This window comes from Coregonus clupeaformis, chromosome 12 (assembly GCF_020615455.1).
Source record: "Coregonus clupeaformis isolate EN_2021a chromosome 12, ASM2061545v1, whole genome shotgun sequence".
Classification (NCBI taxonomy): Eukaryota; Metazoa; Chordata; class Actinopteri; order Salmoniformes; family Salmonidae; genus Coregonus; species Coregonus clupeaformis.
This window is the reverse complement of record NC_059203.1, coordinates 42622621-42732307: the sequence shown is the minus strand read 5'-3', so window position 1 is coordinate 42732307 and position 109687 is coordinate 42622621. Positions and strand designations below refer to the sequence as shown.

The 109687-nt window shown below is 44.3% G+C and overlaps 2 protein-coding genes and 1 long non-coding RNA gene across 7 annotated transcripts; 1 reads left to right on the top strand and 2 right to left on the bottom strand.

Moving 5' to 3' along the window:
* Nucleotides 1–5633: 5633 nt before the first annotated feature.
* On the bottom strand, nt 5634–21060 carry LOC121578669. Its single transcript, XR_006002806.1, has 4 exons — nt 20978–21060; nt 9527–9645; nt 7991–8098; nt 5634–5726 (listed from the first exon to the last, which is right to left on the bottom strand). It is a non-coding gene; the product is annotated as an uncharacterized LOC121578669 (long non-coding RNA).
* Nucleotides 21061–26945: 5885 nt separating this feature from the next.
* On the bottom strand, nt 26946–39440 carry LOC121578668 (ubiquitin carboxyl-terminal hydrolase CYLD). Of its 5 annotated transcripts, none has more exons than XM_041893043.2 (14): nt 39213–39439; nt 34116–34614; nt 33512–33644; nt 32602–32852; nt 32311–32479; nt 31938–32070; nt 31635–31742; nt 31251–31330; nt 31062–31128; nt 30702–30834; nt 30032–30140; nt 29728–29846; nt 28449–28653; nt 26946–27759 (listed from the first exon to the last, which is right to left on the bottom strand). In XM_041893043.2, the coding sequence occupies exons 2-14, from the start codon at nt 34545–34547 to the stop codon at nt 27563–27565; spliced, it is 2136 nt and encodes a 711-aa protein (XP_041748977.1). In that variant the 5' UTR covers nt 34548–34614; nt 39213–39439; the 3' UTR covers nt 26946–27562. The 5 variants fall into 5 exon arrangements, with proteins under 5 accessions (XP_041748977.1, XP_041748979.1, XP_041748980.1 ...); XM_041893045.2 differs by having other exon boundaries at nt 33512–33641; XM_041893046.2 differs by having other exon boundaries at nt 26946–27750; nt 39213–39437.
* Nucleotides 39441–63452: 24012 nt separating this feature from the next.
* LOC121578245 (protein snail homolog Sna) lies at nt 63453–66819 on the top strand. Its single transcript, XM_041892459.2, has 3 exons — nt 63453–63749; nt 64316–64828; nt 65410–66819. Exons 1-3 carry the CDS (start codon nt 63674–63676, stop codon nt 65595–65597), a joined length of 777 nt encoding a protein of 258 aa, XP_041748393.1. The 5' UTR covers nt 63453–63673; the 3' UTR covers nt 65598–66819.
* Nucleotides 66820–109687: the final 42868 nt, after the last annotated feature.

Here is a 109687-nt window from a genome sequence, read left to right as displayed (position 1 = left end):
CAACAGCATAGTGCCCACAAAGCTCATCACTAAGCTAAGGACCCTGGGACTAAACACCTCCCTCTGCAACTGGATCCTGGACTTCCTGAACGGCCGCCCCCAGGTGGTAACGTTAGGCAACAACACATCTGCCACGCTGATCCTCAACACGGGGGCCCCTCAGGGGTGTGTGCTTAGTCCCCTCCTGTACTCCCTGTTCACCCACGACTGCGTGGCCAGGCACGACTCCAACACCATCATTAAGTTTGCTGACAACACAACAGAGGTAGGCCTGATCACCGACAACAATGAGACAGCCTATAGGGAGGAGGTCAGAGACCTGGCAGTGTGGTGCCAGGACAACAACCTCTCCCTCAACGTGAGCAAGACAAAGGAACTGATCGTGGACTACAGGAAAAGGAGGGCCGAATACACCCCCTATCACATCGACGGGCCTGTAGTGGAGCAGGTTGAGAGTTTCAAGTTCCTTGGTGTCCACATCACCAAGAAACTATCATGGTCCAAACACACCAAGACAGTTGTGAAAAGGGCACGACAACACCTTTTCCCCCTCAGAAGAATGAAAAGATTTGGCATGGGTCCCCAGATCCTCAAAAAGTTATACAGCTGCACCATTGAGAGCATCCTGACCGGTTACATCACCGCCTCGTATGGCAACTACTCTGCATCCGACCCTAAGGTGCTACAGAGGGTAGTGCGTACAGCCCAGTACATCACTGGGGCCAAGCTTCCTGCCATCCAGGACCTATATACTAGGCAGTGTCAGAGGAAGGCCCAAAAAATGGTCAAAGACTCCAGTCACCCAAGTCATAGGCTGTTCTCTCTGCTACCACACGGCAAGCAGTACCTGAGCGCCAAGTCTAGGTCCAAAAGACTCCTTAACAGCTTCTACCCCCAAGCCATAAGACTGCTGAACAATTAATCAAATGGCCACTCGGACTATTTGCATTGATACCCCCCTTTGTTTTTACACTGCTGCTACTTGCTGTTTATTATCTATGAATAGTCACTTTACTCCTACCTACATGTACAAATTACCTCGACTAACCTGTACCCCCACACATTGACTCGGTACCGGTACCCCCTGTATATAGCCTCGTTATTGTTATTTTATTGTGTTACTTTGTATTACATTTTTTACTTTCGTTTATTTAGTAAATATTTTCTTAACTCTATTTCTTGAACTGCATTGTTGGTTAAGGGCTCGTTAGTAAGCATTTCACTGTAAGGTCTACACCTGTTTTATTCGGCGCATGTGACAAATACAATTTGATTTGATTTGATTTGGACAGAAAAATAGACCAATTCACACACCTATCAATACAATGCATTGTGATCCCTACTGCCTCTGATCTGGTGGACTCACTAAACACAAATACTGCTTTTGATTAGATTATAAGTTTAATAGTCATATGTACAGGGTTGCAGATGTAATTGCAGGGTAGGCTACAGTGAACATCTTAAGTTCGAGCTCCAACAATGCAGGACAAAGTGAAATTAAAAACTATAAAAACTATAAATAAATATCAATAAAATATGTAAATGATGTCTGAGTATTTGAGTGCGCCCCTGTCTGTCTGTAAATAAAAAAAGAGGACGAACATCTTGCTGTCTGGTTTGCTTAATATAAGGAATTTGATGTATAGCATTTACTTTTTACAATTGAGTACTTTTTCCACCACTGTACTTAAGTACATTTAAAACCAGATACTTTTATACTTTTACTTAAGTAGTATTTTACTGGGTGACTTTTACTTTTACTTGAGTCATTTTCTATTAAGGTATCTTTACTTTTACTCAAGTATGACAATTGAGTACTTTTACACCACTGCTTCAATCACTGAACACAACCAGCGCTTATTAGAGACAAGCTTATTTGAGCCTTAATGCACACAGCTTTTTCTCAATAAAAATTTGAAAAGACTACCACACTGTTTGTGACCAGTATAAACATTAAAATAACAAATCCATCGCAGATCAGACTTGCAAAGAATAGGCTGTCAATCATATACCCCCAATTTCGCGCTTCAGCACCATGGAGAGCAGTACCGGTTGGCGATGTTATGTTTTCTTTTTTTGTGCTGCCATGGATAGCAACACTGACAGAATAAAAAAATATATTTTGCATGAACATGACTGTGGGAATATCAGAGCTGTGTTCATGGTAACCTTGTAAACAATTCATTTAGACCCCGCATTTATTTGAAACAGGCGTTTATTTGCCTGAATATGTGCCGTTGCCTGGCTATTAAAAGGGACAGGTGGCTATTTACATTTACATTTTAGTCATTTAGCAGACGCTCTTAATTGAAGTTTTATGGTAGGTAAATTCATTACTTATGTAAAATAGCTGTAACATATTTTTCTTTAGGAGTGCCAATTTGAGATGCAGGAGCAACTATGTGGAGCCCATAGGAGATGGGATAGTGATTTGATTAATCATTTGACGCTGTTCCATGATGAGCTTCTGGCCCATAGAGATATATAGAGGACTCATCTTTGTATCTGTGCCATTATAGCGTCTGTGACAGCATGGGCAGCGCCATTGAGGCTATCTCTATTTTAAAGTAGTCAATTTTCTTCTTCGCGATTAGCTGATACCTCCTGATGACCCGGTGGGACATGAATCCAATCATCAGGAGGGATCAGCCAATGAAGTTGGAAGTCCCACCCAGTCAACTATATTAAAATGGTGGAAGCACTCAAATAGCCTTTTAGCCACTAGAGGCCTCTATCATTCTCTATGTAATGGCCCCAGTGGAAATACTGCAGTCCACCACTGAGAAAATGTCCATAGGATATAACTGTAATGACTGCATGCACTAAACTGGAGCATGCAGTTACCAGGAGCAATCAAATAGAATTAAACTGGTAGGTCTGCTGGAGAACTGTAGTGCATCTAAAACACATGTCCAAAGTGCACCACTGAGTTAGTATGTCAATAATATAAGCCAATTTTTTTGGATTGAACATTTCATAGTGTGTTGATATACTGCACTCTATTGTCCATCAGGAATATTGAAGTAGGCCCCTTGCTTGCATCCCATTTAGTCCTCTTCCAGGGCTCATAGTTTTGGCTTGCAAAGTTGAGGATGTCTTGTAAGATAAGGCTGAATGAATGTGGGATATTGGAATGTATTACTGTATTTGCACTATGGTCAAGGTAATACTGCACTGGAGCACGTTGTGAAAAGAGGCATTTTAGTGGTGCATGTACATATAATGTGGATCATACACACTTTTGTGGAGACAGGTCGTCAGCGGATCATTCATACTTGGGGGAAACATAGGTGTTTCTGCTATATTTCCCCTCAGTTCTCAGAGTGACCAGTAGAGCATTCTGCTCTGTGTGTGGATAATTTTACCCTCTCAGTTCAGTGTGGCTAAATGTCATTAGGATTATCAAGGTTGATAATAATAATAATAACAACAATTATAATTAGGTGGATGCTTATATTGGTTGATGGAGGAACATGAGGTACCAGCAACTCCTCCTCTCAATAGAGAGCACATTATTTTGTTCAAATCTTCTAATTTTTTAGAAAGTATGTTCAGACATGCTTTACCAGGGTGAAAATTAAAACGCTGAATGGCTTACTCTCATGTTTTTATTCATTCAGTTTCAGTAGTATGGAATTATTTAAAAAGCAACACACACACAAACATCAAGATCAAGACACACAAACGTTAAGATCAACATTGGAAGTTACCTGTCCAAAGGTCATTGTACATTTGAAAGAACAATCACTTCCAAACATAACTACTTTTTTCACTGTGTGAGAAGTTGAATCCTCTTGATATACATTTTCTCCACAAGAGTGCACCTCAACTTCCCTGGCCTCATCAGAAGTAATGCCCATGCCAGAATTCAGGCATAACCAGTGCTTGACTTGGCCAGGAGCTCACTCACTTGAGCTGAGTACAGGCACTTCACATCTTCTACTGCTTGAGCTCCTGTTCCTCTTATAGAATATTAGCTTAAAAGTGTTGTGGAGCTCCTGCACCTGAATATGTATACCTGTATAAACAGTACCAGCACCCAAAATGAGTACCGGAACCTATTTCAGTCCAAGTCAAGCACTGGGCATAACCAGTAAGCAGCTTTATTAATCAACAGCCACCCCTCTACCTGCCTCTAGGCAAACCCAATATTTTTGAATTCATCAAGTGTTGAATAGGATACTTGGTTTTCAATTGACCTGAGAAGGAAATCTGGCTACTTTAAATAATTAACTGTATTAGAGTAAAACTTTTATATGACATAAAAAGGAAAAAGGAACATGATGTGAAATGCTGTCACATTGACATAAAACTATGGTAAAAATTAGAAAATGGACTGTTAGTTGTTTTCACTTATTACCAAAATTCAATTTAGTCATTGAGTCAGCTCTTATGTCAATCTTCAGCCATTCAGGGCTCTATTCAATCTGTATAGTTGAAGCATTACAGCCAGTGCGGTAGAAATGTAAAGGTAATTTCCGATTGAGCTGACGGGAACATTGCCTTTAAATTTCAATCAGACCGTAAAGCTGAATTTAAACTATATGGATTTGAATAGAGCCCTTAATCTCCCAAACATGTTCTCTGTATTGGGGTCTCCAACCTTTTCTAGCATGAGAGCTACTTTTAAATTATGAAACATGCCGCGAGCTACTCATACATTTTCCCCTAGTTTTCAAATAGGCACTGTTTGTATTTCCCGAATTCTGTTTAGTAAAAAAAAAAAATCACTCTCAAAATTACAATTATTAATAGATAAACAATTCAATTGGATGTTCTGAGCACATGTCGATGTCTAACTCACACCAGAATAAAAAATGTTAGGGCAAAAAAATATATAACACATTTAGATTTGAGTGTAATACCCCTTTAATAGGGCATTTTGTGAGAGAGGAATGTGTTAGTCTGGCAATGTTTTTGCAGCTGCATATATCATGACAGAGTTTGCAAAACAAAAGCCCACCCGATTGATAGAAATAATCAGTGGTGGAAAAAGTACTCAATTGTCATACTTGAGCAAAAGTACAGATACCTTAATAGAAAATGACTCAAGTAAAAGCCACACAGTAAAATTATATTTGAGTAAAAGTATCTGGTTTTAAATGTACTTAACTTTTACTCAAGTATGACAATTGAGTACGTTTTCCACTACTGTAATAAAAAGTAAACACATGCACTGTTGGAGCTCGGAACTTACCTATTTAACTGTACACCGCAACGACACCTGCGACCCTGTGCATGTGACTATATAAAAATATAATCTTATCTCAAATGCTATACATCAAATTCCTTATATTAAGCAAACCAGACGGCACAATTTCCTTTTTTATGGACAGACAGGAGCACACTCCAACACCAGGACATAATTTACAAACACAGTATTTGTGTTTAATAAGTCCACCAGATCATAGGCAGTAGGGATGGCAACGCATCTGTAACGTATATGCAGGGAGTCAGGAAGCAGGTGCAGAAGGTGAGTTTAATAAGAAACATGAAGATAACCAAACCAGGAGTAGCGTACTGAATGTAAACAAAACCAATACTGCCTGAAGACTGAGGCTACTGAGGGCTAAATAAATGGGAGGTAATCAAGGTAATGATGAAGTCCAGGTGTGCATAACGATGGGGAGCAGGTGTGCGTTATGATGGTTGCCAGGTGTGCGTAATGTGGGTTGCCAGGACCGGTGGTTAGTAGACAGGCGACGTCGAGCGCTGGAGAGAGGGAACTGGAGAAGGCGTGACAGTGTTATATTGATAGGTGCGTGAATTGGACCATAATTCTGTCCTGCCTGAGCATTCGAAATGTAACAAATACTTTTTGGTGTCAGGGAAAATGTATGGGAGTAAAGAGTACAAGTACTTTACATCACTGCAAATAATCATGATATACTGTAATTCTGCCAGGTAAGCCTACTTTGCAGTTAACATTTAATTGAGAAGGTTTTGGGGAAAGTCTTTCTGTCTACCCAGAAGACAGTTATCATTGGCTGCAGTCCAAAAACGTTATTTTTACTCCCTCAGCCCTCGCTCTAGCCACTTTCCCTTGGGGGAATCCCAAGGATGCAGTTTGATTGCCATCTTAAGTGGAGGTCCAATTCACTAACGTTACCCCCTCGACCCTCGATTTAGCTTGAGGGAGCGATTGAAGAACTATGATCACTTGTGGGGTTGATATGACCCACAATTCAATGCAAACTGTAGTCACGGTAGCCGCAAAGTGTCGAATTGAATCAACAAGGCTGCATTTTTGGCATGTCAGACAAAATTATGAAGCTAGCTTGTAAACAAATATATATACACTACCGGTCAAAAGTTTTAAGGTTTTTTCTTTATTTTAGAATAATAGTGAAGACATCAAAACTATGAAATAACACATATGGAATCATGTAGTAAACAAAAAAGTGTTAAACAAATCAAAATATATTTTATATTTGAGATTCTTCAAATAGCCACCCTTTGCCTTGATGACAGCTTTGCACACTCTTGGCATTCTCTAAAACAGCTTCATGAGGTAGTCACCTGGAATGCATTTCAATTAACAGGTGTGCCTTCTTAAAAGTTAATTTGTGGAATTTCTTTCCTCCTTAATGCGTTTGAGCCAATCAGTTGTGTTGTGACAAGGTAGGGGGGGTATACAGAAGATATCCCTATTTGGTAAAAGACCAAGTCCATATTATGGCAAGAACAGCTCAAATAAGCAAAGAGAAATGACAGTCCATCATTACTTTAAGACATGAAGGTCAGTCAATCCGGGAAATGTCAAGAACTTCGGAAGTTTCTTCAAGTGCAGTCGCAAAAACCAAGCGCTATGATGAAACTGGCTCTCATGAGGACCGCGACAGGAATGGAAGACCCAGAGTTACCTCTGCTGCAGAGGATAAGTTCATTAGAGTTACCAGCCTCAGAAATTGCAGCCCAAATAAATGCTTCACAGAGTTCAAGTAACAGACACATCTCAACATCAATTGTTCAGAGGGGACTGTGTGAATCAGGCCTTCATGGTCGAATTGCTGCAAAGAAACCATTACTAAAGGACACTGATAATAAGAAGAGACCTGCTTGGGCCAAGAAACATGAGCAATGGACATTAGACCGGTGGAAATTTGTCCTTTGGTCTGGAGTCCAAATTGGAGATTTTTGGCTGTGTCTTTGTGAGACGCGGTGTGGGTGAACGGATGATCTCCGCATGTGTAGTTCCCACCGTAAAGCATGGAGGAGGAGGTGTTATGGTGTGGGGGTGCTTTGCTTGTGACACTGTCTGTGATTTATTTAGAATTCAAGGCACACTTAACCAGCATGGCTACCACAGCATTCTGCAGCGATACGCCATCCCATCTGGTTTGGGCTTAGTGGGACTATAATTTGTTTTTCAACAGGACAATGACCCACCACACCTCCAGGCTGTGTAAGGGCAATTTGACCAAGAAGTAGAGTGATGGAGTGCTGCATCAGATGACCTGGCCTCCACAATCCCCCGACCTCAACCCAATTGAGATGGTTTGGGATGAGTCGGACCGCAGAGTGAAGGAAAAGCAGCCAACAAGTGCTCAGCATATGTGGGAACTCCTTCAAGACTGTTGGAAAAGCATTCCAGGTGAAGCTGGTTGAGAGAATGCCAAGTGTGTGCAAAGCTGTCATTAAGGCAAAGGGTGGCTATTTGAAGATTCTCAAATATAAAATATACTTTGATTTGTTTAACACTTTTTTGGTTACTACATGATTCCATATGTGTTATTTCATAGTTTTGATGTCTTCACTATTATTCTACAATGTAAAAAATAGTAAAAATAAAGAAAAACCCTTGAATGAGTAGGTGTGTTCATACTTTTGACTGGTAGTGTATGTTTTTCACTAACTGTCCCTGGGACTTAGTCAAAATATAAAACCCTGTTGTTTAACAATTCTGCTAAGACCTTCAAAAGGTTGGTGCTTGCTCATCAGCTCAGTGTCCCACATAATGTAAACAGGTTAAGGGTTTAGATGACCTTACCCTCAACTTGTTAAACAAAAACAACCGTCAATCATTACTCATTGTCCGTATCTACAGGGGGAAATGGTAGCTCATCCAGAGTTCGCAGCTCATTAGTTTCACCATCCTCTGTGGGAGCAGAAAACATTATAGCTGCTGAAATCTTATCAGCCAGAGCAGCACAGATCGCCTTACAGCATGTTAATAACATTTCACATGGAAGAGAGAGAGAGAGAACAGATGTTATAACAGTTTCACACCAACCTTAATAAGAATGAGATTGGGGCAAGGTTAGCCCAAGCTACGATCTAGTGGCTCTCCTCACATTTTAGGGGCATAAAAGCCTCGCCTTTCCAAATCATAATTATAACTATTGATAAATTATCCATCCCAAATTTAGAATGACAGATGCTTCACATTGGTTCTATCACTTTAATTTAACCTCTACGGGATCGGTGTCCCGTATACGGGACGGTTGAGCTAACGTGCGCTAATGTGATTAGCATGACTTTTGTAAATAACAGCAAACTTTCCAGGACATAGACATGTCTTATATGGGCAGAAAGCTTAAATTCTTGTTAATCTAACTGCACTGTCCAATTTACAGTAGCTATTACAGTGAAGAAATACCATGTTATTGTTTGAGGAGAGTGCACAACAACAAAAAACGTATCACAGCAACTGGTTTGATACATTCACCCCTGAAGGTAAATAATGTACTTACATTCAGTAATCTTGCTCTGATTAGTCATTCTGAGGGTCCCAGAGATAAAATGTAGCATAGTTTGTTTGATAAAATCCATTTTTATATTCAAATGTAGGAACTGGGTTCTACAGTTTGAACCCTTGCTGTCTCTGGCTCCACACCCACCCCGCCCGGCCATCTAGATGTGTGAAAGTTTGTGTATAAGCTAATGATCTATCATGTATGACATTCCTGGGAGTGTGTAAACTTACATTTTGTATTACCATATCATTTTTGTATGTTCTCTACTTGAAAATGTGTCAATTGACCAATTAAGCACATTTGGGCAGACTTGATACAAAATAGTCCAGTATTGCAATGCTTCACTGGATCAATCTGAAACTTTGCACACACACTGCTGCCATCTAGTTGCCAAAATCTAAATTCCGCACGTTAGCTCAACCGTCCCGTATATGGGACACCGATCCCGTAGAGGTTAAGAGGTTAAGACCCTCAACTTAGCACACACCGATACTGCAGAATGTACATTTACATTGTCATACAGTATATTCATCTCATCATTTCTAGCATACACTTTTCTCATCACTTGTGGTAATGACAGATTGGTATGTCAATGCATTCTTAGTCTAAATTACTATACATTTTGCAGTGTGCAGACCTCCACAATCAACCTGATACCCCAAATAAACAATTTTGGATAAGCCTAAATCAATTACGGGCACGGTTGACCACCCCCCTCTGTCCCGGCACATCCATCTGGCATTTGTTCATGTTCTTCTTCAGATAGTGTTTCAGTTCGTCCTTTCAATGGCACATGTTCAAAGTGGATGGCCCTTGATAATGTCTCTCACCTGAGCCGCTACTGTCCTTTCCAGTCCATTATGTCTTTGTCCATTTTCCTACCAGTGCACCAGCAACTTTGGGCAGGATCTCTCTCCATGCTCACTCCACGTGGACTCATGTCACACTCCTGAGAGAAAAAGTATGAGAGAAAAGGCAGTTGATAACTTCGACTGGATGCTGTGTACAGGTTGCTGGCTCGGACTCATGTTTCAGGTGTTGAAGGACCATAGTGAACGCCATTACTTCAGCCAGTTAGAGGGTTTGAGGTCCACACTGTTCCTTGGTCAAATTGTCCCTTCCATGCATCTAGATACCATCTGTGGTCACTTCGCCATAACCTCGAGAGAGGACAGATCAGAGCAACAGTATAGTTTAGGGCATTTATGATTCAGGAAATCCAGACAAATGATTTACTCTATAACAAATTATTACTGCTACCTGATTCAGGAAATCCAGATTCCTAAAACAAATGTGAAGCTATTTTTATTTTTCCAAATTGGCTTATAGTCCCCTATCATCTTGGTGATCTCACTGCAGAGGACAGGGAGTTGGAGGGCTAATCCTTAGGGAGAAATCCTGACCATCCAGCAGACCCAATCTGGTGAGATCTGTTATTGAAGCAAAACAAAAACAAACAACACAACTACACAATACTAATTCATATAAAACTAGAGGTGGGGAAAGTTCAATCCATTTGTAATAAATGTCAACCATTACCAACATATATTTTTTCACCAAAGGGCATCTTTTTTCCTTTTAGAGGCAGGAACGAAAAATACAGTGAGGGAAAAAAGTATTTGATCCCCTGCTGATATTGTACGTTTGCCCACTGACAAAGAAATGATCAGTCTATAATTTTAATGGTAGGTTTATTTGAACAGTGAGTGACTGTCACGATCGTCTTCTTGTGAGATATTGGACCAAGGCGCAGCGTGTGCAAAATACATCTCTTTATTTTGGACGAGGGAAAAAACACGAAACCGAACACTATCCAGAACTAACAAAACAACAAACGACCGTGAAGCTACATAACGTAAGTGCACAGACAAGCAACAAACGTTCAACATAGACAATTACCCACAAACACATGATGCCCATGGCTGCCTTAAATATGGCTCCCAATTAGAGACAATAACCCACAGCTGTCTCCAATTGAGAACCAATCTAGGCAGCCATCAACATACAAACACCTAGACAAGACATTACCCCATAAACCTACAAACCCCTAGACAAACCAAAACACATACTACACCATGTCACACCCTGACCTAACTAAAATATTAGTGAAAACAAAGATAACTAAGGCCAGAGTGTGACATAACCCTCCTTAAGGTGCGAACTCCGGGCGCACCTGCATAAAGTCTAGGGGAGGGTCTGGGTGGGCGTCTGTCCACGGTGGCGGCTCTGGCACTGGTCGTGGTCCCCACCCCACCATAGTCACTACCCGCTTTCGTAGCCTCCTCCAAATGACCACCCTCCAACTTAACCCCACTGGATTAAGGGGCAGCACCGGACTAAGAGGCAGCACCGGACTAAGGGGCAGCACCGGACTAAGGGGCAGCACCAGGATAAGGGGCAGCACCAGGATAAGGAGCAGCACCAGGATATGGGGCAGCACCAGGATAAGGGGCAGCACCGGGCTAAGGGGCAGCACCGGACTAAGGGGCAGCACCGGACTGAATGGCGGATCCTGGCTGGCTGGCTGGCTCTGGCGGATCCTGGCTGGCTGGCGGATCCTGGCTGGACGGCTCTGGCGGATCCCGGCTGGACGGCTCTGGCGGATCCTGGCTGGACGGCTCTTGGCTGGCTGACGGATCTGGCTGCTCATGGCTGGCTGACGGATCTGGCTGCTCATGGCTGGCTGACGGATCTGGCTGCTCATGGCTGGCGGAAGGCTCTGGCTGATCCTGTCTGGCGGAAGGCTCTGGCTGATCCTGTCTGGCGGAAGGCTCTGGCTGATCCTGTCTGGCGGAAGGCTCTAGCGGCTCCTGTCTGGCGGACGGCTCTGAAGGCTCATGGCAGACGGGCGGCTTAGCAGGCTCAGTACAGACGGGCAGTTCATGCAGCGCTTGGCAGACGGACAGTTCAGACGGCGTTGGGCAGACGGGCAGTCCAGGCGCCGTTAGGCAGACGGCAGACTCTGGCCGGCCGAGACGCACATAAGGCCTAGTGCGTGGTGCCGGAACTGGAGGTACCGGGCTGAGGACACGCATCTCAGGTCTAGTGCGGGGAGAAGGAACAGGGCATGCTGGACCCTGGGGACTCACCTCACGCCTAGTGCGGAGAGCAGGAACAGGCCGGGCGGGGCTGGCGACGCGCACCGTATCCCTGGTGCGAGTGGCCGGAACAGGCCGGGCCGGGCTGGCGAAGCGCACCGTATCCCTGGTGCGTGGAGTAGGAACAGGCCGGGCTGGGCTGGCGGAGCGCACCGTATCCCTGGTGCGTGGAGTAGGAACAGGCCGGGCTGGGCTGGCGAAGCGCACCGTATCCCTGGTGCGTGGAGTAGGAACAGGCCGGGCTGAGCTGGCGACGCGCACCGCATACTTGGTGCGTATGGCAGGAACAGGCCGAACCGGGCTGGCGACGCGCACCTTACACTTAGTGCGAGGGACCGGAACAGGCCGTACCGCACGGGAACACACACTACTGGCTGCACCTCGGGACTAGGAACGGGCCGGACCGAACTGGTTACACACCCCAGTACCTCACGCCGTGCCTCAACACCTTCCTTCCCTGCTTTACCCAGTAGCCCCCTTGACCTGGTAGCCCACTGAATCCGTCCCTTCTCTGCCTCCGTCAGCCCCCTTAACCTGGCAGCCCTCTGACTCTGCCTTGTGGCAGCCTCCTGCTGCTCCGTCGCCCAAGCCATGTGCCCCCCCAAAAAATTTCTTGGGGTTGCCTCTCGTCCTTCCGACGTTGGCTCTGCCGACGCCGTTGCTCCTCTCTCCGTCGCCTCTCCTCTGTTTTGCTCCATGGACGGCGATCCATGCCGTCCAGGATTTCTTCCCACGTCCAGGACCCTTTACCGTCCAACAGTTCCTCCCATGTCCAGACCCTTTGCTCCTGGACGCGCTGCTTGGTCCTTTTTTGGTGGGTAATTCTGTCACGATCGTCTTCTTGTGAGATATTGGACCAAGGCGCAGCGTGTGCAAAATACATCTCTTTATTTTGGACGAGGGAAAAAACACGAAACCGAACACTATCCAGAACTAACAAAACAACACACGACCGTGAAGCTACATAACGTAAGTGCACAGACAAGCAACAAACGTTCAACATAGAAAATTACCCACAAACACATGATGCCCATGGCTGCCTTAAATATGGCTCCCAATTAGAGACAATAACCCACAGCTGTCTCCAATTGAGAACCAATCTAGGCAGCCATCAACATACAAACACCTAGACAAGACATTACCCCATAAACCTACAAACCCCTAGACAAACCAAAACACATACTACACCATGTCACACCCTGACCTAACTAAAATATTAGTGAAAACAAAGATAACTAAGGCCAGAGTGTGACAGTGACAGAACAACAACAAAGAAATCCAGAAAAACGCATGTCAAAAATGCTATAAATTGATTTGCATTTTAATTAGGGAAATAAGTATTTGACCCCCTCTCAATCAGAAAGATTTCTGGCTCCCAGGTGTCTTTTATAAAGGTAACGAGCTGAGATTAGGAGCACACTCTTAAACTCAGCTTGTTACCTGTATAAAAGACAACTGTCCACAGAAGCAATCAATCAATCAGATTCCACACTCTCCACCATGGCCAAGACCAAAGAGCTCTCCAAGGATGTCAGGGACAAGATTGTAGACCTACACAAGGCTGGAATGGGCTACAAGACCATCGCCAAGCAGCTTGGTGAGAAGGTGACAACAGTTGGTGTGATTATTTGCAAATGGAAGAAACACAAAAGAACTGTCAATCTCCCTCGGCCTGGGGCTCCATGCAAGATCTCACCTCGTGGAGTTGCAATGATCATGAGAACGGTGAGGAATCAGCCCAGAACTACACGGGAGGATCTTGTCAATGATTTCAAGGCAGCTGGGACCATAGTCACCAAGAAAACAATTGGTAACACACTACGCCGTGAAGGACTGAAATCCTGCAGCGCCCGCAAGGTCCCCCTGCTCAAGAAAGCACATATACAGGGCCGTCTGAAGTTTGCCAATGAACATCTGAATGATTCAGAGGAGAACTGGGTGAAAGTGTTGTGGTCAGATGAGACAAAAATCGAGCTCTTTGGCATCAACTCAACTCGCCGTGTTTGGAGGAGGAGGAATGCTGCCTATGACCCCAAGAACACCATACCCACCATTAAACATGGAGGTGGAAACATTATTCTTTGGGGTGTTTTTCTGCTAAGGGGACAAGACAACTTCCCCACATCATAGGGACGATGGACGGGGCCATGTACCGTCAAATCTTGGGTGAGAACCTTCTTCCCTCAGCGAGGGCATTGAAAATGGGTCGTGGATGGGTATTCCAGCATGACAATGACCCAAAACACATGGCCAAGGCAACAAAGGAGTGGCTCAAGAAGAAGCACATTAAGGTCCTGGAGTGGCCTAGCCAGTCTCCAGACCTTAATCCCATAGAAAATCTGTGGAGGGAGCTGAAGGTTCGAGTTGCCAAACGTCAGCCTCGAAACCTTAATGACTTGGAGAAGATCTACAAAGAGGAGTGGAACAAAATCCCTCCTGAGATGTGTGCAAACCTGGTGGCCAACTACAAGAAACATCTGACCTCTGTGATTGCCAACAAGGGTTTTGCCACCAAGTACTAAGTCATGTTTTGCAGAGGGGTCAAATACTTATTTCCCTCATTAAAATGCAAATCAATTTATAACATTTTTTACATGCGTTTTTCTGGATTTTTTTGTTGGTATTACGTCTCTCACTGTTCAAATAAACCTACCATTAAAAGTATAGACTGATCATGTCTTTGTCAGTGGGCAAACGTACAAAATCATCAGGGGATCAAATACTTTTTTCCCTCACTCTACCATCAATTTGCATATTTAAGAAAAATAAAACCAATTTGCATATTTACCAAAGGGCCCCAGGGGACCGGTAATTCCCCCGTTGGACACATTATTTTCATCGTGAAAAAAAACAACAACACTGCCTGTTAAATCAAAAATAAACAAATTAGAATAACAAATCTAATTATCTCTTGATAACTCAATAAGGAAATAATTGTATCCCATAAGGTAATGGTAAAATAGACTAGAGACAGCCCTCTCTCTGTCCTTCTCGTGGTCCGAATCACACATAGGACTATTGATAAATTATAAACTTCTTCCTAATTATTTAGTGTTTACATAGCCCATAAAATAAACATGTCTCCTGTCTTTCTAGTGAGGGTGATCAGGCCTCACCAGGAAGTCAGAACAGCGGTCAGAGGTCAGTCAGCCCTATTAAGTGAGTGTTTGTTTTCCTGTACCTCAGACATTACTTAAAGATATTTCAAACATTTCAAACATTTTGTGCATCAGGTTTACATTGGGGTTTTCAGTAAATTTTTTCTAATCAAGAGAATGTACATGTGTGCAACCAACACTTTGACAATAGAAACTTCAGAAAATGTCATTTGTGTACAGCATCCTTTCTAACCTGTGAAAAACCCACTAAAACCAAAAAATAAAAAGACCCCACACTTCTAAATCAAACAGAGTATTAACCACTAACAAATATTAATTAACAGGTGGGTTGTGTGTGGGTGCTGGCGTGTGTGTGGCAAAAATCGTAGGGTAAACATGCAGGCCTTGCTTAATTTGGGAGCTCCCTTAACAGTTGGATCCGGGTACTTTTAACTGCTCTGCCTCAGGAAGCCTTTCAAAGGGAGAGATACAGAATCATTGATAAACATGTAAAAAAAAAACTGGGTAGCAGACTTTCCATCAGTCCTGGAAGAAAGAAAATAAACATAATCGAGTTTACTGCATCTTGAGCAGGGAGTCTTAATAAACCCATGCGTATACAGAATTATACTTCAGACACACTTATACTTCAGAAACATCAGATGAAACGGTGTCCCTTAAAACTTAATTAGTGTCACACCCTGGCTCTGGGACTCATTATGTTGAGCCAGGGTGTGTTCATTCTATGTTTTCTGTTTCTATGTTGGGTGTTCTAGGTTTGTTTATTTCTAGGTTTGACTGAGTGACTCCCAATCAGAGGCAACGAGTGTCAGCTGTGTGCTGGTTGTCTCTGATTGGGAGCCATATTTAACTGTCTGTGTTTCACTTTGTGTTTGTGGGTTTTTGTTCCGTGTTCGGTCATTGTCACTGAGGACTTCACGAGTCGTTTATTGTTTTGTTATTTCGTGTGTATGCTTTAATTAAATAAAGCAAGTATGTTCGCAACTAACGCTGCGCTTTGGTCCACTCCTTCATACGACGTTCGTGACAGAAAAACCCACCGTAAAAGGACCAAGCAGCGTGTCCAGGAGCAGGCAGACTGGACATGGGAGGAAGCGCCAGGAAAGGAGATGGAGAGGCTGGCGATGGCCCAGGTGGGCAAATCGTGGTCCTGGGAAGACATGCTCGGGGCAAGGGACCTTGGGGTAGGATTAAGGCCCTGGCGAGAGAGGAGCAGCGGCGTCAGCAGTGCCATCGTCGGAAGGACGAGAGGCACCCCCCAATAATTTTTTAGGGGGGCACACGGCATGGGCGACTGGGCAGCAGGAGGCTGCCACAGGGCGAAATGGGAGACGAGGAGAGAAGGCCACCGGGTTACGGGAGCCATTGGCGAGAGGAGGGAAGGAAGTTGTAGAGGCACGGCGAGAGGTACTGAGGTGTATTGCCAGTCCGGTCCGGCCCGTTCCTGATCCCCGTTTAAGGCCAGTGGTGTGTGTTCCCAGTACGGTTCGGCCTGTTCCTGCTCCACGCACCAAGCCTACGGTGTGCGTCGCCAGCCCAGCCCGGCCTGTTCCTGCTCCACGCACCAAGCCTACGGTGTGCGTCACCAGCCCAGCCCGGCCTGTCCCTGCTCCACGCACCAAGCCTACGGTGTGCGTCGACAGCCCAGCCCGGCCTGTTCCTGCTCCACGCACCAAGCCTACGGTGTGCGTCACCAGCCCAGCCCGGCCTGTCCCTGCTCCACGCACCAAGCCTACGGTGTGCGTCGCCAGCCCGGCCTGTCCCTGCTCCACGCACCAAGCCTACGGGGTGCGTCGCCAGCCCTGTCCGGCCTGTCCCTGCTCCACACACCAAGCCTACGGTGTGCGTCGCCAGCCCGACCCGGCCTGTTCCTGCCACACGCACCAAGCCTACGGTGTGCGTCGCCAGTCCAGCCCGGCCTGTCCCTGCGCCACGCACCAAGCCTACGATGTGCGTCGCCAGCCCAGCCCGGCCTGTCCCTGCTCCACGCACCAAGCCTACGGTGTGCGTCGACAGCCCAGCCCGGCCTGTCCCTGCTCCACGCACCAAACCTACGGTGTGCGTCGCCAGCCCTGCCCGGCCTGTTCCTGCTCCACGCACCAAGCCTACGGTGTGCGTCGCCAGCCCTGCCCGGCCTGTTCCTGCGCCACGCACCAAGCCTACGATGTGCGTCGCCAGCCCTGTCCGGCCTGTCCCTGCTCCACGCACCAAGCCTACGGTGTGCGTCGTCAGCCCAGCCCGGCCTGTCCCTGCTCCACGCACCAAGCCTACGGGGTGCGTCGCCAGCCCGGCCCGGCCTGTCCCTGCTCCACGCACCAAGTCTACGGTGCGCGTCGCCAGCCCGGTCCGGCCTGTTCCTGCCACTCGCACCAAGCCAGGGGTGCGAGTCGTCAGCCTGGTCCAGCCCGTTCCTGCCACTCGCACCAAGCCAGGGGTGCGAGTCGTCAGTCCGGTGAGGCCCGTTCCTGCTACTCGCACCAAGCCAGGGGTGCGAGTCGTCAGCCTGGTCCAGCCCGTTCCTGCCACTCGCACCAAGCCAGGGGTGCGAGTCGTCAGTCCGGTGAGGCCCGTTCCTGCCACCCGCACCAAGCCTACGGTGTGCGTCGACAGCCCAGCCCGGCCTGTCCCTGCTCCACGCACCAAGCCTACGGTGTGCGTCGACAGCCCAGCCCGGCCTGTCCCTGCTCCACGCACTAAACCTACGGTGCGCGTCGCCAGCCCGGTCCGGCCTGTTCCTGCCACCCGCACCAAGTCTACGGTGCGCGTCGCCAGCCCGACCCGGCCTGTTCCTGCCACCCGCACCAAGTCTACGGTGCGCGTCGCCAGCCCGACCCGGCCTGTTCCGGCCACTCGCACCAAGTCTACGGTGCGCGTCGCCAGCCCGGCCCGGCCCGTTCCTGCCACTCGCACCAAGCCAGGGGTGCGAGTCGTCAGTCCGGCACAACCCGTGCCTGGGTCATAGGTACCAATTCAGGTACCGCTCAACTGCTCCACTAAGGAGCTGAAGCCTACCGCTCCTGCTACGTCCAGTCCAGCTCCAGCCAGCGGGGCCAGACCGGACCAGGGGCGCTATGGGGGGTTTGTTGGAGGGTGGTGGGCAAGCCCGGAGCCGGAGCCGCCGCCGAGGAGGAATGCCCACCCCGCCCCCCCCCTGTTTTGCTCGTATTTAGGCGCGGTCGCAGTCCGCGCCTTTTAGGGGGTACTGTCACACCCTGGCTCTGGGACTCATTATGTTGAGCCAGGGTGTGTTCATTCTATGTTTTCTGTTTCTATGTTGGGTGTTCTAGGTTGTTTATTTCTAGGTTTGACTGAGTGACTCCCAATCAGAGGCAACGAGTGTCAGCTGTGTGCTGGTTGTCTCTGATTGGGAGCCATATTTAACTGTCTGTGTTTCACTTTGTGTTTGTGGGTTTTTGTTCCGTGTTCGGTCATTGTCACTGAGGACTTCACGAGTCGTTTATTGTTTTGTTATTTCGTGTGTATGCTTTAATTAAATAAAGCAAGTATGTTCGCAACTAACGCTGCGCTTTGGTCCACTCCTTCATACGACGTTCGTGACAATTAGGCACCTTCTAAAGTAAAAAATCCCAGAGCCTCTCTTAAATCCCTGGTGCTACCCAAACTATAGATTTGAGAAATAAATTGTTAAAAAACAAAACAAATTTCCCACTGTCTCTCTTACAAGCTTGTTTGAGTTCAGAGTGTACTGGCGGCTATCTATTGTTCCACAGGAAGCTTATCTCTTAACCCAAACACCAGATGGCTTAATGACGAGAGCAGTGGGCCAGACTTTGAAGAGTGAGTGGCCTCTTAAGTCACAATGCTCAATCCCTCTTTCTTACTTCTTCAAATTACTAAGATATTGCATTATTGGATTGCTATCTGAAAGCCAATTACCATTCACTTTGTTACTTTCACTAGTCTCCATATGTTTCCCTCAACTTGGACTTCTTTCCATATAGGAAGAACTCAATCACTACTACTTAAACACATTGATCACTCTCAAACAACATTCTGCTTTTCCCCCTATTTCAAGATTTAAAACAAAACAAACAATAGAACTTTCTCCATATTGGAAGGCATTGTTTTCATTTTAGTATACCTTCAAAAAGTTACTCTATATTTGTATTACCAATCTCTGTTTGATATTCACTTTCTGCTTCAATATTTATTAAATGTCTATTATTTTAAGATTCCGATGTAATGCTTTGGAGGGATCAATATCTATTAACTGGGTTGCACTGTCTATCAGTCCCCAGTAGATGGCATGCTCTGTCCATAATAAATCTCTACCTAGCACGTTAAATGGTTGAGGAGGTGAATACAGAAAATCATTGGGTTCTATTTAACAAGGTATGGACTTATTTCAAAATGTATTACCAAGGTGGAGGAAATCTCATAAGTGTTTATAGTTTTTATTGATTAGGGGTAAGTCAAATCCTGTACAATGCTTTAACCTTATTTTTCTCAAATGAGCCATAAAGGGACCACTCTGAACATATCTCAGAATGTTGTATATTATTATTATTATTATTATTATTATTATTATTATTATTATTTTACTCCATTGTTACTTTATCATCACTAGTAACCCAGTATACTGTTCTTCACCAATTCCTCCTTTAGACCAGTGTTCTATTCATACAGGGGTTTAGATATTTACACTAGTTGTTCTATTTAACAGCATATTCGGGAATAATACTCTCTTCTTTCATATCTCCATACAGAATCTCTATATAAAGTTATACATCTTTAGTTATTCATGTCCACATCGCAACGACCACAGCGCAGCAGCCGGAGAGGTACACATATCATGTTCTCAAGGAAATCTCAGTGTCCAGCGTCATCAATGCACTTCATTGTTCAGCCCTTACCCATCTCAGCTGTTACCCTCTCAAACTTTTCAATGGCTTCTCCTGTCAGTGCTCACTACCTGTAGATCGATGGGCGGTGGTGGACAGAACCCCTAGATAACGTTATAGATCTAGAAACTCAGCTCACAGAACTGGCTGGGGTATCCATTCTTTTACGCACTCAGTAGTCCTCTTTTACACCTGAGCTAGTCCCCTGACAGCTCACATTCACTCAGTAATTTATAGCTAAATGTCTCAATCAATCTTATTATCCAATCTTAATAGTAATAATTTCCATCCATTTATTACCAAATTTCAATCAGCCAAATTTAAATCTTAATAGTAATAATTTCAATCAGTCTTATTATCCAATCAGCTTAATATCCAAATGTCAATCAATCAGCTCTTGTTATCCAAATTTCAATCAGCTTAATATGTCATATCTCACAATCACACAACTTTCACATCCACATAGTACTATTCCCAACACACTCGGTAATCTCCCTCATTACCCCATGTGCATCGTCAACGATTCTCTTGTTGTTACTTGCTATGCACCATATGGATCTTCATTTACATTTTTAAAAACATTTTAGTCATTTAGCAGATGCTCTTATCCAGAGCGACTTACAGTTAGTGAGTGCATACATCTTTCATACTTGCCCCCCGTGGGAATCGAACCCACAACCCTGCCGTTGCAAGCGCCATGCTCTACCAACTGAGCTACAGGAGGCCCACAGGGGCCTATACATATAAATAACACCCCGTATTCAAAAATACCTTGTGTTATTTTGTAGTGGCTGCAGACCACATACATGTATCTTATAAATGCCTACAGACAGCTGTCAGCGGGGCATGGTACCGTTACTTCCCCTCGCTCTAGTCTTCTCTCTAAGACTAGCTAGCCTTCTTCCACGTCATATGTATCGTCTACGGTTCGTCTATAGTCTCTACAGTCGCCATAGTCTCTACAGTATCTATACTCTCTATAGTATATATCATCTCACGTATCTATAGTATCTCAGTGTCTATAGTCTCAGTAGTTTATATAATCATAAATGCTATGGTCTCTATAGACTCCATAGTCTTGCCGCTTCCCATACATATAGAATAGCACCTCGTGCTATTACTTAAGGCTTGTGGTACCTCTTCTACATATTTATGTTTAGTTTTATTGGTTTTATAATATTTATTTATTTATATTGACTTACTGAAATCAGTTGCCGTCCCTCAATTGTTCGCGGATGATGTGTCTCCTCCTGGGCAGCTCACAGTAAGGGTCTGGTCTGGGCAGGTCCTCGCCCTCTTTTGGTCAGACGGGAATTTCCCTCACGCTTCATAAAATGCGCCACTGGTTTTCCTTGCAGACCCCCACTGGAAAGCTCCGCAGGCAGAACCAATAATCACATTTGTGACGCCAAATGTTGTGGAAATTATTTTACACAGGGACACTCGAAGTCAATCTTAAATTAATCATAGTTTATTTGTCAGCACGCTGGAGAGGTTCCAACCAACCCAATGCATCATAGTACACATGTCTGTCAGAAGCTCTGCTGGGGCATACCCAGCAGTTTTCTTATATACGGCTATACACAGACAAGTTATATTTGCATGATTTAGCATAATTAATTCATCATTACCGTTTTGTTCTATTCATGTGACCGACCAATACTGGTTCATAACATGAGACAGACCAATACCTCACGAGGGTTCTTCTCTCTAAGCTGAGACCTTGAAACTGAGATATCTTTCGTTCTCAAAACAAGGTCTGGGTGTCCTGCCAAATTGCAGATACTGATAAGTGAGGATTCGTCCGATCAGTCACTTGCATGAACACAGAAATTGGTTTATAGAACAGCACACGAATAGAACATAGAAATATATAGAATAGAAAAGCACCAACATTAAAATGTCCATCACACCTCCCCTAATTGGAGTAAACTAATGGACAACAACACTTAGGCTTCTACTTCCAGCTTATACATACTATATAATTTTTACGGACACAATATATTTTGCAATAGTTCTCTTTTGTTTGTTTTTAGTCCCATCCTTCAGTGCCACTCAACCCCTCCCATCGATCTCTGAACACCATCCAGTTTTGATTTCTATTTGCCATATATTTTTCAACTGTGCTGTGATGTTTCACAAAAGTTCTGAACCTTTCTATTCTCATAGATTCTCCATATTGAATATTATTATATTATTGATCGATTGACCATTACTTTTTAAATTACCCAGCAGTGCTATTTGCAGAGTTAGCTCCAGGTAAATGTTGCAATTATTCAGCCATTCCTGAACCTGTGACCATAAACAAAACAAATTATCTAATGATTCTTTCTCGTCGCAGCAAACTCTGCAAAGCTGGGATGGTTGTACCCCCATATATATAACATTCTATTGGTTGTATGAATTTTGTATAATAATTTGAATTGAAAAACTCAAAGTTTTGAATCCAGCGTTGTTTTGTGTATCAGTTCATAAACCATGTGCCATGGAATCGGTACATCGAAAACCTCTTCCCAACTATTTTGCAATCTATATGGCACAGCTGTCTATTTTTTGGTCCTTAAATGAAAATGGAATCGTTTTTTATTTATCACAATTGCCTTTAGCCAATTTTGGTCTTTAATGCAGGGCCAACAGACAAGTTCCTAACTTTCTCCCCCTTCCACTTGCCACTTCCATTTTTGCGGTAATGCTGCAATTAGTTGGTTGTAATTTTGAGTACAGCAGACATTTCCATATATTTTTGTTAGCTGCATATGTGGCATAACTCCACCAGTCCTATTTATGATTTAATTTACAAAGATGATACCTTTAAAAAAATAAAATCTCCCCAATTTTTTTATTTTTTTTTATCAATTAGTATATTTTAGTTTAACCATAATATTTGTTGTAATATTTGTTCTGTCGTTTCTGGTGGATTAAACTGAAATTGCAACCAACTTTCTATGGCTTTTTGTTTTTAAATAGCAATATTTTGGAGATTATTTCATTTTCAAATAACCGAAAGTGAGAGGTTGTAATCTGAATAAAGGGAAAAATGCCATTCTTTAACATGGGGTAAGACATTCTTACTAATCTGCTAGAGAACCAGTTCGGATTTAAGTATAACTTTTGTATAACTGAAGCCTTTAGTGAGAGGTCTAATGCTTTAATATTTAATAATTTCATATTCATTATATAAATAGGCCAGTTTAATTTGATCTGGCTTGCCATTCCAAATAAAATAGAATATTTTTTGCTCATATAATTTAAAAAACAAGTCGCTAGGTGTAGGCTAGGCCATAAGCAAATCGGTCAACTGTGATATGACTAAAGAGTTAATCAGGGTGATTTTTCCACAAATAGACAGGTATTTTCCTTTCCACGGTAGCAAGATCTTATCTATTTTTGCCAACTTTCTATTAAAATGTATTGTAGTGAGGTCATTTATTTATTTTGGGATATGAATACAGAGTATGTCCACTTCACCGTCAGACCATTTTATTGAGAAACTACACGGTAATATAAAGGTTATATTTTTTAGTGAGCCAATACATAATATAGTACACTTATCATAATTTGGTTATAGTCCAGAGAGGTTAGGAAAAGTATCTAGATCATCTATGAGGCTGTGGAGGGATCCAAATTGTGGATTAAAAGAAAACATGAATCATCAGTGTACAATAACACCTTTGTTTTTAAGCCCTGGATTTCTAGGCCCTTGATATTATTGTTGGATCTGATTCTAATAGCTAACATTTCGATGGCCATAATAAATAGATATGCCGATAGCGGACAACCTTGTTTCACTCCTCTTGACAGTTTAATACTTTCTGAGAAGTAGCCATTATTTACTATTTTACACGTAGGGTAACTATACATAACTTTAACCCATTGTATAAGAGATTCTCCAAAATTGTAATATTCCAGGCATTTATATATAAATTCCAGTCGTACTTTATTAAAAGCCTTTTCAAATTCAGCTATGAAAACCAGGCCTGGTTTCCCAGATTGTTCATACAGTGGGGAGAACAAGTATTTGATACACTGCCGATTTTGCAGGTTTTCCTACTTACAAAGCATGTAGAGGTCTGTAATTTTTATCATAGGTACACTTCAACTGTGAGAGACGGAATCTAAAACAAAAATCTAGAAAATCACATTTTGAAAATCACACATGATTTTTAAGTAATTAATTTGCATTTTATTGCATGACATAAGTATTTGATCACCTACCAACCAGTAAGAATTCCGGCTCTCACAGACCTGTTAGTTTTTCTTTAAGAAGCCCTCCTGTTCTCCACTCATTACCTGTATTAACTGCACCTGTTTGAACTCGTTACCTGTATAAAAGACACCTGTCCACACACTCAATCAAACAGACTCCAACCTCTCCACAATGGCCAAGACCAGAGAGCTGTGTAAGGACATCAGGGATAACATTGTAGACCTGCACAAGGCTGGGATGGTCTACAGGACAATAGGCAAGCAGCTTGGTGAGAAGGCAACAACTGTTGGCGCAATTATTAGAAAATGGAAGAAGTTCAAGATGACGGTCAATCACCCTCGGTCTGGGGCTCCATGCAAGATCTCACCTCGTGGGGCATCAATGATCATGAGGAAGGTGAGGGATCAGCCCAGAACTACACGGAAGGACCTGGTCAATGACCTGAAGAGAGCTGGGACCACAGTCTCAAAGAAAACCATTAGTAACACACTACGCCGTCATGGATTAAAATCCTGCAGCGCATGCAAGGTCCCCCTGCTCAAGCCAGCGTGTGTCCAGGCCCGTCTGAAGTTTGCCAATGACCATCTGGATGATCCAGAGGAGGAATGGGAGAAGGTCTGATGAGACAAAAATATAGCTTTTTGGACTAAACTCCACTCGCCGTGTTTGGAGGAAGAAGAAGGATGAGTACAACCCCAAGAACACCATCCCAACCGTGAAGCATGGAGGTGGAAACATTCTTTGGGGATGCTTTTCTGCAAAGGGGACAGGACGACTGCACCGTATTGAGGGGAGGATGGATGGGGCCATGTATCGCGAGATCTTGGCCAACAACCTCCTTCCCTCAGTGAGAGCATTGAAGATGGGTCGTGGCTGGGTCTTCCAGCATGACAACGACCCGAAACACACAGCCAGGGCAACTAAGGAGTGGCTCCGTAAGAAGCATCTCAAGGTCCTGGAGTGGCCTAGCCAGTCTCCAGACCTGAACCCAATAGAAAATCTTTGGAGGGAGCTGAAAGTCCGTATTGCCCAGCGACAGCCCCAAAACCTGAAGGATCTGGAGAAGGTCTGTATGGAGGAGTGGGCCAAAATCCCTGCTGCAGTGTGTGCAAACCTGGTCAAGACCTACAGGAAACGTATGATCTCTGTAATTGCAAACAAAGGTTTCTGTACCAAATATTAAGTTGTGCTTTTCTGATGTATCAAATACTTATGTCATGCAATAAAATGCAAATGTATTGCTTAAAAATCATACAATGTGATTTTCTGGATTTTTGTTTTAGATTCCGTCTCTCACAGTTGAAGTGTACCTATGATAAAAATTACAGACCTCTACATGCTTTGTAAGTAGGAAAACCTGCAAAATCGGCAGTGTATCAAATACTTGTTCTCCCCACTGTAGTGTTCTATTGTTTCCAGTACCTGTCTGATTAGGATGAATAATATCCGACAATACCTTTTTAATTCTATATGCTATACACTTTTCTATAATTTTTGCATCACAACACTGAAGTGTAAGGGGCCTCCAATTTTTTTAATGGACTGGATTTTTATATTTACCACTTGGGTCCTGTTTCCGTAATAATGAAATCAGACCTTCTTGTTGAGTATCTACCATTTTTATAGGAGTGGTTAAAACATGCTAATAAAGGTCCTCTGAGTACACCAAAAAAGGTTTGGTAAACCTAAACTGGTATGCCATCCAGGCCCTGGAGTTTTCCCAGACTTAAAGGCTTTAATTGCATCAAGAAGTTCCTCCTCTGTAATTTCTCCTTCACGTGAGTCTTTCTGTACAGCTGTTAATTTTACATTATTAATAGGAAAAAAATCCTTACAATTATCTTCGGTTAGTGGAGATGGAGAAGACTGAAACGAAAACATATGCTTGAAGTACTTTGCTTCCTCTTTCAAAATATCGTTTGGTGAATCATGGGTGACTCCGTCATCTGTAACAAGTTTCAGTAAATTCTTTTTGGTAGCATTTCTATCTTGAAGATTAAAAATGTAACAATTAAAAATAAAACAAAATCGTTGTCCATGAAAGGAAGTTTGGCTAGCGAGCAAGCATTTTAGCCAGGTAGCCTAAGACAACAAAAACCAAAAGCATGTGCTGTATGACAGAGTCATAGACTGTTCCGGCAACATGAAAGAGAGGAGGATGGCATTGGCGTTTCTCTGCAATTAGGGTGTCAACATGTTTTTTCTACTTACGCGCACACACAAACACAAACACACAGAAATCAGTACCATGGACAACCACATGATATGTAGCTTACATTGATTGGACTAAATCGTTTTTGGAATCTTTGTCTCTGTATTAGACTAAGAATAGGTGATTTGATGATGTTGAAATGTTGAAGTTGAAATGGTTCTGGAATAGTGGAGCCAGCTCCTGTTTTCTTTTCGATTTGCAGTAACTCTCCGGTGTTCTAAATCAATAGTTGTTTAGTAGTCCGAAAATGTTGGAAACATTAACTTGATTGACCATGCTGTAGGTAACTGTTTGTTACATGCAAAATGCTTTGTGGACTCCATAAAATAGATGTTGCTCTCCGGTTTTGTGATGAAACAAAGGTGTGGTTGAATTTATTCTGCCACTATGTCTTCTTATTGTCTCGGCCTTAGGCCTATATATCACGGTGTCGAGGCATATGATCTAACAGGTTATAGAGCAAACAACGCAATTATCACAACACATGCTGTAATATTGCTTTTTTTCCTGGCTTGACTTCCCCAGTGATTTTACCCACACACGCCTACTACTCATAGGTGGGCTGCGAGCTCGCGATCGACCTGTTGGAGACCCCTACAGCATGCATCTCTCCATCTCCTTTCCATACCCGAAACACATTTATCATCAGTTATTTAAGAACTGGGGTGTATACCTGTGCATAATTCAATCTGAACTGAAGCAAAATTGGGAAGAAATCAGAAAACACAGAATTAATTATCCCATTAAAAAATGTAATAGTTTAAATGCACATTCGGATCATTTTGAGCAGACTGTTACAACAATTTTAACTAGGCATGGATAACTCACCCTTGTCATTTCAACATGTTCAGTCAATAGAACATAAAAAGGTACCATAGTATATCATTCATTCTTTAATTCCTTCAATATAAAAAAGCAGAAAAACACTGACATTCAATAGAATTCCACAAGAAGTCATAATCATCAATCCACTTCAATTCCATAAATCTAGAGTATATGATACTGTACGTTTACATACAAATGTGCAACAATAAAACATTGCCAAAAGACAAGCAGTGAGTGGAAAATGGTTGGTGTAGGCATTGAGGGAAAAAATACATATAGTTCAATTGCCCTTCCTAACCACAACCTCATCAATCAATCTTTATTGAAACAAAGGTCAAGTAGGTCTACATTGGCAAAGGAAAACATTTGAGAAGAACTTGTCATCATAAAAGCATACCATTCAAGTTTAGGTTCTTCAGCTAATCATCAGTTTTATTTCTGTGAAAATGAATTGACGCCATGGCGACGCTGAAACCAAGGTTATTGTAGCATTGTTGTGAGAACGCTGTGTTCTCCCCAGTACACTTCAGCCTTGTGCTGTCTTTATCTGTAGAGTGCCATGGAGGCACTCTGATATAAACACATGTAGGAGTCACTCAGCAGCCTGCGGACAAGCTCTCCAGCCTGGGAGGGGTCAGCCCGTGCTAGCTCCTCCTCTGACTGAGACAGGAAGTCACCCACCTCTGGACAAGCTCTGATCTCTGGAATGTTGTAGCCACTCTGGTCATCACCTGAGGGGACTGAAGATTAGAGATCTGACAAGTGAAAGACTGATAAGACTAGACATTTACGTCAGGTTGCAGTGTTCTCTACATCAGGTTCAAAGACAAAGTAAGTAATTGGGTATCTAGTGAACAAGAAATACAAATAAATAACTTTACAAGGCAAGGAACAGTCTGCAATTCAACGGAAATTATTATTTGTTCAGCACCTCAGAACAAATGGATTAAGCAGTCTGTTCTTCCTTTTAGAATAATGTTTTACCAACGCGACATCCAATCAATAGGTTTTGAAATATACAGTGCTTCACAGACTTTTGATGGCAACTGACAGGATTCTTCAAAAAATATACACTACATGGCCAAAAGTATATGGACACCCATTAAAATGAGTGGATTCGACTATTTCAGCAACACCTGTGTGTATAAAATCGAGCACAGCCATGCAATCTCCATAGATAAATATTTTCAGTAGAATGGCCCGTACTGAAGAGCTCAGGGACTTTCAACGTGGCACCGTCATAGGATGCCACCTTTCCAACAAGTTACTAGTGGAAAGCCTTCTCAGAAGAGTGGAGGCTGTTATAGCAGCAAAGGGGGGGACCAACTCCATATTAATGCCAATGATTTTGGAATGAGATGTTCGACGAGCAGGTGTCCACATACTTTTGGTAATGTATTGTAATTTTGTTCTTTGAGGTTAATCTCACCACATCTGTCTGCCATGCTGTCGAAGAAGAGCCATGAGCGAGGGCCAGGGCCATACTTCACAAAGGACACATAGTGGCTAGTGTGGATGCAGAGCACAGCGAACAACTGCATTTTGTGCCTGGGTACAGGGGCATCTGCCGCCACCTCCGCTGGCACTGCCAGGGCTCTAGGGCAGTGGCCGTGCCGAGAGGGATGAGTGTGCACCTGTCACAAAGGGAGAAGTGGAGATAGAGAGGGAAGGGAGGATGGGAAAGAGGGAAAGTAGATAGGGAGATTCAGTTAGATAAAGGAGACGAAATCAATAGACTTGCAGGTAGAAAAGCTGTAGCTCAAAGAGTCATGCTGCTTAACTGTATAGAGTTGGGTCTGAAATGATTGACACCCTTGATAAAGATGAGCAAAAATGACTGTTTAAAATAAATAATTCAAATACTGAGCTATATTGTATGCTAAAGAAAATTGGCACACACTAGTTGAATCAAAGTTGTTTCCATGTCATTTAAATGAAATTACATTGAACCAACGTGGACTAGACATTGAATTGACGTCTGTGCCCAGTGGGCCAGGACCAGTGGAAGCCAAATAGCCCCATAACAACAAATATCCACCACCGTATTTTACAGTAGGTATGGGGTTATTTTCTGCTTATGCATTCTCATTTCAATGCGAAACCCACCACTGGCGTGCCTGGCCAAAGAGCTCTATTTTCATGTAATCTGACCAAAGCACCGGTTCCAATCCAAGTGCCAATGCGGTTTAGGAAACTCCTGGCATTTCATTTGTTGGATGACATGAAAATTGAGCTCTTTGGCCACGCACACCAGTGGTGGGTTCGGCATTGAAATGAGAATGCATGAGCAGAAAAGAACTGCATACCTACTGTAAAATATGGTGGTGGATCGTTGATGTTATGGGGCTATTTTGCTTCCACTGGTCCTGGGGCCCTTGTTAAGGGCAGTCAGTAAGCGCAGATGAAGGATATCAAGGATTTGGAAGGATTCTGTATGGAGGAATGGTCTAAAATCCCTCCCAATGTGTTCTCCAACTCATAAAACCTTTTAGAAAAAGGCTCAGTGCCATTATCCTCTCAAGGTATTGAAAACAGGGGTGTCAATAATTTTTAACAACATTTCTCTGAGCAATTGTATTAGTATAAAATAATATAATTTCCCCTTTAAAAAAAAAGAAGACAATATAGCTCAGTATTTATTTATTTTATACAGTCATTTTTGCTCATCTATATCAAGGGTGTCAGGACTTTCTGACCCCACTGTATACCTGTGTCTTGCAGGTAGTGCAGTACTGTTTGATTCTTCCTGGCTGGAGCTTACGGTCCTGTAGGCACTGGGGGCACTCATACTCTGCCAAACGCCCACAGAGGAAGCATTCTCGGGGGGCTGATGGGAGAAGAAAGTGGGAAGGTGTCACTCAACCTGAAGACAGTTTACAATGGTAAGCTATGCGCAGGGAGTTACTGCATGGCCTTACTTTTATTCATAGGTATACGTGGCAGATGTGTGATTAAGCGTTTTGCAAAAACCCCTGTGAGTCTTTATAAACATTGACTGATGCTGTAACTCACAGTTGTATAGAAGATCTGTGATGTCAAATTCTGTTGAGGGGATGATGTGGGGGAACATCTTGTACTTCTTCCCAAACCTTGGCATGTGGACCATGAGGCAGGATGGGATCTGAGGGACATATGGAGCCGTTTTTATCTGAATATCAAATCATTTCTGGTTAATAATTAAGTACTGTACGTTACTGTGATTGTTTTCAATTAAAATAGTAAAAAAAGAAACAAAAATAGCTTCTTAGCAAAGAGCAATTTCTCAAGCAAGAATTCTGCTAGGACTATCTGGGAGTGGTTTGAGTGGGGAGGGTAAAACTGAAAACTAGCTGTTATTGGCAGAGAGGTTTGGAACTCTATTTCTTATTGGTCTATTAATCAATTTACCGCCTGGTGTTGACACCAGGCAAGCCAAAACTCCATCCCATCAAAACAGGCGGAAATAACAGGCAGTCTTTTCAAACAGCTCTTACACTAAAAGGGCATTATCATCATTTTTACAATTCTACAGTATTATTCCAACCTCAGTGTGGAATTATGTATAAAACACAGGAAAATCTCGTTTTTGACTGCACAGGGCCTAAATATTAAAGCAAAGTGATCGCCTTCTAAACAAAACTTGTGCTGCCTACAAGGCCTTGTAAACATTGCTCCTTAGATAACCTTGCACAGTATCACCCACCTCCTCAAACTTGAGGCCACAAGACAGCAAGGAGATATCCAGTAGCTGCTGAACAGTGGGAGTCTGTGTCACCTGCTCCTTATCCAGAATAATCTGGAATGTGTAGGCCTCCTGAGATGTGTTGTTATTCGACCTGAGGCCCAGAGAACAATCAAGTTAAGCAACTCAGTCATGGCAGTGTCAAATAAGATCTAACAGAAACTCAGAAGCCCAGACAATGAGAATGGAGATAAGAAGTGTGAGGAGGAGAAGCAACGAGCAATAAGTAGCCTACAGAATAACATGCTAGAAAGAGAAAAGATATGGGTCAGGAGGTCAACTAGAGCAGCAGAGAAAGGTGAAAGGTGAACTGGTTCAAACCTGAGTTTAATCAATGACTTCATGCAAAGCACCTGCTGTAAAAGGATTGTGATGAACTCTTCAGGGTCTACAGGGAGGCAGGATAACACCATTTAGACATCATTTCCCTGGGCTGGTATTACATTTCTGTTTAAACATGACAGTAAAGAGACCCATAGAAACAGCACTATGAGAAATGTGTGAGCGTACCTTTCTCTTCTGTTACAAAGGTGTCACAGCCGAGCTGCTTGCGGAAGTTCATTACGCTCTCAGCAGGCACAAAACCTTGTCTGTGGATAACACACACACTGGTGTCACTCTTGGTGGCCACACACAAAGATACACACAACACACTTTCACATTATACAAACACACAGAGATGCACATTCATATGAAGTGCATATACCTGAACATACACTACCAATCCGCCAGAGTAATATCAGACATGCGTTACAACCAGATGAATGCTTTGTTTTTCAGTCTAGGTTGAATTACAATGTCATAACGCCCTTATTTTGAAGACCAGCTGATAATACAGGCCTGCCTGAGGGTCAAGAGGATCTAGAAAACTGCAAGTACAGACAATGTTTCTACCTGCGCAAACGGTTGACAATGTCTTTCTTCAGAGAGCGAGATATGCTACTTTCTGTGTCAGCTGGTTTGTGGCAAACACTGTCCAGGGTCATAGATGAGCTGAACAGACTGTGGAGAGAAGTAGTAGCTTTATTAACTTAACAGTGGTCATGGTGCAACATTAAGTCCTTCTTTACTACAATAAACTGGGCTCAATGAAAAGGATGCCCAATAAATAGTGTTAAATTGTAATACAATTATGAGAGTTAGGAACAGTGACCTACAGGAAAACCATTTGACCAGAGGGGATTGAGTTAAGTTTACCTGAAGAGAGTGGCGTCGAGGTAGCAGGAGTTATAGTGCCCCTGGATCCCCTTCATCTTGCCCACGAGCAAAAACAGGGCTTCCGACTCAGGTATAGGAGGGACGTTCTCGTCTGTTTCCTCCAATGGAATGACTGATACAAACCATACAAAAACATTATTATGTACCACTTAGATAATAGAAATACAACTGGTAAATGTTTTATATCTGCTGTTGGTTGGTGTTTGATTCATTGTGTGTTTGGTTTGAGGTGTGGGCTGCAAACTAATGCATACAAGGCTATTATTACAATGCCATAACCTGAGATTATCTACACTGTTTATGTGTGTGTCAGCGTTAGGTAGGAGTAGGACCTATGTAAGTGGTGTCTAACCTGGGGGGATATCTGTGGCTTTGAGGGTCTCCTTTTCAGAGGGGGGACATAGGAACCTTCCATCTGGACTGCACTTTGTGAGGGGCACAAACAAGGCCCTGCCCACTTTACAAGTGAAATACCGCTGACCTCCATACATCCCGTCTGAGCAATTATTCACCTCGTAATCCTGATGGCAAAAGCATAAAGGAGTTGCTGAGGAATCTAATCTGATTGAGATATCGACATCTCAGAGGAGAAGAATAGGCAAGCTCAATAACATTGCTTACACAGATCACATCTTACACTCACCAGCTCAATTCCGGCCCAGTCGTTTTTATTTTCTGAAAGGACGCCCATCCAACGGATCACCCCATATACAGTGATCCCAGTGTTGGATGTTACCTGCACCATGGATCCCACCTCAAAAGGGGGGTGTGACGGGCTTTGGGTTGATGTTTGGGTGACACTCTGGTCTAAATGGTTTATATCTCTCACTTGTCGTCCACGAGATCCCATATTAGGCATGGAGTTGATACGTGACACCACCTTTCTGTTTAGATCTGGGGGAGAAGAAGTTGAAGAGGTGGGGTAAAAAAATCACACATCACATGGTTTCTCTCCTTGTCACAAATCCCATGTCATGTCTATCTCCACAAATATACACAAATTCCAGAGCATGTGATGGATCTCTGCTGCTACATTCCAGAGCACCTCGACCAGTTTTACCAGTTCTGTACAAGAACCGCTCTATGCCGCACTGTCTAGCCACAGGTGCAGCTCATTGCCATTCAATAACAATGACCATTTCTAACTGATAAGCGGCTCCCCTCGTGACAGCAAAGGGAAACATTTTAAGATTTAAAGTTAATTTCCTGCAATTCTACACAATTTGCCATGGTACAGAGAGAAGATTCTGCAATTTTCTAACTCATTTCATGCGATTCTACTCATTTTGCCATGGGGCGGAGAGAAAAATGTGCAGTTTTACAGCTAATTTCCTGCAAGTCTACACATTTTGCTATATACTGGTCCACGGGCCTACAGAAGGGGGGCCGCCAGTTGCCCATCCCTGATGTAGGCTAATGGGTTAGAAAACTAGAAAAGCCAGGTAAATGTGTCATATTTGGTAAACAAATACATGTAGGTCTATGTGCTTGCATCCTAATCCCATGAGAATGCATGGGCATTGATCACTAGCAAGTAAACATACAGTACTGACCCTCTGAATGACTGTCTTTCCAGCGAGGGCCAATGCCTACAGAGTATGCTGGGACAACCTGGACAATGTCTGCTGCACTGAACAGGGGGAGAGGGGCTGGCTTCTTAGAGGACACTGTTTGATCAGAGTCCTGCTGAAATGGAAAGGAAACAGGACAATTACAGTAAATCAAGTACACTCAATCCCATACAGTAGCTGTGCTGAGAATTTTTACTGGCGAGCCGGAAATACAACAAACTGCTTTCGAGCAACTGCCAATTGCTCAGACAATGTTATCAAGTTTCAAATGTTATGTAAAAGTTAGGTGCTGTAACTAATCAGATAACATTTTGGATCTTCCCCTGAGAGGAACATTCTTGTCTCCTGCTGTCACTCATGTAAATCAATGAGAGGTTCAAGTGACTTGACAGGTACAGTTCACAGTGTCTGCCATACTGTGGCATCAATAGGCTAAAATGTTTCTCTTATCGATGAGAGGATCAAACAGACATTCAAACAGACAGAAATTCCTGATTATGTGCTTATACATTGGACAAAATACTGGAAGCCATTCCCTATGCTGATATGGGCTTGCATACCAGACTTGTAGAAGTTGCATACTCACCACAAACTCAACCTCAAAGCCCAGCATCAGCAGGTCCCCTTGGTTCTCCTTCTTACCGATAAGCATCAGGTTCCGAACCAGGCCTGGCTGGTGACCTTTCTTGTGCTTAACCACCACCAGGTCATCCTGAGACAGCACACAGATGGCCGAAAAGAGCTGAGGGTTACACAGGAGCTCCAGGCGTTTGCTGGAGGGAGACACGAAGAGCAGCAGCTGGGCCTGGTGGCGGGTGAGGGGGTACGTGTCCTCCCTCTTCACCATGTCCCCGCTCTTAGGGTTCCCACTGCTGCCACCTCCGTACAACAGTCCCATCAGCTCTCCATTATGCATCACTGCCTCCACACGGCCGATACATCCTCTGGAGAAGCCTTTTCTCGCCTTCCCCTGTGTCACTATAAAGAACTTGTCCTTCCCTTCTCCTTTTGATTCCATTCCTCTTCTAAAGTGCACAATGGTCCTGCTAACAAGCAATGCAGAAGTTGTGTGACTAGCAAGCACCCTGTCAGGGGAAGAAGTAAAGAAAGTATTATTCTATCCTTCTGATCATTCACTTGTATTATGAGAATGGGAGGTCACATTGTGCTGTCACACTCAAAGCATGACTTTTAAAGGTTCTAATTTATAAATAAGTGACAGATAGGTAGAGGCAGAGACAGGTCTCTGGGTAGAGGTATACACAGCTTTTGAAATCAATTCAGTTTAGGATGTTTTTGTTGTCTTGGGAAACCTCCCCAAAACAATTAATCTATTTTATTTTTTTACGTTGCGATATTTGTTTATGCCATTTTTAACAATAATTCAACATCCAGCTCAGTGATATCACAATAGTATTGGGAATTAGAATACTAGAATGGACTTTCTTATGATGGGATAAAAGGTCAGCCATTTTGGTCAGGGAGTTGGTCAACCATAGTCTGCCAGTGCTGTGATTAGATCAGGGGTGTCAAACGTCCGGCCCGCGGGCCGGATCAGGCCCGCAAACGGGTTTAATTCGGCCCGCGAGATGATAAAAAAAATATATATATATATATATTGTAAAGTATAAAAATGCGCTGCAATTTTTCAATAAAATAAACTGCTGTTCCAATTGCGTCCACTGGATGGCGCAATAGCAATTGTGTTAAGCAAGCAAACTGTTTATACCGGGGCAGAGCAAGTAGGTCAAGCACGTGCAGCCAATGAGCTACTTTGTTTTGCCCGAGATATTTATTACGGCTTCTACTTTTAACATTATGTGCTTTGGCACCCTCATTGCCCCAATATGTCTCTGTCAAAAAAGAGAAAAGTGGACGCAGAGTGCAGAGTGTTCCAAGAAAAATGGTCATCCTATTTATTCATGGAATTGAATGGGAAAGCTGTATGTTTGGTGTGTTCAGAGCATGTTGCAGTGCTGAAAGAATATAACCTTCGTCGCCACTATGTGAGTCTTCATGCCGACAAATATGACAACTTTCAAGGACAGCGGAGATGAGAGAAGGTGAATGAACTGTTGGCGGGTCTGAAGAAACAGCAGTCTGTGTTTACTCACAGCCGAGACATCAGTGACGCTGCAGTGAAAGCTAGCTACCTAATAATAATAATAATAATAATAATAATAATAATAATAATAATAATATGCCATTTAGCAGACGCTTTTATCCAAAGCGACTTACAGTCATGCGTGCATACATTTTTGTGTATGGGTGGTCCCGGGGATCGAACCCACTACCTTGGCGTTACAAGCGCCGTGCTCTACCAGCTGAGCTACAGAGGACCACCTCATTGCTAATGAAATCGCAGTGGCTTCAAAACCATTTAGTGAGGGTGAATTTGTAAAAACATGCATGATGAAGGCAGCGGAGATTGTGTGCCCTGAAAAGCTTTTGCAAATATCAGCCTGACAAGAAACACAGTTGCAGACAGGATTTCCGATCTTTCAGTGGATTTGGACAGCCAGTTGAAGCAAAAAGTAAAGTCATTTATTGCGTTTTCGGTTGCAATTGATGAAAGCACGGACATTACAGATGTTGCACAACTGGCCATTTTCATCCGCGGAGTTGATGACACATTGACCGTCACCGAGGAGTTCGTGGAGTTGGTGCCGATGACAGATACAACGACAGCAGCTGATATTTTTACCGCACTCGTCGGCGCGCTGGACAGGGTCGGAGTGGACTGGTCCCGCGCTGTCAGCCAGGCTACAGATGGTGCAGAGCACCTGAATAACTTGAACAAACAGCTGCAAGGGCGCAACAAAGTTGTCACGCAGTATTATGACAGCATACGTTCTTTCAAGTTGAAGCTGTCATTGTGGGAGACGCAACTTGCCCGTGGTGATGCAGCTCACTTCCCCTGTCTGAAAAATGTGTGCGCGACCCAACATGTGGCAGACATGAAGCGGTTCAAAGATAAAATAACGGGACTGTTACGGGAGTTTGAGCAACGCTTTCAGATTTATGTTTATATGTTTTTATGTTGATGTGCTATTGTTTTTAATAGATTTTATTTTATTTGTATATTTAACCTATTCTTGACTGTGGTTCTTGCACTTGTTTGGGGAACAGGATTTCATTATTTTTATCTACATTTCTGCCTGAGAAATGACACCCTGATATAGTTCTGTGATCTGTGATATACTTCTGTGAATCACTGAGGCATTGTGTGTTTGTGTGTTCTTTGTCCTCAGAACTTTCAAATAACTTGAGGTGTTTTATGATTAATAGTGATGTTGTGCTTTTGGACACTGTCCTCAGGCTCCAGCTTTATGTTTATATGTTTTTATGTTGATGTGCTATTGTTTTTAATTGATTTTATTTTATTTGTATATTTAACCTATTCTTGACTCTGTGGTTCTTGCACTTGTTTGGGGAACAGGATTTCATTATTTTTATCTACATTTCTGCCTGAGAAATGACACCCTGATATAGTTCTGTGATCTGTGAAACAGTTCTGTTAATCACTGAGGCATTGTGTGTTTGTGTGTTCTTTTTCTTTAGAATTTTCAAATAAACTTGACATGTTTTATGATTAATAGTGATGTTGTGCTTGTACTATTTTGGACACACTGTCCTCAGGCTCCAGCTTTATGTTGTATGTTGATCGTATTAAAACAAAGAAAACAATCTGAAGTTGTTGTTTTTAAGTTATATATATACCATGATTTTTCTGGTCCGGCCCACTTGGGAATAGATTTTCCTCCATGTGGCCCCTGAGCTAAAATGAGTTTGACACCCCTGGATTAGATAGTGTAAAACAATGAATTTGAATAATTTTGCTGACGACACGACGGTGGTAGGCCTGACCACCGACGGCGAAGAGACAGCCTACAGGGAGGATGTCAGAGACTTGGCAGTATGGTGCCAGGACAACAACCTCTCAAAGCCAGTTAGACAAAGGAGCTGATCGTGGACTGCAGGAGAAAGGGGGGAGAGCACGCCCCATCCACATCCATGGGGCTGTAGTGGAGCGAGTTGAGAGCTTCAAGTTCCTTGGCGTCCATATCACTAAGGACTTAGCATGGTCCACACACAACCGAACAGTCGTGAAGAGGGCACGACAGCGCTTCTTCCACTTCAGGAGGCTAAAAAGATTTGGCATGGGCCCTCTGATCCATCAAAAGCATCTTGACTGGCTGCATCATAGCTTGGTATGGCAAATGCACCGCCATCGACAGCAAAGCGCTACAGAGGGTGGTGCGGACAGCCCAGTACATCACTGGGCCGAGCTCCCTGCCATCCAGGACCTCTATATCAGGTGGTGTCAGAGGAAGGCCAGAGAAATTACCAAAGACTTCAGCAACCCAAGCCATAGACTGTTCACTCTGCTACCGTGTGGCAAACGGTACCAGACCAACAGGCTCCGAGATAGCCTCTTTTAGAATCCGAGAGTGAAATACTTACACACTTGTCTCTAAAATGTAGGCTCAGCATTCCTGAACAGTCCCATTACAAGTCAGAATGTTGAACAAACTTCATTTCAATTTACTTTACCTGTTGTCCTCTGATTTTGTCCCTATGTCAGAGGTAATCTGATAGAAAATATCCATAGGGAAGTGTTATCAACCCGACCTTCAGTACACTGGTTTGTATTTACGGTTTTTATTTTCAATACAGATGCAATTCGCACGTGACAAACACTTCCACAATATGGCTGAGCCTAACCGAACCACCGACTGAACCGCAAACACTTCCAGCTGATTGCGAGGAAACGTGCTTCGGTGGACTACGTTGGGTTACTGTTTACATATCGTGCAATGAGTCAAGAGATTTAAAATACAAGCGACAGAACCTACTGGCGCCGCAAAAAGTCAAGTAAACAACACTTTCCTGTGGATAACCTATCTCCACCTCCTACCGCCAAAAGGACCAACGGCATGTATAACCAGTAAAGTAAGTATTTTTTTTAGGGCGACTTCGGTCAGACTGAAAATCCACGGAGTAGCCATGGTAAGCGTCTGATGTATAGGCAAGCTCCGAGACAGCTTCTACCCCCAAGCCATAAGACTGCTAAATAGTTCATTCAATGTTTACCCCGACTATCTGCATTGACCCTATCTTGCACTGACTCTATGTACACTCACAGGACTAGATATACACACAATATACAGACTACACTGACACTCTCACACATTCACATACACACACTTTCACACTCATAGGCTGCTGCTTCTACTCTGTTCTTTATTCGTATTGTTATATATCCTGATGCCTGGTCACTTTACCCTGCATTTATGTACATATCTACCTAAAATACCTCGTACCCCTGCACATTGATCTGGTACTGGTCCTCCCTGTATATAGCTTTATTCCTCGTGTTACTATTTAATTTTGTATTATTATCTTTTAACTCTGCATCGTTTGGAAGGGCTCGTAAGCAAGAATTTCACGGTAAAGTCTACACCCGTTGTATTCCGCGCTTGTGACAAAAACATTTTATTTTATTTTATTTTGATCTGTCTGGAACCAAAATCACACAGCAACTGGCAACAATGTCTCTAACAATTGTATTTTATTACACTGTCCACAGACGACAGTCTAGTGTAAACCAATATCGAGTAGCCTACAGTAACGTTAGTTGCATACGAAATTACTCCATTTAAATTGAGTCAATCTTACTGACCGTTTATCCAAGTATCTGAAGAGCAGTTATTCCAAAGTATTATACATTCTTCAGATGACTGTAAGGTAAAACTTAATCCTCGGCGACTGTAGCTCGGAATAAGGAAGTATTCCAGCGTAGATAGCCTAACTGACTAGTTCTGTGACCGAATACGCCCATTTAAACTGTCCTCTCCTCTCTGACAGTGACACGTGAGAATGAAGATTGTGATTGTTTTTGAAGAGAATTGTTTCAGAGAAAGTCAACAGTAAACATGTCGTCCACCATGAATGATGCAGCGCCCCCCCTCTGCCCAATTGAGATATCGCATGTGACTAACACATTTGAGTTTGTATTTGTATTTATTAGGGATCCCCATTAGGCTGCTGCCTTCTTCCTTGGGTCCAAACACATTAAGGCACTTACATTACATATAAAACAAAATATAAAACAGTACATCATATAACATTATTACACCACTACATATCTACAATACAAAATGTATAATACCACCATACAACAATATTACAATGTACGTGTGTAGAGTGCGTGTGCTAGGGCTTGTGTGCATATGCGTGTGTCTGTACCTTTTGTGTGTGTCTCTTCACAGTCCCCGCTGTTCCATAAGGTGTATTTTTACCTGTTTAAAAAAAAATCTAATTCTACTGCTTGCATCAGTTACCTGTAGACATGGCTCTATGTAGTACTGTGCGCCTCCCATAGTCTGTTCTGGACTTGGGGATTGTGAAGAGACCTCTGATGGCATGTCTTGTGGGGTATGCATGGGTGTCCCAGCTGTGTGCTAGTAGTTTAAACAGACAGCTTGGTACATTCAGCTTGTCAATACTTCTTACAAAAACAAGTAGTGATGAAGTCAATCTCTCTTCCACTTTGAGCCATGAGAGATTGACATGCATATTATTAATGTTAATGCTCATTAATGTTAGCTCCCCGTGTACTTTTTGTTCTAAGCCAATTGTAATTTTCCTAAGTCCATCTTTTGTGGCACCTGACCACACTACTGAACAGTAGTCCAGGTGAGACAAAACTAGGGCCTGTAGGACCTGCCTTGTTGATAGTGTTGTTAAGAAGGCAGAGCAGCAATTTATTATGGACAGACTTCTCCCCATCTTAGCTCCTGTTGTATCAATATGTTTTGACCGTGACAGTTTACAATCCAGGCTTACTCCAAGCAGTTTAGTCACCTCAACTTGCTCATTTTCCACATTATTCATTACAAGATTTAGCTGAGGTTTAGGGTTTAGTGAATGATTTGTCCCAAATACAATGCTTTTCATTTTTTTAATATTTAGGACTAATTTAGTCCTTGCCACCCATTCTGAAACTAACTGCAGCTCTTTGTTACGTGTTGCAGTCATTTCAGTCGCTGTAGTAGCTGACGTGTATAGTGTTGAGTCATCCACATACTGTACATAGACACACTGGCTTTATTCAAGTCATTAGTAAAGATTGAAAAAAGTAAGGGGCCTGAACAGCTGCCCTAGGGAATTCCTGATTCTATCTGGATTATGTTGGAAAAGCTTCCATTAAAGAACACCCTCTGTTCTGTTAGACAGGTAACTCTTTATCCACAATATAGCAGGGGGTGTAAAGCCATAAGATACGTTTTTTCAGCAGCAGACTATGATTGATAATGTCAAAAGCAGCACTGAAGTCGAACAAAACAGCCCCCACAATATTTTTATCGTCAATTTCTCTCAGCCAATCATCAGTCATTTGTGTAAGTGCTGTGCTTGTTGAATGTCCTTCCCTTTAAGCGTGCTGAAAGTCTGTTGTCAGTTTGTTTACAGTAAAATAGTATCGTATCTGGTCAAACACAATTTTTTCCTAAATTTTACTAAGGGTTGGTAACAGGCTGATTGGTCGGCTATTTGAGCCAGTAAAGGTGGCTTTACTATTCTTGGGTAGCGGAATGACTTTTGCTTCCCTCCAGGCCTGAGGGCACACACTTCCTAGTAGGCTTAAATTGAAAAGATGGCAAATAGGAGTGGCAATATCTTCCGCTATTATCCTCAGTAATTTTTCATCCAGGTTGTCAGACCCTGGTGGCTTGTTAATTACTATAGCTCCCCCTTGGGCCAATCAGTATAATTTTGTAAATGCCGGATCTCTATGGCAAGACGCATCATTAGCTATGTTTTCATGTTCTTGTCCAGTGATTTTTGTTGTTGTTGAGTAACCACATATCCATCCACAGTTTTTATGCTAGTAAAGTCATACCATATCAAAAAAATCATGACAGCTGTGATAGAAACAGGAAGTTTCGCTACAATTTTATAAATGCCGACAGATAATGTGTTTGTTCGACATGGTGGGATCCTGAAAAATTAATTATGCGAGAAATGGCGGTGGAAACGCCTTTATGCGTAAATAATGATACATTAGCCATCATATCGAACTAAACTTGGAGTCACGCGATGATATGGTGTGTGGTCCTCCCACTACGACTCGGGAAACCATGCAGTTTATTAGGCTACCGATGAAATAAGTTGTGGTGAAAGTGCACTGTGATCTTGATGCTCTTTTCCAATAAATATCTAGGGTCTTATTCTGGTGACATGATGATTGACGCTTGACTGCCGTTTGACAAATACAAATTATCTATAATAATCTCACCATGTAGACTAGCCCACCCGCACAGTCTAACCACACTATACAGTGCATTCGGAAATTATACTTGACTTTTTCCACATTTTGTTACGTTACAGCCTTATTCTAAAATGGATTAAATTACATTTTTTCCTAATCAATCTATACACAATACCCCATAATGACAAGACAGGATTGTGTCGAGGCACAGATCTGGGGAAGGGTACCAAATAATTTCTGCAGCTTTGAAGGTCCCCAAGAACACAGTAGCCTCCATCATTCTTAAATGGAAGAAGTTTGGAACCACCAAGACTCTTCCTAGACCTGACCGCCCGGCCAAACTGAGCAATCGGGGGAGAAGGGCCTTGGTCAGGGAGGTGACCAAGAACCTGATGGTCTCTCTGACAGAGCTCCAGAGTCCCTCTGTGGAGATGGGAGAACCTTCCAGAAGGGCAACCATCTCTGCAGCACCCCACCAATCAAGCCTTTATGGTAGTGGCCAGACGGAAGCCACTCCTCAGTAAAAGGCACATGCTTGGAGTTTGCCAAAAGGCAGCTAAAGGACTCTCAGACCATGAGAAACAAAATTCTCTGGTCTGATGAAACCAAGATTGAACTCTTTGGCCTGAATGCCAAGCGTCACGTCTGGAGGAAATTTGGCACCATCCCTACGGTGAAGCATGGTGGTGGCAGCATCATGCTGTGGAGATGTTCAGCGGCAGGGACTGGGAGACTAGTCAGGATTGAGGGAAAGATGAACGGAGCAAAGGACAGAGATATCCTTGATGAAAACCTGCTCCAAATTGCTCAGGACCTCAGATTGGGGCGAATGTTCACCTTCCAACAGGAAAACGACCCTAAGCACACAGCCAAGACAATGTCCTTGAGTGGCCCAGCCAGAGCCCGGACTTGAACCTCATCGAACATCTCTGGAGAGACCTGAAAATAGCTGTGCAGCGACACTCCCCATCCAACCTGACAGAGCTTGAGAGGATCTGCAGAGAAGAATGGGAGAAACTCCCCAAATCCAGGTGTGCCAAGCTTGTAGCGTCATACCCAAGAAGACTTGAGGCTTTATTCACTGCCAAAGGTGCTTCAACAAAGTACTGAGTAAATGGTCAGAATGCTTATGTAAATGTGATATTTCCGTTTCTATTTTTAATACATGTGCAGAAATTTCGAAAAACCTGTTTTTGCTTTGTCATTATGGGGTATTGTGTGTAGATTGATGAGATTATTATTATTTTTAATCCATTTTAGAATAAGGCTGTAACATGTTGCGACATTGCTTTTGCAGAATAAACCTGGGACAATGACACAATGGAAACCTGCCTACTCACCCAAATTTGGCCAACATCCGGCTAGTGCTGTCTCGAGATATCGCGTGTGACGAACGTACGGACGGAGACCGATCCACAGTCCCCTCCCCGATTTCATCGTGGGGGACAATTATGATTAGGGTATAGCTACATAATAGTGGTTACTACGCAAGTATTTATTGTAGCAGTCAAAACAAATTGCATGTTGTCACGGTGTCGCAAATCATTTATCAAAACAGAGTAGCCTTGGCTGCTGCCTCTTATCTGAGGTGTATTTCAACTTTAATCTGGGGTATCACTCTTATGATATAGGATACAATAATATTCCCCTCCCCATGAAAGAGGGAATATCAGCTATGCATGTCTTAAAAAAATATATATAAAAAAGTAGGCTCTAGGCCTATTGTTAAAAACAAAAACACATAACCTGGTCATATAAGTCGCTCTGGATAAGAGCGTCTGCTAAATGACTTAAATGTAAATGTAAATGTAATAACCTGGCCAGGGGCTTGAGCAGTGACATTGTCCATTACCCAGGAATATGTACACTATAATTTCTCACGTGAAGTATCCACAAAGCGTCTCAGAGTAGGAGTGCTGATCTAGCATCAGTTTTTAAATGTTTAGGTCATAATGAATAAGCTTGTATGGACAGATCCTAGGTCAGCACTCCTACTCTGAGACGCTTTGTGGATATGGGCCCTGTTCTTAGTCATCTGTGGTTAGTAATGTGCTTAGCCATCTGTGGTAGTCATCTGTCATCATTATGGTTTTAAATGTTTATATGGTTCTCAATAATAACAAAAAGTGGCATAAAATTCTGTTCTCAAACCTTTCTGATACGGTTTTGTCTTTGGCACTGGCGGTGTATAGTGACTTGTCAACTTTCCTATGCCAGTTTGGCTTCAGCCCTTTGGCACATTCTCTACTCGAGGAGAGTATGTGTTGTAGGAAGTTGTGAGTAGGGGCTGCTGATGAACAAGCTAAAGAGCTGAAAGTAGCAATGAAAACAGAGACAGATGCCTCTAAAATAAGGGTTGAAACTGACACCTTGAATAAGATCAAGTTACATTTTTCATTTATTATCTGGATATTTGCCATTTCAAACCATCCCATGCTGCATTCTTCATCAATAGGAGCAGGTTCGAGTGACTTATTTGTGAGTCTCTGATATTCAACATTGAAACATGCGAAGTGCAGTGCATTCCTGGATATATAGCTGGTGGCTATATGTCTTATCTTTACCCAGACTAAACAGCAATGACAACAAATGTCAGATTTGTACAGAGATTGAGAGATAATGTATTTGCCTCCAACCTGTACCGAACATTAGGCCAAACTATCTAGTTCTGCAAAAGCGAGTAGTGTCCCCTATTGGACAACCAATACTATTGTGACCTAGACTAATGTGTATAGGCTACTCATATCTTCATACACATGATCTGAGATGACATTCATGTCTACCACCTTTCCATTAGATCTGCTTTAATGTTTGGTGTACACTATCATCACACTAGGAAAATCTACAATTTTAATACATTAATTATTTAATATACATACAACTCAGATATGACTTAATCTTCTTATGTTCACATTGAAATAAAGCCATATTTTCAGAACTCTAGGCAGAGCCATCCACAGCACGAGGGTCAACAATGCCCCTAATGATGTCGTTGGTCCTCTGGGCACCCTGCACCAGGGACAGCAGCCCCATCCTGTGGACAGGGTGTCCTTTCAACACCTTCACATCCTCCTCCAGGAACTCAGCTGAGGGGAGACAGTTGGGAAGATGGGAATAAGAAAAAGTGAGTTGAGGTTTCAAACCATTTCAAAGCTGATTTCCCACCCACAATGAGGTGCAGATAAAGAAAAACATCAGAAATGCTCACAGTCCACCAGGAGGCTGCTCGGCTGATGCTGGGGATGGAGTCGTCCTAGGGATATGCTATCATTCAGTTTTTTGTGGAATGATAAAACATTAATCAATACATGACACAAAAAGCACATAATGAAAGGTAATGAAATTACAAGGAAATTAGCTTCTAGACAACAACAGGCATGAAAATGTAAAGATTGTATGGGTTTTAAAAAACGTTTGTCAGACCTGGGTGATACCACTGAGGCTGTGCTCTCCATTAGAAGATCCCAGGGCCACATAGGAGCCACATTTACCTAGAGACGGTATCACAATTGTGGGCATAATACATGATAGAGGCCGCTTGCCTGGCTGGACCTTGTTCCTCTGCCAAGCAAACAAAAATGTTGATATAGGATATTTCTACAAAATGGTTGTTTCTCTACATTTACATTTGTGTAATTTAGCAGACGCTCTTATCCAGAGCGACTTACAGTTAGTGAGTGCATACATTATTTTTTTTATTTTTCATACTGGCCCCCCGTGGGAATCAAACCCACAACCCTGGCGTTGCAAACGCCATGCTCTGCCAATTGAGCTACATCCCTGCCGGCCATTCCCTCCCTACCCTGGACGACGCTGGGCCAATTGTGCGCTGCCCCATGGGTCTCCCGGTCGCGGCCGGCTACGAAAGGGCCTGTTCTCTAGCTGGGGCTCAGATTGAAAGAGTATAATGTTATGTTAATACATTATACAGCCTAAAGGTAAAATGTTTGGGATGTACTGTGGTATGTTGTTACCAGGTTGGCTCTTAGCAGTCCCTGGGTTTTATTTGGCCAGGAGAAGTCCAGGATCTGGCAGTTCATACGAATGCCTGAAGGGGTTAAAATTCTACTTCCAAAGGGCCTGTTCAGTGAGCTGAAACATCAGAAAAGAACAAGTGTAAGACTTGTCTTAAGCTATTCCCACTCCATATGTATCATGCTAATGTACACGTGCAGACAGTGACTGTTATCTCCTTCAGGTAGGCTCTTATCACAGCAACTGGTGACAGACACGAAGAGGTCATCGGGACCCATGACCACCACCTGGCTGCCACAGCTCCACTCTGCAGGGATAGACAGTAGAGTAGTGTCTGGGAGGAGAAACCTGCGAGTCACTGATGAACTGAAGGAGAACTGCAGCCTGTGGCTTGTTTTAACAGAAACACAGATACAAAACATACACATCAATTGTTCACAGATATTCATGACATTGCATTTCACAAGGACTTCAATTGCATGGCTAATCTACTTAGAACATAGTGAGGAAGTGAATGCACGCTTGTTAAAGTTTACCTTAGCATCTTGGAGATGAGCTCAGAGACTGGCCATACTTAGGGCTGCTTTCAGTGACTTTAAAATGAATTTGGATAGTCCGGACAGTCCATCTGTAGATGCTCTACAGATGGTCATACTATCAACAAAGTATCTGTTGATAAGCAACTGCTTGTTACGGTTAGGGTTAGAATAAGGGATAGGGTTAAGGTTAGGGCTAGGATAAAGGTTAGGGTTAGTAGATAGTTAGTTTAAATTTTAAATGTTACATATTTAGCAGACGCTCTTATCCAGAGCGACGTACAGTTAGTGAGTGCATACATTTTCATACTGGCCCCCCGTGGGAAACAAACCCACAACCCTGGCGTTGCAAGCGCCATGCTCTACCAACTGAGCTACAGGGGACTAAATGTTACTAATAGTTTATAGAGCATCTATAGATAGACTATCCAAATAAAGTGTTACCCACTTTTATTAGGGGAACCTTTGCTGTACGCTGTAAACTATATACTGTACACGGGTCTCACTTCAGAGCTTGAGATACAGTACCTCAGCAATCAATGGTTGGCTCTATACGTTGTGCTATTCCCAACGAGTTGGAAGTCCTCCAAAATGTTGAGGGCTGAGATCAGAGCAGCACCCAGACAATAGTGTGTGATTGTGGCCAGCAATTCAGGGCGTTTCTGCATGTAGGCATTCCTGCATTGGCTTGTGTTTAAGTGACACTTTTGATATTGCAGGAATGCCCCCACCCCCACCTCGAGCATCCCATTGGTTCCTGCATGTGGCTTGTGTTTAAGTGACACTTTTGATATTTTGGATTTCCGCGATTAAATTGTGGGTCAAAAGGGGTATAAAAGTATTATCAGAGTTTTTTGTTTAGGCTATGTCATCATTGTAGTATAATTAATGTGCATTATTTTAGCTTAAAATGTATGTGGAATCTGTTGATGCGCTGGATAGCAGATGTAACACATATACCAGCCACCCCACCCCTCTTTTTATCAAAGCCGTGAGGAAGTGATGTAATAAATAAATAGACACAAACACCCTCGCCGTAACGTTAACAGAACTGCGGGAAAGCAGTGGTCGGCAGGCGGGGGCGAAGGATACTGTCTACTGTTGTCATAGCTAGCTAGCTGCCGGTATCGTCCCTGCCTCCCTCATGTGTAACGTTACCGGAGGCTAGTACACAGTGTCCTTCGCCCCCACCTGTCGAGCACCTGCCCTCGCCGTAATGTTAACAGAACCTCGGGAAAGCAGGCAGGCAGGGGCAAAGGACACTGTCTACATAGATAGTTCACTTGCTATTGTTGTCATTGTTAAGTCCTTTCTCAAATGCAATAGACACTTAACCGCCAATACCTGAGGCGTGTGGATGGACTATGCCCAGGCACAGGGCAGCAACAATGGCAGAATCCAAACTGGAGCCCTGATCATTCAGCACGATACAACCAAGCTCTGGACTTTAGTCATTGTTACTTTTTATAACCTTCTTTCACACTGTTTCGGATAACATTAGTAATGCCCTTTGGTCACCAAATATCCCTTATCATGCATTTCTAACTCAGCTTTGGCACTATAATCGAAAAAAGGAACAATGGTGCAATCATGTAGGTAGGTCATCCCTTTTATATTGCTATATGAAATGTTTTTAACCCACACATGACAATCTGACAAAATACATAGTACATACTGTACATGTAATGATACAATATATTTTCATTTCCCTCAACATATGTTTTTGATATTTCTTTGCATAGGCTTCGCACAGAAACGTGCATGCCACTAACCAGGTTTCCATCCAACCTTTTCAGTAAAGTGTTTGACGGATAAAAAATGTCATGACGTAAACAGAACATTTTTAGGTAAACTTTCCAAATGTTGACTTAACCAAATACGCTAGACAAGATGGGATCTTTTTGTGTCGGTAAAATTAAGTATGCAAGAAATGTTGGTGGAAACACTTTTATGCTTAAATATTTATATAATAGCCTAACCATAATATCACGTGAGTCATATGTTGTGTGGTCAACCCACTACGACTCGTCGGGAAAGTTTGCAGTTATTAATCTACAGATAAATTATGATGAACTTCACAGGGTGGTGAAAGTGCAAGGTGATGAGCTTGATGCTCCTTTCCAATAAATATCGAGGGTTTTATTCTGGTGACCTAATGATCAATGCTTGTCTGCCGTTTGAAAAATAAAAAGAATCTCGATCATAATAAACTCATGTAAACTATACATGCGCTCTAGCCAACAGCCCGCAATCTGCGCCCTGTGGATATATCGCAATATTTTTGGTGATGAAACCATCAGTAGAGTTGAAAATGCGATGGAAACCCATTTAACTTGTATTTTTTATTCGGTACATGGAAATTGAACTACAAAAGGTATTTTTATGTGCACTACGTCATCACGCACAGACTTATCTGCAACAAGTCAATTTTGATGGAAACATCTCTGGTGAGAATGCGCATATTGTTTTTATGTGGATTTTAGAATATTCGCATGAACATCTGTCGCCAATTGGATGGAAACCTAGCTACTGACAGTGTTTTTCTCTGGCCATACACGATCAAGCCTACAAGCATATCTCATTTGATATGGGGTTTACCATCTCTCGTCATATATAGTGCAGGTTCAAAAGTAATTTTAGCTGCCAGTGAACAGGTTACAATTCTGAGTACCAAGTTTAGTGTTTTGAATCAAATGGGGTAGATAGGATTAATTTCGGGAATAGCTTAATCTATACGAGTGAACTATGCAAAATTTGTTTGAGTTATGACTTTATTTCACTATGCTGAAGCATGCTGCCAATCAATTTATGTTGCATTTGTGAGTGTTGTTGATGATCACAAGTTTACTGGAGAACTGAGACCAAGTAGAGACTTTGGACAGGGTGGATAATGGTATAATAAAGGCAGTTTATTCAGAGGTAAAGATATCTGGAATCGCGTGCACGGACTCGTTCGTCAAACTCTTAGGGAGCTGTCTGAAGAGAGCCCCGAAAACATTGTGTGCAGACATTTTATACAATAAATGATGTAGGTTGAATCTAGTAGTTCTGATCTTCTGATTGGTCCTGATGAGTTGGGCGAGGTCCCCTCCAGGCTAGTGTCACTGTTGCATTGGCTCTGAGTCGGGTTCTCTGTCTTCAAATGTTCAGCCTAAGAGAAGGGGATTTTTGTGTGTGTGTGTGTGTGTTTAACAGTGATGATGTGTGTGTGTGTGTGTGTGTGTGTGTGTGTGTGTGTTTAACAGTGATGATGTGTGTGTGTGTGTGTGTGTGTTATCAGTGATGATGTGTGTGTGTGTGTGTGTGTGTGTGTGTGTGTGTGTGTGTGTGTGTGTGTGTCCTCAGAGCAAGAACTCGTGAGTTGGAAGAACTGAGAGACCTATGGCGTGGGTGTTGTCCTTGGCCACCTGCTGACAAGGCTGACAAGATAGGACCCTTTTGTCCATTGTATTGAAAACAAACGCCCAACACAAAATGGGTCATGCACAAGATTTTAGTCAGACCAAGCTATAACATTATATATTTACTACGACAGTGTGTCTAAACATTTGTGTGTGTGGTGTGAGCAGATTGAAGGTTCCTGTTGTTCTTGTGTTAAAACTGCTCCCTGCTGCTGGGTGTTCAGTGGCTGAAGTTGCGGTGGCCTGGCTGTTGGAGGTAGGTTGTGCGTGTGCGGGAGGAGTGACGCTGAGCTCTCAGGCGGACACTGTTCTGCCGCTGGATGCAGCTCCGTGTGAGGTGGCGGCGGTCCACCCGGGTCTGAGCCCTCTGGACACCAGCAACCTGCATGACCTTAGCCAGCTGTCCAGCCATGGACACTGATCCACAAATGATCCGGCTGGGGCTGGTGGCGCTTCTTTGGACTGGGAGCTCTGGTTCTGACATCCTGCAGAGAAACACACAATTGTAAGCCCACAAATGCACACCCACAGTTGTTCACAAACACAAGCAGACAATCAAAATGTGGAATCAGTGGCAGAACATTGATATTGTAAAATGCTTTTGACAACTTCCTGTGTCAAACACACAACAGTCTGTTTCTCTCACCTGATGTCAGTTTCTGAGATGGGTTCACTCTCTTCAGTGACAGTTAGGTTGGAGGGACATCTGTAGATAGACGTGTTGGCACACTCCACCACCTGCTCCTCCACTGGGCACACTTCATTGACAGCTTCTGCAGTGGAACAAGAGAGCCAGGGTTACCCATATTTTGTCCAGCAGAGCACACCGATCCCCACTTTTTGTATACATCTGGCCCTTCATTGGACACTGTGTTAACAAACCTCCAAACGAGCTTCAATGCCATACAACACTCCTTCAGTAGCCTCCAACTGCTCTTAAACAGTAGTAAAACGATTAGTTACCAGAGTGTAACTCCAGTTCTATGAGTGGAGCGGAGCCCCATAGGGGAGCTCTGCTCCTAGTGGTTTACCTTCTGCCCTAAGGCAGCAACAGCCTGAAGCAAATTTATGCACACACCTGCAGCCAATGGGAGCACAGGTGTCCCTATAAGAGGGGACGCTTCCCCTCAATCAGCCTCCCGAGATATTATCTTCAGCGAGACTAGAGAGGGTCGGCAGGGCCTTAAGTCCTATGGGGCTCCGCTCCACTCATAGAACTGGAGTTACACTCCGGTAACTAATCGTTCTATATCGTGGAGCTCCACCCCATAGGGGAGCTCTGCTCCTAGTGGTTTAAGGCTGAGCGTAGCGCTCCAAAATGTACTCCCTGCCGAGCCTAACACTTCCCATTAAAAAATGAAAAGGTCAAGCCTAGCAATGGCCGCAACCAATTCCCGCAGTACTGCAACTAAAGACCCCTCCGGGCGTCACAATATACCGCGTCATCGGTTAAAGACCCGCCCCACCTAGTTCAATGGCAATGCCAATGACTAGTGGGCAGATCACCAGAATATAAGCTACACTAATCTGTACTAGCAGATAGATGTGCCTCAATATCCTGTGAAAACACTACCGACCACTAATGGAATGACACCAAGTGTCACTCTACATTATGTGCACAGTAGACCACCTCACTCACTCAATGGAATCCCAGAGATTAGTAGGCAGGAACAAAATATAAGTCATACTAAACTGAACAATCAGATAGATGACCTCACATTCTGTCAATTCAATACATGTCTCTACTATACTGACCCTGTCAGTCAAGAGACATGCCACAAGATATGCTTTCCATCCAAAGCGGACCTGATAGAAACCTGTGTCCATCGTCCTGCTTTTCTCTCTTCTAGCTCAAGATTCCCCTTCAGCTATGCTGAGTACAATCGAGCCAGAGAGATAGAAAGCCTATCTATCAAAAAACATGTTTTCCTAACCAAAGCGGACCTGATGGGAACTTGCCCATAGTCCTGCTTTATCCTCTCTTCCTGGCTCAAAATCTCCTTTCAGCTTTGCTGAGTACAGACCGAGCCAAAGAGTTAGAAAACATATCTGTCCAGAATATGTCTTCCTAACCAAAGCGGACCTGATGAACACCCCTGTCCACAGTCCTGCTTTTTTCCTCTCTTTCTTGCTCAAGATCTCCTTTCAGCCACGCTGAGTACAGATCGAGCCAAAGAGTTAGAAGGCATATCTAATAGATAGAAACAGAATATGTCTTCCCTAACTCAAGCGGACCTGATGGACACCCATGTCCACAGTCCTGCTTTTTCCTCTCTTTCTTGCTCAAGATCTCCCCTTCAGCCACGCTGAGTACAGATCGAGCCAAAGAGTTAGAAGACATATCTAATAGATAGAAACGGATAAATGGAGACGGTGTCGGCCATGACGCTGCTCTACAAATATCCTCTACCCCTGTTCCTCTGAAGAGGGCAGTAGAAGCTGCTACTCCACGAGTGGAGTGAGCTCTGATACCCTGAGGCAGTTGTCGCCCCGCTGCCTCGTAAGCTGTCTCAATACCTTCACAAAGCCAATGAGACAATCGCTGTTTTGAAAGTGGTCTACCTAATGCAGCCGCACCGTGACACACAAACAGCTGAGGCGATGACCTAATCGCTGCTGTGCGCTCAACGTAACACGCCAAAGCGCGCACTGGGCACAGACAATGAAGCTTTTCCTCACTCCCTCTCCCCATGAGGAGGGGGAGAAAAAGCCCACAACTCCACGGTCTGTGATCTATATGCACTGCTAATAACCTTCGGCACAAACGCCGGGTTAGGGACGTAACACCGCTCTGCTCAGATCGCCATTAATGGCAAGGCAGTCGGGTCTCGTCGACAGGGCACACAAATCACTGACACGCTTAGCGGTAGTCAAAGCGAGCAACAGTGCCGTCTTGATAGACAGCATCTTGAGGGGTATTTGATTCAATGGCTCGAACGGCGACTTACATAGGCGCCGAGTACCAAGGCCAAATCCCACTGGGGCAGCGTGGCTCTAGGCATTGGCCTATGCCGCCGCGTTCCCAATAAGAAACGTTTCACTAAAGGGTGGCTGAACACGTTCGTTCCGCCAAACCCCTCATGACCAGCTGAAATTGCCGCTGCAAACACTCTAATGGTGGAGGGCGATTTCTGCTTATCAAACATAAACTGCAGAAAAGAGAGCACACTCTCAACCTGACAGTTCATGGGGTCCACACCTTGTGTGTCACACCATCGTGAAAAAAACGTTCCATCTGCTGGTATACATCCTAGAAGTGGAACCGGCTCGTGCACCTTGTATGGTTCTGAACACTGCATCAGATAACCCACGGCGCCTCAACCTGTCCCATTCAGGAACCAAGCCTTCAGTGGTTGGCCGATTATGGGCCACTGCCCTATCGAGCCTCCCGCTTGGGTCAACGCGTCCCGTCGATGTGGAATTGGCCAAGGTGGCGCAATCAACATCTGACTCATCTCCGCAAACCACGGAGCCCCCGGGCAATCGGGCGCTATCAGTATCACTGACAGCCCCTCTGACCTCACCCTGGCTAGCAGTGGGAGAATGCAAGACAGCGGAGGGAATGCATACAGGAGAACTTTCGGCCACGGGTAGTGCGCGAATGCGTCTCTTCCCAGTGGTGGCTCGTCCTGTTCCCTCAGAGAGAACCATAGGGGACATTGCACGTTCACGCGTGACGCGAACAGATCCACCTCGGCTCTCCCGAACTGTTCCCAAATTCGGAGAACAATGTCCGGATGCAGACACCACTCGTCGTCTCGAGGACCCCCTCTTGACATGAGGTCTGCTCCTACGTTCAAGTAGCCCGAATGTGGCTGCTCTCAACGAGCGAAGGTGCTTGTGAGCCCACAGCCACAATTCCTCTGCCGCCCGGTGGAGGGCAGGTGACCTGACCCCTCCCTGGCGATTTATGTGAGCTACTGTGGTCCGGTTGTCTGACCAGACCAGCACATCGCGACCCGAAGGGTAGGCGCGAAGTGGGGTCAGAACCAGTCGAACCGTTTCCAACTCCAAGAGGTTTATGTGACGACCTGATTGAGGCCATACACCTCCTATCGCTTGAGTCTGACATGTCCCTCCCCATCCAGTCAGAGAAGCATCTGTAAATACTGAATGTAGGATGACACCTTGCCCATCGGGACTCCGTGCGTGAGAACGCTCGGATTCCTCCAATAGTCCAGGTCTGCTCTTAGCGAGAGAGGAACCACCACCAACCGATGACGTTGACGCACTGGGTCTAGTCTTAGTTGGGCGAACCATCGCTGTATTCTGCGCATGTGCAGAAGTCCCAGCGGGACCACTGAGTGGGCTGATGACATGAGACCCAAAAGTGACATGATCGACAGCGCCGTCACTGTGTGATTCGGACGACACTTCCTCAGGGCTAGCAACAATGCTACCCTTCGAGGGTCCGAAATTCGAGCCCTCATCATTACAGTGTCTAGCTGTAGCCCCAGGTAGACAATCTGATGACTGGGCCAGGGTGCGCTCTTTTTCCAATTCACAGCGAACCCCAGACGCGTGAGATGAATCACTGTCTGTGCTGTGTGAGTGAACACCAGCTCTGCTGACGGGCGAGAAACCAGCAGGTCGTCTCAGGTAGGCTAATAGCCTTATCCCTTGACGACGCAGCGGCTCCAATGCCGCCTCCACACATTTGGAAAACGTTCGAGGTGCCAGGGCGTGCCGAATGGCATCCTCGTGAACTCGTACGCCACCCCTTGAAAGGCGAACCGCAGAAACTTCCTGTGACGCGATTGTATCGGCACATGGAAGTACGCATCCTTTAGGTCTATGCTTGTACAAAAGTCTCCTTTCTGGACACATTCCAGTAGACGTTTTGTCGTCAGCATTCGGAAGGGTCGTTTGGTTATGCTCTCGTTGAGAGTGCGTAAATCCAAAATCGGCCTCACTCCCCGCTCTTTGGGCACTAGGAAATAAGGCGAATATAGCCCTTTGTTCCTTTGCTCCCGGGGAACTACTGTGACCGCCTCCTTCGCCAAAAGTTCCGTAATCTCTGACATCAGAGCGGCCACTTTGTCCGGCGTGTCCCAGTTAGCGGCTGCGTCTTCATGTCATATTCAGACTGAGACAGCTGCCTGCTATGTGAGACCTTTACTACAGAGCTCCTAGGAGTCTGTAGTAAAATATCTTTATTAGGTGAGCTAAGGCTACGCCTTGCTACCTTTTTCTCCTTCCTCTCCTGAGTGTATTCAACTACGCACCCTTGGTGGGTTGAGCTACACTCAGGATGGTGAGAGAAATTCATAGGACGAGAAGTACTCTGCAATGTGTCATGGAAGACAGGCCCTTTTGTGGCAATGTCAGTGAGAGCCAGCTCTTTATTCACATAACAACAATAAACATTTCCCTCCATGCCCTGAACAGTAGGGTGGGGGGGAACAGTGGGCTCTGTCGCGTCTTGCGCCGAGCCGTCATCCGTCCTCTCCCCCTCGTCCCGTCATTGACGCCGTCGTTTCTGGCTGACCTTCTGGTGTTGCCAGGACGGTTTTGTGACGACCTCTCTCGCCGGCGGAATCGTTGCCACCACCGTTGCGTCGCTGGAGGGCCGAGCCCGCCGCCTGCTGTCGGTGGTAGGCGCCTGTCGCCTGGCCCGTCGCCTCCCTGTAGTTCTACTGGGGGCGTTGGAGGTTGACGGGTTAGTTGAGGCCCTGCTAAACTTGCCTGCCAATAGCAGGTGTTTAGCCAGGTGCTTTCTCTCTTCGTCCAGCTTACCAAAGCGTTCCGTCGCCTCCTTAACGGCGACCCCAAAGAGGCCCTCGCTAGAGACAGGAGCGTTTAGTAGCGAGGCTCTGTCCGTCTCCTTCATGGCTGTCATTGACAGCCAGAGGTGACGTTCCATGACCACCGAGGTGGCCATGGACCGGCCTGCGCATATCGCTGACGCCTGTGTCAAATGAAGAATAGCGCCAGAAATCCTGGACGCCTCTTCAATCTCCTCGCTGGTCAACTCAGACCTACCCGTTGTTAGACGGGATAGGGAGGCCGCGAGGAGGGCAATGTTGTTAGCCGCTGACACAGCCTGGGCTCCCAGCGTAAAAGACTTCTCAGCCAGCTGTGCTGTGAGTCTGTCTTTTTGTGCTGGCAAGGTGGCTTTCTTGGAGGCCGCCCAGGGACTCGAACCCGGCACTAGATACGCCGCCATGGCGCTCTCGAGCCTAGGGATTCCCTTAGCAGCCCACTCACGTCCAGCCACTCTCGTGAATGGGGTGTACACCTTGGCCGGCGAACGCGCCGCCAGGGGTGTATCCCACGAGCCCTCGACATATTTCCCGAGGGAAGGCATAGCAGGGGCCATCGGCTCAGCTGCCTTCCTCGGTCTAGAGTAGGGGCCGCCCTCCATCATGTCGACCTCCACAGGGGGGGGGAGCAGGGGGCAGCGCTATCTCTAGTCGGTTGGCGGCTCTCTCAATGAGTTCGGGAAAGTCCGCATGCAGAGAGGCCGCTGCGAAGGACAGGGCTGCTGACGTAACAGAGCCCGTGTCGTCATCGCACAAGGAGCCTTCAGATCTCACACTCCCCATAGGGAAGGGGGTCTTGAAGGTTGGCGCCAGAGGGTCGGATTGTTCCATTGGAACATCCATCTCTGCGTCTCTGTCCTTGTCATCCCCTGAGCCAGCACTGTCCGACGACGCCTCTGAAGCAGAGGCGAGAAGAGACAGTACATCCTCTAGGGGGATATCCTCCCTAAAAAACGCCCAACGCTGCTTCCTCTCCTTCATAGGAAGGAGGAGCGCAGGAGGCGCAATTAGGGGGATTGCCGGTCCCTTCCTTAGCATGCTCTGCGGCCCCAAACACACGAAACAAAGGTCGTGGGGGTCCGCAGATGCCATGGAGGAGCATCGGCACTGAGCCCTGAAAAGGGCTTTTGGGGGTGGAAATTCTCCTGCCGTGCTCGTTTTAGAAGACGTCGATGGCTGGCTCATCGACGGCGATTTCTTCCTGAGTCTTCTTACTTCTTGGCTTCTTCAGTCTAGTCGTCCAGTCGCTGAAGATAATGGGAGGCTGATTGAGGGGAAGTGTCCCCTCTTATAGGGACACCTGTGCTCCCATTGGCTGCAGGTGTGTGCATAATTTTGCTTCAGGCTGTTGCTGCCTTAGGGCAGAGGGTAAACCACTAGGAGCAGAGCTCCCCTATGGGGCGGAGCTCCACGATATAGAACGTGATATCGCAGCAACCGTAGCACCACCTCTTCCTCCTCCCATCCGAGGCATACATCCACCAATCACGCAATTACAAAAGACTCGGGTTCAGCCCCTCAACATACATACATGCGATGCCCTTAGCCCTTTATGTTGAAGACTTGCACTTGCAGCAGTGCTGATTAAATCCATTGCTTTAAAATAGTCTAGGTTTGACTGAGGGGAATTACCTCAAAAATACAAATAGTTACTTAAATTAACTTTTAAAATACTCACACCAACACCTCTGCAAAGGGACTAGCGGCAACCTTTTGAAGGCTCTCTCTGTCGTCCACTCACTACTGTAATACCTTTTTTATTAGGCCTTTGCATCTAGATTAGCCCTATTGATCCATACGACGACGACAGGGTAGCCTACTGTAGCTTTCCAGAGTAGGGCGGCATCTAATTTGAAAGTGTAATTCCTACTACTAACCAGTAAACTCTCGCCCCTCGACCCTTGATATCGAGAGAAAAACTAGAAGTCTTGATGGGTGCTATGTCATTAGATAAGGGGATATCAATGACTGTACAGTATATACACTCCCCTCCGTATTTATTTGGAAAAGTGAAGCTAAAATGTGTACATTTGCCTCTATATTCCAGGATTTTGAATTTAAGATCAAATCTTTCATATAAGGCGACAATACAGTATTTTCATACATATCTTTTTTACCCTTCCCTTCCGAAATTCGAAAGATGCTAACACCTGCGAAATTGTGATCTGTCCAAATAATCAGTGAAGAAAAACCCAAGCATCGCAACTAATGCTGTTCGATCTCACGCATTTATGTTTAAGTAAGCATTACACACACACGCACACACTGGCGGCAGAAGAGGCAATTGCCTCAAATCATCAATGGGCCTCGTGAGTTGGGCATACTAAAATAAAATGATCTGCTTAAGCCCCCCCCCCAAGCTCCGTTTAAGGCATAATAAATACATTATAATAGAATCCCCATCAAAATCCGTCTGTTAGATATATTTTATCCTTTTTTTGCGTCTAAATCCACCGCATCCACCGAAATCGGCCGGAGTCGTCACTACTTACCACAGCCACAAAGTCATAATTATGGCAAAACCCAGCTTATTTAAAAAATTTCACTTTTAAAAATATGATTTTAAACTTAACCCTAACCTTATGCCTAACCCTAACCTTAAATTAAGGCCACCTGTACACAACACAACATTTTGTCTCTGATCTGAGCCAGAAGAAATGGCCCTATGGGACTCTGGCTTTGTTTCATTTTACTTCCCCCCAATCCATGACCTGGTTTATTTAACATGTATGTAATAAAACACATAGCATAGGCCTACTATAGGCCTATGAGTCATTCTCCCTCTCTCATCCATTGGTTCCATACAGAATAGGCTACGTCAAAAGCAAATAACCAGCGACGATTTTAGCATGTAAATCTTGGTGGGGCAAAAAAATTTAATAAAAATTGGATGCATGCCAGCAAAGCCACTGCACAACACAACACCAAACAATACATTATTTGCGCTATAACGGTGACAAACGGTGCCCACAAACTGTTAGGGCCTACATAAAGCTGTCCCAACAGCAGAGCTTTCTTTTCAGCACCATGGAGTGAATCCTTACCACTGCTACACCTGGCTATAAGCGGAGCCTTGTCTGGCAGCGAAACAGTTCATTCAGCCTCATTTACTGCCTTTTTAAAAAACATAGTTGATATGGCTGACCAGACCTGTCGCCAGACCTCAGTCTTAAGGGGGGCATATGAAATGCATGGGAGGGCAGGGCACAATTATTATTAGCCTACAGTACGTATATTTTTTTGAGTTAAAGTGTATGCATAAATAGTTAACAGAGTAGCAGCAGCGTAAAAAGATGGGGTGGGGGTGCAAATAGTCCGGGTAGCCATGATTAGCTGTTCAGGAGTCTTATGGCTTGGGGGTAGAAGCTGTTGAGAAGCCTTTTGGACCTAGACTTGGCGCTCCGGTACCGCTTGCCGTGCGGTAGCAGAGAGAACAGTCTATGACTAGGGTGGATGGAGTCTTTGACAATTTTGAGGGCCTTCCTCTGACACCGCCTGGTATAGAGGTCCTGGATGGCAGGAAGCTTGGCCCCAGTGATGTACTGGGCCGTACGCACTACCCTCTGTAGTGCCTTGCGGTCGGAGGCCAAACAGTTGCCATACCAGGCGGTGATGCAACCAGTCAGGATGCTCTCGATGGTGCAGCTGTATAATTTTTTGAGGATCTGAGGACCCATGCCAAATCTTTTCAGTCTCCTGAGGGGGAATAGGCTTTGTCGTGCCCTCTTCACGATTGTGTTGGTGTGTTTGGACCATGATAGTTTGTTGGTGATGTGGACACCAAGGAACTTGAAGCTCTCAACCTGTTCCACTACAGCCCCGTCGATGAGAATGGGGGCGTGCTCAGTCCTCTTTTTTTTTCCTGTAGTCCACAATCATCTCCTTTGTCTTGGTCACGTTGAGGGAGAGGTTGTTATCCTGGCACCACAAGGCCAGGTCTCTGACCTCCTCCCTATAGGCTGTCTCATTGTTGTCGGTGATCAGGCCTACCACTGTTGTGTCGTCGGCAAACTTAATGATGGTGTTGGAGTCGTGCCTGGCCATGCAGTCATGGGTGAACAGGGAGTACAGGAGGGGACTGAGCACGCACCGTGTTGAGGATCAGTGTGGCAGATGTGTTGTTACCTACCCTTACCACCTGGGGGCGGCCCGTCAGGAAGTCCAGGATCCAGTTGCAGAGGGAGGTGTTTAGTCCCAGGATCCTTAGCTTAGTGATGAGCTTTGAGGGCACTATGGTGTTGAATGCTGAGATGTAGTCAATGAATAGCATTCTCACATAGGTGTTCCTCTTGTCCAGGTGGGAAAGGGCAGTGTGGAGTGCAATAGAGATTGCATCATCTGTGGATCTGTTGGGGCGGTATGCAAATTGGAGTGGGTCTAGGGTTTCTGGGATAATGGTGTTGATGTGAGCCATGCCCAGCCTTTCAAAGCACTTCATGGCTACAGACATCAGTGCTACGGGTCGGTAGTCATTTAGGCAGGTTATCTTAGAGTCCTTGGGCACGGGGACTATGGTGGTCTGCTTGAAACATGTTGGTATTACAGACTCAGTCAGGGACATATTGAAAATGTCATTGAAGACACTTGCCAGTTGGTCAGCACATGCTCAGAGTACACGTCCTGGTAATCCGTCTGGCACTGCGGCCTTGTGAATGTTGACCTGCTTAAAAGTCTTACTCACATCGGCTACGGAGAGCGTGATCATATAGTCATCCGGAACAGCTGGTGCTCTCATGCATGCTTCAGTGTTGCTTGCCTCGAGCGAGCATAGAAGTGGTTTAGCTTCGTCTGGTAGTCTTGTGTCACTGGGCAGCTCGCGGCTGTGCTTCCCTTTTTAGTCTGTAATAGTTTTCAAGCCCTGCCACATCCGACGAGCGTCAGAGCCGGTGTAGTACGATTCAATCTTAGTCCTGTATTGACTCTTTGCCTGTTTGATGGTTCGTCGGAGGGCATAGCTGGATTTCTTATAAGCGTCCGGGTTAGAGTCCCGCTCCTTGAAAGCAGCAGCTCTACCCTTTAGCTCAGTGCGGATGTTTCCTGTAATCCATGGCTTCTGGTTGGGGTATGTACGACGGTCACTGTGGGGGACGACATCATCGATGCACTTATTGATGAAGCCAGTGACTGATGTGGTGTACTCCTCAATGCTATCTGAAGAATCCCGAACATGTACCAGTCTGTGCTAGCAAAACAGTCCTGTAGCTTAGCATCTGCGTCATCTGACCACTTTTTTATTAACCGAGTCACTGGTGCTTCCTGCTTTAGTTTTTGCTTATAAGCAGGAATCAGGAGGATAGAGTTATGGTCAGATTTGCCAAATGGAGGGCGAGGGAGAGCTTTGTATGCGTCTCTGTGTGTGGAGTAAAGGTGGTCTAGAGTTTTTTTTCCTCTGGTTGCACATTTAACATGCTGGTAGAAATTAGGTAGAACGGATTTAAGTTTCCCTGCATTAAAGTCCCCGGCCACTAGGAGCGCTGCCTCTGGATGAGCGTTTTCCTGTTGACAAATGGCCTCATACAGCTCATTCAGTGCAATCTTAATGCCAGCATTGGTTTGTGGTGGTAAATAGACAGCTATGAAAAATATAGATGAAAACTCTCTTGGTAAATAGTGTGGTCTACAGCTTATCATAAGATACTCTACCTCAGGCGAGCAAAACATTTTTACATTTATTTATTTTTTACATTTTACGTCATTTATAATAATAATAATAATAATAATAATATGCCATTTAGCAGACGCTTTTATCCAAAGCGACTTACAGTCATGTGTGCATACATTTTTGTGTATGGGTGGTCCCGATTTAGCAGACACTCTTATCCAGAGCGACTTACCGTTAGTGAGTACATACATATTTGTATTTATTTTTCATACTGGCCCCCCGCGGGAATCGAACCCACAACCCTGGCGTTGCAAACACCATGCTCTACCAACATCCCTGCCGGCCATTCCCTCCCCTACCCTGGACGATGCTGGGCCAATTGTGCACCGCCCCATGGGTCTCCCGGTCACGGCCGGCTACGACAGAGCCTGGATTCGAACCAGGATCTCTAGTGGCACAGCTAGCACTGCGATGCAGTGCCTTAGACCACTGCGCCACTTGGGAGACAAACCCGAGACGTCCTTAGTATTTGATTTTGTGCACCAGCTGTTGTTTACAAATATACACAGACCGCCACCCCTTGTCTTACCGGAGTCAGCCGTTCTATCCTGCCGATGTAGCGTATAGTCCGCTAGCTGTATGTTGTCCATGTCGTCGTTCAGCCACGACTCGGTGAAACATAAGATATTACCGTTTTTAATGTCCTGTTGGTAGGATAACCGTAATCTTAGGTCATCCAATTTATTCTCCAAACATGACGTCGGTGATCTTCAGGTCGGAGCTCTAGAAAGCGGCCCGAGTTCCCGACTTGGAATTCCGAGTTGGATGGCTGTTCAAAACGTATTTTCCCAGTCTGAGCTCTTTTTTTTCGGAGTTCCCAGTTGTTTGGAACTCACTGAAGTCTGAGATTTCCCAGTTCCGAATTTCCAATTGTTTTGAACGCGGCAGAAGTCATGCTGCATTGACAGCATGGCCAATTTATTCAACCTTTTCTGGCCCATGGTGTGTTGCGAGTTAATATTAATCCTTTTAAGCTTGAAAAGGAGACCCTTAAACCCAGACTTGGACCACACACCCTCTCCACTGAATAGCAGGCTAGTGATTTATTTGCAAAGCTTGCAGTTAGCCACTAATTCCTTCCAAACCACTCATTTTTGAATTTGTGATTTCCAACTTGTTGTGTAATGTTTATGTCCAATTGCCGATGAGCACCGATACGTTTTATCTATCGTTTATTTTCATTTGACAAGGATTGAAAATGATTTGCCAGTAGATTGTCGACTTGATTCATGATGATGACTGCTTTCTAGCTTGCTAGCTAAGATTTTGAAAGTATGATGTTGACATGATCAGTCCAATCAAAGCTATGGTAGATATAATGTGATTTGACATCATTTTATCTGTGGCGAATGACCTTGAGCCTTCTTGGATGGGCACTTCTAATGTAAATCAATGGCAGCACCCAAGGGGCTTGAATTTTCGAGCTCTCCCCATAGATTTTGCGGTGATGCAATGTCCCCATGAGTGACAGAACAATGAGCCAATCACAGCGCAACTAGAGAACATTACCAACCCCTATGCTCCGTATTATCTGCTGGCTGCCCCACCACCACAGACAGCACTGAGCTAGGCTGAAACACCTGCATTTTGAAACACCTGCATGCTCAATAAAGATGCAGGACATCTTGTGCGAACTTGTCGAACTGAAACCTGCTGATATTGAAATTGATTCAGATACCATTTCCGCCCAAAAGGTGGCGTCATGACACTACCAGCAGCAAATGAGGCACTGGCACCGGTAAATCAGGTGTATTTTCTTGACATAATGCGTGCTTGGGAAGTGTTAGTATTCACACAATACTAAAACAATTTTCGTATCTGAATAAGAGGTCTGTTATCCAAATGTTGCATGAAACCTGCTGAACAAAACCATTAGAAAGGCCAGTCGAGCTATGTGGCCTGACGTATAGCGCCTATGTAGGCTAGCATTGATAGAATTGGCATAAACCAAACCATAATTCTCTTGTTTTAGACATACTGGCGTCTTAAAGAACAAGCATTATTATCTTTAAGTCGAATAAGACAATAATGCTTGTCTGTATAGTGATCTGACACGGTTGCGCAATAGTCTCCATACAAGTTCCAAATGGGGCAATGTTTTTATGCAGGAGTTTTGGAAGCGTGCCATTGCCCTGAAGTGTTTAATTTGCATAATTGTAATGGCCAATACTAATGCATTTATGTGTGTTATCTGCAGGTTAATGCGATATGGTCAATGTTAACGCTTTGGGGGACATGTTTTTGTTTAGGAATGGGTTAGCGAGTGGTCTCTTCCTGCGCTCATGCGGAGGTGGGGTGTTCCCTCAGGGCGTCAGAGTATTTCAGCAGAGGAGAGAGCAGCATTTTGCAGTCCGTTATTGAGACAGTCACACGGTGGAGCAGGTTGAGACAAACGGGTGGACTAAGTTTCAACGATATATTATTCTTTATATACCGCTATTCTCATGTGGATCTAAGTCTTAGACTTCTGTCTATTTCCAAAGATTTAACCTGTGACCGGTGGATATTTTACGGACATTTTTCGCAGGGTGGAAAAATGCCTCGGTCTTTCTTGGTCAAAAAGTATTTCGCAAATAAAAAACCCAACTATAGTGAACTGGAGTGTCAAAATGGTGAGTAACTTTACGTGAATTATTCATTGTATGAAGTAGAATGCATTACATAAATACGTAAAATATTACAGAATAGGTAGCCACCGGTTTTCTCTATTATTGTTCCTTACAAGAAGCCTATTTGATCCACTTTTAGTTGTGTTGCCCAAACATAAACTGTCTCCACGTTGGCAACCTTTACAAATCATATTTTATGTTTTCAAGTAGGCTTAGGCTCATTATAAAATAGAGGTAGTTACCCCTAAACTGCACAGAGCTACGATGTATTTTTTCTACGCCATTTGAATACGTGGGAGGAAATGGCCCATGAAATCTCTGCTTGGCTGAATCTCGGATGTTTTTGGTGTAAAATGCTCTGGAATTTTACAAAGATGTCACAGAGAAACCTGACGGGCAGTTGTTGCTTTACAAGTTGAAAATATATGGCCTATCCAAACTTCATGTATCTATTCATTGTGTTGTGTTCCAGTTACATTAATCATATGTCCATGATGAAAACGTCTCAGTATCTGTCAGCTGTGCTGTAAATGTACCTCTGTAACCTAACCCTCTTCCTCATCCCTCAGCCACCTCACTGGAGAGGTACCCACTAGCTGAGTTTCCAGCAGGGGACAATAACTCAGCTGCCACTTGTAACACAACGGGACTTGTATGGGACGTGAACTTCCTTCCAGCCCTCTACGTCCCCACATCCCCCATTGATGCCTCTACCACCCCCGGTCCCCTGGACCTCAGCTCCCCATCCAGCCTCAGCAGCAGTACCTATAGCAGTGGGGAGGAGGACGAGGGGCGCACCTCTGACCCACCCAGCCCCGAGCCCACAGACACCTACCACCCCCCTCAGCGCCCCAAACGCACCGGCATCAAGAGCCATGGGGCCCTGACTGAGGATGAGAGAGTGGCCCCAGTCACTGCAGCAAGGCCAGCCTTCTTCTGCAAGCACTGCCCTAAAGAGTACACCAGCCTGGGGGCTCTGAAGATGCACATCCGCTCACACACACTACCCTGTGTCTGCCCCACCTGCGGGAAAGCCTTTTCCAGGCCCTGGCTACTGCGCGGCCACATTCGCACACACACAGGTAAGAACTCCCACACTTTACATTGGGTATTACTTTGGTAGAAGGCAGGGGCAATTATTCAGTTGATTGGATCAACACTTGCAGTTTACAAAGCCCTGTGGGCTTGTTGGTCATTGATCACTCATTGTGTTCTACCTCACTGTAACAATGACTCCCTGAGAATGATCTTATCATTGGCTCCAATGTGAGACAACAGAATGCAGGATAACATTGTGATGAAGGGGACAAAGAACATAAGAAATCTCTCAGCTATCAAACTGCCCACTTGCTACGAGCAACAACTTGAAAGTAGTAAACTAATTTGGCACTGATTTAATCATGTTAATTCAAGTGTGGTCCTGATCCACTCAGCCTGACACCAGATTCATAATTACCCTTTAAATGAGCTGTGAGGGTGATTCACTGAGGTGTTAATTAACCCCTCTGGTGAGCTCAGAGACAGCCAAATTGATATAATTGTGTGTATTGCTAATCAAAGCCAAGGTTCACAGACCCCGTCTCATACACAGACACAGGCTTAACATCACACAGTTAGTGTCATGCATCTCTAACCATGCTCTTTTTCCTCCCCGCCTTCTCAGGTGAGCGGCCGTTCTCCTGCCAACACTGTAACCGTGCCTTCGCCGACCGCTCCAACCTGCGTGCGCACCTGCAGACCCACGCTGAGGTGAAGAAGTACCAGTGTGGCGTGTGTTCCCGTACCTTCAGCCGCATGTCCCTCCTCCAGAAACACAGCGCAGTCAGCTGCTCCACCTCCTCCACAGCGTGAGCAGGAATGGGCCATGGAGTTATCCCCACAGAGACCTCAGGGCGGTGGGGGAGTCTACAGACTCATATCACCAGCAAGACCAGAGGAGCCTGAACCAATCTGCCAACAGAGACCATGAACTCACCGTTAACTAGTAGTAAGTTGACCCTGACTCGTATCTCTTTGGATGGAACTTCCAAAACCATCTCAGTTTCAATCACATTTAAAGTAGAAGAGGAACACATTTTTCAAACTCCTCCCATTGCAAGCCAAGTCTGGTAGATGTTTTGGACTGTAAGCAACTCTACTCCTGCCATTCTCCCAGTCCCAACTTAGTTTTTTCCTCATACAGTAGTGGACTCATGGGGGTTAGTGGTGCCAGTGTTTTTGTCTATCCCAGCCTCTGTGCCGGCCAGGCAAGCTCAGGATCATCGTGGCCTAAGAGAGGTAGGGGTGCGTGTGTGGGATACATCTCTCAGCAGGACACACACACGCACACACACACACAGCTGTCCCTGGTAGAGTGGTGTAGATAGACAAGGTGCTAACAGGTGCTCTGGCCCTGACCTTCACTGGGCTGATAACAGGTGACTTCCACCTCCCCCAGAAAGAGGAAGTATGTCATCATCACAAAGAGGATGGAGTCCGTTGGTCCCTTTGTATGCATGTCTCCAGTGGGTGCGTCTTAAGCCTTTACTTTGACCACACATAGCCCCAATGTAATCTGAAGTGTTTCAAAGACAGGATAAAGCCATTTGTTTATGTCCTTATTCCTCATGAAAGCTCTCAGCTTTCAATGTCATTTTAATTCCTGAATGAAAATCTGAATGAAAATCTAAGCCATGCACTCCAGGTTACCACAGTGTTAATTATTGCTATTGTTCTCTACAATGATAAAGATAACTCGTTTTATGAAATGTATTATTTTTAAACCAAAGATGTGCCTTTTTACCTCAGCTGGTAGTTGTTGTGTTTTTTGTTTTTTTTAAATCTTGACAGTCAGAACTGGGGGGAAGGAGGGGGACCAAATAACATGTCTGAAATGTTTACATCATAGAGGCACGGTTTCACAGCCCTGGCTGTACAGAAATGAATTTGACATTTCCTAAACCTTTTATGGTGGTGTTTTACAGTGCAATGTCCAGATTGTATGTAGTCTTATTTTTATTGTGTTTGTCTTTCACTTCTATTTCAAATATTTCATAGCCGATGGATTTGCATTCAATAAAATAATTTATGTTTATAAAAAGTATTGTTTGACCTTTTACTGAGTGGAAGGAGAGGCTAGCACTGCTTATACAACAACCATATATGCATGTTTGGTTAGAGACTGTTAATTAGGATAGGGCTCTCTTTCAACAACTGTAAATGTAGTGTGTTGGGAGTGAATGAGCAGTTTGAATTGGCCATTGTGACGTTTAGTGGGAGGCAGGTGTGCAGGTGAACACACTGAGTGATGGACAAGGACTACTGCATCTACTGCATGTACCGGCTCAATGTCTCCATCTCTCCACCTGCCACCTGCAGCCACTGTGCAAACAGTGTGTGTGTGCAAGTGTGAAGAGAGAGTAGATTTGTTGGCCAACATTCATCTTATTTAAACTTGTTCCAGGTCTGTATTTCCTTGGTTGAGGGAGTTGAAGCTCCTACTATGTAGCCCAGACAGTGAGTCAGAGTCTGTGTAGCCAGAAGAGTCTAAATTCCCATGGTTCTCTGAGTGATCAGGGCTGGGTTTCCCAAAAGCATCGTAGCACAAAGATCATTTTTCGTCCATTTAGTTTAAAAGGAATTAATATCTTAGTGCTATGATGCTTTTTGGAAACCTAGCCCAGGTCTGGTCACAGAGCAGCGAGGGTGCGTGGGCTGTTGCCGAGGGTGAGGTAAGCTGTTCCACTCAGCCTCTCTGTCTGCTGGCGCTTCTAGCCACACACTTCTTAAACTCCAAATGTTCCTTGCAGTCAGGGAAATATTCACCGAGCAGGAGATAAGACTTCTGGGGCGAGCTCTAGACATTTGGTCATACTGCTGTGAGCTAACAGAGTCCTATATGGAGTGAGAGGTCTGGGAGGTGGATTAATAGTTCAGTCATTTGGTTGTTACCATTGCACCTTTGACCTGGATGTTCTTATTCAGCAGGCCTATTAAGTTCCATCTGCTTGGAATTAATTCAGTGGTTTTATGATGTAAATTGTTAGCATGTCCTCAGGCGAGGGTGTCGGCTCGGCTAATAAAATCACACAGCATGGCAAGTTGAAGTGAGTAACGGTTTTAGTCAGATTATGCTCTCTAGTTAACTCATCTCTGGACTCACTCATTCTGTCGTATGAATAATGTATCTGTAGTTTAACTTCATCCTTGCCACAAAGCTTATATAGTAGGCCTACCATTTTTTGAAAGCCAGCCACCAGTTGAACCCCCAAAATATCATAACACTCACCACACTCCAAGTTACTGTATATATTTCAATTTTTTTTGTGGAAATTAAAACAGTACATGCTCCCCCACTCACTCCTTTGGGAGATTAGAATGTCTGGTTCTGAAATTTGAGAACTTTTTCCTGCTGCACGCTTCCCAATGCCAGAACACTCACTGTAATTTACCAAAGGTGGCTGCTATTTATGTCATTAAGTGTTTAACATTCCAGAGCCCCACAGGGTTTGTGTGTTCCTCTCTCCCTGCCTCTGGCTGTATATCTATTTATGTGCGTATTTGTGTTGAGTGTGAAGTGTCCCTGCAGAGAAGCAGCTCTCTCTCTCTCTCTTCACAGGAGGATCATCTCTCCCCCTCAGAGACAGGCCGGCAGGAAATGGGAGTTTACATTGGCCTACTTCACCCAAAAAAGACAGGCTAGGAGCCGAGGAGCTCAAGTGCTAACCCTCACTGCTTACTGCCACTGCACCATATCCCATCCCCCCACTACTCTCCACTGCCCCACCCACGCCCGCTCCCAGGCCCAGTCCCAGTCAGGGGGAGAGAGAGAGCGGCCTTCAGTGCAGCAGCAGCCAGGGCTCACAACGGGCTCAGGGCCTGGGATACAGGAAGGAGCTGTCAGCCTCCCATAAACACGACTCATCCTGCGCAGATGACACAGAGGGCCTGGGGGTAGTGCTCCCCGGCCACCCCGCTGCCAACCCGCAGTTTTACACTGTGTGCTGCTGAGTTCCAGACTTGTGGATTCCTACGGCGCTTTCCTTCAGGCGCCGGTCCCCGTCTGTGGTTCTCTTCTCTGCATGTTTTCCTACACAGCAGTGAAGTACGCTGATTTCAGGGGTCCGTTACGCTGTTCTTTCAATGTGGTGCCGTGCCGAGAAATATAAACTCAACAACAGAGGGAACGGACTAAAAGTAGTAAGTTCTCAGGAGAAATGTAAAGTGTAATTAAAATATTTTCTGTTGATCGTGTTTTAAAAATAAACTGGGGTGTTTCAATTGCAATAAAGTTATAATCTCCTCCTGAGTAGCTCTCTAAGCACCTCTCATCCCATGTATACCCTCATATCCTATATAGAGTCTTCATAATAGTCTCCTCTCTGCCTGTTACCTGTGGAGAGCTCAGACCAACAAACTCACCCAGATGTGAAAATCTAGCCTGTTAATTCTCCTCTGTCTGCAAATAGGCCACGGACAACCACTGCATCTTGTAAATAAAGAACCCAACAACAGTAACGCCACAAGTATGCCTAATGATGGATTTCATCAGGGTTTGGAGTCTGCCTGAGGGCAGGATTGGAGAGGTGGTCGAGTGGTTGGGGTTGGGGGGGGGGTAGAGTGCATATTAAAGAGTAATGAATCACACACTCAGTCACAGGGTCGCCATGGATGAATGTGCTCTCTGTTTTCCTGGAGTCTGGAGTTTACTAACTGATGACGCAGGCTGCACTTGATCAGAGACATGTGTTGCTGTGGACTCTGTGCCAGTGAGAAGCAAGGAGAGGGGGAGAGGTGGAAGGACGTATGGCGCCTAAGCCCTCTCCCTCTCTCTTTCTCTCCCTCCTGGGCATTGCCTCACACTGGTGCTTGTGAGATTGGGGAGGAGGGTTGTCCCATCCCACTCTGGGAAAAATAAACCCAGCCTTTTAGGCCAGGACAGGAAACAAGGGATCTTCAGTGAGCATCTTGACCTGACTCCATCAATTCCTTTACCATCCTCTTCTCCAAACACACTCAGGGAGAGGGAGGAGGGAGAAAGATTGAGAGAGTTTTTTGATTGATAAGGGACAGGCTATGTGTACATAACTAATATTGCCTAACAATTATTGAATTATATCCAAAAGGTCTGTTCAGCCCCACTTGAACCCCCCAAAAATAAAAATAAATGTAATGTCCCCCTTTTTCCATGTCCAAAGAATTAAACCTGAACTATTGCAATAAATGGACCCATTGTCCCTTATCAATAGATGTCACTTTATTCAGTTCCCAAAATTATAGGTTTTTCCTGAATTTCAGTGGAAGGCAACCAAAGAAACATGTGATCCTCGGGTGAGAGAGAAAGTGATTTTGGGGATTGAAAGGATGTCGAGAAAAGTGGACAAAAAATAGCTACTGTAGAAAAAGGTAATGTCCGCTGACTGTTTGCTGCTCCCCCAAGTGAGCTTTAAATTAAGATTTTAGGTACAGGAAAAATGCTTGGTTTGACCCAGGAAATTGACAACCCATCTCATGTCAGATTTCACTAAGTGGTCAGGATACTCTGACTGTAGTCTCTGTGAAGAACCGAGAGTTATGAACATCCTGACTGCATAGTTATAGCAAGGACTACATGCACTGAACAGTGCAGATGTAACAGAGTGCATTTGGTTCTGCCCTGAACTTGGATCAAACTAGGAACATTCTATATAGCAACACTTGTAACTCAAATCCAACTGCCTTAGGTAACAGAGCAAGAGATGAGTCGGTCACTCCTTGATCAACAGTTAGCATTAGATCTCAGGGTGATGCAAGTGATGTACTCCAGCCAACATGCTACAGGTGAGTTTCACATCCACTACACAGACAGTATCAAATCACATTTTATTCATCACATGCTTCATAAACAGGTGTGGACTAACAGTGAAATGCTTACTTATGTGCCCTTCCCAAAAATGCAGAGAGAAAGAAAATACAGAAATAATAGAAAAGTAAAACACATAATAACAAAAGTAATAATAGATACACAATGATTAACGATAACTTAGCTATATACAAGGGGTACCAGTACTGAGTCGATGTGCAGGGGTACAAGGAAATTGAGGTAGATATGTACACTGAACAAAAATATAAACGCAACATGCACCAAGATTTTACTGAGTTACAGTGTACATATAACTAGGAATAAAGTGCCAGATAGTAAACAGTAGCAGCAGCATATGTGATGAGTCAAAAAAGTTAGTGCATAAAGGGTCAATACACTGAACAAAAATATAAATGCAACATGTAAAGTGTTGGTCCCATGTTTCATGAGCTGAAAGAAAAAATCCCAGAAATGTTCCATATGCACAAAAAGCTTATTTCTCTCAAATGTTATGCACACATTTGTTTACATCCCTGTTAGTGAGCATTTCTCCTTTGCCAAGAAGCTGATTAAACAGCATGATCATTACACAGGTGCACCTTGTGCTGGGAACAATAAAAGGCCACTTTAAAATGTGCAGTTTTGTCATACAACACAATGCCACAGATGTCTCAAGTTCTGAGGAAGTGTGCAATTGGCATGCTGACTGTAGGAATGTCCACCAGAGCTGTTGCCAGAGAATTTAATGTTCATTTCTCTACAATAAGCTGCCTCCAACGTCGTTTTAGAGAATTTGGCAGTAAGTCCAACCGGCATCACAACCTCAGACCACATGTAACCACGCCAGCCCAGGACCCCCACATCCGGCTTCTCCACCTGTGGGATCGTCTAAGGAGGGATGGGGGGGGGGGCTGCTGAGGAGTATTTCTGTCTGTAATAAAGTTATTTTGTGGGGGAAAAACTCATTTTGATTGACTGGGCCTGGCTGGCACGTGGGTGGGCCTATGCCCTCCAAGGCCCACCTATGGCTGCACCCCTGCCCAGTCATGTGAAATCCATAGATTAGGTCCTAATTCATTTATTTCAATTGAATGATTTCCTTATGTGAACTGTAACTCAGTAAAATCTTTGAAATTGTTGCATGTTGCGTTTATATTTTTGTTCGGTATAGTAGCCACCTGGACCAAATTGCTACCTGGACTAACTATTTAGCAGTCTTATGACTTGGGGGTAGAAGCTGTTCAGGGTTCTGTTGGTTTCAGACTTGGTGCATCGTACCGCTTGCCGTGCAGTAGCAGAGAGAACAGTCTATGACTTGGGTGGCTAGAGTCCTTGACAATTTTTAGGGCCTTCCTCTGACACCGTCCGGTATAGAGGTCCTGGATGGCAGGGAGCTCGGCCACAGTGATGTACTGGGCCGTACGCACTGCCCTCTGTAGCGCCTTGCGGTCGGATACCAAGCCGTTGCCATACCAAGCTGTGATGCAGCCAGTCAAGATGCTCTCAATGGTGCAGCTGTGTAACTTTTTGAGGATCTGAGGGCCCATGCCAAATCTTTTCAGCCTCTTGAGGGGGAAGAGGCGTTGTCGTTACCTCTTCACGACTGTGTTGGTGTGTTTGGACCATGATAGATCCTTAGTGATGTGGATACCGAGGAACTTCAAGCTCTCGACCTGCTCAACTACAGCCCTGTCGATGTGAATGGGGGCGTGCTCGGCCCTCTGTTTCCTGTTGTCCACGATCAGCTCCTTTATATTGCTGATGTTGAGGGAGAGGTTGTTGTCCTGGCACTACACTGCCAGGTCTCTGACCTCCTCCCTACAGGCTGTCTAATCGTCGTCGGAGATCAGGCCTACCACCGTCGCATCGTCGGCAAACTTAATGATGGAGTTGGAGACATGCGCAGCCACGCAGTCGTTGGTGAACAGGGAGTACAGGAGGGGACTAAGCACGCAGCCCTGAGGGGCCCCGTGTTGAGGGTCAGCGTGGCGGATGTGTTGCCAACCCTCACCACCTGGGGGTGTCCCGTCAGAAAGTCTAGGATGCAGTTGCAGAGGTAGGTGTTCAATCCCAGGGTCCTTAGCTTAGTTATGAGCTCGGAGGGCACTATGTTATGGAACGCTGAGCTGTAGTCAATGAACAGCATTGGTGTTCACGTGGGAAACGGCAGTGTGGAGTGCAATAGAGATTGCATCATCTGTGGTTCTATTGGGGCGGTGTAGGAATTGGAGTGGGTCCAGGGTGTCTGGGATGACAGCCTGGTCTCACAGACTTCACGTAACATAGTAAACTTACATCCAGGACACTCAAATTAGTATGATATGTTACTCTTGGTATGGTTACATAAGACAGATGGTTACCTAAGGCAAAAAACGAAAGTAGGGTAGTTGGTTGGGGTGGATGTGTCAGCGTATAACGCAAACTTCTAGCAACGCAAAGGTTGCGAGTTTGAATCTCATCACGGACAATTTGAGCATTTTAGCAACTTTTACTACTTACAACTTTTACTACTTACTACTTTTTAGCTACTTTGCAACTACTTAGCATGTTAGCTAGCACTCCCCCTAACCATAACCCTTTTAGCTAACCCTTCACCTAACACTAATCCTTTTAGCTAACCCTTCCCCTTCCCCTAACCATAACCCTTTAACCTAACTCCTAAACTTAACCCTAACCTTAACCCTAATCCCTAACCCTAACCCGTAGCCTAGCTAACATTAGCCAGCTAGCCACCTAGCTAGAATTTGTAATATATCATACAGTTAGCAAATTCGTAACATATAGTACGTTTTGCAAATACGTAACATATTTTACATTTTGCAAATACGTAACATATTGTACATTTTGCTAATTCGTAACATATAATAGGAATTGTAATTCTTATCATATAAAACGAAGTAGGTGATGGACATCCACAAATTAATACATACCATACAGAACGTAACATATCATACTAAATGCAGTGTCTCAGATTTACGTACAGAATAATACCAAATGCTCTGAGACGAGGTTGGGGATGATGGTGTTGATGTGGGTCATGCCCCACGTTTCAAAGCATTTCATGGCTACAGATGTGAGTGCTACAGGGCGATAGTCATTTAGACAGGTTACCTTGGCGTTCTTGGGCACATGAACTATGGTGGTCTGCTTGAAACATGTACAGTGAGGGAAAAAAGTATTTGATCCCCTGCTGATTTTGTACGTTTGCCCACTGACAAAGAAATTATTAGTCTATCATTTTAATGGTAGGTTTATTTGAAAAGTGAGAGACAGAATAACAACAAAAAAATCCAGAAAAACGCATGTCAAAAATGTTAGAAATTGATTTGCATTTTAATGAGGGAAATAAGTATTTGACCCCCTCTCAATCAGAAAGTTTTCTGGCTCCCAGGTGTCTTTTATACAGGTAACGAGCTGAGATTAGGAGCACACTCTTAAAGGGAGTGCTCCTAATCTCAGCTTGTTACCTGTATAAAAGACACCTGTCCACAGAAGCAATCAATCAATCAGATTTCAAACTCTCCACCATGGCCAAGACCAAAGAGCTCTCCAAGGATGTCAGGGTCAAGATTGTAGACCTACACAAGGCTGGAATAGGCTACAAGACCATCGCCAAGCAGCTTGGTGAGAAGGTGACAACAGTTGGTGCGATTATTTGCAAATGGAAGAAACACAAAAGAACTGTCAATCTCCCTCGGCCTGGGGCTCCATGCAAGATCTCACCTTGTGGAGTTGCAATGATCATGAGAACAGTGAGGAATCAGCCCAGAACTACACGGAGCTGGGACCATAGTCACCAAGAAAACAATTGGTAACACACTACGCCGTGAAGGACTGAAATCCTGCAGCGCCCGCAAGGTTCCCCTGCTCAAGAAAGCACATATACATGCCCGTCTGAAGTTTGCCAATGAACATCTGAATGATTCAGAGGAGAACTGGGTGAAAGTGTTGTGGTCAGATGAGACAAAAATCGAGCTCTTTGGCATCAACTCAACTCGCTGTGTATGGAGGAGGAGGAATGCTGCCTATGACCCCAAGAACAACATCCCCACTGTCAAACATGGAGGTGGAAACATTATGCTTTGGGGTGTTTTTCTGCTAAGGGGACAGGACAACTTCACCGCATCAAAGGGACGATGGATGGGGCCATGTACCGTCAAATCTTGTGTGAGAACCTCCTTCCCTCAGCCAGGGCATTGAAAATGGGTCGTGGATGGGTATTCCAGTGTGACAATGACCCAAAACACATGGCCAAGGCAACAAAGGAGTGGCTCAAGAAGAAGCACATTAATGTCCTGGAGTGGCCTAGCCAGTCTCCAGACCTTAATCCCATAGAAAATCTGTGGAGGGAGCTGAAGGTTCGAGTTGCCAAACGTCAGGCTCGAAACCTTAATGACTTGGAGAAGATCTGCAAAGAGGAGTGGGACAAAATCCCTCCTGAGATGTGTGCAAACCTGGTGGCCAACTACAAGAAATGTCTGACCTCTGTGATTGCCAACAAGGCTTTTGCCACCAAGTACTAAGTCATGTTTTGCAGAGGGGTCAAATACTTATTTCCCTCATTAAAATGCAAATCAATTTATAACATTTTTGACATGCGTTTTTCTGGATTTTTTTGTTGTTTTCTGTCTCTCACTGTTCAAATAAACCTACCATTAAAATTATAGACTGATCATGTCTTTGTCAGTGGCAAACGTACAAAATCAGCAGTGGATCAAATACTTGTTTCCCTCACTGTAGGTATTACAGACTGGGTCAGGGAGAGGCTGAAAATGTCAGTGAAGACACTTGCCTGCTGGTCAGCGCATGCTCTGAGTACACGTCCTGGTAATCTGTCTGGCCCTGCGACCTTGTGAATGTTAACCTGTTTAAAGGTCTTACTCACATCGGCTACTAAGAGCATGATCACACAGTCGTCCGGAACAGCTGGGGCTTTCACGCATGGTTCAGTGTTGCTTGCCTCGAAGCGAGCATAGAAGGCATTTAGCTTGTCTGGTAGGCTCATTCAACAATGAGTGGTTTGGAAGCAATCAGTGGCTAACTGCAAGCATTGCAAAGCAATCACTAGCCTGCTATTCAGTGGACTGGGTGTGTGGTCCAAGTCTGAGTTTAAGGGTCTCTTTTCCAAACTTAAAAGGATAAACATTCACATGCCATGGGCCAGAAAAAGGTTGAATACATTGGCCATGCTGTCAATCCAGCATGATTTATGCTGTGTTCAAAACAACTGGAAACTCGGAACTGGGAAATCTCAGACTTCAGTGAGTTCAAGACAACTGGGAACTCTGAAAAAAACGAGCTCCAACTGGGAAAATACATTTTGAACAGTCATCCAACTTGGAATTCCAAGTTGGGAACTCAGGCTTCTTTCTAGAGCTCCGACCTGAAGATCACTGACATCATGATTCGACCTTGTTTTTTTCAGAGTTCCCAGTTGTCTTGAAAGCACCATAAATCCAGAGGATGCCAGACTTTGATGACAAAATTTGCCCACAAGAAGGACCGCCGAGCCACCTTCATGTTCAAGTGAGCACGACAAGGTGAGTCCAAAAATGTCTTGCATGCTTCTGCATAAACAATGTAATATGCTAGGGAGATATGTATACTGTAGCTAAGAAAGTAATACTAAGTGTATGTTGTGTAGTAAGCTGTAGCCCATGTGCCTCACCCTAATAATGTTGTCCCTTTCCCTCTCATAACTTAGCCTACTGTTCTGACTTGGTGATGCACATGTAGCCTATAGCCTGTTTTAGAGAAATGTAATCATTGAATATTGTAAGAGCTTTCATTATCTGCTTATATGCCCCCTTTATTTATCCTACGGTTCTGACTTGGTGTAGAGGGAGAATACTGTAAGAATGGCCCATGTTCTGAATTCTGTCGCTGTACATTTAAAAAGTGCTGAACAAAAAGTTATATTGACTACGTCCGTCTAAGCTCGCTCATTAATGTCTTAATTGAAATTACGGATTGCCTCTTATACGCTCGTCGTTTCGCTTATGCCATAGTTTGTACATCTCAATTGTCTGTAGAAACCACATTTGTTTAAGCAAGTCAGCCATATCAGCTATGTTTTTAAAAAGGCAGTAAATGAGGCTGAATGAACTGTTTCGATGCCAGACAAGGCTCCTCTGATAGCCAGGTGTAGTGGTGGTAAGGATTCACTCCATGGTGCTGAAAAGAAAGCTCTGCTGTTGGGACAGCTTTATGTAGGCCCTAACAGTTTGTGGGCACTGTTTGTCACCGTTATAGTGCAATTAATGTATTGTTTAGTGTTGTGGTGTGTTGTGTAGTGGCTTTGCTGGCATGCACCAACAAAAAAAAGGGAGTTTGCCCCACCAAGATTTACATGCTAAAATCGCCACTGTAAATAATAGATACAAATGATATACTTACTAATGATATACTTCTGCCAGGTAAGCCTACTTTGCAGTTAACATTTAATTGAGAAGGTTTTGGGGAAAGTATTTCTGTCATCACATCAACAGGTTACACACGGAGTGATAACAAACGCGCGCACTACACAGACAGACAGGGGCAATATTGCTTGAAATTAGTTGTCAGATATTGTGTTAGGTTTGGCTTGATAAGCCAATAGTGGCTAACCAGGGGTGGGATCATGCCAAAGTTGGGTTGATTAGATATTAGCTGGGAGCTTGGGGTGTTTGATAATTGTGACATTTGTTTATGACAGTTTGCGGTGGAACACTTGAAAATGTAATGTAGTTTCTGAATTGTTTGGCTAGCTACTCATAGGTGTGCTGCGAGCTTCTGGTAGCTCACGATCGACCTGTTGGAGACCCCTGTTCTAACGAATGTTATTGATATAAAGTAAACAATGGTGAACTCAGGATTATGTGGATCCCCATCCAAGGAAGTGAAATATATTTACAAATATATAATTCAGCTTTCTATTCTTTAATTGATGTAAATTAATCGAAACTCTTCATCCAGCCTTTACATCTCAAATAACTTGTTCAAAACCTATTTAAAGCAGCCTGTCAAGACTAGGCTCTGCAGTCTACTCTACAAACTGATATCAGCAACTTAACTTTTCTTGACCTTGGAATTATAAGGTTATAAAGTCTAGATGTGAGGTATTGAGCATCAAAGTTTTCACATGCCAGATCTGACAACTGTTTTGTAGGGAATTCCTCTTTCATAACCTTAAAGGTACTTAAAGTGCAGAGTATTAAAATCCTGGGACATTGGTAAATGTGTTTTTTAGGGGGGTGGAATTGCAGATAGAACCTTGTAAATCTCAGATGTCAATCTGGGTTAAGTCAAAAGGTTCAATAGAAAAGTAAAGCCATTTAGTTATTCAATAAATATATTATCCTTCCTAACATCGAACCACGTCATCAAACACATTAATTAATGTTCACCATACATTTATTAAAGTAATAGTTCACTAAAATGACAAATACACTATATTGTTGTGTGTGCTCCTGTGGAGTTGACCAGCCGTCTTCTGTTGGCTTTACTACAGTTGTTGGCTAATGGTAGCTAGCTACTGTACTGTAGTTAGATCAATGATCCTGGACCCCTGTCAACTCCAACTCCTCATTGCTTGGAGGCGTGGAAAGAAGGCCACAACAACCTTGTCTCTTTGGGTGTTTTATTACCAACTTGTAAATAATACATTGCACTTAGACCAACTAGCTCCAACACGAGAACTAGCTTGGTTCCGTGCTGGGGCAATACGTACAGTTAAAATCTGAAGCTTAAACCAGCGCGCAACAAATATGACTGAACAACTCTCACGTAATTGGCTGGTAAGCCATCACTCAAACAATATCTGTGTAGGCGGGATCTCCACTTACAACACCACCTCCCTCCAGCAGTGCTGAGTCCCTTCAGCATCCACAATAACTAACAATTTTCCCTAATCTGAACAAACATACAGTGGGGAAAAAAAGTATTTAGTCAGCCACCAATTGTGCAAGTTCTCCCACTTAAAAAGATGAGAGAGGCCTGTAATTTTCATCATAGGTACACGTCAACTATGACAGACCAAAATCCAGAAAATCACATTGTAGGATTTTTTATGAATTTATTTGCAAATTATGGTGGAAAATAAGTATTTGGTCAATAACAAAAGTTTCTCAATACTTTGTTATATACCCTTTGTTGGCAATGACACAGGTCAAACGTTTTCTGTAAGTCTTCACAAGGTTTTCACACACTGTTGCTGGTATTTTGGCCCATTCCTCCATGCAGATCTCCTCTAGAGCAGTGATGTTTTGGGGCTGTCGCTGGGCAACACGGACTTTCAACTCCCTCCAAAGATTTTCTATGGGGTTGAGATCTGGAGACTGGCTAGGCCACTCCAGGACCTTGAAATGCTTCTTCACGAAGCCACTCCTTCGTTGCCCGGGCGGTGTGTTTGGGATCATTGTCATGCTGAAAGACCCAGCCACGTTTCATCTTCAATGCCCTTGCTGATGGAAGGAGGTTTTCACTCAAAATCTCACAATACATGGCCCCATTCATTCTTTCCTTTACACGGATCAGTCGTCCTGGTCCCTTTGCAGAAAAAACAGCCCCAAAGCATGATGTTTCCACCCCCATGCTTCACAGTAGGTATGGTGTTCTTTGGATGCAACTCAGCATTCTTTGTCCTCCAAACACGACGAGTTGAGTTTTTACCAAAAAGTTCTATTTTGGTTTCATCTGACCATATGACATTCTCCCAATCCTCTTCTGGATCATCCAAATGCACTCTAGCAAACTTCAGACGGGCCTGGACATGTACTGGCTTAAGCAGGGGGACACGTCTGGCACTGCAGGATTTGAGTCCCTGGCGGCGTAGTGTGTTACTGATGGTAGGCTTTGTTACTTTGGTCCCAGCTCTCTGCAGGTCATTCACTAGGTCCCCCCCGTGTGGTTCTGGGATTTTTGCTCACCGTTCTTGTGATCATTTTGACCCCACGGGGTGAGATCTTGCGTGGAGCCCCAGATCGAGGGAGATTATCAGTGGTCTTGTATGTCTTCCATTTCCTAATAATTGCTCCCACAGTTGATTTCTTCAAACCAAGCTGCTTACCTATTGCAGATTCAGTCTTCCCAGCCTGGTGCAGGTCTACAATTTTGTTTCTGGTGTCCTTTGACAGCTCTTTGGTCTTGGCCATAGTGGAGTTTGGAGTGTGACTGTTTGAGGTTGTGGACAGGTGTCTTTTATACTGATAACAAGTTCAAACAGGTGCCATTAATACAGGTAACGAGTGGAGGACAGAGGAGCCTCTTAAAGAAGAAGTTACAGGTCTATGAGAGCCAGAAATCTTGCTTGTTTGTAGGTGACCAAATACTTATTTTCCACCATAATTTGCAAATAAATTCATAAAAAATCCTACAATGTGATTTTCTGGAGAAAAAAAATCTCAATTTGTCTGTCATAGTTGACGTGTACCTATGATGAAAATTACAGGCCTCTCTCATCTTTTTAAGTGGGAGAACTTGCACAATTGGTGGCTGACTAAATACTTTTTTCCCCCAATGTACTGGTAAAAGTTCAACTTAAGCAAAATGCATTTCAAACATTTGAGTGTCATCAGTAGTAACAGCAAATAAGGTAAGTACTGTATCTCTTCTCTCTTATTATAATTTTTTGTGATATTTTTTTTTTGACTGTACAAGTAAGTAACTTAACTAAAGGTGAATGTGAATGTCCTTTTCACCACTATGCTTAGGGCATAGTCCTTTATTTTTGGTGCTGTCCCACATGTACACCAAATCTCCCAGTTTGTAGGTTTTCTCCTTAGCACGTAGGTCATACGCTTTCTTCTGCAGGACCTGTGCTGCTCAAAGATGCTGGCGGGTAGCTTCATGGGTCTCTTTCAGCTGTGTTTGAAGGTTGTCCACAAAGGTAGGTATGTCTCTTTGCTTGTTTTGCAGTTCTGCTGTGTGAAACCAGATGTCCTGTGGTTGATACACCTCTCTGCCCAGCATCATTCTGTTGGGTGTGAACCCCGTTGTAGAACGTGGGACGCTGAGGTAGGCAGCAGTGAGTAGGGGTAAGTGCTGGTCCCAGTTCTTTAGATTCTCGTCGACGTAGCAGCGGATCATCTGCAGGAGCGTGCGATTAATGCGCTCTACCTGACTATTTGAGGATGGATGGTAAGGTGTGGTTCTTGTTTTTGTTATCTGCAGTAGGCGGCACAGGAAGCTTTTGAAGTTTCTTCCTGGATCTGTGTGGGGTTTAGGGGACTCCCGAAGTGAGCAATGAACTCCATGACCAGAGCTTTTGCTGTGCTCTCTGCACATTGGTCTGGGAGTGGGTAGGCCTTGACCCAGCATGTGAATTGATCAATGATTGCCAGGATGTACTTTTTTCCATCTTGAGATACAGGAAGGGGGCCAAGGACATCTAGCTGTAAGCGCTCCATGGTTGATCCTGCCTGGTAGTTCTGTAGTTTTGCCTTCGTTGAGTTACTGGCTGTTTTCTTTGCTTGACAGATGGAGCATTTCTGGATGAAGGGGCGGGCATCTCCACCCATTCCATGCCAGTGATATCATTGCCTGAGCCACTGGAGAGTATTTCCTTCTCCTAGGTGGCCACTTTGAGGAGGGTCGTGACATGCATCTGCGTTTCAGTGCTGGTGACCAGCTCTGTTTTGCAGCTCGAAGTCATACTGGCTCAGTTCCTCCAGCCACCTCGCCAGCTGTCCTTCAGGCTTGAATCTGAACTGCCATGTGAGGCTACTGTGATCAGTCTGAACAAGAAACTTTTGCCCCAGGAGGTACTGGGGGAACTGACAAGTAAAGCGGTCGATGGCGAGAAGCTTACACAGTAGCGCTGCTGTGCAGGAGTTAGGTGACAGCTTGCATAGGAAATTACCTTTTCTTCCCCCCACTGCTGTTGCGACAAGACAGCTCCCACGCTCCAGTTAGAAGCATCTGTGTCCAGAATGAATCTTCCTGCTAGGTATGACAGGACAGGAGTGGTGGTAAGGGCATGCTTGAGGCACTCAAAGGCATGCTGGTGCACTTCAGTCCACTGGAACTTTGTATATTTTTTTAAGGAGCTCATTCAAAGGGTGTGCCATCTCTGCGAAAGCTGGAACAAACTTCCTGTAGTAGTTACAGAGGCCATTGAAGGATTGCACCTCCTTGACTGTGTTTGGGGGGGACCAGTCCTGAACATCCTTTAACAGTTTTGGGTTAGTGCGGATACTGTCTCCATGTATGATGTGTCCTAGGAACAGAACTTACTCTTTGAGAAGGTGGCACTTGGAGGGTTTCAGTTTCAGGCCATAGCTGTGGAGATGTTCGAACACTTCCATTAAGTCTGCCTAGGCTTTGGTCGATGTTGTTGCCCAAGATGATGATGTCGTCGAGGTAGATCAGGAGTGTCTCCCACTGGAGTCCACGTAGCACCAGCTCCATTGCCCTCTGGAAAGTGCTTGGAGCATTGCACAATCCAAAAGGCATTCTGGAGTACTCGAACACTCCAGAAGTGGCCCAGATCTGTGTCACTGGAGGCAAACAGGCTTTTAAACTGCATCAGCAAAGCAGTAAACCATTCCTGTTGCTCTGTGCTCAGGGCCTCACTGGAGGAGGCATAGAGGAGTTGAAGAACCTCCGGACGGTCCAGTGCACTGAGGGTTTGCACCCTCCCGATGCTGGCCTGGGGGACGGGCACTGTTTCTATTTGTGAGGGGGAGTTCTTTCCTCCTTGCTCCATGTCTGTTTCGCGGTGTGTTAAGCTGGTCTGAGGCTGGAGTTTGTGGGGTTTAGGATACACCTCAATCAGAATTCCAAGACACATGCCGTTGGGAAGTGCAGTTTTGACACTGCCAGATGAGACATCCTCAGCGATGTTCACTGGTTCTAAGATGGAGGGAACACAAGGCTTGGGAGTGTCAACCGTTCCCCAGATTAAGCACTCACACTCAGGAGGGATGATGGTGTCTGTCTCCAGTGTGACTCTAGCGACAGAGTAGTCTGGGCCTGCTCCACGATCTGCGCCGGAACTGCCTCTCCATCAATGTAGACAATGCCACTTGTGTGGATGGCCACATCTGGAAATCAAGTCCCAGGAGTAAGGCATCGTTGATTGGGGCCACATTCACATCCCAGTCCATTTCTTTGAGCCCTATTTTGAACTCTACCTTGAGCCCACTGATGGATGACATCTCTTTTCCTGACTCTGCGTAGCCAAGGCTAGCTTTGGAGAGACATACATTGCTTTGGACGGGGAGCAGCTTGTAGGTTTGCTCCGAGATGACTGTGGGCTCTGCACCGGTGCCCACGATGGCGTTTATAGTGACCCCATTTACTTGGACTGCGATCTGAAGGCTTGGGCCTCGACTAGCAGCTCACTCTAGACTCAGGACTTTGTCCTTGTTCATGGTGGTGAGGTCTGGAGTTGGGTCGCTGTCTGGAGCTCTGGATGGGGCGGGGCTAGGAGACCTTGAGTCTTCTGAAATGCCCCCCCCCCCAGCTTCCTTCTCACAGTCATGGGTGGTTCCTTCTGACCAAACCTGGTCTGCAGGTGTGCGACCAGCTGGTCGTAGTCCTCCCTAACGTACTCTGGGAGGGAGCACACAAAATGGATGGCATGACTCCTTAGACACTCGTGCAGCCTGTCAAGTTTTTCTCCTGAGTTCCAGTAGTATTTTCGTGCTAGACATTCAAAAGGAATTATAAACGACCCCCAGTCCTCCTTCCCCTCGAATGTAGCCAGCTTGGTCTTCGGACCATCACCCCCATTGAAGCGGCCCTCCCTATTGAAGTCAGTACTCATGGGGGTGCTGTGCACGGGCCTGCGCCTCTCCTCTGTGTTTCCTTCTCCTACCTGCTGACTGGCCACGGAAGAGCTGGACGTGGGCCTATGGGCGCTCTCAGGAGCGCATCTAGCTATGCCGTGGTTGAAGGCCATGGGAGGATTCTGTACAGGCCTTTGACTCTCCAATGGGCCTTAAAGATGCTCCAAGGTACCTGTATTTATTTATTTTTGACAGAAAGAGCAGAGGTTATGGGCATGCATCTGCAAAAGTGGTGAAAAAAATGTAAATAATTGCAAAAGAGGGCCATAACCTATGACTATGACATAATAAATGACTTGGAATTATAAGGTTCTATCTGCAAAATATAGTTTTGAGATACGGAGCATTATTCAAGTCCCAGATCTCAGAACTGACTCAAGTACATCACCTTACATGCAATAATTTTTTTATTGGAAACCCAGCAATGTGTGAGAACTTTCTAATTTTCAGTATTTTCATCGTAAATTCACTTTTTCTCAAAATCTGACATATCTCATGTGAAAGACCATCTAAAGAGCAACTATGTGAATAACAGAATTTTGACCAAAATGTCAGATAGAACCTTCTAATTCCGAGGACTCGATCCATGTGAGGAATGAACCTGAGTGTATTTTCCCAGAGTAGGTGCAAGGGGATGTTGAACAGTTGCTGGAGGCAATGGGAGAGTATTGTGAAAGGAACAATGTAAATGTTTGTCCTCTTGTCAGGGATTGTCAGTTTGAGCGTAAGCAAATAGAGACAGTGTGTTGAGAAATATACTGTTTTGGTACATTATTACTGGCCCACATGAAGCTTTCATTTTTCCTAGGATTTGACTTGATGACAAACATTGGTGCCAGTAATAACTTGCCAAAACACAGATTTCTGTATGTAGGAGAGTACATAATGTGTCAATACAATTGAACATTTTATTGATAGAGTGGAATCGATAGGTTCACTTAGGAAGCTGTCCATCTTGTACCACTGCCTCTGTCCCATGAACAGCCCCACAGGTGCATGAAGTACTGGCTCAGATCCAGAGCCCACCCCAGTATGACACACATAGAGAGATTAGTTCGGTGGGAACATGTGCACAGTCTGTCACTGTTCCAGATAACTGTGAGTTGCCAGAGCACCTCCTCCCAAATGGAGAATCAGAAGAGATCAAAGAGAGTTAAGACTGGCAACAGCTGAAGGGCTGGAGCGGTGGAACAGATGCATCAAATCAAAACGCTTTTACAGATAGTCAAACAGAAACTGACCAATCCACAGCTGTCATATTTCATCACAAGCCATCAAACACTCTTCCCATTCCCCCCAAGACACACACACACAAAACGCTCTGTGAACTTTGCAGGGTCCAGTACCTTATAGTGCCAGAAAGCCCCATCTGTCTGCTTGAAGTGTCAGGTTTCACACCCCATCATTGCATAGGGAGTGTGATGTCACATTTTCTGGCTTATCCGGTCAAATAATCGATTTGCTCTCCTTCTGATCGACGGAGCTCAGCCTGGAAGACGGCAAATGAAAGGGGACAGTCTAGCGATTTCAGCAATGTTGGTCTCATCTAAGCTCTCAACATAAAAAATGATATATAGTTTTGTAGAATTGAAACACGACCCCTTTCTCTTGGTGACAAAGGGACGAAATCACGTTGTGCGTAAAACGGAAGTTGTAACAAGTCAGTAGACAGCTTCTACCCCCCCTCTTTTACGCTGCTGCCACTCTCTGGTTTAATATCTATGCATAGTCACTTTAACTCTACCTACATGTACATATTACCTCAATTACCTTGACTACCTGTGCCCCTGCACATTGACTCTGTACCGGTACCCCCTGTATATAGCCTCGCTACTGTTATTTTACTGCTGCTCTTTAATTATTTGTTATTTCTTTTTATTTGTTATTTTTTACTTATCTCTTTTTTTACTTAACACTTATTTTTCTTAAAACTGCATTGTTGGTCAAGGGCTTGTAAGTAAGCATTTCACTGTATGGTCTACAGCTGTTGTATTCGGTGCATGTGACAAATACAATTTGATTTGATTTGAGTTCTTGCCACTCACCTGGACGCATCTCGCATCTCGCAGTCTAGCTTGTGCTGGTCAGAACCGACAATATGTCAGTGTTGGCATGTATCAACAGACGGGGAGAGACTCTGTCTCTCTCACTCCTAACCTTGACTCGCTCCCTATTGATGGGGAGCAGTGTGCACATGCTCTCACTTTGGGTGACGCATGTCCCCGTTTGCCTCAACTCGGATGCAGAAATTTTATCCAGGTGGAACCCTCTCTCTCAGGAGTGGAGGCTACACCCCTGGGTAGTCTCCCAGGTATGTGACATTTCTGGCAAGGCCGACGTAGATCTATACGCATTGCAAGAAAACGTGCAGTGTTGTCTATTTTTTCTCGATGGGAACGGATGCTCTGGCGCACCAGTGCCTCGGACCCTCCTTTACGCATTTCCGCCAGTGGTTCTGATTCAGCCCATGTTGGAGAGGGCGAGCCGGGAGGGCTTATCATTGATTCTTGTAGCTCCTCGTTGGCCCCGGCAGCCTTGGTTCGTGGAGATAATTCGCCTTTTAGGCGGGGACCCATCACAACTCCCATTGCGCAGGGACCTGTTGTCCCAGGCGCACAGGCAGGTTTGGCAAGCAAGGCCGGAGATTTGGTTCCTATGGGTTCCTTAGAAGGCCAGTCTGAAGGCTAGAGGTTTACCTCCGAATGTTATTGCTACCATTCAGTCTGCAAGGGCTGTATGCGTATAAGTGCCAAGCGTTTGAGCTCTGGTGCCAAGACAAAGGACTTATTCCTTTTCAGTGCTCTGTGAGGGACATCTTTATCCCTACAGGAGCTTTTCGAGCAGGGGCAGCCATTCTCCATGTTAAAAAAGTGTACATGACTGCTATCTCAGCGGATCATGTGGGAATTGATGGAGCCTCACCGGGGGCCCATCCCCTGGTTGTGAGCTTCCTGAAAGGTCTACGTCATCTGAGACCAGTCTCTAAACCTGTTGCGCCCACATGGGACTTGGCGCTGGTTTTGGTGGCACTGTGTGCGGCCCCGTTTTCAGCCTGAAGATCCTCTCCTACAAAACCTCCTCATGGCGGTGGCCGGTACTCAGTTCGCCCCCAGGTGACTCTAAGGCGACGTTGCGTCCAAATGCAGCAATCGCCCAAAAGGTCATGGCTATGTCCTATAGGTCCTTAGCTTTTGAGCTATTTCCCTTTTCGCCTCTGAAGAGCAACATCGGTTACGTGCCCTGTGGGAGCTTTACGCACGTACATTGAACAGACCCGGGATATCTGGTTATGTGACCAGATTTTTGTCTGTTTTGCTAATCCAGCTCAAGGCAGGCAACTCCCTAAACAGCATCTCTCCCACTGGATTGTGGAGGCTATCGCGTCTGGCGGGGTTATCATTTAGTATATGTTGGGGTCGGCTTGGGGCATGGTTATATTTCCCCATAGTATGTTGTACCGAAGTTGACTGACTGAAAGGGAATGTAACGTTATGACTATAACTACTGTTCCCTGAAGGAGGGAAACGAGGTACAACACTTGTTTGGCCCCGTGCCGCCCATTCCTGGGCTCGGTGAAGAGTGGTATTAAATTGAAGGAATTCAACCGAGCCTCACGCTCATCACCTGTGGAAGGCGGGGCTTCCAGCGAGGGAGGCTCGGATTTCATTGGCCTTGTCAGGTCAGGCGTGATTGTAGATCCTTCAACCGAAGTCGCGAGAGTGCGACTCTCCATAGTATGTTGTACCCTGTTTCCCTCCTTCAAGGAACAGTAGTTATAGTCATAACGTTACGTTTAGAAAACATATCTTGTCCCAAAAAAAGTGGTCTATTGTCACAACTTACCCCGGGTATGTGGTAAATTGAGCCACAGGACAGGATAAGTTAAGCCGCTTACAAATTTCTGTACTGAATTAAATATTACCACTATCTTTTTAAAACCATGTCTATCTTTATTTCCCAAACACAATTCAACACAATCACAATCACTTTAGTCTTTTAAAATGTAATAATTTTAAGCATCTTTTAACAACAGGCTTAACACCTAACAAACTCTTTTTACTTTTTAAAGCGTGACAAGCCTAGAGAAGAGACCTAGCTAGTACTACCAAGCAATGTTGTTATGCTGACTAATAGGATTACCAAGCCCTTCAAAACAAAAGCTGGGGTAAAATACCTGTGCCAATCCTACAACTATCTCCTGACCGGACCACTCATCTACACTACACTATTGTCACACAATAGCTGTGTGACAATTTCTCCAAAAGCACTGGGAATGTGATGGGAGTAAGGCCAGGCAGGCCCTGTTCTTACCTCATATTTCCTAAGAAAACACTTCAATTTGCTCAACTTGCCATTGGCTCACCCATGGGCTCAACTTACCTCATGGCCAAAAATCTCTACTTACCCCAAGGCAAACATTTTGACTATATCAGCCCACACAGCTACAAGGATCTACTTTCATGCTAGATTCAGGAGCGGTTATACTATTCTATATAGAAGGATTACGGTTATACTATCCCAGGTATTCCTTAAAGAGGTAGGGTTTCAAGTGTCTCCGGAAGGTGGTCAGTGACTCCGCTGTCCTGGCGTCGTGGGGGAGCTTGTTCCACCATTGGGGTGCCAGAGCAGCGAATAGCTTTGACTGGGCTGAGCGGGAACTGTGCTTCCGTAGAGGTAGGGGAGCTAGCAGGTCAGAGGTGGATGAACGTAGTGCCCTCGTTTGGGTGTAGGGTCTGATCAGAGCCTGAAGGTAAGGAGGTGCCGTTCCCCTCACAGCTCTGTAGGCAAGCACCATGGTTTTGTAGTAGATGCGAGCTTCAACTGGAAGCCAGTGGAGTGTGTGGAGGAACGGGGTGACATGAGAGAACTTGGGAAGGTTGAACACCAGACGGGCTGCAGCATTCTGGATAAGTTGTAGGGGTTTAATGGCACAGGCAGGGAGCCCAGCCAACAGCGAGTTGCAGTAATCCAGACGGGAGATGACAAGTGCCTGGATTAGGACCTGTGCCACTTTCTGTGTAAGGTAGTGTTGTACTCTGCGAATGTTGTAGAGCATGAACCTGCAGGATCGGGTCACCGCTTTGATGTTAGCGGAGAACGACAGGGTGTTGTCCAGGGTCATGCCAAGGTTCTTTGCACTCTGGTAGGAGGACACAATGGAGTTGTCAACCGTGATGGCGAGATCATGGAGCGGGCAGTCCTTCCCCGGGAGGAAGAGCAGCTCCGTCTTGCCGAGGTTCAGCTTGAGGTGGTGATCCGACATCCACACTGATATGTCTGCCAGACATGCAGAGATGCGATTCGCCACCTGGTTATCAGAAGGGGGAAAGGATAATTAATTGTGTGTCGTCTGCGTAGCAATGATAGGAGAGACCATGTGAGGATATGACAGAGCCAAGTGACTTGGTGTATAGAGAGAATAGGAGAGGGCCTAGAACTGAGCCCTGGGGGACACCAGTGGTGAGAGCTCGTGGTGCGGAGACAGATTCTCGCCTCCCTACCTGGTAGGAGCGACCTGTCAGTTTGGACGCAATCCAAGAGTGAGCAGCGCCGGAGATGCCCAACTCGGAAAGGGTGGAGAGGAGGATCTGATGGTTCACAGTATCAAAGGCAGCAGATAGGTCTAGAAGGATAAGAGCAGAGGAGAGAGAGTTAGCTTTAGCAATGCGGAGAGCCTCCGTGACACAGAGAAGAGCAGTCTCGGTTGAATGACCAGTCTTGAAACCTGACTGGTTTGGATCAAGAAGGTCATTCTGAGAGAGATAGCAGGAGAGCTGGCTAGAGACGGCACGCTCAAGAGTTTTGGAGAGAAAAGAAAGATGGGATACTGGTCTGTAGTTGTTGACATCGGAGGGATCGAGTGTAGGTTTTTTGAGGAGGGGTGCAACTCTCGCTCTCTTGAAGACAGAAGGGACATGGCCAGCGGTCAAGGATTAGTTGATGAGCGAGGTGAGGTAAGGGAGAAGGTCTCCGGAAATGGTCTGGAGAAGAGAGGAGGGGATAGGGTCAAGCGGGCAGGTTGTTGGGCGGCCGGCCGTCACAAGTCGCAAGATTTCATCTGGAGAGAGAGGGGAGAAAGAAGTCAAAGCATAGGGTAGGGCAGTGTGAGCAGGACCAGCGGTGTCATTTGACTTAATAAATGAGGATCGGATGTCATCAACCTTCTTTTCAAAATGGTTGACGAAGTCATCCACAGAGAGGGAGGGGGGGAGGAGGAGGATTCAGCAGGGAGGAGAAGGTGGCAAAGAGCTTCCTAGGGTTAGAGGCAGAGGCTTGAAATTTAGAGTGGTAGAAAGTGGCTTTAGCAGCAGAAACAGAGGAAGAAAATGTAGAGAGGAGGGAGTGAAAAGATGACGGGTCCGCAGGGAGTCTAGTTTTCCTCCATTTTCGCTCGGCTGCCCGGAGCCCTGTTCTGTGAGCTCGCAATGAGACGTCAATGAGTCAATCCAATTAATGTAATACCCCTTGATCTTCAAGAACAGGACTTGGAAATATGTACAGTTGAAGTCGGAATTTTACATACACTTAGGTTGGAGTCATTAAAACTCGTTTTTCAACCACTCCACACATTTCTTGTTAGCAAACTATAGTTTTGGCAAGTCGGTTAGGACATCTACTTTGTGCATGACACAAGTAATTTTTCCAACAATTGTTTACAGACAGATTATTTCACTTATAATTCACTGTATCACAATTCCAGTGGGTCAGAAGTTTACATACACTAAGTTGACTGTGCCTTTAAACAGCTTGGAAAATTCCAGAAAATGATGTCATGGCGTTAGAAGCTTCTGCTAGGCTAATTGACAACATTTGAGTCAATTGGAGGTGTACCTGTGGATGTATTTCAAGGCCTACCTTCATATTCAGTGAATTCAGTGAATATGCTTGACATCATGGGAAAATCAATTGAAATCAGCCAAGACCTCAGAAAAAAAATTGTAGACCTCCACAAGTCTGGTTCATCCTTGGGAGCAATTTCCAAACGTCTGAAGGTACCACATTCATCTGTACAAACAATAGTACGCAAGTATAAACACCATTGGACCACGCAGCCGTCATACCGCTCAGGAAGGAGACGCTTTCTGTCTCCTAGAGATATACGTACTTTGGTGCGAAAAGTGCAAATCAATCCCAGAACAACAGCAAAGGACCTTGTGAAGATGCTGGAGGAAACAGGTACAAAAGTATCTATATCCACAGTAAAACGAGTCCTATATCGACATAACCTGAAAGCCGCTCAGCAAGGAAGAAGCCACTGCTCCAAAACCGCCATAAAAAAAGCCAGACTTCGGTTTGCAACTGCACATGGGGACAAAGATCTTACTTTTTTGAGAAATGTCCTCTGGTCTGATGAAACAAAAATAGAACTGTTTGGCCATAATGACCATCTTTATGTTTGGAGGAAAAAGGGGGTTGCTTGCAAGCCGAAGAACACCATCCCAACCGTGAAGCACGGGGGTGGCAGCATCATGCTGAGGGGGTGCATTTCTGCAGGAGGGACTGGTGCACTTCACAAAATAGATGGCATCATGAGGAAGGAAAATTATGTGGATATATTGAAGCAACATCTCAAGACATCAGTCAGGAAGTTAAAGCTTGGTCGCAAATGGGTCTTCCAAATGGACAATGACCCCAAGCATACTTCCAAAGTTGTGGCAAAATGGCTTAAGGACAACAAAGTCAAGGTATTGGAGTGGCCATCACAAAGCCCTGACCTCAATCCTATAGAACATTTGTGGGCAGAACTGAAAAAGCATGTGTGAGCAAGGAGGCCTACAAACCAGACTCCGTTACACCAGCTCTGTCAGGAGGAATGGGCCAAAATTCACCCAACTTATTGTGGGAAGCTTGCGGAAGACTACCCGAAACCCAAGTTAACCAATTTAAAGGCAATGCTACCAAATACTAATTGAGTGTATGTAAACTTCTGACCCACTGGGAATGTGATGAAAGAAATAAAAGCTGAAATAAATCATTCTCTCTACTATTATTCTGACATTTCACATTCTTAAAATAAAGTTGTGATCCTAACTGACCTAAGACAGGGAATTTTTACTAGGATTAAATGTCAGGAATTGTGAAAAACTGAGTTTAAATGTATTTGGCTAAGGTGTATGTAAACTTCCTACTTCAACTGTATATATAGCTTAGCCAAAATTGTTTTACCTGAGCATAACTCAAAAACGAAGGGATTATTAGCCTACTCTGTGGTTTATTATTTTGTTGTTATGAAAAAAAAAAATGTATGCACTCACTAACTGTAAGTCGCTCTGGATAAGAGCGTCTGCTAAATGACTAAAATGTAAATGTATAATTGGGCTCATTGCTTCGAGTTGAAAAATAAATGCTGCTTGAATGGCATGCTTTGAGCACTACCGAAAAGTGCTATTTGCATGTGAAAAATGTATGCCATATACTGAATTTGCTATAGACCTGTTTGTTTACGTTTATGTTGGTAACACTTTGATATCTTGAGAATTTTTGAATCAGCACAAATGAGATTGCTCTATAAAAGCCCTACTCATGGTCTTCTTATATTTAACAATTTTTCTTTAAGTATGTGGAGCACAATACCACAGAAGAGTTTAGAAGGGACAAACTTTCTCCATCTTTTATTCCTGGGATCCAGAGCGCATGTCAGCAATCATATCATACCAGTTGTATTTCTGTATTTTGAAAGTTATATATAACTTGAAAACTTGATTGCTGACATGCAAAAAAAATGTGGACTAATGAAACAAATACCCAAATAGTTTTTGGATGGTCTCTGACTTGTGGTCAGACTCCCTCAGGCGGAACAAACTTAAACTTTCACCTTTTTTCAATGCTGATTTGAATGTCATTGAGAAAACAGAAAGGTGTCAAATATATTTTTCTCTCACAAACATCCCTTCTAAACTTAACAGTAATCCTAGAAGTGATCATCTAGTGTTTCAAAAGTATCTGTAATCTGATTACAACATTTTTGCTGGTAATTTAATGGATTACAGTTATCGTTTTTTTGTAATCAGTTACATGTAACGGATGACATCCGTTGCTCCCCAACCCTGTTTGATTGTTACTATATTTAGAAAGCATTGCAGTCATTCCAAGTGCTATTCCCCCACTTTTGTTGAATAGGAAAAAAATCTTATGATTTTATTAATATTTGTACTATGTACTTGAGCTTGTTTCCTCACAAGTTAGAACACCTCAGCTATTTATTTAAAAAATAAATACCTGAAAAGGTGAGTAACATAATTTTCTAGAACTATGCAGCATTACTAATTGTTTATGGCCATCTCATAATAATGTCTATTTAGGCAGAAATCTACATTTTGCCATAACGTTCAAGAGGTTTTGTCGGCACAGCTGTCAAACAAAGTACAATTGGATCAAATAATATTATTCTCACGCAGAGGAATAAGGAGACACACACTCACATTATGCACATAAGCGCATACACACATGCACACACACACTTGCACTCACACATGCTGAAGCCATTACACTGTAGCTTGTTAAGTCATTACTCTGAAGCTTGTTATTTCTGAACCCGAAAGAAAGCAATCTATCCAGAGAGAGCGTTGAGAGATTTGCTGCCCGATTGGGCCTTAGGATATGGGAAGTTACACTGAAATCCCAAGAATGTGGTCGAAGCCTGAAAACTACTGTAGGAACACATAGAAAATATATTTTCAGGGAAATTGGCTTTAATGTTCTGAGATTCCTGTCTGTAGATCGCGGACAGCTCTGTGCTGCCCATGAGGAAGGCCCAGTCGTGCAGACAGTATACTGATGACAGTGCAGAACAGCCTTACTCAGCCAGAGGGACTGGGAGGAACTGACACGGTCCAAGAGCTTTGATGTGTACACAGCGGATCCTCTACACCTGTATTTCAATTCCCCGCCACTCAAGACAGTGAGTGGTGGCAGTTCTACCTTGAAATGGTTGTGTCTATTGAACTGTGTTATCACTGGTAGTTTGCGTGAGCATAAAAAATCATATGAGAAAAACTCAAATAAACACCAATTGGAAACACTAGATAGTCAGTGTGTATTCCTGTGGTGCAACTCTCTCCCCGCCTCTCTCTCCCACAGCCCAGGGCCCAGTTCCCTGCTACCTCATGGCTCAGTGTTTGTTTTTTTCAGGAACACAGTTGGCAGGCCTTTCACAGCATCCCTCCCCACATGGCTGAAGCAACCCTCCCAGAGCCTGGCTGGGCTGGTCTCCTTGGCTGGGCTACTGCCACTCTCACCGGAACACTAATGGGTGATACATGCCCCACAGCTCTGCCACTTACACCTAAAATCAAAGCATGGGGCAGGAGCAATGTGGGGGGGAAGGGGGCTTTACACTCTAGTGTCCCCCCACCCCCTCTTTGACACCAACACGATATGTCTGTCTGTGGGACCAAATGTGGCAGCACCTGTCCTCTCTGGCGCTAGGTTTAACATGAGTAATAATGTAGCGTAGGTCGACTGATCCAACTTGACAAGTCCCCCTTCAGATTTTATTGATTTATTTCCCATCTGGATGTGAAGTCAGCTCAGATAACACAATTCAGCTAGATTAGATATCAAAGAGAGACGCACAAGACACAAATGAGATATGCATCAGTGCCGTCACAGTCAAACCAATCAGTCTCAACATTTTGGTGGAAATCCTCAATGGAAATTGAATAAATAAATGGAAACTGGATTGCACTGGTTTGTTTGTAAGTAGCCAACAACTGTCAACTGAGAATCCCTGATGTACCTTTTATTATGTGAAATAATTCACCTCATCCATCACAGTTTGGTGAAATACTCTGTGATTAGTTTCCATCTCTGAAAGAAAGAGAGATATTGAGGGTAGGGAAAGGTGGGGGGCTGGCAGGGCAAAGACAGGAAATCCCATTGCAAACTGAACTTCTTCTACATAGTTCTACCAGAGCAAGCCTTCGTAGCAATCCCCCACCCCCTCCATCCTGCCCCCGTCTCTCAACCAACCTCCAACACGATACATTACAGCTCTGTGAGATGCCCCCCCCCCCCCCGACACACACACAGCAGTAAGAAGAGGGATCAAAAGCTCAGGGTTCCCCAATGTCTCCCTGCATAGTCCCACTGTGGTTAGGCCTGAGACAGACAGGCACCTCTATTAAACAGAGACCTAAATGCCAAAAATACTCCAAACAAAGAGAAAATAATACACCAAATGTGTACACACACACTTCCTGTTTCCCTTCACTAATTCCTAACGGGAGGAAAGTTATCTGCAGCACATTGAAGCCTTTCTCTTTCACAGTTTTGCCCGGCTCTTTACATTCCACAGCAGTAATTCTCCACACAGTATTCTTACTATCACTTGTTTATTGAGGGTGCACATGCTCTTCATGTGACTCCAATGAAGACTCTAAAAACACTGTACAGAAACTCTGCTCTGTATCCTTTTTTACAATAATACTGTGGCTTGCGAAAGTATTCACCTCCCTTGGCATTTTTCCTATTTTGTTGCCTTACAACCTGGAACTAAAATGGATTTTTGGGGGGTTTGTATAATTTTATTTAGACGACATGCCTACCACTTTGAAGATGCAAAATATTTTTGGGGGTGAAACAAACAAGAAATAAGACAAAAAAAAACAGAAAACTTGAGAGTGCATAACAATTCACCCCCCCCAAAGTCAATACTTTGTAGAGCCACCTTTTGCAGAAATTACAGCTGCAAGTCTCTTGGGGTATGTCTCTATAAGCTTGGCACATCTAGCCACTGGGATTTTTGCCCATTCTTCAAGGCAAAACTGCTCCAGCTCCTTCAAGTTGGATGGGTTCCACTGGTGTACAGCAATCTTTAAGTCATACCACAGATTCTCAATTGGATTGAGGTCTTGGCTTTGTCTAGGCCATTCCAAGACATGATGTTCTCGGGATGATGAGAGGTGTTGGGTTTGCGCCAGACATAGCGTTTTTCCTAGATGGTCAAAAAGCTCAATTTTAGTCTCATCTGATCAGAGTACCTTCTTCCATATGTTTGGGGAGTCTTCCACGTGTTTGCTTATTTTTTTCTTTAAGCAATGGATTTTTTCTGGCCACTCTTCCGTAAAGCCCAGCTCTGTGCAGTGTACGGCTTAAAGTGGTCCTATGGACAGATACTCCAATCTCTGCTGTGGAGCTTTGCAGCTCCTTCAGGGTTATCTTTGGTCTCTTTGTTGCCTCTCTGATTAATGCCCTCCTTGCCTGGTCCGTGAGTTTTGGTGGGCGGCCCTCTCTTGGTAGGTTTGTTGTGGTGCCATATTCTTTCCATATTCGTGCCATATTTTTTAATAATGGATTTAATGGTGCGCCGTGGGATGTTGAAAGTGTCGGATATTTTTTTATAACCCAACCCTGATCTGTACTTCTCCACAACTTTGTCCCTGACCTGTTTGGTGACCTCCTTGGTCTTCATGGTGCCGTTTCCTTGGTGGTGCCCCTTGCTTAGTGGTGTTGCAGACTCTGGGGCCTTTCAGAACAGGTGTATATATACTGAGATCATGTGACAGATCACGAGACACTTAGATTGCACACATGTGGACTTTATTTCACTAATTATGTGACTTCTGAAGGTAATTGGTTGCACTAGATCTTATTTAGGGGCTTCATAGCAAAGGGGGTGAATATATAGGCACGCACCACTTTTCCGTTATTTATTTTTTAGAATTTTTTGAAACAAGTTATTTTTTTCATTTCACTTCACCAATTTGGACTATTTTGTGTATGTCCATTACATTAAATCCAAATAAAAAGCCATTTAAATTACAGGTTGTAATGCATAGGAAAAACGCCAAGGAGGGATGAATACTTTTGCAAGGCACTGTACTAATTTCCAAATACTAATTTAAGATCAGAGATTGTAAAATGGGTGCAGTGCAGGTCAAAGACAACTGAAACATATTTTGAGGGGAAAAGGACAGAAGAATATAAAGTGCACAGTAAGATGGGAAATAAGGATTTTGATTTAATCTGATTTCCTGTATGTAGTGCTGAGACCTCATGCAAAGTCAGGGCCTCCAAAAGCACAGCAAGCATTTTCCTGATGAACCGAGGGCTATGGAAATGGCAAGTGTGAGCGGACAGAGGTGGGGGGTGGTCAAGGCACCTTGCAACAGCTGGTCTGAATTATCCGGGGGGTCAGGGGTGGCGGGGAAGGGGTGGGAGGCACAGAGACTCCTGGCGCCAGGATCGGGGCAGCAGGTCAATGAGGATGACGATTACCAAAATACAAGCAGGCAGCCGTACCCTGGAGAGCAGGGGAGGTTCCTGGCTCAGAGAATCCCAGCTACAGGATGGGGAAGCTAGAGGACTACAGCGGTAGGGGGACGCTCCTACTTCCACTTCCTATCAGATAAACCCTTCCTGTCCAAATGACAGCCCAACAGAAACCTATTCAAAGAAAACATGGGCCACACCAGTGGAATTACTATTTCCAAGAGTGGCCATTACTAGAACTGGTCAGTTTTATCAGATAAAAATGTGTAGTTCATCAACCACACAGTTAGTGTGATAATTTCACCCACATGTAGTTGTTCTCCACACACAAGCTTGGCATGTTACTGGTGTGGGATAAAATGGACTGGATGCCTGTTTTTTATTCTGAAGGTATAATGTAGGGTTTTATAACAACACATTGATAACACCATTTTCACAAGTTCTGTAACAGGAGCAGAAGCAGGGTTTTGTAAATCTGGTTAATCAATAGATTAACGTGAAACCTGGTAACACTGCTGTTTGCAACACACCGTATGGATCCCTCTGCTGGCAAAAGCAACATACTGCCACAACACTTCATCATTACAGTCGGAGAATTCGGAGGTAGGGGCACCCTATTTGGAGTGGACGGCAGGTAGCCTAGCGGTTAAGAGCGTTGGGCCAGTAACCAAAATTTAGAGCCAAAATCTAGGTGAACAACCTGTCGGTGTGCCCTTGAGCAAGGCACTTAACCCTAATTGCTCCTGTAAGTCGCTCTGGATAAGAGCGTCAGCTAAATGACTAAAATGTAAATGTAAAATGGAGGGGTTAGGGCCAGGGTTGAACATAAGGCTTGGGTTAAGCCAAGATTAGGGTTAGGGTTATGGCTAGGGTTAGGGTTGAACTGGGGTGTGGACATGAAGTTAGTGTTAGTTACGGCCAGGGTTCCCAGCTAGCACATTTGGTTCCTTAGCAGTTGATTTCCCATTGGTTCTGGGAATGAAGCCATACGTTTCCTGGGCCCGGTAACGATAACGATGGAATTTAGGCTTACGAGTGTTTTAACGATGCATCTTTCCTGCAACGGTCGAAGATGTAACATACGTTTCCCAAAATACCATGCAGAGAGAACATTTGCTAAGTGCATCATTGAGGCATGTGTCGATTCTGATAAAATCGAAAGAAAGGCAGCGCTGCTCTCGGATTAGCTTTCTCTATTCAAATCTTACTTTAACATTATAATTATTCCACAGTACTGAAGACGGATAAGCTCCTAGAAAGATATTATAACCTATGGCTGCAAATATTGAGGCGGCTTATTCTTATGTTAGCCTACACATCATGAAATGTATTGAGACAAATGACAGCTAAATTGATTAAATATTAAATGTATTTCAATATGATTAAATAGGCCTATAGCCGACTGTATTTATATTTTAATGCAGTCATCTCGGTTTTTATCTTTTTAAACGTTGATTGTTTGTATCAATTGCAGAGAGACATTGTCAACTTTGTATTTGTAGTCAACTTGTTCTGAAGTTATTGGTGGTTACAGAGGGTGATAAACCATGTTATTCAATGTTTAGTGGAGATCTTCTGTGTATAAAGTGACTTGGGAGGGCAAAAAAGCATCTAACAATGCACTTAGCTGTTCTACTAGTGGTCTGAGGCAGGCGTCAGATTACGAGTATTTTGCAACGTTAATAATGATGGTTTTGGGAAACAGCTCAGAGATTTAATGATGCTCCTACGAAGGTTCTAATGATGAACTTAGCCTTAACATGCTTTTGGGAAACCGGGCCCTGACCGGTAAAACTAAATATTTTTTTAATGTTCTGAGAACAGAAGTAACATGTTGCCTGTTCTGGGAACATTAATTTTCTGTTGCAGGGAGGTTCTGAGAACGTTTTACTATGGTTCCCTGAAAGTTTTTCTGGGAGGTTTTATTAATGTTCTGAGAACAGAAATGATAGGTCATTTTGAGGTTTTTGAAAAATGTCCTTAAAACTTTCATTTAATGTTTTAATAAGACTGCTAGCTTAGGTTAACCTCCAAGCACAGATAGGACACATGGAAATTAATTTGCTTAGGCATTAATCATGCAAACACATTTCTTGTTTTATTGTTGCACGCTGTCAGTGAGATTCAAACCTATGATCTCCTGTTCTTTATCCACGGAATTAGTCCACTGCACCACCAGGATGGAGCTAGCATGTCATGTAACATTTTCTTTACTCATACAAAGCTGTTCATTTTAGTCTATTCAAACAGACCCACTTCAAAGGAAACAAGCACTCATTACGTGATAGCTGGGTCAGGCTTGAATTGGGTTAGGGTTAGGGATATTGTTTCTCCCACACTGCTGTCCATTGAATGAAATGTCAAATATATGACATTTACATACAAAAGTATGTGGACACCCCTTCAAATTAATGGATTTGGCTATTTCAGCCACACCCGTTGCTGACAGGTGTATGAAATCGAGCACACAGCCATGCAATCTCCATAGAAAAACATTGGCAGTAGAATGGCCTTACTGAAGAGCTCAGTGACTTTCAACGTGACATCGCCATAGGATGCCATCTTTCCAACAAGTCAGTTCGTCAAATTTCGGCCCTGCTAGAGCTGCCCCAGTCAACTGTAAGTGCTGTTATTGTGAAGTGGAAACGTCTAGGAGCAACAACGGCTCAGCCGCAAAGTGGTAGGCCACACAAGCTCACAGAATGGGACCGCCAACTGCTGAAGCACGTAGCGCGTCAAAATCATCTGTCCTAGGTTGCAACACTCACTACCGAGTTCCAAACTGCCTCTGGAAGCAAAGTCAGCACAAGAACTGTTCGTCGGGAGATTCATGAAATGGGTTTCCATGGCAGAGCAGCCGCACACAAGATAAGATCACCATGCGCAATGCCTAGCGTCGGCTGGAGTGGTGTAAAGCTCGCCGCCATTGGACTCTGGAGCAGTGGAAATGCGTTCTCTCGAGTGATGAATCATGCTTCACCATCTGGCAGTCCGACGGACGAATCTGGGTTTGGCGGATGCCAGGAGAACGCTACCTGCCCCAATGCATCGTGCCAACTGTAAAGTTTGGTGGAGGAGGAATAATAGTCTGGGGCAGTTTTTTATGGTTTGGGCTAGGCCCCTTGGTTCCAGTCAAGGGAAATCTTAATGCTACAGCATACAATGACATTCTAGATGATTCTGTGCTTCCAACTTTGTGGTAAAAGTTTGGGGAAGGTCCTTTCCTGTTTCAGCATGACAATGCCCCCGTGCACAAAGCGAGGTCCATACAGAAATGGTTTGTCGAGATCGGTGTGGAAGAACTTGACTGGCCTGCACAGAGCCCTGACCTCAACCCCATCAAACACCTTTAGGATGAATTGCAACGCCGACTGCGAGCCAGGCCTAATCACCCAACATCAGTGCCCGACCTCACTAATGCTCTTGTGGCTGAATGGAAGCAAGTCCCCGCAGCAATGTTCCAACATCTAGTGGAAAGCCTTCCCAAAAGAGTGGAGGCTGTTATAGCAGCAAAGGGGGGACCAACTCCATATTAATGCCCAATTATTATTATTTTTTTTTTAAGTCATTTAGCAGACGCTCTTATCCAGAGCGACTTACAGGAGCAATTAGGGTTAAGTGCCTTGCTCAAGGGCACATCGACAGATTTTTCACCTAGTCGGCTCTGGGATTAGAACCAGCGACCTTTCGGTTACTGGCACAACGTTCTTACCCACTAAGCTACCTGCCGCCCTGGAATGAGATGTTCGATGAGCAGGTGGGTGGATGGGTGGCTGGATGGGTGGATGGACGGATGGATGGACGGGGGTGCCTAGTTAAATAAAGGTTAAAAAAAATAAAAATAAATAAATGGATGAATGGATGGTGGGTATCAAAATCATAATGTGGTTAGCCCACTGTTGCAGTAGAGGGCAGCATTGCTCTGGGTTAGTGTTGAGTCAGCTTCCTGCTTTTCTTTCAGCTGACTTGTCACGTGGCTGGGTGCATTCAGAACTTATCTGTTAGACTGTATGGTTATTCATTCAAATACAAGTTTGACAAATCATATTAAAATAATACCTTTTGGATGGAGTTGTCTCTCTCTCACCTTTCAAGGCATCATGCTCTCAACCTCAACAGGTAAAATAAGTAATTCAATGTTCTCCTTGAAATGTTCTCCTTGAACAGGATACTAATCTTGACTGTCACTCAAGAAAACAATTTACCTTAACCGTTTATAAAGGATAACATAGTGTGGTATTGTGTGTTATATTGAGTGCGAGGGGGAGAATTGAGACACACTGGTCTCAGCTGTTCAAGTGTCAGGCCTGCTGCCGGGAAGTAGCACTTCTCAGGATGCCAAGGGGGATGTGGGGCAGGACTTTCCCTTTCCCCCAGGACCCACTTCACCTGCTACTAGGACAACACACAGAACAGCCAGAATATATAACAGAGTATAGCTTTGGTATAGCCTAGATTAGCCGTTTACCACCGGCAGAAGCTGACTTCTTTCACAGAACCAGGGAAGCAGAATATTGTTGTGATCATTGACAGAATAAAATAGGCTGTGTAGGCTGTGTTAAGGTGCCCCCTACTGGGGGCAGGAGTCGATCTGTCAAACATCTGGTGTTTTTAGTCATTATAGATAGATTACTGTTAGGGTTGCAAAATTCCAGTAGCCTTTCCAAAATTCCCAGGTTTTCCTGAAATCCTGGCTGGAAGTTTCCCAGAATTATTTTGAGTAGGGAAACCTGGAATCCTCCAACCAGGATTTCTGGAAAACCAGGGAATTTTACGAAACCCTAATTACTGTAAAGTATAGCATATCAATCAACCTCCAAAATCTCTCATATTTTCCATATATTCCAGAATTGTGTAAAGAGATGTTGCTAAGCCATTCTTATCAGTGGACTGAATTGCTGTGACACACTCTGCTTGAAACTGAAATTCACAGTTTGACAGACTGCTGCCACAGGCGCTGGTGTAAATGTATTGTATGTGTGTGAATAATCACGTGCAATCTAATCAGGCAGTCACCACGCAACAATTGAATTTAGCATTCAAGCCACACTTATAATTTCACAGGACACCAAACCCACCAATTCAATCTTTATGGATGTGTCTGTCTGCACCTGAACAAATGTATGTTGCTTTAACACATGTGTCAAACTCATTCCATGGAGGGCCGAGTGTCTGCGGGTTTTCGCTCCTCCCTTGTACTTGATTGATTAATTAAGGTCACTAATTAGTAAAGAACTCCCCTCACCTGATTGTCTAGGTCTTAATTTAAAGGAAAAACCAAAAACCTGCAGACACTAGGCCCTCCATGGAATGAGTTTGACACCCCTGCTTTAGCACATGCACCACCTGAGATGGCCAGCTGTGTCTATAGCCTCGTTTATACCTGGCACTAACATGCATCCTTTGTCCTGATCTTATCCATCTTCTGATTGTGCCCACATTGAAGCCGTAGCATCTACACATCAGTGTAGGAGGATGATTCTTTTTTTTCATGAGCATGGCCTTAATTCTATTAAAGCATTTTGGATGACTGTCATTCATATTCCATTCACCCAGTTCAATGTAACATCGATAGGTTTAGGCTACTACGTGATACTCAAATTTTCCCTATACATCATGAGGTTGCTACAACCTATGAATTAAAGTTTACAATGTAGGAGCACACAGGTCGAGAGAAAGGTCAACACCGCCTTGCATAGTCTGGCCTACATCTAGCTGATCTAGGGTGTAATTATTAGTCCAACAGTTGCAAACGAGAGTTTCTATTGTGCAAATTCAGTTATGTTTATCCCCGTTTCGTTCCGTTTGCTTCCGTTTAAGAAACGTTTTAACAGAATCGACGGAATGAATACACACCTAGTCAAGCGTAAACACAGTTTACATTCATAGCAGCCACATTGTATTCCTTCTTGCATCTATGTGCTCTCCTCCTCTCACCTTTTCCCTTCAATGCACAACACATGAGCTGTATGTGACCAGGCGAAAAAACCTTTCCAAGCCAAACCACATCATAACTGCTACACACAGCCTACATCATTGTCTTGAGCCACAGACTCCAAATAAGTGTCATGATGTTGGAAAAATTGCGCACAACATTGAACATGTCTTATTTTCACGATTTGGACATTAATTTGCTTTCCAAAGCTAATAAACATGTGGACATGTGAGCAGCATTCCGTATTCCTAGTTGAATTAGTTAGGGAGCGTAAACAAAGTACAAACTTGTTTTTACATTCTAATTTCAATAGCTCCTTGGTCATGTGACCTACTGACCTCAACCAAGGTTCAGAATGTCCATTGACTACCCTTCTATATTGCACACCCTTTTGTTTGTCCCTTTTCATCTCAGGTGATTTTACATGAATTTTTCACAATTTTACATTTCAATAGCTCCTTGGTCATGTGACCTACTCACCTCAAACAAGGTTCAGAATGTACACTCAGTGGGCCTACACATTGCACACCCTTTAGTTTGTCCATTTTCATCTCACACGTTTTACATTAATTGTTCTAACTTTATAATGTCAATTGCTCCTCGGTCATGTGACCTACTGGACTCAAACAAGGTTCAGAATGTCCACTGGCTACCCTTCTATATTGCACACCCGTTAGTTTGTCAATTTTCATCTCACACGATTTTACATGAATATTTCAAAATTTAAATTTTCAATTGCTCCTTGGTCATGTGACCTACTGACCTCAAACAATGTTCAGAATGTACACTCAGTGGGCCTACACATTGCACACCCTTTAGTTTGTCAATTTTCATCTCACACGGTTTTACATTAATTTTTAAACGTTTTTAATTTCAATAGGTCCCTGGTCATGTGACCTACCACCCTAAAACATGCTTTAGATTGTCCACTCACTATGCCTTCATATCGCACACTCTGTTGTTTGTCTACTTTCATGTCACGCTATTAGACTTAAATCTGTAAGCCTGAGACGCAGTAGGTGTGGACATTGCTGCACAGTGGACACCAACACTCAGAAGTCATTTGGGGAAAAAGAGAGTATCTGACTGACAGAGTAGTTAACAGTGATTACTATTATCTGTCTGACTCCCTTTTACCCTCAAACCCTTCCAGGACATTACAATCTCACGACGCAGGATATTCAATGGTCCCTAGACTCCTTTCTAATAGTCCTCAAGCTTCAATAGGATGGTCAAAGACAGTGTAACTGTTGAAATTCAGAGTTAATGTTATAATTTTTTGTAAGTCTTATGGTCGGGCATAAAATGTTGTCTCCAGTTTCTTGCTTTCTCAGGTCCTTTTGAGTCGACGGTATTGATGCCTTTTCAGTCTACAGTGGCTTGTGAAAGCATTCACCCCCCTTTTCATTTTTCCTATTTTGTTGCCTTACAACCTGGAATTAAAATGGATTTTTGGGGGGTTTGTATCATTTGATTTACACAACATGCATACCACTTTGAAGATGCCAAAATATTTTATATTGTGAAACAAACAAGAAATAAGACTAAAGAAAATTGAGAATGCATAACTATTCACCCCAAGTCAATACTTTGTAGAGCCACCTTTTGCAGCAATTACAGCTGCAAGTCTCTTGGGGTATGTCTCTATAAGCTTGGCACATCTAGCCACTGGGATTTTTGCCCATTCTTCAAGGCAAAACTGCTCCAGCTCCTTCAAGTTGGATGGATTCCACTGGTGTACAGCAATCTTTAAGTCATACCACATATTCTCAATTGGATTGAGGTCTGGGCTTTGTCTAGGCCATTCCAAGACATTTAAATGTTTCCCCTTAAACCACTCAAGTGTTGCTTTAGCAGTATGCTTAGGGTCATTGTCCTGCTGGAAGGTGAACCTCCGTCCCAGTCTCAAATCTCTGGAAGACTGAAACAGGTTTTCCTCAAGAATTTCCCTGTATTTAGCGCCATCCATCATTCCTTACATTTTGACCAGTTTCCCAGTCACTGCCGATGAAAAAAAAATCCCCACAGCATGATGCTGCCACCACCATGCTTCACTGTGGGGATGGTGTTCTCGGGGTGATGAGAGGTGTTGGGTTTGCACTAGACATAGCGTTTTCCTTGATGGCCAAAAAGCTCAATTTTAGTCTCATCTGACCAGAGTACCTTCTTCCATATGTTTGGGGAGTCTCCCACATGCCTTTTGGCGAACACCAAACGTGTTTGCTTATTTCTTTCTTGAAGCAATGGCTTTTTTCTGGCCACTCTTCCGTAAAGTCGAGCTCTGTGGAGTGTACGGCTTAAAGTGGTCCTATGGACCTGTCTGCAATCTAACTAATTATGTGACTTCTGAAGGTAATTGGTTGCACCAGATCTTATTTAGGGGCTTCATAGCAAAGGGGGTGAATATATATTCACGCACCAGTTTTCAGTTTTTTTGTTTTAGAATTTCTTAAACAAGGAATTTTTTTCATTTCACTTCACCAATTTGAACTATTTTGTGTATGTCCATTACATGAAATCCAAATAAAAATCCATTTAAATTACAGGTTGTAATGCAACAAAATAGGAAAAACGCCAAGGGGGTTGAATACTTTTGCAAGGCACTGTTGCTCCAGTCAGGTGTCATTATGTTATAAGCACCACGCCACCCCACTCCCGTTTCATAACACCCTCTCACCTTCTACCATTTGTCTACACTCCAACAACCATGAGAGCTCTCTAGCTGTAGATGCCCCCAGATCCATGACAACTGAGATTCCCATATCAATAGCCTTCTTCCCAGAGACAGCCTCATGTCTATTAACCTGACAGGAAGGATGGGTAAAGACTTACCTGTGGCCACACAATACAAATTGAATATCGGGGCCAATTTGTCTGAGATCCCTACAGAGATAATATGTACTGTATTGTAACACTACCTGCAGGATCGCTTTGTTCTGTATGGAAAAGTGCTGACATGCCCTGTGTTTCTTTGATGGCTGTTTTCTTACCAGAGCAGAGATACTTCGGTAGAGGGTATATGCTCTGCCAATTTGTCTGTCCATTTAGGAATGTTGTGTGTATTTGTGCAAAGAAATCCAGAACCAACCTGAAGCTTTTCTCCAAAATACCTTTCTTTCTTCTCTATCAACCATAGGCCCTTATGTTTGGTTCAACAGGTCTCATATTCTTCGCCAGTGGTATATTTATTTCAAATGTGTGCTCATGTAAGTAAGCAGGCCACTAGTACTTCAAATACCATTAGTTATTTTAATGGAGGACAACCTGCAGATTTCTTACATCCAATTTCTTGAATAAACCTGTACACTTTCACATCTGAGTATTTGCGGTAATCTTCTTTTGTCATAAATTATAAATTATTCTATATTACAAACATTTTATAAAAGTTAGAACTACACAACTAACAATGACATTGCAGGCCCATCTTCACCTGTAACAACATTCAACTTTTACAAGGTAATAATAAGAAATACACTAATAAACGCTTTTCAAATGCTTACATTTGTGTGACTATCTTAGAGGGAATCCTTTTGTCTTTGAAGAAAACTAGATTTTCTGAAGTGTTTTATGAATAATTTAGAATATCTATATGACTCTGCTTTTTCCCTTGGGAAAGCTGTCGTGGTTAAAGAGAACATGGTCTTTGATAAGATGACAGAGACGCACATTTGCCCAGGCCAGTAAGCAAATGGTCAGCTGGAGACAGCAAGTCTGTTTGCCGCCAGAGAGATAACAGTTGCTATTGCTGAATGATACAGGAACTATGTTGAAATATCAAAGACTAAGGTTTTTGTGTGAGTCATTTCAAGTTGAAAAGCCTTGTTTTCCCTGATACATAAACGTATACTACATTTACATTTACGTCATTTAGCAGACGCTCTTATCCAGAGCGACTTACAAATTGGTGCATTCACTTTATAGCCAGTGGGATAACCACTTTACAATATGTATATATATATTTTTTTTCTTTGGGGTGGGGTAAGGGGGGGTAGAAGGATTACTTTATCCTATCCCAGGTATTCCTTAAAGAGGTGGGGTTTCAAGTGTCTCCGGAAGGTGGTGAGTGACTCCGCTGTCCTGGCGTCGTGAGGGAGCTTGTTCCACCATTGGTGTGCCAGAGCAGCAAACAGTTTTGACTGGGCTTCCGCAGAGGTAGGGGGGCCAGCAGGCCAGAGGTGGATGAACGCAATGCCCTCGTTTGGGTGTAGTGACTGATCAGAGCCTGAAGGTACGTAGGCAAGCACCATGGTCTTGTAGCAGATGTGAGCTTCAACTGGAAGCCAGTGGAGTGTGCGGAGGAGCGGGGTGACGTGAGAGAACTTGGGAAGGTTGAACACCAGACGGGCTGCGGCATTCTGGATGAGTTGTAGGCGTTGAATGGCACAGGCAGGGAGCCCAGCCAACAGCGAGTTGCAGTAATCCAGACGGGAGATGACAAGTGCCTGGATTAGGACCTGTGCCGCTTCCTGTGTAAGGCAGGGTCGTACTCTCCGAATGTTGTAGGGCATGAACCTACAGGATCGGGTCACCGCCTTGATGTTAGCGGAGAACGACAGGGTGTTGTCCAGGGTCACGCCAAGGCTCTTCGCACTCTGGGAGGAGGACACAACGGAGTTGTCAACCGTGGTGGCGAGATCATGGAACGGGCAGTCCTTCCCCGGGAGGAAGAGCAGCTCCGTCTTGCCGAGGTTCAGCTTGAGGTGGTGATCCGTCATCCACACTGATATGTCTGCCAGACATGCAGAGATGCGATTCGCCACCTGGTTATCAGAAGGGGGAAAGTATACTACTAACTAGTTCTGTTTAATTTGACTTTGCAACATAAAAATCTTGTTGGCAGCGATAAAAACACGTTCACAGCTGTATGAATGTTAATAAAGAAGCACTACAGCTCAGTGCAATGGTAAATGTTAAGTCAGCTGTGGGATATGGACAGTAGAGGGGGATGCTGTTGTAGTGACAGTAGAGTCAGCACTATTTTCTGGACTTGTTTTTTGATGAGGGTCACAGCACTGGAGAATAACCTGGTTCTGGTCCAGATGTTCTGGACTTATTTGCCTGAGGGTGGCCTCTAAACGAGTAAATAGACTGTACAGTTGGCCTATGACATCAGCCCATCTACTGTTTAATATATGACTGTGGGCCATAACTACATGAGGCTGATAAGGGCTGCCCACACGGGGCCAAACGTGTTGGCTCACACATCTGGCAATGAGCTCTTATCCATTGGTCCCAGTGCATTGCTTATATACAGACAAACATAAATAAAATGCTCCTACTTTTCTCCCTCTAACAAGTAACCCTGATCCATATGACCATCCTTCTCATATTAGATTATGGCAATGTCATTTCTAGAACTGCAGGGAAGGGTGCTCCTGAGGGCCTTGATGCTCTGTATATCTGCCAACTTTGCCATCAACACTCTGCACAAGATCACTGTAACTTATGTTTGCTTGTACGCTGGTCATCATAATGCACTCAATGCAATACTTGCTGTTGTTTGTAATAGTTATTGTCATGTTTTTGTCCACATTGGTTTGGAAATACGTGTAACTGTCCTTTGTAGTTGGCGCATACAGCTGCATGGTACTGTGACATTAGCTGTCATATTGTCCACTAAGCTGGTTGTTGTTAGTCTAAAGCATACTTTTTGAAGTTTGTTTAATATTTGCATTTGTCACCCAGCTCTTTGCCTCAAGAGTCCAGTTTGCCTTTCACAGCCCTGTGATGTATTAAAAAAGACTACAGAAGCTCGGAATCAGATCTGTGGAAAAAAGGTGGAGGGAGAGAGGCAGTTTTGCAGGCCTTCATTTCACATGGGTGTTCAAAAAAAGAAGTGGAAGTTAACAAATGGTCCAGCCTCGCAATAACTATCTTTCACATGGACACTGAAAAGATCCGCAACTGGCTGTATGTGGTATGGAGCAAGGACAGGAGAGGTGTTTGAACAGAGGTGCTTAAAGGAAGGCGCACAGGTAGGCCTCATGAAAAACAATGTTTCCTGAACAAGCATACAATTCTCTGTATGCTCATCGTTACTGGAGCTCTCTTATGTTTTTGAGAATTTTCATATGCTCTTTTTAATTGCAGTAATAGGCAGTGATTTGTCAGTCAGAGTGAGCTTGATAACGTGAAAGAATCATTTTCATAGTATCACTTTCATATACATTAAGACAAATCCTCTACTGTGAGTATTAGCACATAGTTTACAGAAGCTGCTAATGACAATGGGCTGCCTCACTTCCTCATTGACTTGATATTTGAGTGCATTCACAACAAACCACCTGCAGGTTACTTTTTCTGATGAGAATAGTTATTTGATGCATGGCCTACTATTTCTAACTGGAAAAATAAATTCCAACGTCTTTTGTGTAACTCCAAAATGTATAACATTCAACTACACGTTGATACTACAGATGTTTTCCTGTGCAGTGATCAACTTACATTTTGATAGCTTTTTGTATTTCTGAGTGACGTAAAGGTATCGACATAGTGATTAATTAACTTTTAATGTCATTACAGAAAACATAAAACAAAATGATTGAGTTAACAACACATTAGAAACAGAGCATGTCATGAAACTGGCTAATAAAGATGACAATGGAAAGGGAAATATTGATGATGGCCAGAAATTCAGTCAACACCAACTAGATGATTACTCCAGAGACAGAGGGACAAAAGGTGAGGCAGAGACTCTAGAGGACAGGAAACATGACATACAAGCACAAAGTGACGAAGACTACTTCGGAGACAGAGGGACAGAACAAGTGAGTGATGCTAAAAGAATGACCAGACCAGGGGCAAAGTCATTTTCCATTTCTATTAAGATGGACAGGTGGAAGAAAATAAAGCCCTTACCAGGTACCTCAAATCTACAACAGCCATGGACAGATGTGCTTTATTCTAAATGTAATAAGGTCAATCCATGCTGAACCTTGGCATTCAAATACCAGCATATCCAGCCAGAAAAATCCTCAACTTACTTCTGTGTCTCGGCCACCTGCACCTTTCACTCGTGTAAAGCGAAATACATGTTTAGACAACAAAAAAGGCCAAGCAAATATAGCAAATATGTCAATATCATTGTGTTCAGATTTGGTGAGGTGACACACCAACAAAGTGAGAGAAGATGTAGGCCTGTAAGATATAATCACAGAGGTGCAGTAGCAAAGGCAACTACCACTACAGACAGATTTTGGCAGGCAAC

What these genes read in the sequence shown, in the direction of transcription:
- LOC121578245 (XM_041892459.2), top strand. Translation starts at nt 63,674, where the DNA reads ATGCCTCGGTCTTTCTTGGTCAAAAAGTATTTCGCAAATAAAAAACCC. An exon ending in TGAACTGGAGTGTCAAAATG is followed by an intron (nt 63,750 to 64,315) that starts GTGAGTAACTTT and finishes CTCATCCCTCAG; the next exon opens with CCACCTCACTGGAGAGGTAC. An exon ending in CCACATTCGCACACACACAG is followed by an intron (nt 64,829 to 65,409) that starts GTAAGAACTCCC and finishes CCGCCTTCTCAG; the next exon opens with GTGAGCGGCCGTTCTCCTGC.
- LOC121578668 (XM_041893043.2), bottom strand. Translation starts at nt 34,547, where the DNA reads ATGGAATCAAAAGGAGAAGGGAAGGACAAGTTCTTTATAGTGACACAG. An exon ending in GCTTTGAGGTTGAGTTTGTG is followed by an intron (nt 33,645 to 34,115) that starts GTGAGTATGCAA and finishes TTTCCATTTCAG; the next exon opens with CAGGACTCTGATCAAACAGT. An exon ending in ATTGTCAACCGTTTGCGCAG is followed by an intron (nt 31,331 to 31,634) that starts GTAGAAACATTG and finishes TGTTATCCACAG; the next exon opens with ACAAGGTTTTGTGCCTGCTG.